Source organism: Triplophysa rosa, linkage group LG23 (assembly GCF_024868665.1).
Source record: "Triplophysa rosa linkage group LG23, Trosa_1v2, whole genome shotgun sequence".
Taxonomy (NCBI): Eukaryota; Metazoa; Chordata; class Actinopteri; order Cypriniformes; family Nemacheilidae; genus Triplophysa; species Triplophysa rosa.
In genome coordinates this window covers 16,286,264-16,430,442 of record NC_079912.1, presented here as the reverse complement: position 1 = coordinate 16,430,442, position 144,179 = coordinate 16,286,264, and the positions used below count along the sequence as shown (strand labels likewise).

Below are 144,179 nucleotides of genomic sequence, written 5' to 3'. Positions count from 1 at the left end.
GTTTGTTGTTGTTGACAGTTATTTTCTACTTTTTGAGAATAAACAGATTAAATGAATGTTATAAATATCAGTGTTTTATATTAAATATATAAAGTCATTTTATTTAACGTAATGAAATGTAATTGTAAATAAACGTGGCAAACTAATATAACTAATACTAATATTATATAACTAACACTAATATAATAAACGTGACTAATAATGTAACAATGAACTTTACCATTTTACAAAACAATCCATAAAGCCACACAGGTGTAATATAATCGTGATGACGAATATCCGCGAAAGTACTGTCAGACGCAGGATATATTACGTCAGTGTCCGAAATTGTGCACTCATTTTCGGCTCTCACTAAATCCTTGGTGTTTCGAGCCTGACGTCATCACGCAACAGTGTTTTTTTGGGCGATTTTAACAACCATAGGTAGTTTAGATGGTTACAGTAAGGTTAGGGTAAAGGTTTCGTAAGACTTGAAACACCAAGGATTTAGTCAAAACCAACAAGCCACGCCCACGGATCTGACTCGAAACACCAAGGATTTAGTGCGAGCCCTCATTTTCATTCACTCCTTCCGGATATAGCGGACTATTTCGCATTCTTACATCGTGGAGTCTCTTAGCAGTGTCCTAAATGACATACTATGCACTTAAACTATACACTATGCACTCAACCATGTAGTGTATTAAGTTTAGAAGAGTAGTATCGTCCCAAATGGAATACTAAACGGTTTTATACTAACCGGAAGTGATCGGTTTCCCAGACGAGCGCAAATGACGTCAATCGCACGGCACAATGCGTGTGAATGAAAATCAACTTGAACATTGTACAATTAATGTAGTTTTCATCTATTTTGCCTAGCAGTACTTTAGTTATCATCATATGGAAGCGTTATCACTCTGCAGGAGAGTTTTGCTCGAGCAGCGTCTGATAGCCCCGCCTCCCTTTAGCTACATAAGCGAAACTGCGACCGTTGAGTGCGTGAAGTGTCCACAGTTACACACTTCATATTTTCGGTTGAAAAAGTGCATCATCCGGGTACTTAAAGTGCACTTCTTTTTTGAGGATTTTAAATGTGAACTCACTACTCACTATTTATACGTAGATTTATATGTAGAATAGTGAACAAGTGTGCGATTTGAGACGCACCTATTGTAATGCCCTCTTCTTCGCGACTCACCCTTAACCCCACAGTCAGCGCAGCATTCCCCCCTACTGTCCCCGGACAGTACTACACATCACCATTAGGCATAATAACACCCATAGAAACAATATTACAAATACCCAAATCATTAAATAGATGGTACAAATAAGTACTACCATTTCTGTGACTACACAAACAGGGTGTCACAACTACACATGCTGAGTTCAACTTACAAAAACGTGTGAAATTTCTCCAGTGCCCATGATCGTGCCTGATTAATGCAGATGCTTTTACCAACTAACACAGAAGCTTCCTCTTTCTGTTATAAGGCTGTCAAAAACAATGATAAACACAGTTGAAGACACAGCAATTAATCTTCACATAGCTCTGATTCTTGTTTGCATCATGTGCTATGGCTAGAGAGATTCTTACACAGCCTTGACACATATGGTGGATCAGGATATTGCACCTCGTAACTGATAATCGGCTCTATGACTTCCGAATGTTATAACGAAATGTTAATTTATGAAAGTATCATTTCAAATACGGTAGAACAGCACTTCTATATACTGTACCACTGCTGTGTGCCGCAATGTACAGCATCTGCTAAATGTAACTATTTTCTCATTTTTCCACTTCTCTCTGCTTTAAGTCCCCCCAACCGGAAACTGCCGAAGGTTCTGAACGTGAAACGCGGAAGTCACGCCTGCATAGAGCCCATTGGATCGGTCGTCACATTGGATCGGTCGTCACATTCCTGAGGACTCTAGCACAGCAGGTGTGTGTTTTTGCTAGCTGCAACCAAAAATGAACAAGGCATTTGCATAGTGCATTAAATATTAATAGATCCACCACTATAATAAAATCAAAAGACAGTGCATGCTAGTATTTTAAATCACAGGACTAACAACTGCCTTTCACAATGGTATAAGTTTGTCTCAGGACCTTTAAGCCTTTATAGAAAGAGGATGCACTTATTTTGCACCACTAACTAAGAATATTCTGCAGATCTTATATGACAAACCTGAATATTTATGTTCATTTGTCTTCATCACAAGCCTGTTGTCCCAAGGTCTGGGTGAGCATTCGCTTTTAGATAGAATGCATCTTTTGTTCCGACACTTTAATTTTTGCAATTTTACATGTCTAATACATGCATGGGCAACTTATAACACACCAAAGACACAGAAAAACATGTGTTCGCGCCATATGACCCCTTTAATATAATTCAATTCTATAGGGAAAAAGCTCGAATAGCATATAATTAAATTTACTCTACAAAACTGTTAGCACTACTCTTTTAAGAGAATTTAAGCGAAATGAGGGGCACTGCAGATGGGTGTTACTGGCAGTTGGGTGAACATTTTGTCTGTTCTGTATTTGGTGATGTTCACCACTAGATGGTGCAACAAACTTATTGAACCAGATTTAATATGATTAAAGAAGACAGTCCAAATTTGTACAGGGTCGAAAAACTAAACTCTTGTGTGAAATTAAACACGGTTAACGTTTTATTACATTTTTATTTCAGAGAAGATAAAACAAAGCTTAAATCTATAAGAGAAACATTTTGACTAACATTCACACATAAGCTGAAAGAGCAGCTAATGGTATATATATTCACATTTATTTTAAAATAACCAAAATTTATCTAAGTGCATAGTCTCTATTTGGGTACTGGGTGCAAAAAGATGCACAGATAAATATAGTTGTGTCTTAGAACTGTTCAGATAGAGCACATATCCAAGCCTCAACTCAGTCCTGTATCTCCTTCAGATCTGAGGAAAGCACAAACACATTTATGTTATGTATTATTTCTTACGATACTGTGGAAAACAGTTGTAAATATTAAAGCTGTACCTCTTAACCGAGGAGAAACCCAGCGTGCTTTAGGATCAGAGCAGTATTTTCCACTCTCTGTGTAGAAACTGTTGTGCAGGACAGATATACCAACATGTTAAAGACAAATTAAAATAGCCCAAATATGAACCTTTGTGATATTACTCTGTGTAGAGGAAGCTTACATAATGGCATCGACACATGGAGCAAGAGCATTCTGATGCTTGTATCCAACCAGTTTTATGTCAGATGGGATTCTTGCCTTTGACACCTCTCTACAGCAGCTGACCCCGACTCTGGTTGGCCGACGATCTGAGAAAGAGAGTGAGAAAAACAGATTGAAATCCAACGACCTGTGTGAAACCCAGGTCTGAACTTGATGTGATCTTTAAAAAGAGCTCAAACTGTGATTCAGCCAAATGCAATATAATGCCAGATTCACCATCCTTTAATTCTTAAATATAAGAATCATTATATTAGATGCTAGAAAATCTAAGCCTTAATTAAAACATTAAAATAATCCACTACAACTAAACCAAATACACACATATTTGCTTGACTAACTGTTCATTCCCCCCTATAGCTTCAACTCTTACTTACTTTCGCATAGTTTTGTAGAACACGCTATGATAAATGCTCTCTCTTTTATAAGTTATTCTTAATGAATGTAAAAATATAAATCAAGTACAAAAATCCATAGAACTGTCATTTAAAATAAAAGGCATTGAAATGCCCATGTGTTGAGTATTCAGAATTACTAAACTCACAATTGCCCTGCTGTTCAGAAATGCACACAAGAACCGTCAGCATTAAAGTTATTTTCCAGCAGATGCTGGAATGATGCATGATGCTGAGATGAGATTTTCAGAAGGCCAGTTGAGGAAAATGTCTGCAGACTAGTTTTGTGTGAGTGTGAGCTAGACACAAACCCTTTTATAAGCTTTTTTTTTGCAACAGGACATGCACTTCCTGTGCATCACTAACCAGTAAGAATAACTGGCAAACGTATCAAATGTGAACATCTATTATTTTTCATCATAAGATTGCCCATCAAGATAGCTTGACTTGTGTCTGTATATGAACTACAGGAGTAACAATGTTTAGATTTAGGTTTAGGTACTTACAGTTGCCTAATGCACCAGTGAAACATCCCATAAGGGTGATCATAACAGCAAAGATGAATAATCTAGATGTCCAGCCCTGCATACTGTAACTCTTGGTGTCCACACTAAAGATGTTCAGTGACCTGGTCAATTAGGTAATGTTTACTCTAATCGTGCCTTACACTGAGGTCTTTTATAAGAAATACTATGCTGGAACATGCGTCACAAACATTACCACCACAAAACCATCGCATCAAGTGAGAAATATACCCTCACAAAACTCACACCTCTCACCCACATTATACAGCAGAACACATAGTCAGCATAATGTATGAGCAAACAATACCCCCCATTTAAAAGAAAACACAAAATGATAGTGAAAGAGTGCAAATCATCTGTTTGAATTACTGGTGCATTTTTTTACATACAGTAAATGATACTCAAAGACAGACGGACTCTATAGTATATACTCTGTATATGTGACTGCACACTGCAGATGATGTTTTGGTGTTGAAATGAATTAGGTTATGAAGGTATTCATCACTTTATTAGCAGCACTCATTCTCATGACGTGCATCATCCCTCTTGAGTTATTACAGTATATTTCGCATTATACATACAAATATTTTTATTGACAAATCCCATGTATTTTAATATTATAAGTATTTCATTTAAATACACAATTTACTGTCTATTACTATAAGCAATAACAAATTTAACAATAAAATCTCTTAAACGTGAAACTGCTAGAAAAGTGGTAGATCCAGCTTTGTGCTAAAATCTTATAGATCCATTAGATTCAGTTCAGTAGTTTTTGTACTAGGTCTAACTAGGTTTTTCTTCTTCAGGAAAATGACTTTGTCGTTGTGTCCTCGTGTTCTCGCTCTACGTCATCAATAACCGTCAAAGTCCATTCCAATACTCAAGAACACAAGAACAGAGAACGCATGAAAGTACCCGGAACACGCTTGAAGTCGTATTTGAAATGATACTTTCATAAGTTAACATTTCTTCCTGTGAAACGCTGAAGTCATGCATGCATAGAGCCCCTTTTTACAGCAGGCACATACGCTGTTTCTCCATCTGACAACAAATGAACAAGGGATTTAGCACAGCTTCAAGGTAATAATAGTTTTGAATTTTTCCTTATGTTTCATCATTTCATTTATTATTTAGTTTAATATTCATTTGGGCTGGCCGTTCTCTTGTACCTTGTCATTGACAAGTTATCAAGAAGATTGGCCTTCTTTTATACAAGCTTTTCAAATAGACTACACGTGTGGGATTTTTCTCCTTGAGAAATATTCTGTGCAATAATGCAGTGACAGATTTGCAACATGATCGTACAAACACTCACTAATTACAGAAAGATCACCCCTTTTACCAATTCCTGCCCAATCATTGTTTAGTTTGATTATTAATTGGCATTATTTTTATTTAGTATTATTATTTTGTTTTTACAATAAAACATTGGCAGTTTTACACGTGGGGGCTGCTTCGGGGGTTCACGGACCACGACAGAAAGTTAGTGTGTAACCCTTTGTTGGCATTGGCATTGATTGCTATGATTGTTTAAAGTATAGCCTACGTCTGGCCTACCATTGGGTCTCTTTGGAACAGCGTGGCATAGGCATCAAAACAAGAAACAACCTCCAACTTTTAAAAGAGAAGCTGAAGAAGAACATTTAGTACACATAAATTCAGACTGACTTGACCTGTCTGACCTCTTGGGTCTTTTAAAGACTTTGGATAATTTTGGTAGTGGTCTAGACATCATGTTTTGGACCACATGGGTTGATGCTAGTTTATTTTGAGCTCTGTAACAGAATAAAATGCTAGATTTTATGACTAGAATACTAAATACATGACATGCTAGTGTGTACAGTAAGGTTTTTCATGTCATTATAAATTCTGTAATTTCATTATACTTGATGACTTCAATTTACATAAATTGGTGAATTTTCTTCTTTACCCAAGGATCATTATAAAATCTGCAGAATTTCCCCCTTTCAGTTTCAAGGTTGACAATAGATATAAGTTGAAAACATAGAAATTAAACCTTACATATATTTTGAATTGTAACATGAATTTGATTGTTACATTACACCCTTGATACATGGTAAATTTTTATTTTGCAGCTCGTAACCGACGATAGGTCAGACGAAGAAATGGTCTGCAGTCAGACTAGTTATGAAGGTGAAAGTTAGGCTCAAGTGTTTTATAAGCTTTTAGAAGCAGGATGTGAGCTTCTTTCACACCACTAACCAGTCAGAATATTCTGCAAACTTTATGTGACAGACCTGTAAAATTTATGTTTACAGGTTAAGTGGTCTTCATCAAAAGCACATTATGGTTGATAGCTTGACAGGTGTCCTACATCTCCCCCAGCTGCAGATGACTTAAAATGCATCAACTCGAAAAGGATTGTATACTGCACATTTGCACATGTGAAACACTTATAAGGGTGATCAGAACAACAAAGACAAATAATCTCCAAAGTCTGTGGAGTCAAGTGCATGTTACCTATCAAGGCACCTTTTAAAACAAGTACTATTTAGTCAAGAGCACATAACCTCACGACCTGCATATGTTATCGTTCAATCTCACAGATCAGATCACCATGACTATTGCTCATCTGCCTTAAGTCGTTAATTAAAAGGAACTTAAGAAATGTGAGTGATATTGATATACTATCTGTACTTGAAAAATGCCATGTTGTTTCAACTCATGGTTGGATAAAATATGGACCAAGCTGTGGTTTAAAATAACTCAGAATAGGCCTGAATATTTATTCATGGTGATGAATATCATGGTGAAAGAGTTAAAGGTGTGATGAAGTGGTCTTGTTTATTGTTTTATACTGTTGTATGAGGTCTACTTATGACGTTCGTGTGGTTTTTACATTTAAAAACATCAAAATCAATATGTAATAGGCTATTTTCTACCCGGGTTTCGAGGCCGGCTTGACAAACGATCCGCAATGAAGACTTGGAAGTAAACGCCCACTCTTATTATTGGATAGCAGTTTGTGTAGTAAACTTAGTTTGAGCCTTCTGTGAATTTGGTTAGAGATGTAATGTTAGGTTACACATTCGCCCTATTCGCACAGGATTAGTATTATCTGGGGACCTCGTGTGATTTATAAATGACCTCCCCACATCTGTATTTCGTGTGGTGCATTCGCACGGGATAAATGAAGCCTGTGATTTTACTCAAATTTACTGACTTATTTTCCGGATGTGATGGCAAGGCTTTGCGTATAGTTTGTATAGCCTATAGTTGTATGGTGTTTAACGATTCGCACGGGATTAAGATCACATACAACCTCTGCAAGTATTACAAATGACTAGAGGTCCCCAGGTAACACTAATCCCGTGCGAATAGGGCTCAGGGCATATCAAGCGATCTCTAACAAAGCAATAGTGACGCATAGTACAAATATGTTGTACTCACATAAAATTGCTGCGCCATTCCTATCGGATCCAATATATAGCACTGCTTTTTAATTTTAGTCTCTCCACAAATCCATCGTCGACCTCTGCCTTGTTCACAAAGGAATCTGCGGTAATGTTTTACCCACGTGAGCTGGAACGTCTTTAAAAATAAACTTCAACCACGCATTACTAATGTCGGAATCCGAAGGAAGGTTATGCAGCGACTGTGTTCTTCCACAACCAGGCACTGATTCCACAATATTTTGCGATCTTAAAGGCATGCTTATTGCTTGCTTGCTCTATCTCTATCAGTGGGCGGGGCTAGTGAAGTGGTCGTTGATATTTTTCTGTGGAGGCGGTGTTCAACCTATCAATGACGTCATAGATAGATGCATTCCAAGACCTGGCGTTCGCTGAGCCTGGTGTCAATAACAGTTGTAATCTCAGTAACAAGGGCGTTTTCAGTTCTGACACTTACAGGATGTTCGCGTGATTACGATTCCCTCTTATATAACAAAAGCTCGGGTTAAAATTGAGGTCTTAATTCATCACCCCTTTAAAATCATCAGTTTCTATCAATTTATACCAAAACAATACTCAAAAGAGAAAGATATACATATAAGATGTATATATAAGATGATTTTTTTTCATTTCAAATATTCGTTTTACACATAATTTACTGTCTATCTTTAAAATATTTTAAAAATACAACAAATCTCGTCAACTTTGAAAATGAAACTGATTTTAAAGGTGCAAGTGGTTAGATATGGGTATTGTTCATTGTGTGTTCGCACTTTTACACTCCTCATCAGATGGTTTGAGTAGATCCTCCCAGTGAAGTTACTGATGGATGTGTGTAGATGTTTTGGACCACACGATCTGATGCTAGTTTTTTTTATCACTGTAACACAATAAATTACTAGATGTTATTACTAGAATACTGAACTTAAACCACAGTATGTAAACTTTAAACGTTTTTTTTTGTCATAATAAATTCTGTGACGTTTCACTAAACTTGCAGCTGCGTTCAACTTACAAAAACTTGGGGAACGTTTTCTTTGCCCATGAACGTGGCTTAACGCAGTCGCTTCCTCCATTAGTTTCGAAGCTGTTAAAAGAAATGAAACACATTAGTTTGGCCTGTCTAGAAAGAATCTACAATTGACAATTACTTCATTAGATGAAATGTGCAAAATACATTCATGGAAAGTTAAAAGATAGAACACAACACAGAACTCTGCAACTCAATAAAATACTAGATGTCATTACTACAATACCATGCCAACTCCATAGTAGCATGACTGTGTACATTTTAAAAGTATTTTATGTCATTATAAATTCTGTGACATTTTACTGCAACTGTTGACTTCAACTTACTTGCAGATTTTCTTCCATGCCCACTTTTCTCTCAAGAAAACACAGTGGGTTTTCACTTCTGTTTTAAGGCTGTCAAAAACAATGATGAACACAGTTGAAGAAACAGGAAAGTACTTCACATGAATCTGATATTTATTTGTGACTGACGTGTGTTCTGTCTTTAAAGAGAATCTGATTCTTACATTACTGCCTTGATACATGGTAAACTCTGATTTTGTAGCCTGTAACCGATGATTGAATCATTCACAATATTCCTGGAGACGTTTGTACAGCAGTCGCTGAGTTTTTGGGCTAACAAGAAATAAACAGTCATTAGCATAGTTCTTAAATATCAATCGATCCATCAACATTATCAATAGACATTACAGTGCATGTGAATCTTTACAACCACTTTACTCAAAACTGCCTTACTGCTCAAAAACACATTATGAGCCATCAGCATTAAAGAGATTTTCCAGCAGAGCTGCATGATGCTGTAGTGAGATATTCACACGGCCAAAAGAAACAGCGCCGAAATAGTTATGAAGTTGTAATTAATATTCTGCAGACCTGTAAAACATTTATTATCTTCATCACAAGCCCATTCTGGCTGCTTGATATCTTGACATGTATTCTATATTTCCACCAGCTGCAGGTGACTCAAAATATGCTCAACACTGAATACTGTAAGATGCCTAATGGATTAGTGAAACATCCCAATCACAATAAAAAAGAAGAAGAATCTGAAATCCAGAGAAATTTAGCATTTTGTCATTTAGTCAATTGAAAATTCTGTATGAAGGCATCTTTCAAAACACATATTATTTAGCACAAGACCTCATTCTTACCTGGAGATGTTATCATTAACGGTATCACAGATGCGATTACAACTATGACAGCCAAAGTTCTTATAAGAATTTGTTGTTTTTCCATGTTGACAGTTGATCTTCTGCTCTGCCTTCTTGGATTCTATCTTCTCTGCCTTATGAGAGAGAATACATTTAACTCTCTTGCTCATCTGCCTTAAATAGTAAATTAAGGGGAACTTAGAAATTGCGAGGGTCACATCCGGTCCTTTAGAAGCGAGTTTATTTTTATGAATGATTTCATCATTGTTCTTTTGTATCCTCTTGGGGCTTAACATGCAGAGGTGGGGGACTTGACATAAGATATTACCTGTTAGCTTTGGAATATTTTTAAACTTTGAGAATTTATTAGACCGTAGTTGGGTTCAGAACGTTATCAATAAATACTATGTAATTTTGAATCCTTCTATCAGTCAGTGATATTGGTTGTGGTAAATATATAATGAATGCAGAGACCAATGTTGTACACGGTCATACAGTAGTTCAGTGTATTTCTGTATAAGAAAAAGTAGTCGTCTAAATTCTGTAGTTGAGTGATATTGAAATACTGGATCATTTCCTAACAAATACTATGTGGTGTCAACCCGTGTTTGGGTCAAATTTGGCCGTGGGCTGAAACATGCATAGTTGCACCTCTTCCACTATAAGCATCATCATCCTGTAGCATAAAATCTTATTTTTTAAGATTGCTCTAAGAACAATTGAACACAGGAAAAACATCCTGATTTAGTTTGTCATAATTCATGCAGGGTTAAAGGGATAGTTCACCTCAAAATGAAAATTCTGTCATCATTTAACAGAAAACCATTGGTCCCCATTGAGTTGCATTGGTTGTGTGTCCATACAATAGAAGTGTATGTGGACCAACGGTTTTTTACCAACATTCTTCAAAATATCTTCTTTTGTGTTTTGCTGAAGACAGAAAGTCAAGAGGGTGAGTAAATGATGATCTCTTCAAGTATTGGCTATGACTTCACGACAAAGACACTTCCCTGCTCCTCAAATACATCAAACATTAGTCTCTATACTGTATGTAGTGTTATATATGATAAAATACAGAATATATTCAAACAATAATGCTGAGAAAAATGCAATATGGATGCTCATTTATTGCCTGTGACTGAAACATGTGAACCAGGAAGGAAGAGCTGACGTCCAAATATTAGTTCACCCAAGAAGAGTTAGGGGGTTTTGATGGCACATTTTTCCATTTCATAATATATTTAGACCTGAATGCTACATCCATTAGATTCCTTTGAAAACGACACAACATAGCTGGACACTTGTTGGACTGATACCGTTATCTAAAGTGTCTCTTTGGGTTTAGAACGGATTCAAATATGTACTTTTCATATTATTTGTACATTCGTCGCTACTTGATGACTATCCCAGATTATCTGAAAACACTCCTAACATGAAACATGTAGTCAGAAACATGACTACTGGGCATTTGATCTATATATGGTTATTGACTTTTTGTATGAAGGAACCAGATGTGCATCGAACTGACTGTAGGTGTGAAAATCAGGTCTTAACTGGAGGAGATCTTTGATAAGAGCTCAAACTGTTATTCAGCCAAATGCAATATAATGCCAGACTAGATTCACCATCCTTTAATTCTTGATTAGATGGTAGAAAATCTGACCATTAATTAAAACAGTAAAAACAATTCACCACAACCAAACTGAAAACCCACCTGTTCTACATTCGCTTGACTAACTGTTCATTCTCCCCTAGAGTCAACTCTTTTGCTACTTACTTTCGCGTAGTTTTGTAGAACATTCAATGATAAATGCTATATTATTTGTAATTTGCTTAGGAAAAAAAGCATCTTCTTAATTAATATATGTAAAAATAAAAATCAATTACAAAAAAATTGATAGATGTCATAATAAATAAATGCATTGAAATGACCATGTGTTGAGTATTCAGAATTACCAAACTCACAATTGCCTTGTTGCTCGTCTTTGTCGTTAGTTTGAGTAGATCCTCCCACACGAGTGAAGTTACTGATGGATGATGATGTTGGTGTAGATGTCACCACGTGGGTTGATGCGAGTTTATTTTGAGCTCTGCAACAATAAAATACTAGATGCTATTACGTATAAGTATAGTATACTAAATACATTTAAAGGTTTGATCTGACATTTTTGTCAAAACTAAGTTATTCAGATTCTTATTTTGTCACAACTTATTTACATTATGTGATGTGTTTTTCTTTCTTGTTTACATTTTAGGACTTTTTTTAGGAAACAAAAAGTTTTTAACTACAAAGTCAAATGCAATGCAACGGCTTTGAAGCGCAACACTGTATCTCTAAACTGCTCAGATTGAACCTTATAATTCCAAGGTGACAATATGCTAGGGTTTACTTTTTAAAGGCTTTTTATGCCATAAATTCTGTGACGTTTCACTACGCTTGATTCCTTCAACTTACCTAAACTGGCGAAGTTTCTCTCTTACCCATTGTGCTTTCCAGTCAAGGCAAAATATCCCCCTTTCTGTTTTAAAGCTGTCAAAAACAATGATAAACACAGTTGAAGAAACAGGAAAGTACTTCACATGAATCTGATATTTATTTGTGACTGACGTGTGTTCTGTCTTCAAAGAGAATCTGATTCTTACATTACTGCCTTGATACATGGTAAATTCTGATTTTGTAGCCTGTAACTGATGATTGAATCATTCACAATATTCCTGGAGACTGTTCTACAGCAGCTGCTGACACTTTGGTCTAACAAGAAATAAACAGTCATTAGCATAGTTCTTAAATATCAATCGATCCATCAACATTATCAATAGACATTACAGTGCATGTGAATCTTTACAACCACTTTACTTAAAACTGCCTTACTGCTCAAAAACACATTATGAGCCATCAGTAGAGACGGGACGTTTGACACTAAGGCTTCGAAGCCTGTTTTACGCTATTGAAGCAGACTGGTTCGAAACTGTGTCGAGGCTTGTATCAAATGTATGTGATCACGTGACCGATGACGTTTGAGGCTTCATACGTCACAATTAAACACCTGAAGCGATGTGACTGATTCAAATCTTTGCCGTGCCTTCATTCATTATAAGGAGACGCAAAATGCTCTTAATGCAAATCAGAAAATCTAAATCCAGGGATGTCCTTATAATCAGTTCCACCATAAGAACTGAATTGCATATTGCAACATATTTTAAACATTTTACTAGTAAAGTGACATTTCAAAACGTTGTAACGCTTTCATGTGTGGACAATGATTCTCAGACTGAAGATACAGCTGGTATTGCTGAGTATTGCTTTTGTGTTAACTGGAATCAACAAGATGTGAATCATTAGAAAGTGGCTTCTATAATTGCAGCTGACCACTAGATGACCACTAGATGTCACTGGTAGGGTCTGTCTTTGAGGCTTTGAAGCTTTGAATAATTTTTGGTACAATCAGGAAAAAGCCTCAAAAGCTTCACAAGGCTTCATCTGCCCATCTCGAGCCATCAGCATTAAAGAGATTTTCCAGCAGAGCTGCATGATGCTGTAGTGAGATATTCACACGGCCAAAAGAAACAGCGCCGAAATAGTTATGAAGTTGTAGCCTTATATTAATATTCTGCAGACCTGTAAAACATTTATTATCTTCATCACAAGCCCATTCTGGCTGCTTGATATCTTGACATGTATTCTATATTTCCACCAGCTGCAGGTGACTCAAAATATGCTCAACACTGTATACTGTAAGATGCCTAATGGACCAGTGAAACATCCCAATCACAATAAAAAATGAAGAAGAATCTGAAATTTAGCGGCTTTGTCATTTAGTCAATTGAAAATTCTGTATGAAGGCATCTTTCAAAACAAATATTATTTAGCACAAGACCTCATTCTTACCTCCTCCAGATGTTAACGGTATCACAGATGCGATTACAACTATGACAGCCAAAGTTCTTGTAAGAATTTGTTGTTTTTCCATGTTGACAGTTGATCTTCTGCTCTGCCTTCTTGGATTCTTTCTTCTCTGCCTTATGAGAGAGAATACATTTAACTCTCTTGCTCATCTGCCTTAACCTGTTTAACTCTGTGCTATTTTTTGGATTTCCGCCTGAATTTAACATACCCAATTTTAAAAGCACACCATACCCACATAGAGAGGTGTAAATAAGAAATTCTTGTGTCATTTTACAGCAAACCTCTCAAAATTACAAAAACACTATTGAAAGGGATAAACATGATTGTCTGTGTTGTCAGTCCTATGAGAAACAAAGAAAAAAAGGCGATTTTTTTTCTTTATTTTTTCTAAACTCTGTGTTTCAAAGTGTATTACTCTGCCCGTGTCCTCCAGGAACCTGCTGATAGCATTACTTGATTCCAGCAAATGTCTGCAAATAGAAGTACAAATATTTTTTTCTCTATCCCATACTACTGAGGAGTTATTCTAATGTACTCTTGGGAAGGCAAAGTGGCCTTTTTTGTGATTTCCACCTGATTTTGGCATACCCAATTTTAAAAGCACACCATACCCACATAGAGTGGTGTAAATTAGAAATTCTTGTGTCATTATATAGGAACCCCTCAACATTTCATAAAATACTGTTGAAAGTGATAAACATGATTGTATGTGTTGATAGTCTTATGGTAAACACAAAAAAACACAAGGCGCTTTTTGATTTTTTTGTTCTAAAGTCTGTTTTTGAAAGTGTATAACTCTGGACCTGTTAATTCCAGAAACCTGCAGACACTTATAGTTGATTCTAACAGGCCTCAATAAATACTGGGAAAATATTTTTTTCTCTATCATGTTTTATTTAATTGTTATTTTAATGCACATCAAGGAAGGCAAAGTGTCCCTTTTTGGTTATCCAAGTTTCTAAGGTCTCCATCTTCCAATAGTGCAAAAAACAAACTATTATAAGGCACATTAGCACCCAAATTCTACATTTACTTTATGATAAACATATCAACATGATCAGATGACACTATAACACAAAACAGGCAGTTTACATGAATGCTTTTTTATATGAAACAAATAGTAATATTATTATATAACATTGTAATATAACATTGTTATTCGAGTTGATACCAACACTGCTCAGCAGTAAAACATTTCTTCTACATCATAGAACAACATAGAGCCGTCTTTCATGCCACCTTAACGTTATCGTTTGCAATACAAATAATAACATAGGAGCATTGAAGTGTCGTTCAACGCACTGAAACAGAATAGATCGTTCTTTCGATGATAAAGAGCAGATTGACGCGTCGTTTAGGGTTAGTCGCAAGCTAACATAGCTCCCGGTGCGTCCTCACACAAACCACGTTGCACATATACGCTTAATAACTCCCCAAAACATATATGCAAAGAAGCTAGATGTGGAAAATTTACTTACTTGTACAGATCCGCTCTGTTTTCTTCAAGAAATGCTGCGTGCTATTCTCCGAAGCGCTTTACGTCTATTTAAATCCCTTTAAACCCCATACTTCCGCCTGTGCACCGACGAAAATCCTTCTCGGATGTTTTTAGTTAGTAGTTATCCTATTTGGAAGTATTTTTTTTCCAAACAAACATTGGTGTTGAGTTTGCTAATGGCGCAACCAAAATTGCTACTTTCTTGTGGTCTGCCTCCCCTGTTGCGCAACGCAGCCTCTGGTTCGCCTATTTGGCCAAATGAGGGGTGTACGTAAAGGTCAGAGTCTGAGCTTCCGTTTAAAATGTATGTAACTATGGCAAGCCATAATGTAACGTGGATAGACACAGGTTCAGACATTTTACTGAATTTTTAACTATCCAAGCTTTTATCGTTGATGGGAGACATTGAAAGCGGATATTTAACTTTTAAAACCACGACAAGAGGTAGGAATGGACTTATTTTGTAGAAAACAACCTAACGAAAAAGATTATGTAGCATTTGTGGCTAAGTTTAATGGTGGGATGCAGTTATTAGCTTCTATATTCGATGGATGTGTTGTTTGTTTACAAATATCAATTTCATACATAATTCATTCGACTTGCATTCGATCTGTGGTAAAATATCAATAAATCCAACTGGAGATCTATATTTTGTAGAATACGAGCTTTCATTTGATATATAACTTCACCTTATCGGACATTCTTGAGCGTTATGAAAAATGTTCATAATCATAAACATAGATGATTTTAAAGGGGCTATGACATGGGGATATGATGAATTTCAGCCTAAATAAGTTTTTTTCTGTACGATAAACAATAGTTCACCTCAAATGAAAATTCTGTCATCATTTAACAGAAAACCCTTGGTCCCCATTGAGTTGCATTGGTTGTGTGTCCATACAATAGAAGTGTATGGGGACCAATGGTTTTTTACCAACATTCTTCAAAATATCTTCTTTTGTGTTTTGCAGAAGACAGAAAGTCAAGAGGGTGAGTAAATGATGATCTCTTCAAGTATTGGCTATGACTTCACGACAAAGACACTTCCCTGCTCCTCAAATACATCAAACATTAGTCTCTATACTGTATATAGTGTTATATATGATAAAATACAGAATATATTCAAACAATAATGCTGAGAAAAATAACTAAAAACCAATATGGATGTTCAGTTGTTGCTCATTTATTGCCTGTGACTGAAACATGTGAACCAGGAAGGAAGAGCTGACGTCCAAATATTAGTTCACCCAAGAAGAGTTAGGGGGTTTTGATGGCACATTTTTCCATTTCATAATATATTTAGACCTGAATGCTACATCCATTAGATTCCTTTGAAAACGACACAACATAGCTGGANTAGGGCTGCTCGATTATGACAAAAAACATAATCACGATTATTTTGGCCAATATTGAGATCCCGATTATTTAACACGATTACTCATTAACTTTTAAAACAACATAGAAAATAAATAACTTTGCTTTTAAACTGTGAATTCAATTGAAAAATAAATGTAAAGAAATAGCACAGCTGAACCACTGTAAAAGAAGGGGGTGCGCTGTGGATTTATACCACGAGAAAAGAGAGGATCCTTGCAAAATGGAATGTGGCACAATAATCGTTTTACCTCGATTATTTTGTTTTTGTAATTGTTGAAGCCAAAATTGACGATTACAATTAATTTTCGATTAATTGCACAGCCCTACACTACGCTTGATTTCTTCAACTTACCTAAACTGGCGAAGTTTCTCTCTTACCCATTGTGCTCTCCAGTCAAGGCAAAATGACCCCCTTTCTGTTCTAAAGCTGTCAAAAACAATGATGAACACAGTTGAAGAAACAGGAAAGTACTTCACATGAATCTGATATTTATTTGTGACTGACGTGTGTTCTGTCTTTAAAGAGAATCTGATTCTTACATTACTGCCTTGATACATGGTAAATCCTGATTTTGTAACTTGTAACCGATGATTGAATCATTCACAATATTCCTGGAGACGTTTGTACAGCAGTCGCTGAGTTTTTGGGCTAACAAGAAATAAACAGTCATTAGCATAGTTCTTAAATATCAATCGATCCATCAACATTATCAATAGACATGACAGTGCATGTGAATCTTTACAACCACTTTACTCAAAACTGCCTTACTGCTCAAAAACACATTATGAGCCATCAGCATTAAAGAGATTTTCCAGCAGAGCTGCATGATGCTGTAGTGAGATATTCACACGGCCAAAAGAAACAGCGCCGAAATAGTTATGAAGTTGTAATTAATATTCTGCAGACCTGTAAAACATTTATTATCTTCATCACAAGCCCATTCTGGCTGCTTGATATCTTGACATGTATTCTATATTTCCACCAGCTGCAGGTGACTCAAAATATGCTCAACACTGAATACTGTAAGATGCCTAATGGATTAGTGAAACATCCCAATCACAATAAAAAAGAAGAAGAATCTGAAATCCAGAGAAATTTAGCGGCTTTGTCATTTAGTCAATTGAAAATTCTGTATGAAGGCATCTTTCAAAACACATATTATTTAGCACAAGACCTCATTCTTACCTGGAGATGTTATCATTAACGGTATCACAGATGCGATTACAACTATGACAGCCAAAGTTCTTATAAGAATTTGTTGTTTTTCCATGTTGACAGTTGATCTTCTGCTCTGCCTTCTTGGATTCTATCTTCTCTGCCTTATGAGAGAGAATACATTTAACTCTCTTGCTCATCTGCCTTAAATAGTAAATTAAGGGGAACTTAGAAATTGCGAGGGTCACATCCGGTCCTTTAGAAGCGAGTTTATTTTTATGAATGATTTCATCATTGTTCTTTTGTATCCTCTTGGGGCTTAACATGCAGAGGTGGGGGACTTGACATAAGATATTACCTGTTAGCTTTTGAATATTTTTAAACTTTGAGAATTTATTAGACCGTAGTTGGGTTCAGAACGTTATCAATAAATACTATGTAATTTTGAATCCTTCTATCAGTCAGTGATATTGGTTGTGGTAAATATATAATGAATGCAGAGACCAATGTTGTACACGGTCATACAGTAGTTCAGTGTATTTCTGTATAAGAAAAAGTAGTCGTCTAAATTCTGTAGTTGAGTGATATTGAAATACTGGATCATTTCCTAACAAATACTATGTGGTGTCAACACGTGTTTGGGTCAAATTTGGGCCGTGGGCTGAAACATGCATAGTTGCACCTCTTCCACTATAAGCATCATCATCCTGTAGCATAAAATCTTATTTTTTAAAGCGTAAGTAGCATGAGATCATGAAAATTACATTTCATGCAGTGTGTTATGTTTCCATGTTTGAAAGTAAGCTGTCTGCCAAGTTGTAAGTCCGAAGGTGAATAAATAACAAAGTTATTGGCTTGTAAAAATGGGAGTCGACTCTGAATCATGCAAACAAGACATGAGCTAGTCCGAGTCTCTAACCGTCGCGTATCTACGTCCCCTTGCTACGTTTTGCTCGGACTGCCGCAAAAACCTCACTAGTCTCCTCCCCCAAAACACTGTCGCTCATTCGTGATGCGTGTGTATCATGTCTAGAACCTGTGTTCTACGTTGTGAAACTAAGTCCTTCTTATTTCAACTACCAAAGGAAGAACTTCTGAGAGAACAATGGTTACAATTCATTTTTCAAACGATACCAAAGGAGTATAACCCCAGGGTTTTACTGCGCGCGCGTCATTTCACCGAAGATTGCTTCAATAATCTTGGCGCATTCACTGCAGGATATGTGAAACAACTATCCTTGAAAGAGGGGGCAATACCAACCTTATTTGGACCTGTTAGCTCCACCGAATCACAACCTGTAAGTGTGACTATTTAATTTTGTCTTAACTTCAAGAAATATTTGTGTACCTTATGTCTGTGTTTAGCTAATGCATATAACGCTATCATTAGCATGTACCGTTATTTCTGGGGTATTACAGTTTGTTTATCTTGCTATTAACTCGGCTAATTTAATTGTTCAATCTATTAACTCTCAAAGTATTTATTTCAAAAACTGAGTCAAGTACTATCTGTATTGTAATAACATCTCAAGATACGAACACCGTACACTGTATGCCGTGTCAACTAGTCCAAGACACATGATGAACGCGTTTGACCAATCACAACAGACTACACCATCTGACCAATCACATGACACTAGGCTAGCGGATAGGAGGGGACTAGAAGGATGAATCGCGGAACGAATCATTTGAGAGTCAGACAAGAAGTATGGTAAGAATAACTGCCTATTATTACGACATAATAGTGTTTTTACACCTTGTATGTACATAAACTTGTTGTTGGACACTCCATAAACCAAAGTAGGACCTTAAAAATCATATGCTACTTACTCTTTAAGTTTGCTCTAAGAACAATTGAACACAGGAAAAACATCCTGATTTAGTTTGTCATAATTCATGCAGGGTTAAAGGGATAGTTCACCTCAAAATGTAAACTCTGTCATCATTTAACAGAAAACCCTTGGTCCCCATTGAGTTGCATTGGTTGTGTGTCCATACAATAGAAGTGTATGTGGACCAACGGTTTTTTACCAACATTCTTCAAAATATCTTCTTTTGTGTTTTGCAGAAGACAGAAAGTCAAGAGGGTGAGTAAATGATGATCTCTTTAAGTATTGGCTATGACTTCACGACAAAGACACTTCCCTGCTCCTCAAATACATCAAACATTAGTCTCTATACTGTATATAGTGTTATATATGATAAAATACAGTATATATTCAAACAATAATGCTGAGAAAAATAACTAAAAACCAATATGGATGTTCAGTTGTTGCTCATTTATTGCCTGTGACTGAAACATGTGAACCAGGAAGGAAGAGCTGACGTCCAAATATTAGTTCACCCAAGAAGAGTTAGGGGGTTTTGATGGCACATTTTTCCATTTCATAATATATTTAGACCTGAATGCTACATCCATTAGATTCCTTTGAAAACGACACAACATAGCTGGACACTTGTTGGACTGATACCGTTATCTAAAGTGTCTCTTTGGGTTTAGAACGGATTCAAATATGTACTTTTCATATTATTTGTACATTCGTCGCTACTTGATGACTATCCCAGATTATCTGAAAACACTCCTAACATGAAACATGTAGTCAGAAACATGACTACTGGGCATTTGATCTATATATGGTTATTGACTTTTTGTATGAAGGAACCAGATGTGCATCGAACTGACTGTAGGTGTGAAAATCAGGTCTTAACTGGAGGAGATCTTTGATAAGAGCTCAAACTGTTATTCAGCCAAATGCAATATAATGCCAGACTAGATTCACCATCCTTTAATTCTTGATTAGATGGTAGAAAATCTGACCATTAATTAAAACAGTAAAAACAATTCACCACAACCAAACTGAAAACCCACCTGTTCTACATTCGCTTGACTAACTGTTCATTCTCCCCTAGAGTCAACTCTTTTGCTACTTACTTTCGCGTAGTTTTGTAGAACATTCAATGATAAATGCTATATTATTTGTAAGTTGCTTAGGAAAAAAAGCATCTTCTTAATTAATATATGTAAAAATAAAAATCAATTACAAAAAATTGATAGATGTCATAATAAAAAAATGCATTGAAATGACCATGTGTTGAGTATTCAGAATTACCAAACTCACAATTGCCTTGTTGCTCAGAAATGCACAAAAAACCATCAGCACTAAAGTTATTTTCCAGCAGGTGCATGATGCTGACATGAGATTTTCAGGAGGCTAGATTATGTCTAGCCTTTTATAAGCTTTTTTTTGCAACAGGACATGCACTTCCTGTGCATCACTAACCAGTAAGAATAACTGGCAAACGTATCAAATGTGAACATCTATTATTTTTCATCATAAGATTGCCCATCAAGATAGCTTGACTTGTGTCTGTATATGAACTACAGGAGTAACAATGTTTAGATTTAGATTTAGGTACTTACAGTTTCCTAATGCACCAGTGAAACATCCCATAAGGGTGATCATAACAGCAAAGGTTGGCCTTCTTGTGCAAGCCTTTCAATGTTACATATAATAAATTGACGGACGAGAACTTAAAAATTCTCTATAATTTAAGTTTATATTTAAGTTGGTTTTGTAAAATACAGTAACAAGAAATAAGTCATTAGTATAATTCATGAAATATCAATCAATCCGCCATCGTTATGAAAACAAATGACAGTGCATGTGACAGTGCAAAATGACCAACAAAGCGCGTCTTTTAGAAGGCGAATCTCAATGGGCAATCGGTTCAACACTGCAGCTGAGATTGCTTTCAATGCTGAACAGGGTAAGAACCTGTCTCGCCATCCACTGTCTTGATGTTTAAGAGAATTTGGACTGAAAGCCCACTCTGCACTGACCAAACCTCTCATCAGCAGAAAGGATTAAAAGGCGCATGTTGTGTGGACAGAGGAAAATTGGTCCAAAGTTGAATTCATTTGGGTCACATTATGTTTGTGAACTGGGGAGAGATTGAACCCGAAGTGTGTAAAGAAGTCAGTGAAAGGTGTCATGGAGTTACATGGTATACAGCAACATGGCAGAGTAAATACAAATGCTAATCAGAACCTCCTGTGGCAACATTGATCATTTTGACTGCTGTAACCTTCAGAAATCTTTTTGTAATCTTTCTTTGTGCTGCAGTCATTGCGCCTCTCTAATTTTGATAACTGTGTTTTCCATAAAATAGAGGGTTTGGGGTTTGGGGTGGGGTAAGGGGTGGCTTATAGCCTCATAAACTATGTACAACTTCCCTTGATATCAGGTTATAAATCTATAAAATGATATACACACTCGGTCTGTATATTAAAAGTCATGCTAACTGATATGAAAAAAGGGGGAATTTCAATCCATGAACACGAATCAATATTTGCTCAATTTTGTGTCTATGTCACGAACTGCGGTGAGACTGGGTTGCAGAAAAAGAATCACCAAGCAAAGCCTATAGCTGCTAAAGAGTTTATTTGTGGTTTTTGATCACAGTTGTTCCAGCATACATCATCATAGAGACACAAAGTTATCTGATTTTTTCCCACACAAATCTGAAATTCTCTTACACTTGCATCATCCTTCTCGACTCAACATTTCAATGTGAAATAGGCCTATTATACTTAACACTTCTTTCAGACCAGATTTGCTGCAAATATTAAAGCAGATTGCTATTTGAGTTTAACTAATAAAGAACTCGCTGTTTATTGACAAATAACCTTGTTAACATGTAAAATATTAAATTTACACACAATTTACTTTCATTCATACTTCAACTTTAAAAAAGTTTTAAACACAACTGGTTAGAGATGTGTGTGTTCATTATAACTTTACACTTTCAGATGTTAGTTTGAGTAGATCCTCCCACATGAGTGAAGTTACTGATGGATGATGATGTTGGTGTAGATGTCACCACGTGGGTTGATGCGAGTTTATTTTGAGCTCTGCAACACAATAAAATACTAGATGTTATTACGTATAAGTATAGTATACTAAATACATTTAAAGGTTTGAATATTAATTAGTTGAAATTATTCAGATTCTTATTTTGTGATAACTTATTTACATTTTGTGTTGTGTTTTTCTTTGTTGTTTACATTTTAGGACTTTTTTTAGGAAGTTTTTAACTACAAAGTCAAATGCAATGAAACGGCTTTGAAGCGCAACTCTGTATCTCAAAACTGCTCAGATTGAACCTTATAATTCCAAGGTGACAATATGCTAGGGTTTACTTTTTAAAGGCTTCTTATGCCATAAATTCTGTGACGTTTCACTACGCTTGATTCCTTCAACTTACCTAAACTGGCGAAGTTTCTCTCTTACCCATTGTGCTCTCCAGTCAAGGCAAAATGACCCCCTTTCTGTTCTAAAGCTGTCAAAAACAATGATAAACACAGTTGAAGAAACAGGAAAGTACTTCACATGAATCTGATATTTATTTGTGACTGACGTGTGTTCTGTCTTTAAAGAGAATCTGATTCTTACATTACTGCCTTGATACATGGTAAATTCTGATTTTGTAGCTTGTAACTGATGATTGAATCATTCACAATATCCCCGGAGACTTTTTCACAGCAGGAATGGCTTTTTTTGACTAACAAGAAATAAACAGTCATTAGCATAGTTCTTAAATATCAATCGATCCATCAACATTATCAATAGACATGACAGTGCATGTGAATCTTTACAACCGCTTTACTCAAAACTGCCTTACTGCTCAAAAACACATTATGAGCCATCAGCATTAAAGAGATTTTCCAGCAGAGCTGCATGATGCTGTAGTGAGATATTCACACGGCCAAAAGAAACAGCGCCGAAATAGTTATGAAGTTGTAGCCTTATATTAATATTCTGCAGACCTGTAAAACATTTATTATCTTCATCACAAGCCCATTCTGGCTGCTTGATATCTTGACATGTATTCTATATTTCCACCAGCTGCAGGTGACTCAAAATATGCTCAACACTGAATACTGTAAGATGCCTAATGGATTAGTGAAACATCCCAATCACAATAAAAAAGAAGAAGAATCTGAAATCCAGTGAAATTTAGCATTTTGTCATTTAGTCAATTGAAAATTCTGTATGAAGGCATCTTTCAAAACAAATATTATTTAGCACAAGACCTCATTCTTACCTGCAGATGTTATCATTAACGGTATCACAGATGCGATTACAACTATGACAGCCAAAGTTCTTGTAAGAATTTGTTGTTTTTCCATGTTGACAGTTGATCTTCTGCTCTGCCTTCTTGGATTCTATCTTCTCTGCCTTATGAGAGAGAATACATTTAACTCTCTTGCTCATCTGCCTTAAATAGTAAATTAAGGGGAACTTAGAAATTGCGAGGGTCACATCCTGTCCTTTTTATTAGTGAGTTTATTTTTATGAATGATTTCATCATTGTTCTGTTGTATCCTCTTGGGGCTTAACATGCAGAGGTGGGGGACTTGACATAAGATATTACCTGTTAGCTTTGGAATATTTTTAAACTTTGAGAATTTATTAGACCGTAGTTGGGTTCAGAACGTTATCAATAAATACTATGTAATTTTGAATCCTTCTATCAGTCAGTGATATTGGTTGTGGTAAATATATAATGAATGCAGAGACCAATGTTGTACACGGTCATACAGTAGTTCAGTGTATTTCTGTATAAGAAAAAGTAGTCGTCTAAATTCTGTAGTTGAGTGATATTGAAATACTGGATCATTTCCTAACAAATACTATGTGGTGTCAACCCGTATTTGGGTCAAATTTGGGCCGTGGGCTGAAACATGCACAGTTGCACCTCTTCCACTATAAGCATCATCATCCTGTAGCATAAAATCTTATTTTTTAAGATTGCTCTAAGAACAATTGAACACAGGAAAAACATCCTGATTTAGTTTGTCATAATTCATGCAGGGTTAAAGGGATAGTTCACCTCAAAATGAAAATTCTGTCATCATTTAACAGAAAACCATTGGTCCCCATTGAGTTGCATTGGTTGTGTGTCCATACAATAGAAGTGTATGGGGACCAACGGTTTTTTACCAACATTCTTCAAAATATCTTCTTTTGTGTTTTGCAGAAGACAGAAAGTCAAGAGGGTGAGTAAATGATGATCTCTTTAAGTATTGGCTATGACTTCACGACAAAGACACTTCCCTGCTCCTCAAATACATCAAACATTAGTCTCTATACTGTATATAGTGTTATATATGATAAAATACAGTATATATTCAAACAATAATGCTGAGAAAAATAACTAAAAACCAATATGGATGTTCAGTTGTTGCTCATTTATTGCCTGTGACTGAAACATGTGAACCAGGAAGGAAGAGCTGACGTCCAAATATTAGTTCACCCAAGAAGAGTTAGGGGGTTTTGATGGCACATTTTTCCATTTCATAATATATTTAGACCTGAATGCTACATCCATTAGATTCCTTTGAAAACGACACAACATAGCTGGAAACTTGTTGGACTGATACCGTTACCTAAAGTGTCTCTGAGTTTAGAACGGATAAAAATATGTACTTTTTATATTATTTGTACATTCGTCGCTACTTGATGACTATCCCAGATTATCTGATAACACTCCTAACATTGAAATAAACAAAGATAATTCATTCTTTCACGATGTGCAAGTTTATCAGAAAGTGCTAGAAATGGAATGTATGACACGTATACTTTTTAATATAACTGCGTTGGTTGTGTTCATGTGTATTTAAATGCCAACTAACCTTTGCAAAGACCCGCCCCCTTTTATTATGTATGACACCAGCCAAGGCCTTTCCCCTATATTCTACAGAAATATACTGTATATTAATAATATGCACTATAGAAAGGTCTGCAATATGCATTTGAAGAACATATTCAGGATGTGAAAAGAAAATGAAATAAAGGTTGAAGCTTTAGCAGGTCAATAAACTAAAGCTATCACCACCTGATAAATGAGACTAAAAATACCAAAACTGAGACGCAACACTGTTCCTGTAAAGCCTGGTGGCTCTCTATTACAAAACATTTTTACAAGATAAAAGCAGAAGCAGTATGCATTTCTAACATCACGTTCAGTAGTAGTGGTAAGTCATTCTGTCTGCGTTCTTGATGACTTTTTGAACATCACTTTTTCATCCCTCCCTCACTGTCTTGTTGGTTTGTCTGACAAAATAGCCAATAGCAACAGGGGAAAAGATTGTGGTCAGATCGCCTGTCAATCAAACTCCTGTGAAGGGTCAATTCAGACTAATCCAAGAAATGGCAAAAGCATTATTTCTTAACTAGAATGTGTGTTTGTTGAATGAGAGTATATTAGACTTAATAAAATGTGTGTGTGTCCCTGTAAACCCTACAGTGTGGGGATGACAGAGTAATACCAGTCATTTTTGACCTTGTGGGGATATTTTGAGTCCCCATAAAGAAAACATCTTGTAAGTAAAACTGAAACATGTTTATTTGAAAAATCCATAAAGGTTTGTGTCAGGGTTAGGAATAGGTTAAGGGTTAAAAGATCCAGTACAGGATAAAAATCATTATGTCTATAGAAAGTCCCCATAAAACATGTGCGTGTGTGTTTGCTGTGTCATAATGTTTATGAAACACACGCTTCCCAGAAGGACCCCAGTGCTCTGATGATAAGATTTCAATTTTCTCAGGAATGCAGGAATTATTATACATCAGTCACTTTCTATTTTTAGTGCTGCTTTAGGGAAGTCTTATCCCATAATACTAAGTAAGAACAGGATACTATGTTTAATTTTCAATTTTTCTGTAAGTGTTATATTTGCTAACAATATACATTTAATAAACTTCTTGTTTTGTTGAAGATATGCATAATGGTCTACTCAATATTTATTGGAAAGAAAAGTAAAAACACATACAGTACAAAACATATATTACTCTTTTAAATAAATAAATAACATTATTCTTAGGTTAAATACAATTATGTCAAAAAAATCTAAATATATAAATAGAGGGATGGATAAGCAGAGGTAAACCGCTCAGCATCTACAGGAAGTGTTAAAGATCACAGCTGATTTACTTTTTTCGAGATGTCTCGAGATGATGAAAGTTGTGCGGTTTGCTAATAAAGAGAATCTTGTCCCAGATCTTGCATTTGTGTCCAATGAAGATGAAGTCCAGGGTGAAGAGACTCAAAATCTGTGTTGTCATCCGGGTGTTATGATTTAGTTCTGTTTAGGCATCGTACACCATTCTATAGAATTATAAAAGCAGAAGAAAGTTGTGTGTAATTTATTTGCAATATAGCCATAAATATGTTAGTCTATTGTTATTTACATTTACACTTTAAAATATTGCTCTTTATGTCTACTGTATATGCTGTATACTACATTCTATAAATAGTCTTTATACTTTCTTAACATTTTCTGGTTTGCTAGCCTGTATTATGTATAGAGACAGAGCACATTTAGGCCACGCCCACACAGGGGTGAAAACATTCCAACCCTCGCCATTGACTTTCTGTTGCGGGAACTTATAACAAAAAAACTGAACATGTCTAAAAGCTGCTGTGTGACAAGGTGTACTGTACAGTAAACAAGCTAAAAAACCCATTATTAAGTTTTTATTAGCTACCGAACGGTAAAAGCCAGCCTTTAAGGAGACAAAAGTGAATACAGGCAATAAGACGTGAAGCATCAGCAGGAAGAATAGACATAGACCAATACAATTTAGTTTCTCTATATATCTGCTCCTCTCAGGTTCACATAGGGTGGTGAAATAATTCTTTGACATGGTTAAAGGTAATTTATGTTTCCTGTCGCCGATTACTTTTTTGGGGGGTCGACAGTTTATAAAAACTTCTGGTTTTTTTTTAGCTTGTTTACTGTACACTTTGTCACATAGCAGTTTTTAGACATTGTTTGTTTTTTTGTTAAAGCGGTCATATGGCACGAATATGTGTTTTTCTGTGTCTTTGGTGTGTTATAAGTTGCCCATGCATGCAGTAGACACGTAAAATTGCAAAAATTAAAGCGTTGGAACAAAAGATGCATTCTATCAGATTATGACGCGTTACACTCTCTATAACACAGTGAAAAAGTCAAATTTGCCTACTGTACACATTTTTAAAAGACTTTTATGAGAACCCAGTCTGTAAATTCTAACCTCTTCCAGAGCTTTCACTTTCTCATCGAGCCACGGAGCCTTTGGATCAATGCAGCGCATCCTGTTATTTTGACCACGGAATCTGTAAAGAATAAGGCAATTTTTACATTTATTTTAATACATAGATACATTGTCCATAGAACAGAGAGCATTCACAGGTGACTTACATTACTGCTTCAACGCATTTAGACGTTGCCGACACAATTATGCACCCTGTGATTACCCTCGGCACATGCTTGATTTGGTTCCTGAGTATTTCAGGCGTACAGCATATTTGATTTTTGGGGTCATGCGAAATCACTGCAAAACATAAGAAATACATGTGTTAATGAAAGGTTTTGCCATTTGTTGTTGATTTCTCAGGAGCTACATTTTTTATTTACATTACAGAAAAAATTCCCCTTCAAGTGTGCATATGACATCCTGCGGTTCTTAAATATTCTAAGCAATGCAAACTGCAGTAATACAGTATGCAAGGCCATATCTAAATTAAAATTCTTAGGACTGTTTCTTGTTCAGATGCCCTTTGCTTTTCTAAAGGTTTACAGAAATTGGGTCCCTGGATCTGTAGGCCCCTAGAATCATTCCTAGCTACCTTCTAGCAATATGCAACGCACGGCAGAAAACACTCACCTCCTGATGTAAAAGCACAGAGTAACATGACCAAACAAAACAAGCACATAACGTGATGAGATCCCAATGACAGACGCATCTTTGCTGTAGGAGACCGTATGCTGTACAATTTCTCAAATCATCTGCTGTTCCCTGGCCGTCGTTGCTTTTATATAGTAATAAGAGGAAGTTTTCGCAATGTCTGTGTTCATCCTTCATGTGAATAAAGCAATCGGAAAAACGTACGCCATGATTATTCATTTTGCAACGTGACATTCACATAATCACTGAGGTTATGCGTATGAGTAATGTTAAAGTGTATTATTTTCACTGAACTGGGTGGCCAAATGCTTGATGTTTGACATAATCAGGATGGGAGAAATTATTTGATTGTGATGTGAAGTGTGTCATTTGATAACTGATCTGTGCATTCTGCTTGTTATAAAATAAAGAGTACATCTGACTATAATAGGAAATGTGATATTTTATTATAACCTATAGATTTATATATATTTATAAGGTTACATTTATATATAATAAAGTATGTTAAGGTGGCATGTTTAATATTAAAATAAACCTACCCTGAAATAGATTTACTGTTAAAGTCATTTCTTTATAGGATTACATTAATTTCTTGGAAAACTTCGACTGACCTTTTGTGACAACATGCCCCAATATACAACTCTTACTGGGGTAAGTTGTCACGGGGCACCATTTAAGTAGTATGAAAAAACTGTACTGTATAAAAAATATCAAACTATTATTTTGTCTGAATGTATACTAGTGTGTGCTCTTGTGACATTGCCAATGTAAAATGACTACCCCCAATCTCTAGTATACACTACCTTATTTGGATATTGAAGTATTTGTAAGGTGGTGACTAGGGCCGGTCAATTGACATAACTTGACACATCCCACTGTCATTGTGGAACAAGGGACAAGGGCAGATAAAGTTAGCTATAGGTGCAATATATTCCAACCAATATGAGTTATTTTTATGCCTAATAGACACTAATAGCTTAGTCATAGTAGAGAGGAAAGCCCCATGGTCACGACAATGTTGCAAAAAGCAGACCGATGAACTATGGCCTCACATTTTTCCTCTGTAGCATTTGGTGACATCACAACATGATATTTAGAAATGTGCGAGGCTGGTTTTTCCTATAGCACAAGAATATTTACTAGTGCTGTATAGTCGTCATGTAAACATAAAGATGATTGAAGAATAACGCCTGGTTAATATTTTTGTCCAAATTAATGACACATAATCATCATTACAAACTGGAAACTTTTAATGAATTATAAACACCAACGTACTCAGAACTGAGAAAGTGGGCAGTGCATAACTACAGTTCTAAATCACATAGGCACATCTGCCCTGTTATTATGAATGAAAAGCAACATACGTAAAGTATGACTATAAATCTTCTAAAGAAAATTATATATATAGATATCTATAGGTGTTTTGATGTCTCTGTACAATGCTTCTTGAAAGACACAAATGTGATGATGATGGTGTGAAGCGTCACTTATCTTGTCACCTCATTTACTGGATTTCACCTCGTACAGGCCAGCGGGAAGTGGGTGTTGTATTGCTATTATTTTCTCCGCGGAATGCATGTTATGTTGTTAGGAAATATGCAAAACCTTTTATGACGATATTCTCACATGGACAAAGCAAGATGACAGAGCAGATCAGAGTGACCGTGGTGTTTATTTGGGTTGCAATGTTTCCTAGTAAACCCTGAACTGAACTTTAGGTGGTGCATGCAAAGATAGCAAGGCGAGACAAGAAACCACAGCTCAGGAAGTCAAAGCATTCAAAATGAAATCATCCAGCGTTGCTGGTATCGGAGTCATTAAGTTAGATGTAATAAATGATCATAGTGGCCAAGGCTTCATATAACCTTACATTTGGCTTTGAAAAATAGAAGCAAATTGCGAGGTGTGTTGTGTGTATCAATGAATTTACTGCCAACTTGAGAACAAGTATATAAAAACAATCATAAAACATGCAGATTAAAAACAGTCAGAGATAATATGCTTGTGTTTTACACCATGATTATGCAGTTCACTTTTTTAAATTGTGAAATTGTAACCGCTTAGTTCTGTGGTTTTAGCATTTCAGGCGGCTGGAGGTGTGTGACCCCCTAGTGGATCCTTGTGGATAGTTAACTTCTGTCATTCTGTGGCGTATTCACAAATCTGTATATGACTCTTTCTTCTGTGATTCACAAAACTAGATATTTTGAGAAAAGTTTTGTGTCTGTACAGTACAATGGAAGTCAATGGGGACCAGTGTTAATGACATTCTTCAAAATATCTTCTTTTGTGTTCTGCAAAAGAAAGAAAGCCATACAGGTTTAAAATGACATTTGGGTGATTAAACAATAAATGTGAAATTTGTGTTTATTTAAAGGTTAACTTCATCATCTTCCCTTCATATTAGAATGTGTCAATATTTTTAAGAAACGGTGTCTCAAACGACCTGATCAAAGGAAATATACCTGCTGTGTTTTTATATTCAAACCTCATCACTTCTACTCTACTGCATGTGTGGCATGGCAACACAGATGAAAAGATTAGCGGTTAGCACATCTACACCACAGATGAGACTGATAAAAGGAAAACGGAAAATATTCCTACATAAAGAAATGTATACATGTAAACGTTTATGACTGCATGTATTATCCTGGGCCCGGTTGCAAGAAACCCCTTAGGGTAAGAAAACCTTTAGTTAATTAGAATTAAGGGTTTCTTGCAACCGGGCCCTGAACATTTTCTTTGGTTGTATGGTCAGGCCTATAAGGAGCATGATAATGTCATTCTTCCGCGTTTCTTTATCTTTCGAATGACTAGAGAATATTTGTTTTAGTTGTGGAGTGTCTAGTCACTGCGTCACCCAGTGATGTTTTTTGTTTATTTGTTTTTTTGTCAGGTTGGTGCATGTCGCCACCTGCTGGAGGCTTATTGTCAGCACGACTGGCAAAAACAATAGAAAAACACATTTTCTCCCTGTTTCATTCTTAGGATAATCATGAAACCCACATCAGAGGAAATCACATTAATATCATATTAGTAAAATTCATATAAAATGAACTGCATGAACTACATTTAAAAATGATTTGACAGCCACAGGGACACTAGACAGCATATCTAAATACTGTAAGCATAATGAAATTTAATTCATAATAAATGTTAGCTTGAAAAACATTTGGAGCATTTTTGGCACTTTTGACAAGGTTGTTTGGACCAACTCTGCTGAAAATGAAATATTTGGACTCTTAAAAAGCCTAGTTAGCTAGATTACAAGTTAACACCTGCTCACTGCATGTGTAACAATTTACCCTCAATTGACTAAATATTTACCTGACTGTGTGACATGATGGCAACACATCTGAAAAGATTCAGTTGTGATGAGACCGATAACCAAAACGAATCCTTTTAGAGACGTAAGTCACAGAGGAGGGACTCATTCCTGGATCAATAAAAGTTTAAATAAATTAAGTGATCAATAAAAAATACCAAGTCACAGACAGACATCAGTGGATGCATACTGTAAAAGTATAGATGAATTGTTTGGTCGAAATTATTACTGAGGACAATTCACTGTTCCCTGGATACTGGTAGGGACACATCACCAGCATCCCTACCCAAATCGACGCCCTTGCACTCTTCTATGTCATTCGGTGGAAACCTTTACTGACAAATGGAAACATTTGTTTTTATTGACCATAGGCGGACTTGTTGTTTAAGTGGGTTATTAATAAAGTTTTTCTGAGTCATATTGTTCCGCACACATTTACCACTATAGTGACTAAAGCATTAATTATTAAATTAATATGGCTTATCTGATAAATGGTAGATCTAGATTGAATCTTTTATTGAATTATTGATTGAATTAAAGTGCTTTAACAACTCCTGTAATAACAGAAAATATGGTTATCATGAAACGTTAAAATGGTACATCTTTTGGGTTGCACCCAGAGTACAAAATTCCAGTTTAACTGCTTACACACCACCAACCTAAAAAGAATACGTTTTGCCATTAGTCACTAGACAAAATGACACAGTTTAGGGATTCAAGGTTTGGCTGGTTATCGATTGCTTCCTGTTGGCTGTACATTTGGTAGTACCACATATGGCTAGGGTTACTTTACAGGTATGTCCGTGTATATCTATCTAAAACTCTTAAAAAACTCTTAACCCCCGGAAATAATGTAATATGGTGTGGTCGTATTGTTTCTTGCTGCCCATTAGTTTAGCCATCTATAAAATGATCTGTTAAATGTATTTATTGTTTGTGTGTTCTATGTCATTGTATGTGAATACATTTTTCTATAAATCGGAGTTAGATTAACAGCAAAGTAAGGTTTAATAGGGCACTTACATTCTTTCCCAAATGTATTTTTACATAGCGCTCACTAAAGGTCATAGGATGTGCAGTACACCACAATGATTTCCCCCAGTCTGTGCACATGCTCATGTGAAAAAATGCTAAGCTATATCACCTGCTTCAGGCTCTGCAAGCTTGAAAAGTCTAGCTTGTAAAGTCCAAAATGTATATCTGAAATAAAGCTGATGTTGATGATGTTAAAGGGATAGTACACCCAAAAATAAAAGTTCTGTCTTCATTTACTCATCCTCAAGTTGTGCCACTCGGCGGCCATGTTTGCAACGCCTCTGGGCAGCTATTTATGTCATAGCAAGTCAACAGTCCTATCTCTCTGAATGGGGAAAGGCAGATATTTCTAAAATCGCAGGCAAAAAACCCCCAATTAAATAGCATATTAAACCTGATATGGACTGTACCATAACTTTTGTTTGCTAAGCATAAATTTGCGTTAAAAATCACCTTTTACGAAGTTGCTTCAGCTACTGTGCATTCGCGTAATGGCAGTGGTGCATCTTGTTAATATATATCTTTTGCTGAACACAAAGAAAGATATTTGGACAAGTTCTTGGACATAATTCACTACCATAGTAGAAAAAAATAATTGTACATTTTTTGTTCTGTTGAACACAAAATGAGATATTTTGAAGAATGTAGGAAAGCAAACAGTTCTGGGGCACCTTCGACTACCATTTTAAATGGTCCTATACTATGGTAGTCAATAGAGCCCCAGAACTGAACATTGCTAACATTCTTCCAAATATTATTCCACACAAAGCAATTTATACAGGTTTGGAACAGCTTCAAGGTGAGTAAATGATGACAGAATATTCATTTTTGGGTGAAATGTTCCTTTAATGTATAATGAAAAAGGCCTTGCCGTTCAATCACTATTATTTGCTATTCTTTGAAACAATAAATCAAATTGATCTAAAAGGAAAAGGTCAATGAATATTATTTTATTCAAGTTATAGTTTTTGTCATCATTTACTCACCCCTATGTTATTTCAAACATGTTTGACTTTCTTTCCTCCACAGAACACAAAAGAAGATATTTTGAAGTATGATGTTAACTGGCACACTTGCATTGGTTTTGTGTCCATACAGTGAATGGGTGCCGGCGCTGTTCGATTACCAACATTCTTCAAAATATCTTCTTTTGTGTTCTGCTGAAGAAAGAAAGTCATACAGGTTTATGACAAGAAGGCGAGTAAATGATGACCGAATTTTTATCACTTTTATGTTTTTAGCAGTAGTCTTATGAATCACAAGTACAGTTTAACTTGTGTTTCTTCTCTATCTTTTAAACACTCATCCCAGTTGCCTGTAGTTTAAATTTGAGCTTACATGCTGTTTTAGCATTAAAATGAATTTGAAGTAAGATTTTTGATCTTTGGCACCTATGAATCTAATTTATGACTGCGTTGGCGCCCCCTAATGATATTTTTAAACATGCGAATGCTTGTCGCCGTCTGCTGGCGGGCTGATATTTAAAACAAACACACTTCTCTATGTTTTTGATAAATTATTTAGTAAATATTCTTTATTGGAACAACTGTAATTGGTAATCAATCATAGAATTAACATCAAATAAAAGTGTCTGTATAAATGCATTACTAAGGTCAATGCATTTTAATCGAAGGGACATAAAATCCAGAACTTGATAAATGCAATGGAATGGGCTGTAATAAATGTTTTAAATGTTGAATAGCATTTCATTTAAATTGTAAAATCTATATTTGTAGCTGTTTTGACAAAAATATTTGAACCCTTTTAACAAATATAGGTGTGAGTGAATGTGATTAAAACAAAGCTTTTATTACTTTGATAAAGCAGGAACTACAGCCAGGTGCTCTTTCAGTTTTCATTACTTATCTGCTTTGGAAACAAACTATAGGCCTACAGACATGGGCAGGTTTGGCTGGTTAGCTGGTTAACAGGCAGCCGCTGCTGACTGCATATCTAGTCTGTATTACTTTTGCTTCACAGGAATTTACAGTAGCGCTTATCTATCTATGCATCAAAAAATCAGTCTTCACCTCCGGAAATAACATGATCTGTGGTTTTGTTGAGCTGTATCAAGCCCTTTATCTTTTCTACATTCTAGGTGACAGATGTTCTGCTGAATATGTGTTTGTTTGTTTGTTTGTTTATTGCTGGTTTGTTCTGTCTCTCTGGTGATGAATGCGTTGTTGAAGTCAGAAGAGCAATAAGAGCAGGTTTCACGGGGCACCTTTAGTCCCTTACAGACGTCAGTGGCTCTTTATGTAGCGCTAACTAAAGGTCATGTGATGTGCAGTACACCACTATGACTTTCCCCAGAAGCCAGCTTTTGTTCATGTGAAAAGATGCTACATTTTTTTATACTTCACATTAATACACCATACACCTGCCTCGCTTTCTGCAGACTTGTAAAGTGTTATAGTGTTAAAAAAGGTGATGCATGGAAACGGAAGAGACATTTTTTGAAAGTGGAGGAATGGTCTCGTGAGTCGTGAGACATACTAAAGAAGGCCTTGCATTGTGATGTTGACCTTAAACCTTTAGTTTTCACTCATTTAAACATATTTTATACCTGATGCCAAAAGACAATTTTCCTCATCATGAATTTCCAAATAACCTATCACCTGGTATGATTATTAGAAAATTTGCCCACTACTTGGAAAGAGGCCGTAGGTTAAATGCGTATTTCCCCCCCGTTAGCTGAATGACCACAAAGGCTTTGTCACCCAGCAGCCCCTTCCACACGCTAACCACACCTTGCTGCAGGAAACCAATGTTCACTCTCAATATTTAAAGTCTCATGAAGAACTCACGAAGAGCGCTTTTATAATGTTTACACGTACACAGCATGTTCAATTGATACAACTTCATTATGAATCGTTTTAAGATATACATTTTTTTGAAAAGAATTATCTAAAAATGTAAATATTTATTTTGGGCGGAAATAAAAGTTGATTCATAAAAAAGACCTGTAATTTTACATCTCATTTAGAGTTTCAGAAGACATCTCAGCAATATTTCATACCGTGTTTGAAGTAGTAAATTCTTAAATCAAAGGTCTATATAACTAAACGTTTCTCATCATATTTCCAAGGCAAATTTGTAGGGCTATGCTATTCAGCTCTCTGATCTTAATGTATGTAAAGAACTCTCTTACTGTACGTATTGTCTATATGTGTCCCAAGACGTTTTAGAAGGAATGTTTAAAAAAATGATAGATAAATAGTGTTTTTGTACCGTAGTTGGTAGAGTATTGTGTTTGGATCAGGGGTATTCAAATTCACTTGCTTTGGATACAACGATCTGCCAAATCCATAAATGTAATTGTAGACAGCATATATAAGTGTCATACACAATAAAAACTGTCACTCCCTAAACAATTAAAATCTTCTTTCGGGCAAGTATATGAAATTTTACTTTTTTTTAACCATTTAATAGGTTATAAATGAGTCTGGCAATAAGTTTTGTACTTTAAATTTGAGTATCTGTTTCTATTTGGCATTTATTAGCAGAACTAGTAAGGGTTAAACTCAACACAAAACAAGCATTGTGATCGGCGAAGCTCATTCTTCATTCAGTTTCTACGAGGTGGTACATCTTGGTACTTTCCATCTATATTTAGACTGACCATCCTCAAGGTCAAGAGTAGACCATTAATCCAAGTTATATGTGTAATTGATCATGGAAAACAGTTAGATGGTCGAGCAAGGGTAGACGTGGGGGTCTATTTCCATACTGACAGGTGACATTGATGTCTGTGGGAGGAAGCTCTGATGTTTATTTTCCTCCTTGCGAGTGTTTATAAAAGTGCAAGTTGTGGTGAGCTATGAGGTATTTACACTTCAAGCTCGCATGAGAGAAGGTCTCTGTTGAGATGGGGTCTGTGTCGATATCTCTTCTGCTGTGCCTGGCAACAGTGCTGCTTACTGATGTCACCTGCCAAAGTAAGAAGCTTTGATGTATATATTTTTGAGTGATTTTCATTGTTTCACTTATTACTTTTTACCTTGATTCAAATATATTATAATATTTGAGACTGAATTCTTAATGACTGTTAACAGAAATGAGCACTATGTTAACACCTTATTTTGGTGTTTGTAGGGAAAGGCCGTTCCGTCTGTCTCTGTCTCAAAACTACAAACACCGTTGTACCCAAGGAAAACATTGTACATTACAGAAGACAAACAGCAGGCCTCTGCCATATTAATGCCATTGTGTAAGTTATTATATTTCATATGTTTTTTTATTTGTTGTAATTTGTATCATATTAACTGATGACATTTAGATACCAAAGCGGTTTTCAAATCAATAAGGTGCTTTACTGGTACCTTTCAGGAATTTAGGAGCCATTTAAACAACTCAATAAATGATAAAATCTTGAATTATAGTCTGTACTGTACTGTATATGTTGTTATTGTATTTAATTGTTTGCTAATTTATTACTTGTATGTTTTTACAGATTTACGACAGTTAAACACAGAAGGATTTGTGCCGATCCACAGAAGCCTTGGGTGATAGAAGCCATGCAATATGTGGACAAAATGAAGAGAGCGATTAAATCGACAGCACGTCCTGTAAACTCCACGCCAACATATAAAACAACACCAACGCTGAACACAACATCACACTTAAATACAACATCACACTTGAATACAACACAGCTGCTCAAAGAGACTGCTCACCTGAAATCTGAAAAAATATGTTAACATTTTATATTACCAGTTTGTGCTGGTGTTTGATGTATTAAACCCTTGACTTCTTCAGTGTATATTCTTCTTTCTGTTCTCTGCTGTAATTATTTAAATGTTTGTGGTGCTGTGTGATAAGATTTCAACTTTTTTTCAATAAATTGATGCCCATAACTGACTTTATGAAAACAATAAAATGAGTAGCTTTCATTCAGTAACGACTTCGACCTTGTTTGTGTTTGTGTCCTGTACGACTATCTTTGTGAGAGTCAGTTTGAGTTTTATATCAGCGAATGAGGACTGAGTGAGTAAAATGTGGGCAGTCTGGCCCTCACTTTCTAAGGGCTGATTAAGGGTTAAACCTTGGTTTTAAGGTTACAATTAGGTTAAGGTTAGGTTAAGGGTAAAGATTAGGATGAGGCGTTTAGTTTTGATGGTTAAGTCAATCATTTTTCTCACAAAGATAGCTGTGCAAACACATCCCTGCTGAAAAAACAATAGCTCCTTGCCCCATATGTAATAATTGTAATGGTTACAACGGGAATTATGTTGGTTTTAATGGAAACTATAATGGTGTCTAATGGTGATTTGGTGGGGTCCCTGCTGAAAAAAGAAAGAACCCTGCTGAAAAAATCAACCCTGCTGAAAAAAACAATAGAACCCCAACAGAAACCATTACAGAAATTCTAATGGTTTACAATAAAATACCATTATGAACCATTAGCTTTTTCCATTGAAACCATTACAAAATGCCTTTTTGTAGTGTGTTTTGGGCATTATTCCAGTAGGATTTAACATCCCACCAATAGAATTCATCACATACCAGTAGAACCATTACAGTTTCCATTTAAACCAGTACAAATCCCTTTAAAACCAATAAAACCATTATAACTTCTTTAATGGTTTCTATATATTCCCTGCTGAAAAAATCAAACCATTAAAGAAGTTATAATGGTTTTATTGGTTTTAAAGGGATTTGTACTGGTTTAAATGGAAACTGTAATGGTTCTACTGGTATGTGATGAATTCTACTGGTGGGATGTTAAATCCTACTGGAATAATGCCCAAAACACACTACAAAAAGGCATTTTGTAATGGTTTCAATGGAAAAAGCGAATGGTTCATAATGGTATTTTATTGTAAACCATTAGAATTTTTGTAATGGTTTCTGTTGGGGTTCTATTGTTTTTTTCAGCAGGGAAGGTGTTCTAGGTGCTCACTATTAAAAACTATTTGTGTATACCAACAATCCTTTCTTGATAAAGTTGTTCCTATAAAGCCTAATTCACATGGCACGAATAAATGTCAACAATTATCAACATTGTAGTTTAAAACGGTTTGTTACCGTTTGTTGAATCTGTGTGAATTAGACCTTCAAATAATGATGTTTTTTTAAGTGCAACAAGTTTTCATACAGTTGGAGCGTGGGTTTATACACTGTCTATGTGTCACTGGGTAATTTTGCTGTACAGAACATAGTAATATACTCATATATATACTGTTAGCCCATGTGTGAAACAACTGCGGTTTTAGTCATATTTAACCCCTCATTCTTCTGTGGGACCTCCCCTTTCACTGTTACTCAAACAGTAGCAATCTGATCCCACTTGAAAAATACATTCAAAATAAAAGCACTGTAGATACATTTTTCAATAATCACATCCTATCAGGTATGTACAGTATGTACAGTATATGTGCATAAAGAGACGGATACATTTGAATGCTACTCCTCTGCGAGGGCCCGTCCTCTCGCATGATTCACGATCCTCCCCACAATCAGGTTTCACAAGAGTGGGGTATAGTTCGCACGTTGGGTTTGGTGAGAAAATGCGGGGGCCCTCACAGTCTTACTAAATAGGTTGGTGTGCAATGTGTTATAGTATGTGAGTGTTTCCATAAAATGTAACGCTCATTGTATCTTAACTGCAGTTTATGACAAGTAGAACAACATAGTGGTATATTTTACTTCATTTCAGGATTGTAACTAGATTGCAATTGGTTCATTAATGGCTTTGTACAGTATAAAAGCATCATCTAAATAAATAATGTAAATTATTGTAAAGCATTATGTTAGTCTTATTCCAATCCTCTGGTAATCTTTCAATTGGTGAGACTTATCTCTCTGTTCTACAACAATATAAGAGCAAAAGTCAATGAGGTTGATGAAAGCTAGGTCAGGTTTTTGTGGTCTGGGATGATGGTCACAAATCATACTAGAAAAATAATCTGACATCATTCAAAATGATCGAACGTCAACTTCAGATATTTTATGTGTATAGCATTATGTTTAGCATGGACATATGAAGTGCTTGACTTAAAGGTCCTGTGTGTAATTTTTGGAGGATCTATTGACCGAAATGCAATATAATATAACTATGTCTTCAGAGGTGTATAAAGACCTTACATAATGAAGCGTTATGTTTTTATTACCTTAGAATGAGCTATTTTCATACGTCACGGGTCTCCTCGCATGGAATTCTCCTCGAATGTTATTTCTACAGTAGCCCTAAATGGACAAACTGCGTTTCGTAAATACATTATCTCATTTGGGAAAGAAGCAAAACGTGACAACATCTTAGTTCTGTGTCAGCCACCAGTGCTTCGAAAGCGAGGGGGAAGTGAGCTTTTGATAGCATTGCTAGATGCCGCTAAAAATTGCACAATGGTCCTTTAATGGGGCAGTCATGGCCTAATGGTTAGAGAGTCGGACTCGTGCCGGTTCGATTCTCAGGGCCGGCGGGTAACGTCTGAGGTGCCCTTGAGCAAGGCACCTTACCCCTACTTGCTCCCCGGGCGCTGCAGTGATAGCTGCCCACTGCTCCGCGTGTACGTGTGTTCACCACTTGCTGTGCGTGTGTTCACTACTCTCTGGATGGGTTAAAAGCAGAGGTCACATTTCGGGTATGGGTCACCATATCTGACAAACTTTCACTTCACTTTCACTTAATGTATAAATCTTGCAGCATTGCACCTGTTTAGTAAACTGTCCCTCACTGTAAACACGGATAAGTTGGAAATACTCAAACATTTTGAGTTTTAGAGGTTCTTGGTTTAAGTAAGCAGAACTTTCAGATTTTGATTACTTTTGCTTTGATTTTACTTCTTACCAAATCTTAGCAAGTGCGACTTAAATATTTAATTTATCCTTTTTTTTAAATTAAGTAGACAGAACTTAAACAAATAAGTACACCAAAACTGCATTTTTAAGTTAACTAAACTAAATTCTTTCAGTTTCTTTATTTGACATATTTCTTAGTTTTAATATGCATAAATCACACACCTTGACTTATGCAACCCAGAATGAGCAAGAAGAGACTGATCTCAGAACTGGCATTAGCACAGTTACTGCTCACTGGTATAACACATGTTACAGGTCAAATGAAGCTTTGCAGAGCCTTATAAGCACATGCACCACTCTTCTAAACAATGGTAACCACAGAAAATATGTCAAACTCTTCTAAATATCTAAGAGAAGTGAACATTAAACACTAACACTAAAAACATAAAATAATTAAAAAACAATTATTTACTCTCCTAATGCAGTCTGACGCAAAGCATGCTGGGAATTGGAAATCGTTCTTGACCAATTGTGTTGAATTAACGTGTTTAAATTAAGTAAATTGAACAAGGAGCAAATCAATTTTTTGAGTTTTAGTCAAATCTTCAAGTTAATCAAAAATCATAATTATACGTACTCAAAAGTAAAAAGGTGTTTCAGGAACTCAAAATATCTAAGTAGAAGTTTTTTATAAAAATAAGTTTACAATACTTAATCTGTTTGATTAATTTGAACATTTGGGTTTACAGTGCTGCTGAAATAGAAAACAATATTCTAACTGTGTCCATTACAAATACCATTATGAACCATCAGCAGTTTACTCTTAAAACCATTACAACATTATGTAGTGCATCTTGGGCTTTATTTCAGTAGGATTTAATGGTGTTGGTTCTCATCCACCAAAGACCATTACTGATCTCATTAAAACCAATACGATTCCCATTATAACCATTAAATCTAAATTTATGTGATGGATTCTATTGTTTTCTTCAGCAGGATTGTAAGGTGTATTTTTCTGAAGCCATATGATAGTTTCATTATTGACTGAAACATTTATTGCATTCATTCAACAGGAAGGATAACATTTCTCTCTTACACACATAGTAACCAGTTCCTCCTTGCGATGTACAGTATAGAAGATCTATTGCCTTGCGGCCTCTGTGAAGATTGTTTCATGATTGTATTGTGCAGTCTTCTCTTGCGGTATGAGAAAGAACACAGTTGTTCTATAATTGGACTCTTTTTCTTGCAGTGCAACTCCATTCATTTACATGCACCCACACTGCAGTGGGCTTCGTGGGTGGAGGACCACAGGCCCAGAGATGAGCACTTACAGCTTTTTCCGCTCATCGGAAGAAGGCTCGCCAGTCGCCACTCTCTAAGACACACACACACTAATGCACGCACTTTCTCCATTCCTGTGTTCAGGGTTGAGGGCTGTGTGTGTACACGTAAGAGCAGAGGAAATGAAAGTGTGAAATATTAAGGGTGTGAAAGGAGTAGTTTTCAGTCAGCGTCTGTACGCTCTGTTCACGCTTATGTACGATGAAGCCGATTGTCTGTCTGCCTTTCTGCGTGGTGTTACTCCTGATTTGTTTTAGTGAAGGTGAGTCTAACTTGTTAGTTGTTGATATTGTCTTGTGTTAAAGAAATATTACAGGTAATATGTATTATGAGATCAGGAGTCAAAGTTGACATCAATTAAAGAAAAAGTGAAAGTTGTTTTCAATACCTGAAATTAGTTACATTATGCCTTTTTAAAAATAAAAATCACCATCATTTTTTTTCCATACAGTAACAAGTCAACGTTCTACAAAATGCTGTTTGAAGACAAGCAACCACAAAGTACCTATACACAGAGTGAAGGATTATAGGATCCAGACAGCAGGAACTTGCCCAATCGATGCCTTTGTGTAAGTTAATACATATTCAGATGTAATTGTAAATGTATTGCTCAGATCCTGTAGTTCTGTATCTTACAGTGGTTAAAAATAACAGCATTAATCATAAAAAATGAAATATTTCCCCCCAAATATATTTATTAGCTTTTTTTCACCTTCCTTTTAATTTTGTTTTGTCTTTAGCTTGTTGACAATCAAGGGCAGAGAAATATGTTGCAATCCAAAGTCAGACTGGGTCGAAGAAGTTCAGACGATTGTGGATCAAAGAAAATCGCAGGCAAAACCAACCCCTGATCCAGCAGCCCTGCGGAACCAAAATGCTAGAACTGGAAAAAAGAAGAAAAATGGAGGTAAAGGATGTAGACAAAAGAAGCAAAAAGGACCAAAATAAAATAAGCCCTTGAAAGAAATGTTTGGTTTGTGCAGACGTACAATTATAACATATGAGATTTTTTATTGGTTTATGCTGAATGTTGCTCTCTCTCTCTCTCTCTCTCTCTCTCTCTCTCTCTCTCTGAAATTAATATATTTTGTTTTTAAAATTGTCCTTGTTTATAAAGAATTTAGTGTTTTGTGTGATTTGTTTTAAGTATTGTACATGAATCAAGTTACTATGTTTAATTTGTGCAGATTTTATTTTGAAATGATATTTCACAACAAATTAATGAAGGAAGAAAGAAGCAAGCACTTTATGTGATTTTTAGTTATAAGCTTTTGTATGTACGTTGAAAAAAAAAAATAAAGGAAGCAAACCAGCACTTTAACCTCTCTGTACTTGATAACGGCACGACTGGTAAAAAAAGAATAAAGAAGTTTCACCACAAAGCCACACAGTTTCAGGTCTGTTTTAAAAACACCTGCACAATACTTTTAAGGCTCATAAAATACATAAAACAACTTCTATCTGAATCTTAATCTGCATTTTGTATTTGCGTATGCAGAACAGTTTGGACTGTTTGTTCAATTGTAAATGATGCTAGCTTTAATAAAATTGTAACTTTGACCACTAGGAGGTGCTGTATGACAGGAAATACACTAACATCCCCTTTTAAACGAGTGTCTTGCAAAATCGTCTCTGTTAACAGAAAGTGAAATAATGATTTTCTGTTGGGTGACACTTTAAACCAACACACTCATAATATACTTATTTTCTATGTATCTAATATATTTATATTTGCTTTTCCTGTGGGAAGTATAACTTTTAGAAACGAAATGTGAAGATATTTTTAGGATTAGAGAGAACCAAAATTCGGAAAAACTGGAAAAGATTAATATTGGGAGTTTATAAAATCAAGCAACCAATCAAATCAGGGGTTATAAAGCACAGAATCGCAAAACATTATATCATTTAGATGAAAATCCTCCTACTAGAATTGTTATGCTGTGTTTTATATTTAGTAGCCTATATACACAAGTCATGCTTTCGTGATTTAAAATGAACCTCTTTATGTAACACATCCTCTTGAGTGTGCTTTCTGAGAAGTCGTCTGCTGGACAGGAAGTTAAAGAGTCTTATGGTTTCTGTTTGGTTTGTGGTGAGTTTCTCAATGACTATCTCTCACTGTCTGTGTACTTTAGCCATGTGAAGTTGTGGTTTTTTTATGGAACTAGTGTGTGGAGCATTCGCTGGTGTTTGTGTGTGTGTGTGGAATGAAGGCTGGAGGAAATTAGACACCTGCTGCTTCACTGTGTTCTCATCAGATTGTGTATAATGCGCTAGAAAACACACCTGCTCCCTGTCAGAGGGGAATATGGCCGCCACACTCAGCAATGAAGATAGCGGATTGGTTTTGAGCCTTTACCTTTGGAAAATAAAAAGACGCAAGACTCTTTTCCATCCATCCGTCCATCCATCCATCCATCTATTCCCCAGTATAGTCCCCTGTAGTTTTCCTAAAGAGTTACAAAACCATTTAACCACCAGACACTTGAACGCCATCCGGACACAGGCTGACCTTATCCTGTCTGACATCCCAGACACCAGAGAGACAGTGTTATCATTGCGGTTTATGAATATCGACTATTTACCGTAGATCAATACAGAGACCTTTCACACAGGCCGGGGATATATTCCAGTGCATATGAGGGATCTCCATCATTTTCTTCTGGGCCACTCAGGCGGAACGTGTAGAATTAAAACGTGGCTATGCAACTGTACCTTGGCAGTGCCCACAACCTCCTAACATCAACCCTCAGCAAAACAACCCCAACACCTGTCTTCTATCCAAAACACCTATCTTCTGCCTCAAAGACCACATTAGTTGATGTTTCTGTGTAATTACTTCACAATCTACTCTGAAATATAACGTTAGATTCTCTGCTGACATTGATTATGTCCTGGTATCTTTCTTAAACTCTTTTCCCGGGGCCAGCTTTAAGAGGCTGCGTGGAGAAGATAGAGGGCTAGAGTTTGCTTAGGGGATTTTCTGTGTTTTAAATAAAGAGGTTAACCGGGGTCATTGTGGTGTCGGAGGCGTAAGGCCCAGCTGTGTGCCTCTGATTAGAAAACAGTCTATATGATGAGGATTTGAGGTTTGACCCTGCTTCTGTCCAGGGACCTGCTGTGTTTAGGAAGCGAGGGTGTTGATAAAGTCGCATGCGGCCATAACATGTCATCCCTGGAGAGGGGGTGGAGAGAGAGAATGACAAATAATGTATGGTAAAGATAAGAGTTAAATGGATAATTCACACAAAGCCAAATTTGTGTCTTTGTTTACTCAACCTTATGCCATTTAAATCCTGATTGATTTTTTCTACTGTAAAAAAACAGGAGATGCTCTCTTATCTTTATACGATAAAAGCAGATGGGGACTAGGCTGTCAAAATGACACCAGGAAAGGAGCATTTGATAGCATTGTGATTGCAAAAAGAGAGAAAATCCTGCATTAAAAACATTGTATGAGCAGCTTAGCCATTCTGCATTTCATCTCATTTACTGTAACTTCACCGAAGAAAGTCAGATTCCAAGTACATGATGACAAATCTTTTTCTTTTTGTGTGAACTCCTCATGGATGAGACACAAAAATATTAAAAAGTCCCCAGTAAGGACAACGTAGCTAACTCTATTGCTGTAGCCATAAAAAACTGGTGTCCACAACCCAGGCGTACACGTTCTTAAAAATATCCCCCGTTCTCTTGTGTATTTGAATCGCTGCAGTCCAGAACCCTGAAGTTGCATAACTCCAGAGGAAAACCCTGTATGCTGACCTACATACAGAGATGCTAAGAATCCACTAAAGCCACTGTAATGCCGCCCGTTCTGCAGCTGAACGCTGGCAAGATGTCTTATCGCTAAATATTGATTAAATTAGTTAGAGCAGCTGTTTGATAATGAGATCTCAAATAATTACAAAGACTAATCCGTGCCGGAGCATTACGGATTGATTTGTTTGGAGCCATTTCTGTCTTGAAATGGAAAGAAGCAGGTTTTCGGTCTGTGCTTCGCGTGGAAGCAGAAACACAGCAAACCAGAGAGACGACAACATCACAGAGCCAGTGTTGAAAAAACGGTCTCTCTTGATTATTATATAACCACGCCAGAGGATGGGAGTCTTTTCTCTCGTCTGTGATCTGAAAGAGGCATCCAGTGCCCTCTGAAGAAGAAGACATAGTCAGAGATGTTACAAAATAAACAACCCTGAGAGTTTTCTATCCTTCCAGGATTGTGTTTGTGTCTAAAGTTTGTGAACTGGAAGGAAAGGGTATAATATACTGGATATAAGGATAGTTCATCCAAAAATAAAAACAATTTCGTCATTTATTTATCTTCGGTGGAACACAAAAAAAGAACATTCTTGAAACAGTTTGAACATTCTTTAAAATATCTTCTTTTGCGTCCTGCAGAAGAAAGAAAGTCATACAGGTTGACATGAGGATGAGTAAATAATGAAAATTTTCATTTTTGGGTGCACTATCCCTTTAAGTGTTGAATTGTTTTTTATTATTATTTACAATGTTATGAGAATATAAATATTCTCATAAAATATATAGAACAAGGGGCATGTGTCATGTAGGGACCAGAATATCACAGAGACCTCCGGGTGGACTTCATCTGCAATCACCTAGCAACGCCTTAGCAACCACATAGCAACAAGCTCAAAACTACTTGGACTACCTTAGCAACCACAAAAGATTCCCTAGCAACCCCACAACAACGATCTAAAAACCATTCAGCACCTTGAAAATCACATTGCCATGTCCTGGCAACCGCCCACATAACTCTGTCATTGATTTTTGCACATGTACCATTCACAATATCTACACGAACAGAGATCTAGTTTTGTAACACAACACATAACAAAAGTCATACTCCATAATAGTTCAAAATGGTGTGTGTTCATTTAAAACTGTACTTTACATTTGAAAGTTATTCATTAGTTGAAAATATATACTTCATGAACTTATTCTTTGAACTTGGTCTTAGACTGAACTTGCAGACTGCAAAGACACTGTTGTGTGGTGCTTACAGAACAGAGCCATCTGGGACAGGTTAAGCGTGGGCCATGCCACTCCGCAGAGATCCGCTTCTGCAGGGCCCCATATACTGACCCTGGGGCTCCGTCTCGTGAAAGAGAGCATTGCCCTGTCTGCCATGAAGCGGGGACCAGGTCTGAGGTCCCTCCCGCCCCTCAGAGCAACAGGCATTGTGCACTTGCCTCTTCCCACACTCCTGTTCACCTCTGGTGGGTGGAGCTTAGACCCCCGTCAATCAGCCAGCATGCGGTCCCTGATACACCGCGAGCCGGCACAAAAGAGCTTTTTTGTTTTTGTGTAGTTTTACAAAAGTGTCTGGTTGACGGGGGTTCTTGTCTGCACGTTGCAGGTTACTAAAAAGTTGCTAAGGTTTTGTTTATGCGGTAAAGTTGTACCGAACATGCACAAAGCTACTTTAAGTGAAAGAACTAGTGGGTTAAACCTCTAAAGCGTGTTGTCTACCAGTTTTGAGTCTGTCGCAAGAGAAAAAGTGTGGTAATCACACTAAAAGGCCAAAGATAAAGAATTGAGGGGATGCAGGCAATATAAAGCCACTTGCTTGACTAGCGATCTGTGGCTCTGTTTATTTGTTTACTTGACACTACCTTAGGCATTATTGATGTTATATAGCTTTCTAAATGAGCAGCCTCTGTCAGACGGTGACTAAGTGAACAAAATACAGGAAGTCTAAGGATAAAGGATTGTAAACAACTCTGTCTTAATATATTTTAGGGGCTATTCGACAGGATCATTCTTTAAAGCTAAGCACGTATCCCTCCTGAAAGGGCAGAACTTAAATTTACGTAACTTAGTTTTTTATTTCAGCCACAGCAAGGCAAGGTAAGTTCATTTATACGGTACATTTCATAAACAAAGGTTATTTAAAGTGCTTTAGATAGAAATGATTCATAAAGAAAGAAGGATTAATAATGAATAACTGGTGAAAAAGTAAACAAATGAAAACTTAATTCCTTAATTTAACGAATAAAGTGTTTTAGAAAATAAATGTAAGACAGGTAAAACGTATGGTTTAAAGGTGCTGTGTGTAATTTTTTGGAGGATTGACAGAAATGCAATATACAGTATAACTATGTCTTCACAAAGACCTTACATAATGAAGCGTTGTGTTTTTATTATAAGGCTAAAGTACACTACAAGACTTTTACTCAGATTTTGCCCATATTTTCAGTCTGGACTTGTTGTAATTCGCACCCTCACCGCTAGATGCCGCTAAAATCTCCACATTACTCCTTTAATACCTAGGATTTATTTAGATCTCTTCTTCAAAAGTTTCAAATCAAATCTTTTCTTCATAAGGATGCTGTTCACACCACTAAGATTATTAGTGTTTACTAAAACTATAAATATTGAAATCAAACAAAAATGGCCTAACTATTATTTGAAAAACGTAAACTAAGCAAAAATGAGAAACGTTGCCTCAGCAATAAACTAAACTAAAACAAAAACAAAAATAAACTAAAATAATTAAACTTATACAGCAACATAAAACATAAAGAAATAAATAAATCAAGACACATTTCAAAAATGACTAAAAATTAAACTATATAAAACGGAAAATATAACTAAACTAAACTAAACTAAACTAAACTAAACTAAACCAAACCACTAAATAAACGTTTGTTATACTTTTTACATTTTTGTTTTTACTTTAAAACACGCTATTCCAGCTTAACAATAATCACTTTTTTCTACTTCTAATTATGTTGTTCACTACAGTAATCTCAATGATATTAAAAACTTCGCTCAATCCAGCTCTTAGTCCAAGCAGCATGGGGTAACAACAGGGGGTTCTGAGCTTTTTGGAAGACCTTACTCGACACAATTCAGCCACTGTGGCCCATTCAGCGGCATTTCTCTCTTATTAAATGCTCTTCCCATATGCAGCAGCAGCAGGGTACTGGAGATCCATAGAGGCCCCTGCTCAAAGTTCAAGAGCTCCACCGCTCAAAACCCCCCCCATCCCCTTCCACCATGGTTACACATCCGTGATAGACAAATATAAAAGCATGTGGCCCTCTCAGCAGCAGTCGACATGATCATTGGTGCTCTGTCTGGCCTCTGAAGCTTGCCAGCCACCCTCATTAGTCTCAAGCTATCTGCACTAACCAACGGGAGGTCTTAGGTTGAAGGTTGGTATGTATTTGTCAGGCCTGTTACACCTGTCAAAGTCCGGCCCGGTTCATTAATAAAAGCAGGCATGGAGTTCCTGGCTTCACTCCTGCTTCTGGATTCCCAGAGTGATGGATACAGATTCTCTCTCGTCTGTGCTGAATAATGAAACGGGTTCATGTTGGGCATGTGGTGCAGTTTGAGACATTGCGATAGACACATCGTGACCACATCTTCCCCAAACAGGATGGTTCAGTTGACAGGACCACTGATGCATGCAGGTGAATGGGGTTAAAGGAGGTCATTTTAAAAATTCGACAGGCACTTTGTTATTTAACACTGGCAAGCTCTGAATTTTAAGGGAATGGGACGCTTGCTATCTTCTGTGAAACACAAACAAATCCATAGTTTCTGACTAAAAGCGACAGTACGGTTTTACAAGTATAGTAAATAATTTAAGGATGTACAAGCGTACAAGTCACATGCACTACGTTAACAAGATTTTTTTTGCATTATTTTTCTGGATTTAAAACTCCAGCTAATCCCAATTCACAGCGATTATGGGAAAACGGCATTACATTCCTAAAATCTGTTTTGTGTTACATGCAAGAGAGGAAGTCATTCAAATTTGCAACGACATATGGATGGGTGATGACAGTATTTGCATATTTTTTGGTTGCACTTTGCCTTTGATTCATGCAAACGCAATGGGTGGAGGGAGCTTTCAGTTTGTTGCATTAAAATGTATGTCCTTATACATTATTAACACTTACTTATGTTGCTTGCTGCATTCATCGAGCGGGCACATATTCCCTACAGATGTCCTGTCACCAAAGCTGTGATAGAGAATAACAGAGAAAAAAATGCAGACATAGGTAGAGGCAAAATGTAGTAAACCTCACTGCATTTATATTTCAGATCTGGTGTGTACAGGCTTGTCTAAGCCATCATAAACACCCCCCACACTCCTTCGCACACCCCGGGCAGTGTGCCTGATTGTCTGTCAGCCATTGTTGGAGGGGGCTTACACAGTAGAGACATCTCATTTACACTCCCTTCCACCACATCCAGACCTGTGAAATGTGAAGTCATTTTTATGGTAGGTGACAGGGTATATGCGAGGGCGAACAGCTGGCAGAGGGGAAAAATGGTGGCCCTTTTCCAAACGCAGTAAGAGTATTGATTTGACCTTCATCTTTAAATACCAAACATTGGGGTTTTTGTCTAATGGGGCCCGTTGTGTTTGTTCAGTTTGTGTGCGACTTTCTGTCTGGCAGAGTGAGGTGAACGTACCACCATGTGACTTCGACCTAAACCCACCTCTCTGATCTAGTGGCCCGGAAGTAATTGTACCTGACAACGGGTGATGTAATTCAAGGTCTTTACTGGTGCAGAAAAATTGCACTTAACTGATACAAGTAAAGCTAACAGAAACACTCGAGCAACTGGACGTCTACACATGGGTTGAGGAAAACATCAGGCTCGCAAGGCTCCCACCATAACGCAGCTCACTGGAACCAGTGCTAAAAGGCATTTCTAAATGTATAAACAATACACCCAAATAGCTCATGATGTCCTCTGTACAGGTCTTTTGGAATGAACTTTAAACCAATAAACTACACCAGCCCAAATGAAATGTGTCAAATGTTTAAAAGGTTCATGATGAACTTTCAGGATGAACTATCCCTTTACATCAGTCATCTACACACCATTACCATTAAACAAGACTGTGTAACTAGATCTGACTTTTAAAATAGCAATAAAAAAAACTGCATGCATTTGCTGCGTCAAATAGACAAAACAGCACACAAAAACTTCTCTTATTTACATTTGCGCACTGACGCACGGCTGCGCGCACGCACAGTCTTGAGACCAGGCACGCACACACGCACGAACACTCGCGTGACGCCCCCTTCATCAAGTCTGCTGTGTACAGAGCTGCTCACTGTGGGTTTCTGCTTCCAGCAGCCGTCCTGTTTTCTCGCTCCGTTTCTTCTCCAGTTGAGTTCTGCGCTTCGGCTCTCCAGCCCAAGTTTACGCACAGGGATGCGGGCGTGCAGAGTGGCCTGAAGATGGCTCTCGTTAGGATTTATTCATTTTTGATTCCTTTTCACTTATTAGTGTTGGGTCAAGCCTTAAGGAATTATCCAGATAATGAAGGTAAGCTGTAGGACTTTCGCTGTCATTCGTGCGCTTTGGATGCGTGTTCTTACGAAACGCGCGCGGATGGTGTTTGGCTATGAAATTGAGAGGAATTAAGCAACGTAAGACAATATGTATATTTGATATCTCATAAAGCAAACACATGCATTAATGTTGAAATTACTTCTTTCAATGCTTGAATTCATTGCCGAGTTGAAATGAGTGAAAACAGTATAGTTTTCTTAAAAGGAAGAAATGTCGATCAAATCCAGAAAGTTTTGTCACGAACGCCAATTTTGAAAACACGAGCCTGATGTTTGTAATCCGCCAATACCCAAATAGCTAAGGAGAATCTAAGGACACTTAAAAAAATTTATGAAATCATTAATTGCATTAATTTGTCGGGAAACAAAGTGCGCTGTTGGTGCGTTCTTTGATTACGATTGTGGTGTATTTAGCAATATAGGGATTGCTTTGACAGGCATTGCTGCGAGCAATGACAAATGTATATGAGATACAGAATTGCTCAATTAAACAAATAATTAGAAAGATCAAATGGATACCTCGTTTTCAAACTGCTTTGCCACCCCAGTAGCAATAATCTCACAAAAATGTCGTTTGACATGTCATCTGACACATTTTTCAGACATTATAAGACTAAAGATGCAGGATGACAGAATTTGAGCTGACACACGGCCCACATTGACTTATTCTGCAAAGAGCCCTCAAATATCAGACAATAAAGTAACCTCACTGGATTAAAAATGGGTTTACTTCTCATTGTTACGAGATTAGGATTAAGGCCTGCATTGTGCTCTTGTCAAAAGGACTGTTCAATGGTGGATTTAATACACATTTAAGCAGAATAGATGGGATTGTGTGAGAGTATTTAGTCATGATGTCTGGGGGTGACAGAAGCTTTTGAGAAATATACTTTGTTTTGTTAGAGGAAGTTGAATCAATAACATTGTGGACTTAATTGTTAGATGAAAACAATCATTAGGATTCACAGAGCATTGTGAGCTTTGATTTATGTGCAGGTGTGATATATGTTCCCAATTTCCCATAAGATATATGCGCTCCCCATAACCACCAGCTGGTGATATCCCTGAGGTGATATTACTATAGTTTATGTAAATGTTTGAGTTTATATTTAGGTACGAGTGTTCATTAATTTCTTCATCTGGTGTTTTTGTGCCTTGTAAGCATTTTCTATCCTAATGCTGTTATAGTCTCCCATATCGACATGTGTTTGATTTCTGTCCTCTAGCCAAACTAAAACACATCAACTCACATCAGCGCATATTTAATGCTAATGACTACATTGGTTGTCCATTCCGGATCCAAATGATTGACTTCCTCAGCATATTTTTTGCTCTTGGATTACATTACTGAAATGGTTGGATTTCTGTAGCCCTCTGGATATCATAAAGATGTATCAACGTTTATTTAATCACCAAAAGGCATAGATTTCATTCACATAAAATCAAACTTTCACAAAGAGTCTTGGCTGTTTTTGTGTCCTGGGGATACAGACAACGAGTGAGTGTTTGTAACATCTGAGAAAAATGATTATGTTTATGGGTGTTGTGTCTAGCTCAGTTGGTTGTGGGTTCGAATCCCAGGGAATCTGTGCAAATGTAAAGATGTGACCTATTATGAAAACCATGAAATTGTATTATACAGGTATAGGTAGAGCCCCAATGTGTTGAAAACAAGCACTAAATGTTTGAATGTATTCTCTTGCCCCGTTTAATATAAATGCATGTTTCAGCGTCAATCTCTTGCATTCATTTTTTCTGTTTAATAAGCGCCTTCTGCTGCCCTCATGTTTTGCTGGTTAGCATTAAGGTCCCCCTCATTAGCTCCTTCTTTGTGCGCGTTCCTACTGCATTCAGTGACGGTTTCTCATCTGCTTTTGTTTCCCTGCTCGGCGCTCCGGCAGAGAAATTAGCATGAGAAAAACACTTTTTCGGTTTCATTCAGCCGCGCTCAAAGGCTCTGCCTCGCATCTCGTTCCTGCTCTGTTCCTCTCACCGTCCCTTGGCTACTGACATTGAGAGACGTCTGGATTTGCATCTCTCTTGTCTGAGAGTTAATGAAGTCTGTAGATTAGTGTAACCTGTGGTCTTGCTTTTGTTTTCTGAAGGAATTAGTTATTTTTCCCTCTTGTTAGTTGAAGAAGGTTTGAATGTGGATGCTTCAAGTGCTCGACTGGTATCTTTAGTTGTCAAAGATACAATAAAAAATTGTGTCTTGACAACACTGCCATTTTTATATGTTATGCTTTGGAATGTTAAAAAATGTTATTGCAATGTAAAAGGGTAGCTGTTTGCTTAGGTGGTTTAATTGTAAAATCGTTAATTTTTTTGTCTTCAGTAGGGAATATATATATATATTTTCAGCATTTATTCACCGTCATGCCATTCAAAACCTATATGACACTTTCTTCTGTGAAACACAAAAGAAGATATTTTGAGAAGCGTCTCAGTGGCTTGTGTCAGTGGAAGTCAATAGGGGCCAGTGTTGTTTGGTTGCCAACATTCTTCTTCTTTTATGTTCTGCAGAAGAAAGAAAGTCATACAGGTAATTTAACAGATAGTTTGCATAACTGTTTCTTGTTATTATTAATTCTCTCTTCTTTATCTAAATCGACTGATGCCTCAATCATGCGAAGACAATCGATATCTATATCTCACTTCTTCATCAGGGGTCATAGGTCATCATGTTTTATCAGCCGCCCTTTTGTATGAAGGTTTTACGTATTTGCATTAGGGCATTTCACCTCTGTCAGGTTATAAGACGTGATTAAAGCAGATCCCCGGCGTGTACGTGTGCGCGAGGCCCTTTTAGCCGCCGACAGCTTTGATCTGTTATTATTGTGCTTCACCTTCATTAACATGCTCTCCGCTCTCTGTTCTGCGGCCGGCCCGATACTCTGCCTTAATGCTTTTAATGTATGAGATGGTGTGAATTCTGTTGTGCACATCTCATTAACAGGACCGTGCTTATTGCTGGTGGTCTGCTCTCCAGGGGGTTCCAAGCTCGGGCGCTCTGATTCCTGGGAGGTTTTATTGGATCGGACCTATGCATATTGTTAATGGAGCGCTTAATTGCTTAGAGACCTATTCAGAATTTGCTAATAGTTGGTTTCATGCATATAAAGCCAAGCTTTTTACTTTCATTGAAGTTAAAGCATGTTGAAGTATTTGACATTTTGAAATATTAGTGGCGCTAGCTAATGCTTAGGCAAAGAGCTATATTCCAATTGCTCATGCACGTTATATTTTATACATATTTCGCCCCAGTGATGGTCATGGTTTAGCGTGGACCTTCATGCTTCCTTTTATCTAATAATTGTTTTTGCACGATTTGCATCGAATTCATACATAATTGCCAGCTTGTAAAATAGTTACGGAATAACCTGGTGTGGCTTTGTGTTTTCCAGGTGCAAGCACCACTCACGTTTCCTTTGGAATATTAAAGGGATAGTTCACCCCAAAACGAAAATTCTGTCACCTATTCACCCTTTGGTCATTTCAAACTTGTACGACTTTCTTCCACAGAACACAAAAGAAGATATTTAGAAGAAAGTTGGAAACAAACAGCTCCGGCAACCTTTCACTCTCTGTATGGACACAAAACCAATGCAAGTGAATGGATGTCCGTTAACAACATTCTTTAGAAAAATCATCTTTTGTGTTCTGCGGCAGAAAGAAAGCCATGCAGGTTTGTAAATGATGACCGAATTTTACATTTTGGGGTGAACTATCACTTGAAAAATCTAGTTTGCATTCTGCACCAGAAAATGTCCTTCAGTAATGTGAAATCTATCTTGCTTTTGATTGGTTGTTGTTAACAACTGGTTCGAAGGTGATGTCATCCTTTACAAGCACAACCTGGTTTAATTCCCGTCGTCACGACTGCTGTTGTGTTGCTGCTGTCGTGTAACCTGTTGCAGATCCTCTTGGGATGTGAGGCAGATCATTACAATGGCTGCAGGTTTATGACTCACATTAGTGCTGGTCTCCACCGTGCATGCGTGATCTCCTGTGCGGCAGGTGTGGTCTGAGCTGCGTCTTCGCTCTAATGAGGCATCCCAAGAGTGTCTTCTATGCTGCCCCCTGCTAACTAACACACACGGGTCACCATTTCATGCCCTATCTGCCAGTAGCCTGTATACAGCTCTCAACATTTAACAGACCTTGCCGTGGCCCGTCAGTCGTGTCTGACACATTACACACGTTGTTAGGTTTGAAAATGACCCTGGGGTCCACAGCCTCATTCACAAGCTGATGTGGTTACTGGTTAAAGGTGATGCGTGTAGTTGTTTTTCTGTGTTAAAATACTTTCTCCTTTGCCGGCATGGTATGCAGATAGGGTGACCACCCGTCCCGTTTTGTGTTGTACCGCACAGCATTTTCACCCTTGTCCCGCACGTCGCATATTGAGAAAATGTCCTGCATTTTCATCAGTCTGTTGGTTTTTAGTTGTCACATTAAGAAACACGTTCTTTAACCCGAAACGCACATAAGACGCTTATTTGCGCCATTGTTTATTTAACTATTTAATAGCGCTGTGTCAAAAGCAGCAACCTGGTGCACTCCAGTGTCCAACGGGCTCATACAAACACAACTATTTTTTAAAGCCTGACTTTTACCCAATGTATGAGACGGCGGCGGTGATTTCAGTCATCAAGATGCTGCGATGCCTGTCAGTAGATCGGGTGGCGATCCTCCCATGTCAACTTGCCGAATAAAAACTCACTAAAACATTGTAAACTGTGCGGCTTTGAAGCCGTGTTTAGCCTATAGGTTGTGGTAGGCGTATTAAAATAAAAATGATTTGCAAATCATTAAATGCTATTTTGAACAATACATTTTAAAAGAGAAACCCTTTTTCATTATTTGTTTGTTCTTTATTCGTTTAGTTTTCACTTTTTGAGAAGATCTTCAAAGTTTACAAAATGATAACTCCACGTCTGATCTGTGCTCAAAATTTAAAGAGATAGTGAACCTTAATCGCCATTAATATTGTTTTATGTTATTTAACATTTTATCTGTGCCTTAATTATGTTGTAGTGGGAATGGACTAAATAACGCATTATTTTTATAAGCTAAAAATGTTTCATTCTGTTATTATATCACAGTTTCGCGCTACCTTTCAATGGTGTCCCACACAAACGGATTACCTGTCCCACATTTGGTTTGTTGGGTGGTGGTCACCCTATATGCAGAGCGTCAGAGACAACTACAAGTGAGACTTTGATTTTTGATTTTTAAAGGCATATGGCTTTAATGTTTCTTAGTGAGATATGTCCTAACAACAGCTCTAGTTTGTACAGAACTTTATGAGTACGATACTGATCTCACGATTCATTTTGTTCAAGATTGTTTTTTTCAAAATGAGTTGAGACAAATAAAAGTGCCCTTTTACTATTTCTCAAATGCACATTTCTTTGTAAAATAAGATGATGTTTACATTGGACACGTTATCCCCCAGAGGATTAAATGAGGATTTTGACATTCGTCCTTTTCTTTAATATTTCTTTAATATTTTTTCAATGTTTTTTCTTTTTTATTATGTTTTTGTACACTTTTTCAAAGGTTTTGGTTTCAAGAACTGTTAACAATATATATTTTTTTTCTTTTGTATGTTTGCTTAGAATTTATATTTAATTGGATTATGATTTTGACTTTTGCGTGTGTTTATATATTGATGCAATATTATTATTTTACAATTATAATTGTATTTTATTTTTTAAATACATATTTTTTGGATGTCACGTGGTCCTTGTACACCTTGAGGTATAAATTGAGGTTAATTGGTGTTGTTGAATTGTCTGATGAAGANCTGGTGATATCCCTGAGGTGATATTACTATAGTTTATGTAAATGTTTGAGTTTATATTTAGGTACGAGTGTTCATTAATTTCTTCATCTGGTGTTTTTGTGCCTTGTAAGCATTTTCTATCCTAATGCTGTTATAGTCTCCCATATCGACATGTGTTTGATTTCTGTCCTCTAGCCAAACTAAAACACATCAACTCACATCAGCGCATATTTAATGCTAATGACTACATTGGTTGTCCATTCCGGATCCAAATGATTGACTTCCTCAGCATATTTTTTGCTCTTGGATTACATTACTGAAATGGTTGGATTTCTGTAGCCCTCTGGATATCATAAAGATGTATCAACGTTTATTTAATCACCAAAAGGCATAGATTTCATTCACATAAAATCAAACTTTCACAAAGAGTCTTGGCTGTTTTTGTGTCCTGGGGATACAGACAACGAGTGAGTGTTTGTAACATCTGAGAAAAATGATTATGTTTATGGGTGTTGTGTCTAGCTCAGTTGGTTGTGGGTTCGAATCCCAGGGAATCTGTGCAAATGTAAAGATGTGACCTATTATGAAAACCATGAAATTGTATTATACAGGTATAGGTAGAGCCCCAATGTGTTGAAAACAAGCACTAAATGTTTGAATGTATTCTCTTGCCCCGTTTAATATAAATGCATGTTTCAGCGTCAATCTCTTGCATTCATTTTTTCTGTTTAATAAGCGCCTTCTGCTGCCCTCATGTTTTGCTGGTTAGCATTAAGGTCCCCCTCATTAGCTCCTTCTTTGTGCGCGTTCCTACTGCATTCAGTGACGGTTTCTCATCTGCTTTTGTTTCCCTGCTCGGCGCTCCGGCAGAGAAATTAGCATGAGAAAAACACTTTTTCGGTTTCATTCAGCCGCGCTCAAAGGCTCTGCCTCGCATCTCGTTCCTGCTCTGTTCCTCTCACCGTCCCTTGGCTACTGACATTGAGAGACGTCTGGATTTGCATCTCTCTTGTCTGAGAGTTAATGAAGTCTGTAGATTAGTGTAACCTGTGGTCTTGCTTTTGTTTTCTGAAGGAATTAGTTATTTTTCCCTCTTGTTAGTTGAAGAAGGTTTGAATGTGGATGCTTCAAGTGCTCGACTGGTATCTTTAGTTGTCAAAGATACAATAAAAAATTGTGTCTTGACAACACTGCCATTTTTATATGTTATGCTTTGGAATGTTAAAAAATGTTATTGCAATGTAAAAGGGTAGCTGTTTGCTTAGGTGGTTTAATTGTAAAATCGTTAATTTTTTTGTCTTCAGTAGGGAATATATATATATATTTTCAGCATTTATTCACCGTCATGCCATTCAAAACCTATATGACACTTTCTTCTGTGAAACACAAAAGAAGATATTTTGAGAAGCGTCTCAGTGGCTTGTGTCAGTGGAAGTCAATAGGGGCCAGTGTTGTTTGGTTGCCAACATTCTTCTTCTTTTATGTTCTGCAGAAGAAAGAAAGTCATACAGGTAATTTAACAGATAGTTTGCATAACTGTTTCTTGTTATTATTAATTCTCTCTTCTTTATCTAAATCGACTGATGCCTCAATCATGCGAAGACAATCGATATCTATATCTCACTTCTTCATCAGGGGTCATAGGTCATCATGTTTTATCAGCCGCCCTTTTGTATGAAGGTTTTACGTATTTGCATTAGGGCATTTCACCTCTGTCAGGTTATAAGACGTGATTAAAGCAGATCCCCGGCGTGTACGTGTGCGCGAGGCCCTTTTAGCCGCCGACAGCTTTGATCTGTTATTATTGTGCTTCACCTTCATTAACATGCTCTCCGCTCTCTGTTCTGCGGCCGGCCCGATACTCTGCCTTAATGCTTTTAATGTATGAGATGGTGTGAATTCTGTTGTGCACATCTCATTAACAGGACCGTGCTTATTGCTGGTGGTCTGCTCTCCAGGGGGTTCCAAGCTCGGGCGCTCTGATTCCTGGGAGGTTTTATTGGATCGGACCTATGCATATTGTTAATGGAGCGCTTAATTGCTTAGAGACCTATTCAGAATTTGCTAATAGTTGGTTTCATGCATATAAAGCCAAGCTTTTTACTTTCATTGAAGTTAAAGCATGTTGAAGTATTTGACATTTTGAAATATTAGTGGCGCTAGCTAATGCTAAGGCAAAGAGCTATATTCCAATTGCTCATGCACGTTATATTTTATACATATTTCGCCCCAGTGATGGTCATGGTTTAGCGTGGACCTTCATGCTTCCTTTTATCTAATAATTGTTTTTGCACGATTTGCATCGAATTCATACATAATTGCCAGCTTGTAAAATAGTTACGGAATAACCTGGTGTGGCTTTGTGTTTTCCAGGTGCAAGCACCACTCACGTTTCCTTTGGAATATTAAAGGGATAGTTCACCCCAAAACGAAAATTCTGTCACCTATTCACCCTTTGGTCATTTCAAACTTGTACGACTTTCTTCCACAGAACACAAAAGAAGATATTTAGAAGAAAGTTGGAAACAAACAGCTCCGGCAACCTTTCACTCTCTGTATGGACACAAAACCAATGCAAGTGAATGGATGTCCGTTAACAACATTCTTTAGAAAAATCATCTTTTGTGTTCTGCGGCAGAAAGAAAGCCATGCAGGTTTGTAAATGATGACCGAATTTTACATTTTGGGGTGAACTATCACTTGAAAAATCTAGTTTGCATTCTGCACCAGAAAATGTCCTTCAGTAATGTGAAATCTATCTTGCTTTTGATTGGTTGTTGTTAACAACTGGTTCGAAGGTGATGTCATCCTTTACAAGCACAACCTGGTTTAATTCCCGTCGTCACGACTGCTGTTGTGTTGCTGCTGTCGTGTAACCTGTTGCAGATCCTCTTGGGATGTGAGGCAGATCATTACAATGGCTGCAGGTTTATGACTCACATTAGTGCTGGTCTCCACCGTGCATGCGTGATCTCCTGTGCGGCAGGTGTGGTCTGAGCTGCGTCTTCGCTCTAATGAGGCATCCCAAGAGTGTCTTCTATGCTGCCCCCTGCTAACTAACACACACGGGTCACCATTTCATGCCCTATCTGCCAGTAGCCTGTATACAGCTCTCAACATTTAACAGACCTTGCCGTGGCCCGTCAGTCGTGTCTGACACATTACACACGTTGTTAGGTTTGAAAATGACCCTGGGGTCCACAGCCTCATTCACAAGCTGATGTGGTTACTGGTTAAAGGTGATGCGTGTAGTTGTTTTTCTGTGTTAAAATACTTTCTCCTTTGCCGGCATGGTATGCAGATAGGGTGACCACCCGTCCCGTTTTGTGTTGTACCGCACAGCATTTTCACCCTTGTCCCGCACGTCGCATATTGAGAAAATGTCCTGCATTTTCATCAGTCTGTTGGTTTTTAGTTGTCACATTAAGAAACACGTTCTTTAACCCGAAACGCACATAAGACGCTTATTTGCGCCATTGTTTATTTAACTATTTAATAGCGCTGTGTCAAAAGCAGCAACCTGGTGCACTCCAGTGTCCAACGGGCTCATACAAACACAACTATTTTTTAAAGCCTGACTTTTACCCAATGTATGAGACGGCGGCGGTGATTTCAGTCATCAAGATGCTGCGATGCCTGTCAGTAGATCGGGTGGCGATCCTCCCATGTCAACTTGCCGAATAAAAACTCACTAAAACATTGTAAACTGTGCGGCTTTGAAGCCGTGTTTAGCCTATAGGTTGTGGTAGGCGTATTAAAATAAAAATGATTTGCAAATCATTAAATGCTATTTTGAACAATACATTTTAAAAGAGAAACCCTTTTTCATTATTTGTTTGTTCTTTATTCGTTTAGTTTTCACTTTTTGAGAAGATCTTCAAAGTTTACAAAATGATAACTCCACGTCTGATCTGTGCTCAAAATTTAAAGAGATAGTGAACCTTAATCGCCATTAATATTGTTTTATGTTATTTAACATTTTATCTGTGCCTTAATTATGTTGTAGTGGGAATGGACTAAATAACGCATTATTTTTATAAGCTAAAAATGTTTCATTCTGTTATTATATCACAGTTTCGCGCTACCTTTCAATGGTGTCCCACACAAACGGATTACCTGTCCCACATTTGGTTTGTTGGGTGGTGGTCACCCTATATGCAGAGCGTCAGAGACAACTACAAGTGAGACTTTGATTTTTGATTTTTAAAGGCATATGGCTTTAATGTTTCTTAGTGAGATATGTCCTAACAACAGCTCTAGTTTGTACAGAACTTTATGAGTACGATACTGATCTCACGATTCATTTTGTTCAAGATTGTTTTTTTCAAAATGAGTTGAGACAAATAAAAGTGCCCTTTTACTATTTCTCAAATGCACATTTCTTTGTAAAATAAGATGATGTTTACATTGGACACGTTATCCCCCAGAGGATTAAATGAGGATTTTGACATTCGTCCTTTTCTTTAATATTTCTTTAATATTTTTTCAATGTTTTTTCTTTTTTATTATGTTTTTGTACACTTTTTCAAAGGTTTTGGTTTCAAGAACTGTTAACAATATATATTTTTTTTCTTTTGTATGTTTGCTTAGAATTTATATTTAATTGGATTATGATTTTGACTTTTGCGTGTGTTTATATATTGATGCAATATTATTATTTTACAATTATAATTGTATTTTATTTTTTAAATATATTTTTTGGATGTCATGTGATCTTTGTACACCTGGAGGTATAAATTGGGGTTCATTAGTGTTGTTGTATTGTCTGATGAAGAGCTTGTGTGCTCGAAACGTCACGCGCCATGCGAAAGTTTTTTAAATAATAAAGTATTTTTGATATTTTTGGAGCTCTGGTGTGCAGACTTTTGTTACTACTTGGATTTACTCTCTTGGTCGAGCACCCATTTGAGATTGATGTGCGTGTTTTTGTCCTCACTTTGTAAAATAAGAATACATTTTATGTCAAATAAAAAAACTAAATTGCAATTTTAAAACAAATTCCCCCCAAAAAGATTAAGTCTCTTTAATGTAAACAAACTAAGACTTTGCCTGTGCTTTCCTTAACTTGGATTTTTTTCACATTTCATAAGAAATATCAGCATATTCACATTTTCCAAGTGTGCAGTAAACACGATTCATTTAACATCTCAACTTGAATCGTCACATATTATAACCGATTTTCAACCGGCTCACGGTGAATCGTTACATATACGGAACATTATGGTTGGTCATTCATCAGTGCATGGATTTTTCCTGTCTTTTGTGTGAGACTTTGGGTCTTTGAGTGTATCCATGCTTTCCTCTGAGTGGCTGTAACTACATTTATCTTAGCTAGTCTGTTATCTGGCATTACTTCAGCTGTCTGCTATTTCTCTGAATGATAGAAGCGGTGGTGTCTTGATTCTGTCTTGGTGGAGCAGGTCTGTCTCAAACAGGAGTGTTTTGTAGCTTGGTACGGTTACGATGGCTCCACAGTGAGGATCTCGATGTGTAGGTTATGACTTCATGTCGGCAAAGTCTCCGGCTCATTAATCTCCATTCGTATGCTTGGAGTCAGAAAGTAATGCTTACAGATTGTCTTGCGTATCCATGAATGTTGCACAGAATGTATTTGCTCAGAAATGCAGGAACATCTTCAGTCAGAGGTGTCAAGCTGTAGATACGATCGTATTTGGCCATGAGTTGGATGACTGTGTGATGGTTGTCCAGAACCGGATCTCTGGGGAGTGTTGAGGCAGAATGTGAGATCCTTTACCTCTGACTCCACACAAGCAGTGACTGACAGGACCTGCTGACTGCATTGCAAATATCCTAAACCACTTCTGTCAAGAGAGCTGTACGATACCAACCTCTTACAATAGATTTGCTTTATTTCAAGGCTTGGACTGGATGCGAAAACGGGACTGGCTTGGTTTTATAAAAAGCGACAACCATAGATGGTTTCATCGGATGCACGCTGCGGCCCGAAGTTAACTTCTGGTCTGTGTTCGGTTATAATATAACTATCTGAAGAGTTTGGTTCCAAAACGCTATAAATCCATTTAGATTAATTTGAGTAGAAATGTGTTTTCTTTACCAAGAAAGTGGCAAGATAAAAAACACTATTTTCTGTTTCAAAGTTTCACATAGCATCTTTAGGTTCTAGTAACATAAAAATTCAAATCCAGATTTTGATTTTAAAAGATTTATTATAAAAACTGATCACAAAATGCAATAAATCCATGACAATTTAAAAAAATGCAATAAATCCATTGGATCAATATAAAAGTTATTTTTCATATTGAAACTGTTGAAAATACACAACAAAGTGAGTTGATCCACATATGACAGCCTCTGAACTCAATACAATACTAATCTTACATACAGGCACTGGTCTAAACATACATTCAATCTAAAATGATTTCTACGGGTCATCTTTTTAATGCTATAAGTTAGTGCCTCGTCTTAATCTCCTCACGTAAATGATTAGATTTCGATGGTTTACGGTTCTTCCCCACCGCAGAAACCAGCACAGGTTCATCTATGCCGTCAAAATTATTCATTTGTTTGTTGAACACAAAGTACAAAGTAGCTCAGGGAAACTAGGAGCCGGCCGTATTCAGAGCGCCGCCATTACTGTTTACAGTGCGTGGAATGGTGTGCTGTGATTGGTTGAGCGGATGAATGGCATTCTGCAGAGAAGTGAGACTGGCGTATATTGCGGTTTGGATAAAAGGGAGAAAACATGACAGAATAACACGGCGGATATCGCATTTTGCGTAAAATTAAAAAGTGACTTTTCAATACCGACCTGATACAATACAGATTTTGGCGGAAACTGTTTTTTTTAAATGGCGTTTATTTGGAACCAAACTTTATTGATTTTGATATTTTGTTGTGCATGAAATGTAATAAGTTGAATTAAAACTGCTCAACACTTATTGATTCTTTGCGGAGGTCTACCGGAAGTTAAGTTTGGGCCACATAACGTTTGTTTATGTTGTTGCCACTGAAAATGTCTGCAAGTCATTTGTGGGTTGAAAGAAAAAGAAAAGAAACCTGTTTCAAACACATTTATTTGGTTTGTTGTCTCGAATAGTTGTACATCTCTGGCAAAAGTCCATGCAGGTTCAAAATGTAGATTTTACGTTTAATACAACAGAATCTGTGTAAATGTTTGGGGTGTAGTTGCCATTAGAAATTCAAATGCGATATCCATAATTCGTTCCCCGAGCCCCGTACGCAGCCTTAAACAGATTTTCTGCTTTAAGAGGCGATACTTGAGCTTAACAGTGGCTACGTGGACGTGAGTGACCTCATTGTCCTCTTCTATTCCCTCAGGACGATTTCCCAGCTGTTTATCTATCCGGTCCCTCTCCCTTTCTTGACCTCCCCATCTTCTTTTCCATTTTTTATTCTCACTCACCCCGTGTCCGGTGTTTATGTTAGAGGTGATTGCTGATCGCTGCACTATTTCTGGTGTAAATCTCATCTCTTCCCTGGAGGTGTTGAGTTCTCTTTGTCACCCCGAGGGGATTCCGGCTCCTCCGTCCAGAGCTGCACAGCTGAGAGCTAATGATGAAAACAACATCCTTTCCACTTTCCAACCAGCTGCTGTTATAGCCAACATTATATACGTTGGACTGGTGTTGCACAAGCCTGTAACAGTATATTCAGGTTTGGGGCCAAAAAGACGACCAAAGAAATAAATAAACGTATCAGTTGACCACTAAATTGAATATCGTCTCTTAGTCAACGTGATTCGATTATATCCTCCCGTAAGTACAAAACGAACACCAGCTTTGTGAAACACGTTTCTTTTCGCTCTTTCTCTCTCTCATTCTCGTTCTTTTTCTCTCTCTCTCTCTCTCTCTCCCTCTTCCTGTCTCTGTTTCTATGCCAGGTAGATTAAAGGGATCTTTTATATTTTCAATGACAAAGAATTGAAAGCCTGTGTATTTGTATGAGAGAGAAGTAGACCCTTTTATCAATCCTTTTTTCTGGCGTCAGATCTCTAGAGAGCTGAATCTATATAGGCGTTGATCCACTTTCCCCTCGTGAAAAGACCGGCTTAGACCAACACAAATTTCTATGCTTGTCCAGTCTGGTTTATGCTGATTTGTGCTGGTTTGAAGCTGATACGGGTTTGCAAAATATTTGGTTGCAGGTTGACAGAGTGGTCTTCCTGGTATTTTAGGTAGCGAATTAAATCTAGACTTTGTGTGAGTCAGTTTGAGCAGATGCATGGTAAGCAGCCCTATAGGGACAAATGAACACATCAGTAGGGCTGTCACAATTATTAAATAATCGTCTCATCGCAATTATTTGACATAATCACAATTATTTCTGATAACCGCAATTATTGTAAACATTTAGAAAACAAGGGTGTGCAGCATTTTACATCCACCGTCCTTGATCTGCACTCACTGTTTGAGTTGTATCGGATTTGTGTTTTTTGTGTTTATGAGTTTTATTAAAGGGATTCCAGATTTGCTGCATCTACACAGCAAGATGACATCATCCTCATATCTCAGTTTTTCTGTTAAGACAGTCTTTTCTGTTAAGGTCACTCTATAGGGAATGTTATAGTTATTTAGAGAATTTTCACATTCCTTAACGTATCTATATTTTCATTGGATGAATTAATTGTAATTAATCATTATAATTGTCAAAGCCTTTAAACAGACAATTAATCAGCATAATCGCAATTAGTTAATAAACAATTAATCGTCAGCCAAATTTCATAATCGTGACATAAAGCCCTACACACCAGCATCCAATGGTCACATATGCAGGGTACCAGTTATGCGGGTCTGTTCTGCATCACTTATACGCCAGTTCTTTATAAAAAATGCTCTCCAAGCAACAATCAATGTTTTCAGCGCATGAAATTTCGCCTCGCTGCGGGTTGGGCGAGGTCTGTGGCATGGAGCTGTATAAATTTGTTTGTTTTATTAAATCTGTCTTTGAACGACCAAAGAAAATGATTTCCAGATCGTGCGTAATGATATATTGCCTCTTTGGACTTTACCCCGTCATCAAATAAAAAGAAAAACAGCCACATGAGCACCAGCGGTTAACAGCATCATAATCTGTATTCAGTTAAGATGTAATATCCTGCTTTGAGTCTACATGTGTTTTTTCCCTCTGGCGTGTCAAGTCATCAAATTGCTCTATGTAGGACGCATAAAACCAAACATAAGCCCCGTTTCCACATCAACCAAGCATCAAAGAGCGGCTTGAAAAATGCAGACTGTTTGTATGTCACACAAGCCCATTGACAGTCAGTTTTAATGAAAATTTGGATCCAGGGGTGATCTTTGATTTTTCAGTTTTCCTTTTTCCACAATAGTCATAAAAGGGGCACCACATGTGCCAGGGAGGGAGAGGTTGATATTCAGCGTGAAAGGGGAGGAACATCTGAGGTTTGGATGTGATTAAGAATTAATCACCCCGGTTGCCAGGGCTGTAATTGGTTTGGAAACGAAGCTCAAAGTGGGAAGTTCAGGCTCAGACCATCGGGAGATTGAAAGATGGTTATAAATAGCAGCATCAACCCCTGAAAATATTGATGTGAGAACAGATTTCAAAAAGATTGCTGGAGGAGATGCGAGTTTTACAAAACTTCACCTGGTTTTAAAAGTGTATTTAAGGCCTTTTATAAAAGCCTGTTTAAAAGCGTTTCAATTCCACAGGTGGCACAGAATGGAATTGCAAAAGTAATTACGTTTTATAATATACAAATTTTTTATCCTTCATTGGTTCGTCAAACAGATAGTCCCACCCTAAACTCATGTAACTGGTTAAAGGTCCAGTGTATGAAATTTAGCGGCATCTATTGATGTGGTTGCGAATTGCACCCAACAGCTCACTCACAGAATAAACTAGGACAGGAAATAATATTTAAATTTCAAAAGAAATTACACGCTTCACCTTAAATACTTGGCATCAGGGGCGCAACTGCATATTTTCTGAGGGGTATGCACGATCAGTTTTGGTTATAATTTTGCTTATATAAAATAAGGGTATTTATTGTATTCTTTGAAAAGTGAGTTTCACTTATATAATCTATCTATAATTTTGACTTTTAACAATCGATTTGTAGTCTATTAGAGTTGTGCTGGTGAGGAAATGTTCCCAGTGAATAATAAACTTATTTTGATCTTCAGTGTTAGACATTTTGATTATTCCCTTTCCTTCAACAAAAAGTATTATTAACATAATTCATTATTATCAAAACGAATAAGACATGTGACATGATATTCTCGCGTATAACACAAATAAACAAACGGTCTTTGTTTTTTTCCACTCACTTGGAAATGCTTAGTTTGTGGTTCATTAATGTTTAATGAAAACACAACAATAAAGTAGTAGCCTATTTTAAACATACGTTTACTGAAACTTTACAATAAAAACGAAATAAGATGGATAACATGCATTATAACACAAATAAATAAAAGATCTTTGGATTTTCCCCTTAATTTAAAACATTCATATTTTATGAAAACACAACATCATTAAAGTAAAACAAAGACAAACTCACTTACATTGAACAAAGAAATTATTATTTTTTTATTAGCAAACGTTCGTTTGCGCTCTTGCCTCTGTCATCCTGTCAATCATCGCACTGTCCTCACTTCACTGTCCTCACGCAATCTTGATCACTTAAATGAGAAGTGTTTAGGACATTTCTCTGGACATTTTTGCTATTATATTTAAAAACACTGTGGTCTTGAATGAGTCTTACTTTACATGGTAATTGTTTTAAAACCCCAATATTGTTGGAATGATCTAAACAGTTCTTTATATAAACAGTAATGTTCATTGTTATATATAGTGCAAAAAGACTTGCACTGTGGCATTAAATATCTCTATTTGTCTTTTTTTTACAGTTACTTTGCTTGATTCGATGTCCGCCCCAGGTGATCTGGGTTGGGAAGCGTATCCTCCAGAGGGGGTGAGTACCTGTCAAACTCCTGCAATAGAATCTTCACGATGCTCTCACACAGATTGGACATCCTAAAAAAACGCAAATGATTTCGACTTCTGTTCATGTGCCAACTGCCCTAGGCTTTTCTCTTACTGTTCTTTTGCCAAAATGTTATAAAGAATCAATCTAGTAGGGGAGCGACTGTCCCGGGATTTCAGCATGAGGTCTGCAGTGCATGCATCTTAATTCTGTTGCATCCTTGCAAGACAGCTTTCAAACTAAACAAATAATAATCAGATTTACCACAGGTTGGTTGCTTTTTTTGCACATTGCAAAATGACAGATTTGTGCTGCCTCAGAAACATTGTTTTTTCATATGCTTGAGAAAGAAATGCTTGTGCCAAGATAATTAAAACATTGTAAGTCCTGACGCAATGTCCTTATATGTAGCCATATATTAGTATAGATTCTTTTATCTGATGCAACTTGCAGTCGGTTGTTGCATGCAGTCCCGCTCGGTGCAAATTATATTGAGTGTTCATTCATAGACCCCCTTGTGGGGTCTGAACCAACAACCTTTTAGTAACCATTTAGATCTTTAAGCACTAACTCAGCCCCCGCTTAAAAACCTGTGATGGTGCTGTCTAACTTCTGACTTTCAGCGAGCGTCGTGTGTGATCTCCCCAGTCAGCCGTCCTTGACCCCAAGCGGCCCACAGCTCTGCTTTGTAAGCTTTCGGTGTCGTGACTCTTTAAAGGTTCCTGAGGGGGCCTGCGAGAGAGCTCAGCTTCGCTAACCCGCTGCGTAACGATCCGGTCTTGTCTCCCGGTCTCCTCTATCATCACACGCCTTCGTTTCATTCAGTCAAATCCATTTCAACAAAATGAAGGTGGTAATTGTGGCCTTGGCACGAGCAGTCACGCACAGATTTGCGAGTGCTTATAAAGAAAAAAGCTAGAGCGGTGATGTTTTTATGTGGCACTGCTCGAACGAAGAAGCGTTCAAGGTTTGCCATGTTCAGTATGCTTGCTGCAATTTTGGGATTCTGTGAAATGAAAGATTTGTGCCGTGAAAAAAATAAGATGGAAATGTTCCTGGTTATTCTGCTTGGAAATGTTTTTTTTCCAATATCGAATCAATAAAGCTGGACCCATGCACCAATAAATTCTTTAGCCTTTGTTTGTACTACTTTATAATGTTACGTTTTATAATATATTACAATGTTAGAATATTGAATGTTTCCAAGTAAAATTATATAATTTTCTCCGCACCAACAATTCAAGGTTGAGGTAAGTGAGAACAAAAAACACTATTGAGCTCAAGCTAGTTGCCTGTCATACTCATTTTTCTCATGATGACGGTGAAATGAAACCCTTCTGTCATAATGTGCTCATCACTCATCTGTCAAATCTTTCCCATTATAAGTCTAGAAAGTAAGCCCTTTCTCTCGAAACTGATCAACTTGTTTTCTGTCTGCTAGTGGGAAGAGATAAGCGTCATGGATGAACGCAACATTCCCATGAGGACGTACCAGGTGTGCAACGTGATGGAGGCCAATCAGAACAACTGGTTGCGCACTGGCCTGATCCAGCGTGAGGGCGCCCAGCGCGTCTATGTGGAAATCAAGTTCACTCTACGGGACTGCAATAGCCTGCCAGGTGTTCCTGGCACCTGTAAGGAGACCTTCAACGTGTACTATCACGAATCCAACAACGCTGTCGCCGCCCCACTGCGCCACATACGCGAGAGCCAGTACGTCAAGATTGACACTATTGCGGCCGACGAGAGCTTCACGCAGACCGACGTTGGGGATCGTGTCATGAAGCTAAACACTGAAGTGCGGGACATCAGCAGTCTCACTAAGAGGGGCTTGTACCTTGCGTTTCAAGACCTGGGTGCTTGCATTGCTCTGGTGTCTGTTAGAGTTTTCTATAAGCGCTGTCCGCTAGCCGTGCTCAACCTGGCCCGGTTCCCGGATACGGTGACGGGCGGAGATTCAGCGCTGGTGGAGGTGCGTGGCTCTTGCGTGGAGGATGCGGAGGAGCTGGAGGCACCACGGATGTTCTGCAGCGCTGATGGAGGTTGGCTGGTGCCCATCGGACGGTGCGTCTGCCGTCCAGGCTTCGAGGAGGTGGACGGTCACTGCCAGCGTAAGCACGATTGTTTTTTCTTTCTTTAAAACATAAACAGTGCGTCCTGGTCAATAGTTGTCTTTTAACCAAGACAGAATATTTTGGGTTTAGGCTGTTTGTGTGTGTGTGTGTGTGTGTTCCTTAATGGGGTGTATGGTTTCTAAAGACTAAATATGGAGAGACTACATTTTGAATCTTTATTATTTTCCAAGAGGCACTGACAGCGTGTGCAATAGACACAATGTACAATACAATATTATTATTATTAACAGACACCTTTTTTAGTAGAACAGAATTGTTCGCGAGACCATTTTTGTTTCATTAGAGTTGTAACCTCTGTGTAAACCAGATGAGTAAAATTGTTCTTCCGCTAGCGTTTTTGTGCTTTGATGTCTTTCATACTACCAAACTAAAGATCCATAAAAACTGTGAAAATACAACATAAAGCGCAACAAATGAATCTTTGTTCCTCAGAGGAAGGTGAAAACTCGCTGATTTACCACACCGCAGTCGTGTGATATACATGATTATGTTTTGAGCCATCTTTAGTCTTTCCACATGTTGTTCTTTGTATCTCAGAAAGGGCTAATGGCTTCATTAACGTCCGCTCCTTTGTAGCCAACACAAGGTCTGCTCTGTAATGCTTTTGTTTATGTCTTCGTCCTCCGTTTTTGAAGCCCTGATGTTCTTTACCCCGTATGCCATCCCAGACCTGAGAATGCTAAAGCTTTTAAATATTCATACAGCCGTTCTGGACTGTTTTCTAGTGGGTGGAAGTGCAGATCATAAAGTGGGAGGGGGGCGGGCAGCGATACAAGAGATTTGAGTGGCATGACTAGGACGTCATGAGAGAGAGTGAGATGGGGGTGGGATATCCATCACAATCCAGTTTAGTGCTCATTGGCCTGGAGCACAGCTTATAGAGTTTTACAGATAATGTCAATGATGGTATCTGTTAATTAGGCTATTACAGATAATGTGCAGGTCAGGTTTGATAATGCTTCTTAACTGCTGTGTGTGTGGTTGTGATTGGGTGTGTGTCATAGTAGTTGAGATAAAAAGGTTTGACATGCACGCACACACGCACGCACACACACACACACACGCACGCACGCACGCACGCACGCACACACACACACACTTAAATACAGTGTCTCAGATTCTTGAGTTAGATGTTAACCATTCTGAAATCTCTGGAAGTGATTGCTTGATCCAGACCAATGTTTTGACTGTGTTTGACTGATTTATTAAAGCTGAATTGTTGGACTAAAAATAAGCTCGTAAGGGACGGATTAATTGAAATGAGCTGACAAAACATCATTGCTGTTTGACTCCTACAGCTCTGTAAGAAACGGCACAGTGCCATGTTAAATTGCTCAAAGAGAAACATCTCGTGGCCTGTGTTCACCTTGCGGCCTCTCTGTGGCTTCTGGAAGTGCTGGAGTTGGTTTTCATGCTGCGAGAGCTTTTGTATTTTCTGAAAAGCAGCATTAAGAGAAGGGGCTGAAGAATTACATATACAACTACATTTTGCTCAGTTTTTGAACAGCAGCATTTAAAAAGTAGTATTTCTGTCTTTACTTCCTTTCTTTCCTTCCCTTCTTCCCTTCCCTTCCCTTCTTCACTTCACTTCACTTCACTTCACTTCACTTCACTTCACTTCACTTCACTTCACTTCACTTCACCTTCCTTCCTTCCTTCCTTCCTTCCTTCCTTCCTTCTTTCTTTCTTTCTTTCTTTCTTTCTTTCTTTCTTTCTTTCTTTCTTTCTTTCTTTCTTTCTTTCTTTCTTTCTTTCTTTCTTTCTTTCTTTCTTTCTTTCTTTCTTTCTTTCTTTCTTTCTTTCTTTCTTTCCTTCCTTCCTTCCTTCCTTCGTCCCTTCTTCACTTTCCTTCCTTCCGTCCTTCCTTTCTGTCTTTTTTATTTTTTTTATTTCTATCTTTCCTCCCCTCCTTCTCTTATTCATTTCCTTTCTTTTTCTTCATTTTATTCTTCTTTCCTTTACTTCTTTCTTTTCCTTCACAGCAATGCCATAGAAGAGCCACTTTTGGTCCCACAAAGAACCATTCAGTCAAAGGTTTTTTAAGAACCATGTTGTTCTTACCTTTTTATAATCTGAAGAACCTTTTCTCACCACAAAGAACCTTTTGTGAAATAGAAATGTCTATGGCATCATGAAGCTGCTTTATTTGTAAGAGTTTATTTTAACTTTCTTTTAAGTGTTCCTTCCTTCCTTCTCTCTTCTTTCCTTTCCTTCACACAGAGCCGAGACTGAAAGACAGCAGTAAATAGATAGCGACGGCTACTGTTTAGCTACATCTTCTCCCACAACCTCGCTTCAGTGACCTGCCTCTTATATTTATCTCTTTCACTCTTCAGAACCCCCACCGCCTCTTCTCTCATGTTCCCATCTCTTCTTGCGTTGCACACTCTTCACAGATTCATCCGTCCTCACTTTATTGCTCCCGTTTTATTCTCTACATTCTCGCTTAACCTTTCACGCTGCGATTGTGTCCTTAAAACTGGTTTCTGATATAAACCCTCTTGTATGAAGTCCTCACAGGGGCCGCTCATTCTCACCCGTATCTCCCAGTCTAAAGCGCTTTGCTGTACAATCACAGCCCTTTTGTTGGCTGTGAATGGCATTCGAGTGGTCCGGCGGAGCACACTGGTCTTTGAGTTCGGGTCTGGCATGGGGTCTGACCCAATGGCCCCCTGACTGTGATCGTGCCAGCTAGAGATGGGCACTCTGGTGTTCTCCTGAGGCGTATTTTCTACAGCGCTAAGCTCACAGTTGTGTCTGAATGGAGTGCTTTTCATTGGAACAGGAGCTGTAGAAATGAGCTCTTTGTGACTGTAATCTCCGCGAGGAGCTCTGGAGTGTCTACGTCCATAGGATTTGTGCTGGGAAAGTGGGTCATGAGATTGTCAGAACCCTGGTGGAGATTCACAGCGGGGGTGGCTTTAAGCAATGAGTGTGCGTGTGAGCTTGTGTGCCTTTGGTTTTTAAGACTGAATTTAGGAGAGTCTAGATGGGTGAGTTTAACATAGTTACGAGACATCGGTGTTCCACTCGCTCGTGCTGTTTGTCTTCATAGGGAGCTTTGTTAATCGCATGCTAAGCCCTTTTGCCGGGTTTCCACATGTGTAATCTTCAGCACGTGATGTTCGCCTGCTGGTTTGATAGCATGACGGTGGAATTGGAGGGGTTTATGTCCATCCAGGGATTTTGTTGAATGTAACATGGACATAGTCACCATTCACGTGTAACCACCCAATAAACCGTTTCTGCAGCTTTTGTTGGCTAAATGATGAATGGACATTAGGAAATTACAAAATCTGTCTATTTTATGTGTATTTTAGGGCTTTTTTGATTAGAAACCACATCCATGTAATAAGAACTGCTCACTTTGCCACAGCTCTGACATCTGTACTGTATGTTAGAGGTCTTCACGGGTCCAACAATGTGTACCCGAACTCGATGAGACCAGTGAATGTGCTACACAGGTCCGTCTAATCATTTTTAAGTTGGACCCGTGCAGAACCGAGAAAAATCATAAATTTACTACCCGAACCCGACGCGGACCCGAATATTATTTGAAAGCTGGACCCGACTCGACCCGGTCGGCACATATTCCACAGCAAATACAGTCCGTAAAGTTGCGAAAATAAAACCTTTTGTCTTACCTACTGTAAGTGGCCTTCTGCCTCCCTGACTGTGATGCAATCCTCCTTTGTTTCATTCATGTTATTCTTCTCTCGCCAATTGAACGAACATGTTTAATTCCATTCATTATTCCAGCTTCAAAAGTCTGCTTGCTGTCAGGGTGACGAAAGACAGCGACTTTGCACGTTTGCGTTGTTTTTCGACTGTTTGCCCTGTTGAACTACAATAATGATTGCTCGTTTTGTGGCATCCATGACCGCTGACATTAGCAGCACTTATTTGCTGTCATCTCTGTGCTCTCTGAGCCGAGTCTGACCAAACATTTTAGATATAACAAGACGGTTCATTCATATTATTATAAACATGAGGAAAACGTGGAATACACGCTTTTCCCCACATCACTCATGAAGGCGTCCATGATCACAGACTGCGTGCAGTAATTCTGCGGCGGAGTTTTGCTGCTGACGGCTGAGGATGCTCGTGTTTTTTCCATTATTTCCAGACTCACACTTTTCTCGTCTTAATTTTACGAGGTGCACGTTACTAAACACATGCACAGTGCTGACTGACACTGATCGCTGCGGTGTTCTCCGATCGACTCGGGTATTACACACATGTTAAACAGACCTGAAGTAATACATTTGGGACATTCCCGAGTCCTCCCTGAAGACCTCTACTGTGTGTCTATATATACATACATTTATATTTTACAAGTTAGCACATTTTATAAGTATATGTTTTGACATTTTAATAAAATAAAATGAATACCTGGATGTATAGGTCCCATATGAAGTATAAGAAAATGTGTATATATATTAACTGTAATGTGTAGCTGACAAATATATGTCATACGGTGTGACACAGCAAAATTTAGAAAACAAGCTGTTATTATTTTGTAATACTAATATTAATATTTATAATATAAAATGCAATAAGAGAGATTTATCTTCATTTATTTTCCAATTTGTTTGCTCTGACACCATTTACGGTTTATTTGTCAACTCCCTATATACAGTATATATACAGTAAATGCTCAGTCTTGACTCTCTGGCCTGATCTTTTCCCTCCTCAATCTGTTTTTAAGCCCCCAGTGGCACATTGGTAGTTATCTGCTCTGTGTTTCTTGGCATTTTGTAATTATAATACTATGAACTTGTATTTGTAAATTCTTCCAACCAAACAGACTTTTCTGTCCAAAGCATATTTTTTCAAACATGAGACATCTGCAACGGCCATTTCATTTACCCTTGATAGTAATATTATTTCTGAAACGGACATTTCGGTGGAAGAACTACCAGTTTGGACACACTCGACTGATTTTAGTTCTCTCATGAGGCTGAAAACCTTTTGACCGAAATGCTTGTGTAAATACTAGAAACGATTTTTGTAGGCAAATAGTGATTGTGCTTATGCGTGCCAAAACTAAAACTTAAAATTCTTCTTGAAATGGACGAGTTGGACCAGATAGTGAAGGAAAAGCAGCCAAGTGTTCAGCTTACAGGGAACTCCTGTTTCAAAAGCATCCCAGATGGAGGCCTTATGAGGTTTAGAGGATGCCAAGAGAGGACAGCTCTGTAATATGCGGAAAGACTGTCTTTTTTTGTTGACATTTTTTGTTGTTAAATGATTTTGATAGTTTATTGAAATTTACACAGTTTTAATGATAAAATGGTACATTCAAGCAATAGACTATTAGTATCCACTATATTCCTCTTACAGTCACATCTTGTTGATTATCCGCGCTCCATCATACCATCTATCGCATGTCCATTGCCCATTTCTGTGTCTCCAGCTGCTACTCGGATCAATAACACTTTTGCAGCCCGATAGTAAACAACATGTAGTAACCTGTCAGCGGATGGTGAAATCCCGATCTGAAATTTAAGAGCGCTGCACAACTGTCACAACACGGAGAATTCACGATACTTGTTTTCCTTTCCGAGCAAAAGTCTCGCTGGAAACCGCAGAACGTGTTACAGTTTCGCATTGCTGGCGTGCTGAGACCTGGTGGGCAAGTAAAATATAAATGACGCCGAAATCAAACGCTGACAGAATACAAGTGGTGCCATCTCTAATGACGATTACACACCGCATAGCTGGTGTTAAATTGAGGGTGATTCCTCCGTGCGTGTTTACAGACGTTTTTGGGTTGAGAGATTTGAGATTAGAGCCACTTTGGGACTTTCTTTCTCAGAAAGCGGTGAAATGGAGACTGCTGTGAGCAATGTTGGAGAACTTACGGATGGCTACCAGATGTAGGCGATGAGGTCTGTCTGTGACTGTTGGGTCTTGGGCGTGGACCCCTGTAGGGGAAACGAGAGCGGGAATCCAGTCTCTGAAGTCAAAGCGTTAAAACACAGAACACCATCAATTATACAGAGACTTTGACAGCTAACAGACTTCTTATTGTCGTTTGAGTGTTCATCTGGTGTGTGTAAGATACATTAATTATTGTTTTTGCATGTGTTTAGCAGTTTAGTTTTCAGTCTGTAACATCAACACGGTGATGGTGAGAAACTAGATGTTAATGGGGTTTCAGAAGCGATTTTATGATTTCAATGTCATCACTACTAACCTTATGTGTGTTAAGTTATACCCAGTTTTACATTTTGTGTTATGTCGTCATGGCAACATAGTTGTAATATCGGATATGACTTGTATTAAGATGCATCCAATGCTGATGTTGCCTCACCATAAAATTGTAACGAATTCTGTTTTGCTCCCATTCTGATGTTTTAATGGTAATGGTTTAATGTATTTTCTTAAGTGTGTGTGTGTGGAGCTAGACGACACGTGTCAGCACCTCCACGTGTGGCATCCAGCAGTCCGGCTTTTTATTTTTTACAAAATCTCCTTCAATAATTTATCCACAGTCTCAGACTCCTTTTTTAGGCGAAATGAAATCAAAATGGGCCTTATTTTGGTCTTAAAGGGATTCACTTTCAAAATGAAAATTCTGTCTTCGTTTACTCACCCTGTTGTCATTTTAAACCCGTGTGATTGAAGAAAGTCATACAGGTTTGAAATGTTAATAATTACAGAATTTTCAATTTGAAGATGAACTATTCCTTCAGTGAGAATTAAAATTGGCAAATGTGGTTTAGGGGGAAAAGTCCTATGTAGTTGGAAAACATACCGAAACCGTATAAAAGTGACTGGTTGCTATGTTAAAACGCGATTACGCCATTTTCATTGTAGGTTATTTCCGCCTTTAAAGCACACAGAGCCACAGGAGAGATGAGAATAAAATGCCAATAGCATTTGCACATGTGTGATGAAATGGAACCACTATCAATAAAATGAAAGACAGCGTTTTAACTGGAGTCTGGCACTGGCTAGTTAAAATCCTAAACTATCGTTTACAGACTGGCACAACCTTACAAAATCTCTAATTTAAATCTGGATTAATGGTATTGACCATCAGATACATCAATGTAAATTGATATTAAAATGAGAGATTTTTCTTGTTAAAGAGTGCTTTAAGAAACTTTGCAGTGATTGAAACTTCGTCTGTCATTTTAATGGCCGTTCGATATGCTCTGGAAACACTGAAGTTGCCTTTTTATACTCCTGTCATTTTAAATTGATATAGTTCTGTACCCAGTTTGCTCACTCGGTGACCAGAAAAAAACTGTTTTTATTGCTACTCTTTGTACGCGTATGGATAATCTCTTTTTTATAGTTCTCCACCCAAGAGCTGCGGTCAGAGTCGCCCTGTGAGCTCCCTCTGTAGCTCACCCCACTGAAATAACAGCAAAACCACTGGTCTCCAAACACACCTGCTTTTCATTTCAGCCCCGCTGATTATAGTCTCTGAGAGAACTGAAGTATTGAGCTGAAGCTCTGTAAGCTTGAGAAGAACTTGAAATGAATCCAAACGTGACGTTCTTCGAGTGTGCTGCTTTATTTCTAAGGTTATAATAACATTGAGCCGTTTATAATTACTCGCAGTGTTATTAGTGCCATAGCAAGCGCCTTTTATAAGTACAGATGTAGTCTGATTGACACACAAAACAGCTTAGCAACTGCATAGCAACACACCTAGCAACCGTCCAGGGCGCCCTAGAAACCAAGCAATGCCCTGGTATCACCGTAGCAACCACCCTAGCTCATTTTATTAAAAAATCGAGTTATTTCGTGAAAGTGCTTTCCTGCAAGTTATTTTGTAGGCTACATTATATCATTCATAAGTGATTTTATTCTGTCTGGTTCATCGTAAAGGTTGACAATCTGCTGTAGTTGGAAATCAATGTTGGAGGACATGAAAGAAAATTGTCAAGCTCCGCTTTCAGGTTATGATAAAGTTGTCCGCATTGTCTCCGTTGTTTCATGGGATTAAACGGACGTTTTGTCTCGGGCTGAAGTGGTCGTTATATGCCACCATGGTTGATGGGGTCTTCAAGCTGCACGTACCAGCAACGCCTGGAAGATTGGCTCTGTCATCCCGCGATGGATGGATGGAAAGAAAGAAATAACCTTTGGAAAGAAAGGGCACTCTTGGGAGATTGAGAGCAGATTGAGACAAAGGAGAAGTTCAGAAGTGAAGATGTTATAAACCCGCTCTTGACACATCTGGTGGACGGGTACTTCTCACGTAGCAGGTGTGAGGTATTGGAAAACACCACTGATTTACAGGTTTACAGGTCCAGATTTGCCTCTGGCATCAAATCACGTGGTTTTCTACGCGTTTGGGGTGTTAAAAAGTGTGAAACAAGCTGAATGTAGAGCTTATGTCTTCTATAACCAATATGACCTGCTAGATATGTTCTCAGCAGGTGTTCTGGTTCTCCAGTCGCCTCTCTTGTCAGCTTGGATTGGTTGGTTTGTTTTCCCCCCTCCTTCAAAAATCAGTGCTGTGTTGTCTAATGTCCAGGGTAAAAATGGCTGAAAAAACTTTTAAAGTTTTAAAATCAATGCAATCCTATAATCACCAGAACACTTCCATTCATGTAAGTGAGATCAAGTTCTAATGTAAAGAAGTTTATCGCTACTGTCCTTCTGAAACCATATTTTGTGAGTTTTATTTTTTGCCAGAATTCATTATTAATAGTCACCCTTTATGTTTGTCACTGGGTCTAGCAATATAACCAATAAAAAGTATTAAAAAGCGCTAGTCAACTTTGACAACACAGTATTTATACAGTATCATTTAAAAAGAACAGTGTTTTTCATGAAAAACAGCGAATTTGGACAGCCGAGGTTTCAGACAGCAACGTTATTTTGAAGTCGAAGGGTGCAGCAAGTCATCACTTAATTAACAACAGAAATGCAAACATATCCAAAGACAGTTTGTGTCAAAAAAGACTTCAAAATGAGTTTTTATTTTTGTCAAAGTATGTTGATTTTACTTTGAGTTGAATAAAAGATCCTATAAAAAACCTTCTCTTGAAGCTGTTTGAACCAAAGTTGTTGTAGAAGCATTTAGGTGGACCATCAATTCTCATGAATTCCTTGCAGTTATCCTTCAAAACAGTTCGGGCTGGATAAAAGTAAAAAGTTCACATTAATTGATCGACTCACGATTTTTAATGACTGGAGAAGACCACGTTTGTCTTGTTTGAAGGCCGAGCACATGAAACGTGCCTCTGAAGGTTGGCTGTAAGGATTAAAAGAAAAAAAGAAAATGAAAGCGTTTGAAATAAAGCCATGCATAATCATTTCCAAGTGTTTTCCTTTGCTGTAGTTGGTGCGAGTTCTTCATCATGTGTGGATGAATTTCATTCACGAAGCTTTACTATTTAAGTGTTGATTTACGCGCAATGAAGGAGGCATTTTGGCATTATGTTGCCATGGAAACTAGTGCTGTATTTGTGTGGGGACAGTACCCTGCGGTCGCTGCTCGGCTCTCCCTTTTATGAGCGAGTCTGCCACGTTGCTAAATTGAAAAAAGCCCCTGAAATGCTAGAAGCATGGATGTCACTCTCGCTTTCTCACACTTTCCCCCGGGGAGAAGAAAGTCTCCTCGTCAGCCTCTTATATCTGAGAAACTCCCTTCATCTTGTTCGCAGAAGACTAGTGTGCATGTTGTCTATTTGGAGTGACTAGGTTTTCATTTTCCATTCCAATTTTACACCAAATTGTATCGTATAGGCTCTGCCCTTATAAAGAACGTTAGTGGTAGCATAGAGCAGATGGAATCAGATGGTAGTTTGGTGACGTATGATAATACAGAGAAAGGTTTTATAGATCAAAGGATTATTGGTCAGATTAAAGGTGTGCATCACTTTAAGGGACAGTTCACCCAAAAATAAAAAGTCTGTCTTCATTTACTCAACCTCGAGTTGTTCCAAATCTGTGTAAATTTCTTTGTTCTGATGAGAAACATATTTGGAAGAATGCTTGTTACAACCATTGACCTTTGATGTCAACATTGATGTCAAAAGTGCCCCAGAACTGTTTGCTTTCCTACATGAAATGGATGTGGATAATATTATATAAAGATATAATATAGTTGGCTTAGATTATATTTTTAATTCTAGAAAGAGTTGGATGAGCGGTGTTTGAGTTTGTAATGAAATATTTGACTTTTAAAGACTTTGGTATTTGCCATTTGCTCCATTCTATTTATTTGTATTGCAATACTGTATATAATATAATGTAATATAATATAATATATTATAATGTAATGAAATGTAATGTAATTGTTGCCAATTGATTAATTCATAAAAAGTAATTAATACAATGGTACTATAGTAAATAGTAAGTTTGTCTACAAAACGTTGGTAATGGAGACCCACTCGAGTCTCTGGTCTGTGTTATGAGGAGGGTCTCTGTTGGCTGGCTGTTCTGGTGGTGGGTTATTGATCTGCCTTATTCAATATGAGCCCAAGACTGCAGACAGAATAAAAAATACACTAACAGCAACCATTCGTCCCCATGGACCAGAGCATTAAACACACTCTCCGAACATGTCTCTCATCCTACACCTTGCAGGAGAAAAAAACTATACAAGCTCTCTGCTCCTCATTTTTCTCTCACTTGCGTTTTCTCCCTTTATTCCCATGATGGTCCTGCACTTTGTCTGAAGGTATCATATATAAAAGCTATTGATTATCCTGAGTCGAAGGGACACCAATCACACCGATGTAAATATTTGATAAGGGAGCCATCTTAGATGAGTTCCATGTTGTTTCTTTGCTTTTTGTCAGTTTTGCTCGTGGGGAAGAGGTGCAGTCGATTAAGATGCTTCTTATGTTGTTTGCCTATCAATAATTTGTGATGATCTTTTTTTACCATTCATTATGCAAGTCTCATCTTACTGGTAGATTATTTCAGTTAGGCTGTAATGGTCTTGGACAAATGTTACAACCTTTCAATTAAAGCCACAATGTGGAATAATTTTGTTATGAAATATCCAAAAATCACTTGCACAGTGTGATATATTTCATGCTGTTGTGTACTTACATTATCCCAAATGTTCCCAAGAATGTGCAAATCCAGAGAAATTCCTATTTAAAATAATTTCCCGTCCCTTGTCTCACTTGTATTTGTCGCATATCAGTGACTTAATATCCGCTGCTCCGCACTACCCTCAGTTTCCGGTTATAGAAACTACGGCAACACGAAAATATGTAGCCAGTAACGTTACTTGTAAATGCTGTGGGTTCATTCCAATTTACTTTTTAAACGACGACTGTATGACTGTTTTAAACACGTAAAACTGTGTAGCATTTCGCTACCAAATCAATTGACAAAGTCCAATATCAGTCGCGGGATAACGTAGCATTACAATCCACATTTCTTGCAAGCTAAGTCACTACGATGATATAAAATAAAATTCATTCATTACCTCGTCTGTGAACATGATGGGCGATCTCCCTACGCCTCTGGATGGTGAAAACTACATGTCCCATAATTCCACTCTCCTACATAACGTCATTTAGCTTCGCCTTTTGTTGTTGTTTCGAAAGTGCGCCATCTAGCGGTCTAAATATTCCATATTGTGGCTTTAATCGGGGCAGAAAGCTTTTTCTGAGTTGGTCCTTCAGTATCATGTAAATGTTCTTTCGTTAGCGCTTAGCAACCAATTTGCCTTGTTGCCAAGGCTCTGACCACTTGGGTTCCACAAAGTCCAGAATTTCCAAGGGTTTGGCAGGGAAAACATTTAGATGGCAAAACCGCAATATATACACACATGTGCATACCATTTCATTTTCAGGCCTGGTTCCAGACCACCACGGGGTCTTCGCAGCTCTTACCACAAACTGACCACCAGAGGTGATGGAAACAAAGCTGTCTGAGATGTGTGGACCACATGTCCTAGTTCATACATTAAAGTCAGTGTTTTAGTACACCTCGCAGTGCACCATTACTTACTGAGATCAGACCTAGGAATAATTTAGGTCAGTCCCAATTTGTGGCATTTGTGCCAAATCTAGTAAGCCTGTTAACATAAAGCCGGTACAGACATCTGTGCCTGAGTACACATGTTGTATTTGTGTTCAGCAGAGAAGCAGAAACTTAGCAGTACCCTAAACTCTCCAGAAACTGAGGCAGCGCTCTGAGTATTTATAGTCGTGTGGATTGATAAAAGTAGAACAAGCTGGATGACAAAATGAGAGAATTACAATTCAGCACGTTAATTACCAATGAATTACCAATAAAGTGACTTTATTTACCGCATGTAAAGGAGGAATGCTATAAAGCATCTTAGCATTTAAACAGTCAAAAAGTCCCTTTCACCTTTATTTCCTGCGCACTCTTTCTCCGTCCTCCTGACGTACACGCTTGCGTTCAAGTGCAGAGAATGACGAGTTCCAAAATTCTGCGCCGTGCATGCTATATGCGGTGATTTAGATTATCTTACTTTATTATTCTTTTTTTGTATCATGCAGCGCAAAGTTCAGTCTAAGTAACGAAACGGTGTACACATTCATTTGCGAGTCATCTGCGGGTGCGTGCGGAACATGCTGCTTCTCTTTACCGGTCTCGCAATACAGAAGACGCGGAGAGACGCGATCCTGCGCTGGGTCATAGCCACACCTTGCGCTCATATACGCCGGGGGTTTCGGTACCCAACCCTAAAAATGTCCCATTTCTTTGCGCCAGCAAAATGATTATTTATGATGTCAAAATGGCATGATCCCCATTGCATAACACTTCTGCAAAGATTCGACTGTGAGATTGGTAGTCAAATCAGGCTCCTAATATCGAAGCATCGAATCTTTGACTATTCGGGGTCACCCCTAATTTACTCAACAATTGATTTCTGATTCCTTTTACCCCAAAATTATTGCGGATTGCTGCTTTAACCGGCACCCATTCACTTGCATTGCATTATGTGTGCCGGTGCTGTTCGGTTATCAACATTCTTCAGAATATCTTCTTTTGTGTTCTGCGGAAGAAATAAAGTCATACAGATTTAAAATGACAAGAGTGTGAGTAAATGATGACAGAATTTTCATTTTTGGGTGAAATATCACTTTGAGAGATGAAAGTTATGGTGCATTTGATGCCGGGTGTAATTGTTGTTCTAAAATATATGATTTCATTGTGATTTTTGCCTGCAATTTTTACTTGCGTGACTGAAATAGCTGCCCAAAGGTGTTGCAAACTTCCTTAAATTGACTTTGGTATCGGCTGTGTAAAGGGTTCCGAGTCATGTCAAATCGACTCGGAACTAATCAAATCCTGTGTGACATGAGTGAAAGACGCTTATGTTGCAACCTTGTATGACCTCTTTCACACCTCTTCATACCAGTGTAGTAGCAGTAAAGCTCAGTTAAAGATGTTGATTTATTAATTAAGAGGGACAGCTGTCTTATTGATCATGAAACATCTACAGCTTTTAATTAATGCTAATGTGGTAGTAAATCAGAGCAGCGGTTAATGGATTTGTAGATGGATATGCTCGAAAGTGTAAATTATAAACAGTGTGCTGTAATGCATTCTGCCCATTGATTATTAGTGTTACTGTTGTTTAGCAGTACAGTGCAGCTTGCGCAGACAGATTTTCAGGTTTTATTTTGGGGCTTTTGAAACTTTAATTTAAAACAGATAGTGGAAAAAGGACAAGAAAAGGAATGAAATGTTACCAGCCATGCTCGGGCACACCAACCCAATGTGTTCAAGCATGTGTGCTAACCTACTTTTCTTGATGCAGAGAATTGATATCTATACAGACAGTTAATTACATTTTCCAGTTTTGTTTCTTACTGAAAAGAAGCACAAGAATTAGAGATACATTACGGGCTAATGCCTAGTAGGGTTGTTTTTGTTTTGAGTTATTAATTACAAAACAGATTGAGTCAGCCGCAAAGTCTTAGCATGACATGCTGTTGCTAAATAGCAAACGACACCTTTCTAAACCACGTTCACCTTTAACTGCTTTCAGAAATTGCCTTCGCTCTGCACTCCATTAGCACAATCCAAAGTTCACCATTAGTTGCTTGGGAAAAAGGCTCTCTCTCCCTCTCTCTCCACCTTTAAGGGAAATATGTCGGAGGCATTGTGCTGTGGTTGATCGGACCTGACATGTTTGGGATGTGTTTGCAGAAATATAGGGTTTGCTTTTAGTTCAGGGCCAACATGGGAGTCTGGCACGGCGTCCCTGAGGGGAAGTGCTCTAACGCACATACACCAATCACTGACTCGCTCGGCTCAACCATAACCCAAGTAGTTGTGTGTTTGTGCGCACACGAACGCGGCTGCCACGTGCCTACGGTTAGCCTGATGCTGAGCCCCGATGTTTGTTATGCCTCGCTGGAGAAGCTGACTAGAAATGAAGACCTCCCTCAGATAACATCTCCTTTTCTCATTTGTTCACATCTCGTCTCTAAGTTTTGTCCCATCTCTTCTTGTTTCTTGGTGTGTCCTCTCTTTTTGTGATATCTCAATTTTTTTGTTTTACTTTTCCATTTTCTCGTCTTGGCTCCTCGTGTCTCCATTTAGTTTTATTCTTCTATCATCTTGTCGCTTCTCTTCATGTCTCAGTGTAGTTTTTCCCTCATCTCTTCTCATGTTTTAAATTCGTTTTTTTCTCCTTTTCTCGCCTCATCTCTTCTCCTTGTCTCAGTTTCTTTTTTTCTTGCCTCTTTTCCTCGTGCTTCTTCTTGTCTTATCATCTCAATTCAGTTTTTCCTCATCTCGTCTCTTCATTTTTCTTCTCATCTAGAGTTAGAATGGCTACTGTAACTTTAACACTTCTAGACATGAGATTGTGGGTGGATTTGTCCCTTTTTGACCCAACCGTGGGTTGAAAATCTTTTTTTGTGTATTTATTTCACAAACACACCAATTTGTCACATTTAAGTTAAATTGAGCTTTCTCTATTTGATTATGACATGTGCTCCCAAAAACATCATTTTCCTTTTCTTTCTCTTTGATAGCATGTCGGTCAGGCTTCTACAAAGCTTCTGCGATGGATGCATACTGTGTAAAGTGTCCCCCGCACAGCTACTCCCATCAGGATAAGGCATCCGAATGTGTGTGTGAGAGAGGCTTTTACAGGGCAGAGATGGACTCGCGCTCTATGCCTTGCACGAGTAAGCCGAGCTCTCAAAATTGCCCCAAAATTTAATATTATGTTTAATTTAGATAAATAATCATTATTATGGTTACTTATGTGGTTATACAGTGCATGATAACCGTGTAAGTTTACAATTGCTGTGGTTTATGTTCACATTAACCAGGGCCGCCCTCAGCACCCGGCAACCCGGTTTCCATGGTGAACGAGACGGCGGTTACTCTCGAATGGAGTCCTCCTCGTGACAGCGGTGGCCGTGGAGATGTCACCTACAGTGTTCACTGCAAGAAGTGCTCGGGTGAAACGAGCGCCGGTCGAGACGGCGAGAGGTGCGTTCCCTGCGGAAACGGTCCACGCTTCAACCCGAGGCAGTTTGGCTTGATGCATCCCAGAGTTCTGATCACAGAACTGCAGCCCCACACAAATTACACCTTCAGTATAGAAGCCCTTAATGGAGTCTCGGATCTCAGCCCCAGTCCACGCCAGCTGGTGTTGGTGAACGTCACCACCAGTCAGACAGGTGAGATGATTCACGTTTCAGTTCTTTTTTTTCTCTAGGAAGGATGTTTCATCTTATAGGAGGGCAGTAAATGTCAGTAACAATTTTACAAGGACATGCAATATATTTTTCTTATTTGGCCTTTTCATTTCTGTTACACGTGATATGTCACGATTCGTGAAATTGATGTATGTACGTTTTAAGGTTGCGGGTTTATGTAGCGCTGAAGGTCCTTCACAGCGTGTTTAAACATCCGTATGTTACACATTTATCTCTCCCACGCTTCGAAATCTCTTAAGGCTTTAGTCACAATTAATCTCATATCCTTTTCTTATATTGAACGTTACGCGGGCGTGTTGTCCTTCGAGTGCGTTCTCGTGTGACCTTTAAACCCACACTCATTTTACGCCTCGAAGCCTCTCATTGGTTGAGAGGAGGAAATGTCTCTTCTCATCTGTAGTATAGTATGATTCAGCTCCTCGTCAACACACAACGGGCGAGCAAGAATGAGAGAGAAAGACGAGCAAACAAGAGCGAGCGTCAAAGAGTAAGAAGTCCAAGCGGAGAGTCGCTCAGGATGCCTAGATCAACAGCCTCTCACTCTTATGAGTACTGACAGTGCTGTAACCGTGGTAACGCCACCGGAGGCGGGGACAGCTCGAGGTGTATGTCACACTGATTGGCCTACATTTCGAGTGCTTGGCCTCTGGTCCACGCCGCTTGAAATATTCAAGAGACTGTTCGCCGTGTGTCGAGAGCTCTTGGATGATGTAGTGGTTGTTTTGTGGGATGAGGATATTGCCGCGCGTGTTTTATCAGCAGGTGTGATTGATAGCACACTGAATATTTATAAATGCAAAGTGTGAAGTAACACAACATCACATGAATACATCAAATAGCGTTGACAGATATGTGACTTTATAAAGGACAGACAGAAAGCAAGAGGCATGTTTTACTTTGAATATGTAGCGAATTCGTAGATCATTGCGTTAGCACTAAAGGTAATGGGTTTGGTAGGGAACACACATAATGAAAAAATGCATATAAATTGCATTGTAAGTTTGGATAAAGGCATATGTCAAATGTGTAAATACAAATATGCCACATCAGATGTTTGTGTTACAATACCATCACATCACCTTTAAATGTAAAAGCATTCTATATTGCATAGCGTGTCACATTCCATGTTATATAAGATATTTGTGGCCTTTTTAACTCATTACAGCGATTTAAAACCTGAGGTTGTTTTTGACGCAAACCAATGTTGAAGTGTCAGCGTATCTGTTTGTTTATCACTGAGTGTTTGTTTGTGTACTCCGGTTCACAGTGTCACGTAAGCGCCGTAAGGCATATCCCAGTATTGCACGGTTAAGTCTTTTACGTTTCTTGCTCACACAGCTCATTAAAGATCGAAACGTCAGCTCCTTCATTCATCACGAGCTTCCGGGGCCCGAAACGGGAGGCCCTCGTTTGTACTCACAATCTGACACCATCATTAGCACCTCTGCTTCTCTGTCGGCTCAGGGCGGGCGAGAGTACCGCTGCCGTACCAACAGACATGCGAGGTACCCTGGCTCCTTGCCAGCTATGTAGTGTAGGGTGAAAATTACAGCCAACGCGGAATAATTTATCGCTCCCAAAAAAGAGAAGACTCTCGCTTGCCCCGCCAGACCTCTCATACTCTTTAATTAGAAGTGCAATTAATCCTCTTTTACATAGAAGATCAATCTCGATTCATCATCCTCTCTTTCTCTCTTTCAGTAAGTGTCATCTTAAAGGAAAGAAAGGGCACCGACAGTGTAACGCTGGCATGGAAGGGTCCAGAACCTTCTGATGGGACTGTGGTGGAATATGAGGTCACCTATTATGAAAAGGTTAGTAGCCGTGGTCTTTCTCAAGCGCAAACAACATCATCTCGGTGACCTTTTGCCTCTCTGTGGGTCTTTTCTGCTCTGATTGGGCATATGGCACAGTGACTTTCTTCAGACCCCCGGAAGAAGCTGTAATGTTAACAGAGACAGGCTCTGTTTGGACCCAATTATTATTCATGGACATTGAGTGCCTCCCGGAAACCCTTCAGACTTGTCACATTTTTGCTTGATGACATTATTTTTCACAACACTTATGTGTGATGTTATGTAAGCATGTGACACATGCGCTTTGTTTAGATAGAAAATCAAATGTTTGCCAAACATAACACAAAAGAGCACTTAAATCAGATGAATTACTATTGCAACAGTTATAGAAGAATAGAATAGAAGAATAAAATGAGCTTTATTGGCCAAGTATGTTTCCACATACGAGGAATTTGTTATAGTGACAGAAGCTCCACAGTGCAACAGAAAGACAGCAACAGGACAGAACACAGATGATAAAAAAAATAATAATAATATACAATAATATAGAAATAGGCAATGTAATGTTATTATGCCACAATTATGAAATAATCACTTTATTTAATAATTGTCACTTTACTGTGATTGTAGTCTGAATTGGAGTCCATGTAGAGGTATATACAGAATGTCTTTCCGAATGTCCACATTAGCTGTTTTTCATGAAATGGAAAAGACACTTTTAAAATGATAAAATACCATGTTGTCAAAGTTGATAAGCACTCTTTAATACTTTTTATTTGTTAGATATTTGTAAAACCCAGTGACAAACATAAAGGGTGACTGATACAAAGCATGAAATATGGAGATACAAGGTTTCAGAAGGACGGCGGCGATATGTAATTTATGAATTAAGCGGACAAAACAAATGACAATTTGTTTAACAATTAATTGTATTAAAACAGGCAATTCATTGCCATAATCGCAATTATTTATTGGACAATTAAATTTCATAATTGTGACTGCCCTAATCGCAATCAATACCATACACATCTAAACAAACAAATCCAATTTTATTACTTTCAAAATGTGAACATGACAATGTGAACAGTCAATCCAAATTTAAAACGTTTTATTCAGTACCGAAAGAGCTTTAGACATCATTCATGCTAGCTGTAAAGTAAGTGATTTCATGCCGTTAGTCACTCACGTCTTTTGTTGACACCCTCCTGTACCGCATTATTGGTCTGTGTGGCAGACAGGGTGACTGGTAATTATTATGATTTATTCAGGTGATTATGGGCTATGTGGCTTTTAGATGGAGCACACAGATGGACAGGCTTGGCCGCCGCTGTGTCCATGATCCGTTTGATGCTGTCTGTTTGGCCCTTAATAGATTTAATAGCACCACAGGAAATATGGCCATCCCTCTTTCTCAGGGTGTGGCGTTCCTGCCCGGAACGCTAGTTCTCCCCGTGTGCCTCTTTAGCGAATGGCTTACACGAAACAACACGGATATCAATAAGCCGTGAAATATTAACACGAGCACGCCGTATGGAATTCTCCGTAGGGTTGGAGAGTGGGAATTGGACAATGAGGCGACAACTCCCAGTCAATAGGATTAATTGAATTTATCTGGATAAATTCCAGTTACTTGGAAGCCGCTGTTAGTTGTCTAAAAATGCTGAAATCTGCTCTTTCTTTGGAGTTCATCAGACTTGGTGAAAAGCATTGTGTTTAGCAATTGATGAGAGCTGCTTGACTGAGCACTAAATTCCAGGGAAGCCATCCGAGCGAATTGATAATTGGCAATTGACTGATGTGAATCCAATCTGCATGCTTTGTTCTCGGGTTCTTCATTTGTTTCGCTGAATGTTGGCCAAATCTATTATGGATGATTCGGCAAAGTCTTGCTTTTACAACCACAAGGGATTTTTTAGGTTGTGATAGAGATTGAGCTTCACACTGTGTTCATGGGGCTCAGTTGAGTCTCACACTCACATAAATTGTATAATGTACCTTAAATGCACTGTAACTCGCTTCGAATAAAAGTGTTTGCCAAACGCATAAATGAAATTAAAAAAGGTTGAGCTAAAACCAAAAGTTTATTCACTCTAAAATTGCTGGGTTGTTTCAACAAGTAGTTGTGTGAAATATAGACAAACCCAGCCTTTTGTTTAAAATAACTGGTTTAAAATGGTTTCAAATGTTCATATTACCCCAACACAGGTTGAAACAACACAGCACAGGTTAATCTGAACTAGTCTCAATATACCGGTATTGTTAATAATTGTGATATTCAAAATCATGGTTTTTTACGCAACCGTAAAGCTTTTGGCAACAATAACCACGAAGTAAAAACCAGATATCGTGACATCTCTAATTTGAACCCAGCGGTTGGGTTTGTCCATATTTTACTCAACCATGGCTTGTAACATCCCCGCTGTTTTTACAGTGAAAAAAAAACATCCTTTTGTATTCGTTGCATGCTTTAGAACCAACAAGATCAGAACTACACAGTGCTGAAGACCAAATCGAACAGCATGACGGTGGATGGACTCAAGCCAGGAACCACATACGTTTTCAGGGTTCGAGCCCGTACAGATGGTGGCTATGGCAACTACAGGGGGGAGATAGAGTTGGAGACACGCCATGAAGGTGAGCGAAGAACCACCAAATCCCTTGCGTATACCTTCATAAACCATCTAGTCTCTCTAGCAATGTTTCTTTTGTTTAAAATCTCTCATCTAACAGTGAAGTTATCACTTTGTAGTGTGCTTTTGTCGCCAGCTTTTGGGTCTTTTTGTCAACAGGTCCAAATGTTCTAAATGGATCTTGATCTATAAAATGCATATAAAAATCTGATTGGACGAACTGTCCTATCACATCTCAGATCCCTTTTAAATGTATAAACGTGCTTGTGTCACCAAACCCCTTACAATCACCTTTACAGCTGAATATTTTTACATTTTAAGGCCACTCTGGAAATGGGCTTTGCTTTCGTTCAAACCCTAACCTGTGTCATTTCCATCAATTTGTCGTTTACCCCGAGCAGATAGAATTTCCAATCCACTGTGCGCATAGAAAGAGGCTGTGAAATATTCATACGTGTGAACACGCTCAATTAGTCCCCTGAGACGGGTGAAGCTCCTCACACACTGTAGTTTCCTCTTTTTTGCTGAAATGTTTGAAGTCTGAACATGTAGATGTTCTGTCAGCGTTCCTCTGAAGTGTGAGAAGCGTCATCTGAGAGTTGGCAGATGCCCCGTTGTTTGTCTCATAGTTTCTGTACCATATGGTACATGCCACTATTTTGTGTGCATAATTAGCGAGAGACGCTTTCTTAAATCTTGTTTTTTACAGCATCTTCTCTAGAGATTTACTGTAGCTCAGTTGACATCCGTTCCATTTGATTTTGTACTGAAAACACATTAATAATGTATATTTTTGTTTGTGATAACACATTGTAAGTGATGGCAGTAGCTATAATAGAAATATAAACCATGGTTTGTTGTACCATGGTATTTTTTTTCCTACAGCTTCCAGAGTTTAGGATATTGTTTTTTAACACGTGCCATAGTTTAATGTTAACATAGATGGCTAGTTGTGAACACCAGAATAGTTTTGTGTCATGCCATATGGTGCTTACTCCAGTTTTAAAGCTGCCATAACACACGCAGTTTCTGCCAATCTCGTATTAATCTTGAGTACCTATAGAGTAGTATTGCATACTTCGTATCTTCAAAGAGTATTTGGTTTGATCACATTTATAAAAGATAGATACAGCTGTACGATTATTTCCGGAAAAATACGACCTCCTGGGGGTGTGCAAGGGGAGGACCTAAATCACGAGCACGCAATAGCCTTTATCCCTGCATAACTGTTGATTCACTATAAGTTCGTGTTGTTTACATTATGCATGTACGCGCCGATTGCCAGCAAAACACAGACATATGACTCGGTTTCACTTACCGCACGCAGTTCATGTCCGGCATCTTTTAGCGCTGGGACCGCTCCATCTATCAGTTTCAAACGATCTGCAAATCCAGCATTATATCCACCGTTTATATAACATTCATCACCCAAATGCCGTGAACAAACAGACACACCTAAACTTTACTATCGCAAGAGTAACAAGCTGCAGCTGCAGGCCCACAGTGCAGCCAATCTTGACGCAGCGCAGCCAATCTCGATGGTAAGCGGGTCTCGCTCGTCGGTTGGTGCGTGGGCGGGCTATTTCTTTTGACTTGCCGTGCTTTTCAGGTGGAATTGCCCAATTAAAGGAATAGGATCACTGTTACGAAACAGGGATCCAGACTTTCCGAAACAAGCTTGAGTGCTGGGGGAGTGTATCAAGCACAGAAATACTACGTCATACATCCAACTCGGTTTTTGACAAGTTGACCATGTTAAGCATGAGAAGCCAGCACGTTTAACATTGTAAAGAAGTCAGAATGCATGAAATACCGCTGCTTGCCCCCTTTAACAAAATGAAACAGAACAAAATGATTATATGATTTTTATGTTTTATAGTTTTATAAAATGAAAACAAATGATCAATTTTATTAATACAGTTTGTTGTATAGTTTTTATAAATTCATATTAGTTGAAAGAAAGAAATGTGATTTAATGTGCTGAAATATTGGTAAAGTCCTATTGTAAATCATGTTGGTAAAAAACTCTACAAATAATTTGTATGCTCTGATATCAACTTCTCTTTCTGTTTCTCAGACATGTTGGCGGTCGGAGACCCCAACCAGCAGACTATTCTTGCTATTTCTGTAGCTGGTGGTGCAGTCCTGCTGGTCTTACTGGTGGCTTGTTTTGTCGTGAGTGGACGGTAAGAATCATTTACTTCTCTTCTCTAAACTTTTTCTTCTTGTAAAATCAGTCCTTAACTAATTCTATACAATAAAAAACCTGAATGGAATTACACTGAGTCATAAATGAAAAAATGCCGTTATTGGCTTCTGGCTGTGCAGACTCGGAAAAAAAGAACAGTGCTAATCGGGCTTGTTTTACCATCAACAAATTTACATGAAAGATCAACCAAGAGTGTTTCATTTAATCAGAGAGGAACTGCAAATACAAAAAGACAGAATCGGCCAAATGAGATGTTGTAACGTGTCTGTTTGGTTGTGTATGCTTTTATTTGTTTGCATGTTTTTATTTACACAAAATCAAAAGGACACAAAATTGGTTAGCCCTTTGATTGCACAGCGAGATCTATAGAGATGAAAGGAGACACTTGAGAGAGAGACACACGCACACGTCAGTAGAAAGAAAGAGTTGGAGCGTTTGTATGGCTGGAAATGAGGGATCTAATGAAATGGAAATGAAAGGAAAGAGTGGATCAGAGGAAAGCAAAAAAAACAACACTCTCAACGACAAGTAATGGCCAGGTTTCAATGACTCATGAGCTGAGTGTAGGTGGGTGTGCTGGACAGTATTCTTTAGATTGTTATATTTCTTCTGTCGCTCAGGAAGTGCTTATGAAGAATAAAAGAGTGATCGAGTGGACATCTCTGGACTATTGGATGCTATATGATACAGTTTGTTCTAACACAGAATGAGATTTCAGTCTGCTTTGCAATTTGTAACCCATAATGCACTGTGACAGAGAGGTCCCGTAGGATGTGTCATGTCGGCCAAGTTAATGCCTGCGAGCCAGAACCTTAGGGCCGCCACAGTTTTCCTCCCCCATGTACTGTACGTGCGAGTGCTGGTGGGAAGACCCTCAAGGATGCAATAAAAACAAGCTTGATACTGATTTTGTATGACACGCTTGCAGTGTGAAACTAAACTTTCATTCCATGCAGTCATTGCCATGGCATTGGTTTGTTACATAGACTTACAGTAACAGGGTATTACGTTCACAATACCCAGCTGGGTTTTTTACACTGCTTTCAAAATGCATAAAGCGCTATTTAGAGTTTTATATGATTAATTCCTGATTTCTTTACTGAGCTTTAATACGTAACACAGTTTTTTATGAAGTGAAACTTCGTTGGCAGTGGGAATAATATAGGCAAGATGTTGTGAGCTAAAGTGAGGGTTCGTCCAAAAATGAAAATTCTGTCATTTACAAACCCTCATGTTATTTTAAACCTGTATGACTTTTTTTGACAGAACATAAAAGATATTTTAAAGAATGTTGGTAACCGAACAATGGCGCTACCCATTCACTTCTATTGTATAAACACAAAACCAATCATACCGCCGTTGTTCGGTTATAAGACATTCTTCAAAATATCTTCTTTTATGTTCTGCAAAAGAAGAGGGTGAGTAAATGATGACAGAATTTTCAGTTTTGGGTGAACTCATCCATTAATTCCAGTCATTTTTTTAATGAAGTACTAGAAAAAGTCATTATTCAAAAGGGGTGCCAGCTCTTATCAGTTAACACACCAAAGTTAAAGTTATTTGAAGGAATTTGGAGGCATGTTCTTTGTCTTTTGTACTCAGTTGAGCTGGCAAAGATTGTAGCCAAATTTCAAGCACTTGATGAAAAACAGATCTGATTGGCCGCTTGAAGGTGTTGGCAGATGGTCCTCATTCGTTTTTGTTTTTTTCTCCCGTTTTCGGCTTGCATCTTGCATTTTAATTGCATTTCCAGATACATGTTGAAAACTTAAGATCCACTTGATTGTTCCTCTGAAACGTTCCGGCGCGATGACAGATGCTGCAGTACCTCAAACAGGTGCCTGCTAACCGTGGACGTGCACATTTGCAAGTCTGAGAAGCCTCGTATGCCAGCAGTGAAAATGGAGCAGAGCTGAAGACTTCAGGCGATTCCCTTTATTTGCTGTTGGACGACTACCAGACCATTCGCTAACGCCATGCTGGATGAAACTATTGCAGTTTAATAATGAAATCTTGAAGCCGCATGGCCTTTTACTGCAGAAATGATGAATTGATTGTTGGTTATCACATTAAATGGTCCAAGAGGGTGTATTGAATTTCTTCAGTGCGGTCATTTCATTTCTGATCGGTCTGGTTCTGTGTGTGTGTGTGTTGTGTTAGGAAGCTTTTGGTGGTCTTTTTTTCTGGCACAGATTTGGGATGTGGTAAATCTCACGATGGAGAAAAATTATGATTCGTGTAACAAAACACATTTGAAACTCATAAAGCAGTAAACAATTTAGCAGCTGCTCTCTGACAGTTGATTATTTCATGGGACTCGTTTAAATCTTAATGACCGAGTCAATTATTCAATTGTATCAAATCATACAAACAGAAAATTGTTCCCAGCGTAATAAAGTTTGGATGGCAGGCATCATTACAGAAAACATACGAAATGTACCCTGGAACCAAAAGGTGCACAGATTGCAGTCTGTTCATCTGCGCTAGTTTTGAACACTTCGAAAACCAGCATTAAGAAGAAAAATAGTTTTGGTACATCAAATCGTTTTGTGAATTTTGAAATGAAGCAGCGGAGTATAGAAGACAGAAGCATCATCCAGCTTTGCCGTGGTGTGGCATAACAATACATTCTGTATTTCCTGTATACTGTATATTATGGTGTATAGAAAATCTGAACGCTGTTATTCACTTGAATGTTGAAGACGGAAGGACTGTTTTATTATTTTTGTTTGATTGAATTGCGGCATTACCTTCATAACCCTTGGGAACCGTACAGTCCACCTTATCCAGCTCACAAATGTCTATTTGTACACATGTGTGGAAATATGCCAACATGTGCAACTGCACACACGAACCAGAATTATCATGCCATTCTGAAATGCTTGAGTGACCGTGGTTGGTTTCGTGCTTATTTTTTCCAGATAGTTCCATCTGGACTATTTCCCTGCCTTTCCCAGCAGAAATGACGGCCCGTCTAACACATGAATATCTCACTTTTGGTACACAGCCGTGATTCAGTCAGAATTTCATTGTGGTCCAGGGCTGGGTTTGATGGTGGGCCAGCCATAGATGTGTTCAGACATTGGCACATTCTAGAAGATGATATGTTGGATGCCATATACATGAATGTGCATGCTTGACATCCCCTTTCTCTTCAATTAGCGTAATTAACAAACTGATGGAGTCGTTGCTTTTAAGACGGCTGTCGGAAGAGCCTCAGAATTGATGAATGTCTGTTTCCTCCAAACACACAATCATTTCCTGCTTTTATAATAAGCCCGACTGTTAATCTCTCCAAGGATGACAGAGGCATCTCTAAGGGCAGCATTGTTATTTTGTAGGTGAGAGCGGCAGAAGAAAGACATAATGATGTTTTTGTGACCGCTTCAAATTTGATTGTTCTTTGTAAATGTACCGTACAATCTGAATACCCAAAAAGGCTAAAATATTCAGTGAATTCTTTTTTTGTCATTTCTACATTTACAAATCACTAATTACCATTTCTTTTTATTTGTATGTACAATAATGACATCATGAGCATTCTTTTTGTTTTGTTTTCTAAAAGTGCTTTCGATTCAGATGATGTTGATCAGAGCAGATGTTGAATGGCTGGAAATCTATTTCCCATGTTTGAATAACGTTTTTAATTAGATGTTTGTCTTTTTGTTTATGTTTGTGAAATGCATCAATACGTCCTTGTTGTAGATCTCAACAGGCTCTGAAAACTGGCCAGAAATCGATAATAAGCCATCGACCAGCCTCACAGATGCTTCAACTCTTTGTTTGAAGTTTTACTAGATAAAATACACGCTTCGGTGGGCTGTGGCAAATTAGCATTGTCCTTTAGGAGAACCGGCACATGGAAAGGACGTCTAAACAGCCGAATTTTGTTCTGTGGTGCGTGCCACCCGCTAGGATGTATTGACCATGCCAAAGGCTTGGCATGTTTTTGAGGCGGCCAAAACTTGGGGTTGGCTGGTCGGTCATCCACTGCAGGCTGATCAGATGTCAAGACCCAGCTGGAGGCTGCATTAACTCATTAGCTGAATGAAATGGAGGATCATTATGTAATGAACTAGTTTAAGGGTCAGAGGACAGAGAGGTCTCATTAAAGAGTCATGCTTTTAATGTTTTATGTTCACACCTCATCATCTTATGTTGAAACTCTGCAAAACCAATTAGTAGTCTTTTATGATGTCTTGGTCTAATGGTATCTAGTATATTTCTCAAGGCTGGTGTTCTGAGCTGGTTACCCCCTTGAACAAATTAACCCCTCCAGAGCTTCAAATAGAGGGCAGAAGTGAAGTTCAAATTTTACTCTGTTAGATGCTTCGCCCACCAAAAAATGATTTTGCTTTAGTGTTCAAAAAGATATTTGAATATAGATTTCCAAATATTTCCCAAGATTCTTGTCAGATTTTTTATGGATTTAGACTATCTTAGTTTTCTGTCTCTCCATGTATTCCAAAAATTGACTTGATGATGGTGATATCAGATCTCTGTTTGGACCGTACCGTCTGTTGTCAGACTCTTTGTTTATACAAAAATCTCAGTTGATTATTACAGTTAAAGTGATAGTTCACCCAAAAATGAAAGTTCTGTCAACATTTACTCACCCTCTTGTTATTTCAAACCTGTGTGACTTCCTTCTGCAGAACACAAAAGAAGATATTTTGAAGAATGTCGGTAACCGAACAACGGCGGTACCCATTGATTTGTATTGATTTTGTGTCCATACAATAGAAGTGAATGGGTACCGTCGCTATTCGATTAACCGCATCCTTCAAAATATCTTCAATATAACAGCTTTGATATGACAAGAGGGTGAGTAAATAATGACAGAATTTCCCTTTAATATCAAAGAATGTTTGGAAAACTATATGAATATTTTGTACTTTTTTAAAGATGTTTATATTTTTAATGCAAGTTGCCTTAAGGGATAGGTAAATGACAAATTAGGGAACGCCACCTTTTCTTCTTCTTTTTTTTCTTGTTTTTTAATGTTTTATATTTATTGCAGAAAGGACAGACAGTTTAAGAGACTCTGATTTTGCACTGCAACACTCGGCATCCCTCTTTTAAACACACACACATCCAGAAAAAGAGAACAACACCATATCAGCAAATACAGCACCACGGCACGTCACCTGCAGATACACACTGCGAGAGCGAAGAAAAGACAGAAGAGGAGTAGAAAGAAACTGGGTCAGAGACAAAAGGCATCCAGCGGTGTAGGGCTGTACGACGTCTTTATCAGCACACAAAAGGGATTTCAGGAATGCTACCGAGTTGAAAATGTGTTAATTGCACACTCCTAGACGCTAGTCTGCCGTGTTTTAAAAGATTCTGCGCTAAAAAGGAACATGCAAATATGCATATTACATTTAAATGAGCGCACTCACAAACCTGGGCGTGAGTGACGGAGAAGTTGAAGGGTGGGATCACACTTCACTTTAGAAGCCTCCCGGGCGTCCCGCAGCGAGGGAAGTGTTTCATCAGCGCGCCGATCTGGGGTACAGCAGGTGCGAGGGGATGGTATCAGTCTGCGGCACCTCAAGGGACAACAGGCCAGGTTAGAGAGCAAACATGACTTTTTCGGGAGGGGTCGATTTACTCTTCCTGATTACCACATGCTTCAGACGAGCGGCCCACTTCCTCCACACCCCACGAAACCCTGCGCGAGCATGTTCCACTTAATGGACCGTGCGTGTCGCACATGCGCCAGTTTAAGATCGGAGGGGCAGGGGGCTTGTACCTGCACACAGATGCTCGCCGGGCCTCCAGCATTTATTTTAGGGCGTGTGGGTGGCTGATGAACAGGTGGGGTCTCTCTCGAGACCCCCGGTCTCATTAAAAGCAGCAGAGAGGAAACAACGCACATGTACCCCTAAACCCCCCACCAGACGGGGCTGAAAAGAAAGATTTACCCCCCGCAGCTCCGTAGGGAGACGCAACAGACCGGATTAAAGCGGACATGAATGAACCCAGCAGTTTTCCTATTATGTAATAGACCCCTAGGTCTGCTCTCGCCCCGATGATGCGACCGCTTCGGGGGCAGCTGAACACGCTGAAGCTCTTGAAGGATGCACTCTGTGTCCTCTATTGATTAGCATTGTTAACTGTGTATAAAATCAATACTCGAAGCAAAATACTGTTAAGTCTGGCATGCGATCGTTCACCGCAGCTGCTGCAAGAGGATTGCGAGCTTGATTAGAGATCTGATTGAAGGGTAGTTGATGTTTTTTAGGGTAATTTGGTAAGATTATAAGCACTCTTGGCTTTACGGTGGAGCTGGGTGCGCTGTAAAAACAATTTCAGGCCTCAACACAAAAAAGAGTTTATTTTTTTAACTCAATGTAAGTGTAAGAAACAGTCTCAAGTTGTAATTGGAAATTGTGCCAATTGAAATATTTAGATGTAACCGGTCATTGACATTGAGTTGAAGTCTGATTTTTTTACAGTGTAATGGTGTTGGTCAAAGCTTACTAAATCACAAATTATAAATTGAATGATATACATTTGGAAATATGCATGATTAGCTAAGTGTACCAAGCTGTGTAAAGTGCAGAAGTATGCAAAATTGGCAGACATTGTGCCAATGTCTTTCATAAAACATAAAACACTCACAGCGATCCTCTAATCTTTTTTTATTGAATGTCTGCTCATTCTTCACGTCAACTCTACTTTTCTATTCATTTATTTCTCTTTCCACACATTTCAATGCATTTGATGAGTGGATATTCTTTTGTTGAGCTCATGGTCCCATTGGAACAGATGTACGGTAGGAGTTTTTTTCATTTCTTTTTAATCCACCTGGTCCCCAGCCGAGCTGCCAGTCAATAGATGTCCCCCTGACATCCTCCAAATGGATCTTGTCTAGATCGTCCTCATTTCTACACACCGTATAATTACTATAGTTAGGCAGTCTTTGCCATCACATTTTTGGCAAGCTGTTGGCATGTTCTGTTAAAGACATGCCATGAAGAGTGTGTGTGCGCGCGTGTCACAAAGAGGATTAAATGAATAATGAACATAATAATCAGTCATACGTCGACCACCTTTCCTCCCCGGTGTATTGGGATATTTGTTATCTGGGGCGTTTCCTTATTCATGGTCCCAGTGTGAGAGAAATGATGTAGTTAATGATAAAGTCAGAAGTGTCTGGATTGTATTTTCCTGTTCTGTGGCATGAACTGGTGCTAAAGAGAGGATTAGCGCAGTGAATTTCCACACGGGGGGAAGAGAAATGGACTCATAAGACACATAATGTTTAAACTACGTTGTAAAAAGATGAAAGAAGAATATATATAGCCAGACCAGACCGCTGTAGATTTCATTCTGCGCTGTGTTTTCTTTGTCAGGGGAAATTGTTGTTAAATTTATGCATGTGAATCAGACTGTGTTCTGTTGTGCTGGTCTGTGTTTTTGTGCTTATTGATATACTATTGTTTCAGGCGCTGTGGATACATTAAGGCAAAGCAAGACCCAGAGGAAGAGAAAATGCAGTTTCAGCACGGACGAGGTAATGTATGCGTTATTTGAGTCTGCATAGGAAATCACTTTTTGAACGTTGTTATAAAAGAAAAAGTACAATTTGTCATTTACTCTCCCTTAAGATGATCCAAACCGTATGACTTTCTTTTCATCTTGAAACACAGAGCGAAATTCGGAAGTATGTACTGTTTTTTTTTTTCAATTCAGTTACATTTAATGAGGAAAGTTTCGGTTTACAAACACCTAGTAAAACATCATATTCCATGTTTTCAGTGCCCATATATTATTATTATTATTTAAAGACCAGACTGAGATTTGAGTTGAGCGGATGAACTATTCCTCGGAGCTCTAGGTACTGCGTGCACTCGCAGCAGCTTCTAAATGCTCTCGGTCACAATATCTAATGTAATTCATCAAACACTTAGAGAGATGGTTAGAAATGATCTCAACAAATGGGCTGGCCAGCCTCACGGCACACAGTTCTGTCTGGATGGATAAAGAAGATGCATGTTTTTCCAGCAAGCGTTCTAGTTATCGGTTAGAGTCTCTGCGGCTCTCTTCGCTGATAAATGATGTCTCTGATCGCTCTAGTTGCCTAATGTGTGTTTTCCCTAATGACACTTTTCCTGCCCGCCAAAGACAATGTTTAATGGGGTTGAAAATGTAGCACCCCCCCCCCTTTTAGGAAAATGGATGGTTCATTCTAAGTAAATACAGTGACAAACCGACTGTTTTCCTTACCGTTGCACTGCAGGCAAGCTTCCCGAAACCAGGACGTACATTCACCCGCACACGTACGAAGACCCAAACCAGGCGGTGCGAGATTTCGCCAAAGAGATTGAAGTCAACAACATCCGAATCGAGAGAGTTATCGGGGCCGGTGAGTCAAAACAAACAGCATGGTGTACAGATGTTCCTGGACCGGCATCTTTTGTTGTTTCTGGAGGAAAATTCCTGTTGTGCCATCTGAATAAAATTTGAGGGAATTAGTTGCTTGACGGGAATGCTGAATATGTGGACCAAAAGAAATTGTCTTGTTTGAGTGAATCATGAAAAATAACCTCAATCTCTGACCAGATGAAAGCAACGTATAGTAACAAGGCATCGTGGGTAAATTTCACGTTGTAACAAGCTGTGTATTCTCAGGCGAGTTTGGAGAGGTGTGCAGTGGGCGTCTGAGGTTGCCCAGTAAGAGGGAGATCCAGGTGGCCATCAAGAGTCTAAAAGCCGGATATTCCGAGCAGCAGAGACGAGACTTCCTGAGTGAGGCCAGTATCATGGGCCAGTTTGACCATCCCAACATCATCAGACTGGAAGGAGTCGTCACCAGATGTGAGAATTTACCCTACACATACACACATGCTGCTTTTATATCATCATGAGAACCTCACACAAGATCTCACATGACTTTATTGTTTTTAAATTAAACTAACACTAAACCCTAGGCAGGTGATTAGGCCGGTCTTTTTATGAATCTGAATTCCTCAATAGTAGGTACTTGAGCGGGGTTTACATTTTTGTTGTGGAAATACTTGGTTTGTAAAGACGTTAAAAAAGTGCCATTAAAAAATGTGTCCCTTACAAGTAGGCTTATATGACACAAACTACGACACGTGCTGAGTCTTTGTGAGATGCCATTTTTTCCCTCACATAAATACATGATAATTAGTTGAAGTAATTAGTTACTGTAATTTAAGTACTTTTCCCTTAGAAAAGTTAAGTTATTTTTTATGTAATGTAATTACAGTTACTTCTGATGTAATTAAAAATCTATTCAATAGTCTAAATGACATCAAAATTGTGAGTCTAACTTTAAAATGTATGCGTAATGTATCCTTCTTACATTTGTATACTTTGGTCAGTTAATAAGAATAATTTATGATGTTATTTATTATTTACTTGAATGAATTAAATAAGCCATTTCATGTCTATCCTTGAATCGATTCTAATCATGGTTGATGTAGGATATAGAAAGTAATTAGTAATAAGTAATTCAATATTTTTTAGTGAGAGTAATGTACTGTAATCTAATTACACTATTGAATATGTAATTAGTAAATAGTAATTAATTACTTTTTCAGAGTAACTTACCCAACACTGATTGTAATATGCATTTTTATTCTGTGATTTTCTACCCTGCTTCTTACAAATGTGCTATGAAAATCTGCCGTTGACTTTCTCGTGCGCTTTATCATTGTGAATTAGCATAGCAGATGTGATAACATCTGTGGAAAGGGCTTACATAAATACATCAACATGCTTAGTTGTTTCATGCAAGTTGGAAAAAAGCTGTCATTTTCACTGTTCTGTTTGAATCTTATAAAATGCTATTTATGAGGGCGTCTTGTACGTGCACTATTACATTGTCTGTAAAACGTCTCTAGAGCACCTGAAATTGATGCTTACTGCTCCCAGATGATAATAGGAATGCTAATGCAGGCCGTGATTAGAATAGCTCCACTGAACCCAGTTTAAATTTGCTATTTTATTGTGTTTTCAATTGCCATTGTCTGGGTTTCAAGGCTCCCATTGTCTTTATTCGAAAAGCAACAGGTGTGTTGGTCACTACTGAGTGGTAATTTCCTCTACAGATCTGTTTTGGGCTTTCTAACCTCTGTGGATTAGCGGACAGGCTCTTTAACAAAAGGACCATCCGTATTCGTGCCTGCTGCATGAATATTGATAATACAAACATGTAATTGGACGTGGCTTTTGGGGATCATGAATATTCAATGTGACGAACATTAGCATTAATCCTCCCTTGACGTTTTTTCGCAGTAACTCTTGCTCGTGCGAAATGCTAATAGTGGCCTTTGGTTTGATTCGGTTCAAATAGTTAATAATGTTGGCAGCGCAAAGCAAACCTTTATGAAATGAAAGTACTATTACATTTTTTCTTTTTTTATTCTGTGCTGCCACAGCATAATTATGAAGGGACGAATGTAGATATTCAACAAGAATGTGGGTTAAAGATATTATTATTATAAGTTTGGGATATCCGAAGATATCAGTGAGATCTAAGCGCTTTTTGTATAGGGGTCTTATAATAATAATAATAATAATAATAATTGCGTAATGTTCTTTAACAGAAGGGGGTCTTGCAGATATTTTGCCTAAATAGTAAGTTATATATTTTTTCATAACAAAAGGCTATGTACATGCAAGCAGATGCTTTTATCCAAACGACATACCGATGAAAGACCATTTAACACACACTTTTCAGCTTGACCTTTTATACAGAACAAAATTAGCCTAAATATAGGTTTCATTGGACGCGTGCACCTGTTACCAGTTATCTTCCGGTTTGTGTTTGGTTTTAATTTAACAATTTATTTTATATTTAATTAATATGAACATTAATTAATACTAATAGGCTATTTTATTGTATATTCATTGTATTAAATTAAATTAAAACTACTTAACAGTTGATTCTTTGTGGAGGTCTACATGAAGTTAAGTTTGGGCCATATCATGTTTGCTTATGTTGTTGCCTCTAAGACCGTCTATAATATATAAATATAATGCAAATAAACAGTATTAAATGGAATATTAAATGTAAAAATTATATTTTTTATATATTATAATATAAGTGCAAACTGAATCATATTTTTAATCCTATTTTTGCACTGAGAAAAATGCCAGTGCACATTTTTTCACATTACTTCAGTGTACGGTTAGCAAATGTGACACGTTGATCATATCACATATATTCCCAATTTTCTTCCTGTCGCCAAAATAGCATGTGTGTGCGTGGAACACATCCTTATCCTCCGTTGATTGGATGAGATATGATAGCCGGAGTAATTTCACAGGTCACAGATCAGCCTGATGGCAGAGGGAACAGGGAGAGGAGAGGTCAGCGACCCTTCGCGCTGCGTTATAGAAGCAGCTGTCATTCCAACCCCCTCCACGCACGCACAGACTAATCACAGCGCTGATGGGGCCGGCCTGAGATGCATTAAAGAGGCTGCCGTACGTTTGTGCCGCCTGATGGAGCGCCCACGAGATAAAGACAAAGACTTTGGCGATGTAATACGAAAAGCATCTGTCACGTAACGCAGCTTCGGGAGCGATTCTCTATCATTACCACCTCAGACGGAAAAAATGAGACCATGATTGAACTTTTTGTAATGCAAATGTCTCGTAGAATGGCAGTAGAATAGACCTTAACGCCTCATTCAAATCGTTTTCCTTTCATCTTTACGAAAACACAGAGCTGTCATCGTCTCTATTATAAACTCGTTCTGCAGCTAACCATCAGATTGGCGGACTCGAGGCTACAATCTGATAATTCGCTGCTGATTTTGTCTTTCGCATTTTGAGGTCCGTTCCTGCTGAGTGCGAAGGAAAAGTTTTACTTTGTAGCGTAAACAGTAGATGAGAGTTTGAGAAGATAAGTGATTGAATATATTGCTTTGTTGGAAACGATGGCTGCTTTCCTATAATGAAAAAAAGCACAGTAACTAAATATTAATGGACAATTGAAAACAAATCTAGTTTCCGTGAACGTCCACGAATGTATCTTTTAGCGGTCTATGCGTTTTTCGATGTCTGTTCCTCGCTGGTAAGATAATGACCATAATTATAAGGAAGGCTTCCTTTCCACTGCAGTTAGACATTTAGAGAAGATCGGCCCACCATGGGGTGTAATCTGCTCATCATTTTGTTTCAATCACGGACCTTTGAGTGTGTGTGAATACGGTGTAATTGAAGCGCTCATAAAACCTCTGGCCAGCTGATTGTGCAGCATCCATCACTTTCAAAGCTGCTTGTATGGATAAATAGCTGGTTCCTTTTATTAATGAGCTTATCAAAGACGCCATCATCCACTTAAAAACAGCTTATATACAGTAGCTATCGGGTACAGAAAAAATTCTCAGTGTGATCTGACTGTGCAAACAAAGGCAATTTCAGGGAGCCATGTTTTATATGTATATCCTGTTGGCCAAGATGCAATCAAAGCTTCAAAGATTGAGGAACAGAGGCCGGGTTGTCCATCTCGCTCACTGTCAAAGTAATATGTCCCGCGACGGCAAGTTAACTCGCGATCGGTTTTGATATCCCTCACCATGCTCGTCGAGAGATTTCGTTGAAGAGCGCGACGAATTGCGCTGGTGATTTACTTACAGTGACAGCTCGGACAAACACTGCGAGCCCAATTCACTTCGAAACCACGGCAATATCTAAGGGCTGGGTGCTATAAATAGCTTGATGGGGTTGAATGGGGTTTTATTGGATTAAATTGTGTTTTTTGTCCTCTGGTGAAATAGAGATTATATCCCTAAAATGAATTCATTGACTCTGCTTGTAGCCTCGCCAACAATTCTCTAGTCTGCGGCTTTAAATTGTGTTTAGAAATTGACGGCAGATGTGCTCTTATAGGACCTGTGTCCTCAAGGACTCAAAGATACTTTTTGTGTAGACTTCCTGTCTTGCAGCTCGAATTTACGAAGAGTGAAGCGGTTTTGACATGGTTGGTGTCTTATGGTGTGACAGCAAGAATTTAGAAAAAACCTGACTATTAAGATCAATTTCTCTTCTACTATTTTATATTATAAATGTAAATACAAAATAATATATTATATTATTAACAGTCATGTTTATACTGCACTTTTACTAAATAAGTGGATCAGTTGAAACAAGTTACAGCAACTTTAAAATAGTACGTTGAATTGACTTGTACAGTCAGTTTGATTATATTCAAAAATTTAAAGGGGCAGTTCACCCCAAAATAGAAATTCTGTCATCATTCCCTCACCTCCGAGCTGAGCTGTTCCAAATCTGTATTCATTTCCTTGTTCTGATGAACACAGAGAAAGATATTTGGAAGAATGCTTGTAACCAAACAGTTCTTGGCCACCGTTGACTACCATAGTTGGTAAAGTACAACGGTAGTCAAAAGTGCCCCAGAATGTTTGCTTTCCTACATTCTTCAAAATATCATCTTTTGTAGTGTAAATAATGTATATAAAAAGAGTCTATATATAAAAGCGCAGAAAGAATTTTAAGAAAAAGTGCTATTTATTTCGCTTAAACTTCCCCCCATATTTCACATATGTTACCCTGCATGTGAAAACCCAGCTTAAGTCATTTTTTATGATTTGCTGTTTTCAATTTAAAGAACATTCTGTGTTAATACAACCTTGATATCTTTAACATTGATTGTGTAAGGCCATATCAAAGATTGAAATCAAAGTGAAATGAATGCTTGAAATCAAACTCATTGTCTAATAATTAAACATGATGCGACTGTAGCTTGGTTTTCACAGACATGGTTAGAAATTCATTTGACCATAAATCGTAAGACCATATTTAAGAAAAAAAAATCTTGTTAATAGTAAACTTGTTTTCAAATGTAAAACTGTAGAAAGAAGTGTTTGAAGTTGTGAAATGTACACGGGTCTCTAAGGTTTCCGCGTTGACGTGTGTCTGGTGCCCCGAGGTGAACGCGTCTGCCGTGAGTTACATTCGTCAGGCATGTCTGATAATCAGGGCGGATTAGCATGTACTCTTCCTTGTCACATGTGGGGGTGGGTGGCGATGTCTTCCTGATTGACAGCATGTTATTTAGGTGGAATCAGTGAAGAATTTTTAATCACACTGTGCAACGCAGGTGCGAACTCTCCTCCTCTCCCGATACATCTCTCGCAGCTGTGTCTGCAGCATCACGGAGAGGTGAACGCTTTACCCATTTACAGATCTTTACACCCCTCTTGGCTTCTTCATCAGCACTCCTCCACCCCCCCCAGGCAATTAATCAGCCCCTAAGCACCTCCTCCCCCTTTCTCACCCCCCCTCCATCAGCTCCACTCCTAAAGGAACTCATTATCATTTTAGGTATTTCTGGACAAAGATATTCTCAGTGGACAGCTCGCTCTAATTATCTGCCTGACTGTTATTGAGCACTTTGATTAGGGGCTGTCAGTATGAGTAACAGGCAGCAGGTAGAGGAAACCGAAAAGGGACGAGGGTCTGTGAAGTTGGGAGGGGTGGGCCGGCGCTTTTTATCCGCGTGTTTTTCTCTGTCGACTTGAAAATGAATTAAATATAGGACACAAAGCGGAAGGCTTTCGGTGCTGTCTTTTTCTCGCCTGTGCAATTTTTTCTCTCTCTGTTTTTCACACTTTGCCTTTCCTCTCTTTCTCACTCTCTTTTACTCTCTTTCTGTCCCTTAGGTAAGCCTGTGATGATAGTGACCGAGTACATGGAAAATGGATCTCTGGACACGTTTTTGAAGGTGAGCATGTTCTATTTTGCGGCGGATGATGGAGGCCAACTTGCACCGAAGGAAATGCTGTGAAATATCACAGGCACACAAAGCACGTGCACGCTTCTGCCACATTGGGCTTGACAACTCGCGTGTTGTTCGGGTTCACACTTCTCACTGCATGTTTTTCCTCATCCTTCTCGGTTAGCGATTCCTTACTACGGCGGAAGAAATTGAAATCAGCAGGCAAACGTAGTTGTTGATCAAAACATTTCATTTTTTCCACAGATGGTGTGATGAAAGTTTTTAAATTGGTTTTGTGGTGACTTGTTTCGTTGGGGCGAGAACCGTACAGGCTGATATCTAGGGATGAAGAAATAGGTAGGATAGGGGTAAAATTAATAGTTATAATTATATTTTTATGTCTGCTATCATCTGAAATGAGAAGAAAGCCTCTATAGTGAAGCGCCATACAAAAATTCATAGAAAGAAAAAAAATACGGTCATGTCAAGAGCCTTTTACATTATTATTAGGAAATAATTGACATTTTAAATAAAAATTTGGGCTGTCAAACGATTAATCGCAATTAAACTCATCCAGAATAAAAGTTTGTGCTTACATAATATATGTCCGTGTACTGTGCATATTAATCTTGTATTATAAACACATACAATACGCATACATGTATACATATTTAGGAAATATTAACATGTATTTATGTATATTTACCAATAATGTAAATAATAAATGTTAATACATTTTTATATTTAATATTTTTCTTAAATATATGTATTTACGTTTTTATCTGCATGTATGTACAGTATATATGCATGTATATTTATACATTTATTTTGAAAAATATTTAGTGTAGCACACTACACAGACATACAGTATATTATGTAAACACAAACTAAATTTGGATGCGATTAATTGTTTGACAGCCCTAAAAATATAAAAACAAATTGTGGAAAATGCAATATGCATGTGCCCAATTTATTATCAAAGGCTAAAAAATCTTATCTATAAAAAAATTCATATTATTTTGTTATAGTAGCAATAATTTCCTACTTTATTATTATTATTACTAAACACTTAACCCCACAACTACATGTCCATGTGCATCACTCAATCACAGACCGCCGTATACGACAGGCCCTTTCTATCCATATGGTCATATGACAATGATGTCAGATTTACTCGCACAATCATTGTACCTCACTGTAATGAAGTATCATAATTTGGTTAGTTGCTTACTTATTTCCCATCGCTCGCATTAAAAACACTAAATGAACACACATTCATTGCCGTTAATAGCTCGTGCCCCGCAACACATTTAATTAGGAAGCCAATGAATTATGTGATTACTCACGAGACAAATTCAGACCTGGCCAACTGTGCCGGCATCCACCGAGGTTGCAGACGGCAGAAATATGGCCACGGGGAGCAGGATTTGACACGAGAACTCTTCATTATGTGCAGAAACACGACGGGCAGTTCGCAGTGATCCAGCTGCTGGGAATGATGCGAGGCATAGCCGCGGGGATGCAGTACCTCTCCGAGATGAACTACGTGCATCGAGATCTGGCAGCGCGGAACATTCTGGTGAACGGAAACTTGGTGTGTAAAGTGTCTGATTTTGGGCTGTCGAGGGTGTTGGAGGATGATCCCGAAGCGGCGTACACAACACGGGTACGACAAATAAAGAACTTCTATGTTTGTCATCCAAATTTGCTGTCTGTGTTTAACCCTGTTTATGTGGGATTGTTCCCTCAGGGTGGAAAAATTCCCATTCGATGGACAGCCCCCGAGGCCATCACGTACAGAAAGTTTACGTCAGCTAGTGATGTCTGGAGTTACGGCATTGTCATGTGGGAGGTGATATCCTATGGGGAGCGACCGTACTGGGAAATGTCCAATCAGGATGTGAGTGAACGCTGAATGTCTCTTTACACTTAAACCATTATAGAAACGTAAGTAGGTTTGTGAAGTAACATATTTCTTAAATGTGTGGATCTTCATCCATTTGAAATAAAAAACACAGCTGGAACTGAGAAAATAATGTAGTTCTCATCTCACAAAGCACAAAGGTAAAAAGATTTTCATCGGCAGGGTGAACATTTCCAGATTTCAGTTCACAGGCAACTTTCAAATAGGGAAATTTGAATCCATTGTGGTCTACTCTTAGCTGATTTTCCTCGTCTGAATCATTTTTATGTATTTATTTTCACCTTGGGAAGAGATTTTTGCTTGGGATTTGGAGGCTGCTGGGGAAAGAGAGAGAGATTGAGACATTTGGGAATGATTTGGGACTGTATACGCGTCACATTAAGCTGGAGCACTAAAACGGTTGCATGCTTGTTAGCGGATGCACTTTTATTGTGCCGGGGGAGCAGAATCTGAAAGTTCCATTCACGGCACAAACCACAAATCCATCTGTCTGCCTCCCTTCGCCATGGTAACGGGAAATCATGCATTACGACATTTACAGTCTTCCAGGCAACGGTTAAGATAATGCGGATGTTTGCATGAAGCTAGTTTATTCTTTTCCTTACGGCGGTATCATTTCTGAAATTAAACTAACTCTCCATTCCTATAACACAGACACTCTGATACAGTATCTCACGCTCTTTCCGAGTCGCAAGCGGATAAAGAAGGAATTAATCCAACCCCGCACAAAAGCTAAATGCATTAAGCGAATGCATAAATTCACTCAGTATTCATGAAGCTAATAAATGTATGATTTTTAATGTGGAACGTTCTCTCAACCCCTCAGGTAATAAAAGCTACAGATGAAGGCTACCGGCTCCCGGCACCGATGGATTGTCCCGTTGTGCTTCACCAGCTCATGCTCGACTGCTGGGAAAAGAGCCGCAATGATCGGCCGAAATTCGGGCAGATTGTCAACACTCTGGACAGGCTGATCCGGAACCCGAGCAGCCTGAAGCAGCTGGCCAACACTTCAGTCTGGTGAGCCAAATGCCTCGCGTGGATTACATTTCAATAGAGTCTCAATCAGTTTGTTTGAGTATTTGTCTGTGTATATATATTAGGGATGGGAATTGCTAGGCGCATTGCAGTCTCATTCGATTATTTGGCCAATAATGAAACATGGTAAAGTCATTCCTAGTGTAGCTAAAATATCACATCAGATTGAACTTTTACAGTGTCAGCATGTGTTTTAGCACCTGTGCACAAGAATGATCAGCTTTTGAGCATGCGATGCATTGTCCTGCGTGATATTTGCTTTGAAAATACATTTTGTGATGTACAACAATGTACAAGCTTTGGCTGGTAAACCTGGCTGACAATCTCTTATTCCTCCCCATCCCTAGTATATACTGTATTTATATATACAGTATATCATGGCGTATGCGTTTTGATGTTTCTCGTGTGTGTGATCTGGAGTCCTTTTTTACGGTAATCCAATAAATTCTGAATAAATGAAACGGATAAGATATCCTCGATTGAAGCCAGATGTAAGTCTGAACATTCACAATTCTTGTGTCTGGTACTCTGAATCGGGAGGGGTTGAGGGTGGTCTTGGCTGATATCTGATTGCCTGTCTGTCCCAGTGCCGCATTTCGAGCGCTGCCAAAATCGGAGGCAGATGGAGGACTGGATTGTTTAGCAAGCGCTGGCCACAATTAAAGCCGAATGTGCAAGCTGCATTTTCCCACAAACCACCGGCAAGTCCCTGCCCTGCTTCCCTGCCATTAAATAAAATAGGTTTAGAAATTCGAAATTACTCATGCTTGTGTTTGTTGCTACAGATAGAGATGTGGTTTGTTCTGCAATCTGGCTTCCTTCTGGATCTGGAAAGCTTAACGTGTGACATCTAGGCCAGATAAACTACTGATAATCTGTGACACGCACACTATATGCTAGAACACATAAAGGAAGTCGGTTATAAAATCATGCCCTTGTGAAATAATCATTGTGTGTACTGTGTGTTTTGACAAATGTCTGTATCGTAGATTATTTTATTGTTATTAGTAGAGAATTCTTGCACCAAGGATAGTTGTTTAGTTTTAAAACGTGTGTTTAAAGGGATACTCCACCCAAAAATGAAAATTCTGTCATCATTTAATCACCCATAAATTGTTCCAAACCTGTATAAATGTCTTTGTTCTGTTAACAAAAAGAAAGATATCTGGAAAAATGTTAGCAACTGACATTTCTGGGATTACCATTATATAATTTGTTCTGTTAACACAAAAGAAGATATTTTGAAGAATTAAGAAAAGGGCATCTTTGAGTACCATTTAACATTTTTCTACTATGGTGGTCTATGTCCCAGTTGCTGACATTTTTCCAAATATCTTTTTGTCTTCAACGGAACAAAGACATTTATACAGGTTTGGAACAACTTTGGGGGGGGGGGTAATTCATGACAGATTTTTGGGTGGAGTATCCCTTTAAGACGTTTATGTAATAAACCTTTATTATAATTGGCTAATTATGGTGTATTATCTTAGCACAATATACATTTTTTATTCTTAAATTTAGAGAGATCCTGTTTTCTAAAGCAAATAACATTTTAATCTTAAAAAAATTGCTTTTTTATAAGTACTTTTTTGTCCAACCACAGGGAGGACCCAGTAACCCCTGATGCTGGGGTCAGCACAGTAGGAGACTGGCTCGACTTAATAAAAATGGGCCAGTACAAGGAACACTTCTCCAGCTCCGGCTACGTTACCCTGGACTCTGTTTTGTACCTCAGTGTCAGGTAAACAACAGCTGGAGGTCTTTTGTACACGGCGTAAAATGTTTGGTTGCATTTTAAAACTCGAGCCAATGCTAGTGGTTTCTGCATTCTGTGCAGTTCATACTGTACTCTGCCAATGTTGTGAAACAGAATGCATTAACTTCCATTTGGAAGTTTAAACAAAGCTTAGTGAGTGACTTTTATTTTTCATTAAATTTTGTGGTCACAAAAAAATGTCACTTTTGGCAGTCAGATCAAATAACAAGTTAAAAACCATGGCTGTAATTACTTCAGAGTCACTCATTACAATGGAAATTGAAGGTGACTTTGAGTGCACTGCATTGTGGGAGACCGTATTCTGTGCAGGGTGTTCTGCACATTTTGGAAAATGTGGTAGATTTGGGTATTCCGTATGTACACAAATTTTGCACACAGTACACAGTTACGTGTATTTGTAAATGTCAATGCACAAATCATAGCATTCTATTTTGATCATATTGCCCATTTCTGTGAAAAACAAAAAGAATAACTGAAACTACAAACTTAAACTATCTAAAAATGGATAGTTCACCCAAAAATGAATTGTGGAACAAAAAAGAAGATATTTCGCAAAATTCTCAGTGGTTTTGTGTCCATACAATGGAAGTCAACGGGGCCCAATCTTGTTTGGTTACCAACATTTTTCAGAATATCGTTCGTGTTCTGCAAAAGAAAGAAAGTCATACAGGTTTGAAATGACACGAAGGTCTGTAAATGATTCAAGTATTTTCATATTTGGGTGAACTATCCCTTTAACTGGACTAGCTAGTCTGGCAAGCTGGTGGCCAGTTACCCAAACCAGACCAAGCAAGACCAGCAAATCCGTCTGGGTTGGTTCATGCTGTTGTTGCAGACTTGATCTCACCAAGGCAATTTTACTCTTTCCCTCTCCTACCCTCCTTTTCCATTACAGTGAACTGGATAAGATGGGAGTAGCGCTGGCGGGCCATCAGAAAAAGATCCTTTCCAGTGTCCAGTGTCTTCAAGCACAGCAGGTGCAAGTATAGCCCCCAACACCCTAGACCCATTCCTCTTCCAATGAGGAGATCACGAGCGTTTGTGCCACACGGAGGCATCTTGACTCTGTCTCATCTCTACCAGCACTAAAGTTTATTAGCCCTGAGAGAAAGGGCCCTACAATACCTTCCTCATGTAATCAGCAAGCATCCAGAAGTGTTCTGAGATGGGAAATCGCTCTCGATGCTCGGAGATTGTCGACATTCACACCACTTAGAAGTTGAGATCTTTCGATCAGCGGGAAAGCGAGGACGAGAACCTACACCATGTGACATCACAGCACTGTGAACATCACGCTCCACTCCTCATTGTACAGAAGACCTTGAAGAAACACCGACTGTGTCTTGTGAATCTTTAACTGTTTTGCAAGCGATGCTTTTTATATGAATGCGCCGTTGAACGTGTTGGACTGAACCCGGAACAGGAGGGATTGGTAGTTGTTCTTTAAAATGTCCTTGCAGACTTGTGTACATGGTTGTAGTTTAGACATGCTCTGAAAGACTCGTCATTGTTCGCATAAAGCAATGAAGCACTGATTTCTCTTCCACAACCATGCAGTTTTATACAGAACACATTTATACCAGAGACGCTCCTCAACCCCCGAAATCTGCTCTCGGCAGCATCTGTGAAAAATGTCACACGCAGTGGCGCATTTGGAGACCCCACCTCTTCAAGTTCTTGACATCTGAATTCTTAGGAAAAGATATTCTTCCTTCACAGACTCAAGAGGACAGATGGTCGATGTCAAAAAGAGGGCACAATTGAGAACTCGAATAAGATCTTTCGTTCACGGTTGCTGCAACTTCTACTCGTCTTTTTCAACACGGCGATGTTTGATGTGGCTTTTCTTCTAATTTCATCGCATATTTCACATCATCATTCTACGCCTCGTTGCTTTGATGGAATAAGGTGACGGGAATAGTTTTGTGCGTTTAATCAGGGGGACGGCATCCCTAAATCGTCCTGGTGTTGATGGAGACGCACGCACATGGTGAACTGTAGAACGTATATTTGTCTTGGATCCTGTTTAGTGTCGAGCTCCACTGGTTACCGAGCAGTCGGCACCTTTATATTACATTTCAATATGGTCTTCTAATGACCGGAGAGGTTTAAACATAAAATTTCCATATTATTTCATATTGTAAAAAGTGTCAGTAATATTTCCATGTTGCTGGTACTTTAAAAGTAAGACCATATTCTGCTTTATCTTCCCATGTGTATTGACAGTGCTTTGTTTTGCACTCTGAAATGGCTACGTGTAACAGTAATAAGTAGCGAAGATTGTGCGGCGGTAGAAATTGAGATTTTGTACAGTGTTGGTTATTGTATTTGTACAGTAATGACTTAGTGTTTCAAAGGTTCTGTCAGTTGTAAATTAAGTTCATAACTCTTATATTATACCTTCAACTTTAGCTTTGGACACACAAGGATTGTGAGGCTGTAGAATGTAACGGATAAATTAGCTTTATGGTGTTGGGAAAAAGCTAAGCATTCTCAGGATTTTTATTTTTCACAGATACACGCTTCAAGATGGCAGAAACTGACAGATCATCAGCTGTTCTGTCGCGATGGGTTCACTTTTTGTTTTAATTTCAGCCTTTTTATTTATGTTACTACACATCATTGCATTGCGCACCATTTGGGTACTGTAAAACAGTATTAATAGCACAACCCTAGCTCTGGTTAGAGATACTGATACAGATGTTTTTTTCAACGTTGGAATACGTTTAGACAGCAAAACTGTCTAAAGCAGCGTTAAACTTTCCTTTTGTGACTCTCCAAGTTTTCCTTTGGAGTTCATTTGAATTGAAAAGATAATGAAGAATGTGTATTTCTTCGAATTAGGTTCAATATTTATTGATGAAAAAGTCAAGGTTGTTATCATAAGGCACATCTTCTCTGTCCTGTACTCATTTTTTAATTAAAAGCTAATCGTCAAATTACTGAAACATATGTGCCTGTTCAAATCTATAATTTCACATGCGGCGACAATAACAGTCAATAATTTAATGAGCCATTCTAGCTCAAAACTAACAACACTGATGGAGCACAATTCATTCCTGAATTTATTTATTTTTCATTAATTTTTTTCTAAGTCGCAACAGTAACAAATATCCTATCCACACAAACTCTTACAGTTCAATGCAGTAAACTTATTGTTTATGTCTTGGAAGTCAACGTTTTATGTTTGATTTTTTCAAATAATGCAGTTCTTTGTGTTTCATTCTGATGATATCATACAGTTCACACACTGCCGGTTGCTGGGTTACCTGCACGTTGCATCAGGACCACTCAGTCCAGTCCTCGCACCATCATGTCCTTATATACTGTAAAACCTTATTCACCTAACTCCACTTATTGGTGTGTTTATTAGGGAGACATCTACAACAATTGTGAGAGTAGATGATATGCTTGCTTTAAAATCCCTCTTGCGGTACTGTTATGTCACACGGCGATCGGTCTGCGCACCGCCGCATGAAGTTGGACAAGCCTATTTTGGGGGGAGGTCGACAGCTTGAATCAGGTGTTTGTATACTGTAAAACATCTAAAAAAATGGACTGGAATGGAGTTACACTAGCTTAGACATTTCAGTCGATTTAAACGCAGTATTTAAATATCGATAGCCAGGTTTGTACATCTCAGCAGTCACAGAGTGTAGTGCTTTATGGAATATATTTAAGATTGGATGTCATCAGTTAAACTGAGAAGTCTTAACAGCAGTATTAGAAGTGTGTTGGATTATTTTGCAAGCAGTCTTTGTAAATCACTATGTATTTAGCCAACAGGACTGTTGTTTTGTTCTACGGGTAATGGTGTGGTTACAGCATTCATTCAAATCTGCTATATGGGTCTTGTGGCGTGCAATGCATATTACCACCCACCTCTAAAGGGAAGCCATTCAGACCTGAGTGTAAAAAGCTTTTTTGGCTTGTACAAGATCAGTAATGGAGACAATGATCAGAAAACTCTTAATAGTCACTAAGGCATCGACTTTAGCAAAGCCTTCAGTCAGTACCTGAAGATGTTACCTCTACGTTGTTGTGTATTTTTATTTTGAATTTTGAACATTGTGATCATTTGTGTACCGTTATTTTACAAAGCTCTTGTTGAATTGTATGCATTTTAAACATTGTGTCCAATAAATATGTTAATATTTTTAATATTGTGTGGTTGACTGGTATATTCAACAAATTTTATGGGAAACAAGTCACTGTAAAAAGCTGGATTTTTTGCATTATATAAACATCGAGCTGAGAGTCATTTGTTTTAAAGAGAGCACAAGCATACTTTACTAAAGATTTTACCAAAAAAGTTAAGTCAAATTTGAGAAAAATGATTTTGCTTAAAATTAATAAGAATAATATTCGAGGGAACTTGATCACAAAAATTGGCTCTGATAAAAGAACCAAAGGTTGTTTCCGAATATTTGTGTCTCTGTTTCTAAACTAAAAGACTTGAATCTGAATGAGCATTACTGTTTTATATAAATATTATGAAGGAAATGTCACTTCTCAAGAAAGCATTGAACATCTGTCACCAGACGACAGATCTAGAAGCCAGACTCCCCAGAGCCACTGTGAATAAACACACAGGTAAACAGATTGTCAGAGGCTTGTCTCCTGCTTCTTCCAGGAGATGCTCGTGAGATCCATGCTAACTGAAAACAAACACGGCTCAGGTCTTTGCTATTCCCATCATGCTTGGCTCAAACACTGAGCCACCATCTGGAAGGGCTTCTCTCAGTGGCAGAGAGTGTTGCTTCACCTTAAAAAAATCTCCCAGTTTAAGCGTCTCCCAGCTGTTCTATTTTTTTATTCTCCGAGCATCACTGCCTGTCTAGTAAAAGCTCGCAGAGTTTTTTTTCTATTGTATATGAGTCATTTATTAATTTCTGCCTTTTTTATTTGGTTTTTGAATGCAAGATCAGATGTGTGGGTTTGCACATGTCTGAGAAACTTCTTGATGCATTGATGACCTCAGCAAAAGAATAACTACGCTTTCAAACATCAAAAGCACAAGATTCCACAAAATTACTTGTGGATAATTCAACTGATCAATGTTTTTCTCAACCTCTGACTAACTTCAGATATGTCAGTTGTGGGGTTTTTTCTCATTGAAAATGCTTCAAGGACACAGTAATAAAGGCAAGCCAGGACAGTGTAAATTTAATGGCAGCAGCTATTTACACTAAGTGAAAATAGCTGCATTTTCTTTGGATTAAGTAGAAATAGTAGTTAGATGCTATTGGTACTTATAAATAGTGGCAGATAATGTTACTATTTGCACCTCAGTATTGTTGTGCATTAAACATTACAAAATAATAACAGAGTGTAAATGGTTATATTAATAGAAATTATTAAAATGATGGCAACTCATTGTTTAAAACTCTAGAAATATAATCTTATTTGGGCAAATCTGAGCATAGCCTCAGACATTGTCTGGGGTCTTTTTCCCATCAAAATAATTCCAAATGTGCTCTCCCTTTAATCTTATTTTTAAATCATCACTGATTTCATTTACAATTTTTTGTAAATGTAAAAATAGCCCCTGTAAACTTCACAGGTACACGAGTTCATGTCCAAATGTATCTGTCTGTATTATAACATGCAGAGAGGAGTGTCGGCATGTTAACAGCAAGACATGTGCAGGTTACCATGGTTACAGCAAAGCCACCCAAGTCTCTCAATTCTTCAATTCGAAACAACCCCCTGTACGGTGAGAAACCATTTTTATAGGTTCAGTTTATGTGACTACAAGCGAATACAAATATGGGATAAAAAACACTTGAAATTGTTTTTCCAGTGTGATTTCGGGTGTGTGTGAATAGACCACAACTGTCATTCAAGTCTCTGGGATTAAAACTGTCATCATTTTCTTCTAACCGTGAGTCAAACAGTCCAAACTAGTTACACAGAACAGCTCAAATCTTTACACCGGCACACACATCACCAGATATACAGTATAGTAGCTGTCTGATGCAATATTATGCAATTCGGCATTTATCTATTTTCTGGAATATAATTTATGAAGTAAATAAAGACTATTAAAAACATACTAGTATGCAATATACAGAATGTCAATGTACTATGCATGTTATGCCAGTTTAAAGTGATGTAATATCATTTTACAAACAGCAAAATGTGAATCAAATATGTTCTATGTTATCTGTAACCATAAGCTTTCCTTGTGTTTAAAACAAGATTTTGTTTATACAACACTATTTGCTACATGATAAGACTGTGCTGCCTGTCAGTCTTTCATTTTCAAATCAGCGTAGCACCTTCATAATATCATTTTTATTATTGTCTAGACATGTTTGACGTGATGATCTCTTTTCTCTGTTACATGAAAGCTATAAACACGTTTCATAGAAATATTATAATACATCATGCTGTTAACTGTAGATTTCATTGCCGAATTATTGTGGTTCAGCTTGCATGCATCATATATTTTTTCCATTTGGCCCACCATTGGTCAAGGTGAATACCCCTGTGGACGCATGCAGTAAACAGAATACTAGTATTCCAAGCATGCCCTTTCTGTATTTATCTCTCTCTCTCCATTTTGTGTTCTCTTTTCATTTCGCATATCTCTCCACCCATCTCTCTCCCTCCCTCTCCCACACCAATCTACCTGCTGAATATTTGTGAATTTGGATGTGCACCTGCAGGTTGGGTGGTCTCCGCCAGCGGTTCGGCTCTCTGGAGCTGCATATATTTCATCTCTAGGGGACTGGTAGGCTTTGTGTCTGTGATGCCTTAGGCTGTCTGTGAGTCTGCTGCTGCTAATGGCAGGACTAGATGGCAAATCCGGGCAGGTTATGCAACAGCAGACTAAAGCATGAAAACGGGTACCATTTTATTGTCCTAGTTAAAATGAAAAAGAAGTAGAAAGGGGAGAAGATGAATAAAAATATTTTTTAATAATGAAAATAATTTCGATAATGAAAATATAGCCCGGGTTAAATATTTACTATCTACATAATTAATTTTGACATTAACTCTCAAATGGGTTTCAATTCAAGTATTAAACAAATGCGTCAGTCACAGTTATTCTAATGTAATGAAAATGTGACTTCTTTCTCTCGGGAGATTAGCAGTGTTAAAAGAGGAATACATTAATGTTGAGCTCAGTGACAGGATATGACCTCAATCAATTAACCTTAAAGAAACAGAGACACAAGACAATGATGCGCCACTTAACGTGTTAATGAAGTCTTAAAGAGAGAACTGGAGCCTGCTTGATCTCTGACCTTTCACGACTGATGCGAGGCCAAGAGGTCAGAAATATTGATCATATTTTCTCTCATCTCGCTGTCTTGATAAGACGGGCTTCACACATTTTAAGAAATGAGATTTCCTTTCTTGCTGTTCTCTGACGTCAGTTTGAATGAAACTTCACGTTTATGAATCCTCGTTGATGAAGCCTCACAGAACAAGGTTAAAGTTCAACAAAAACATTTGTCGAAAGCTCGGTTTTCATGTGCGTCCCTCGTGACCGCTGAATGTGATCTAAGTGTCTGGATCCTATTGCATCTCGTCTTCTTTTGAAGTAACGTTAGTCAGACGTATTGAGAAAGAAGGCCACCGTTTCATCATCTGCCGGGATAAACGAAGATCTCAAGATTGATTTTCCAGGACAAGACGGATTAAAATTTGAACAGGTGTGCTTCTGTAGTCCTAACTGGCCACACCGGCCAACCGACGAAGCATCATCCATCATCCTTTAGTTTGTATCTGCAACAGCTGGGTGATGGAGAGAGCGTCACCCTTTAAGAATCAATCTCCATTTCTGCTCCTTCTCCCACAATGGCACTCCCTCCGCGACGCGACGCTATGGCAAATTGATTGACTTTTGGTAAATACAACATTACCACAAAGTCAAAGGCAGGAATTTATCATCATTTGTGTCTCCTCCATCTGAGAATTCATTATGAGGCCTAAATGAATAACAAAGAGACAGAACAAATGCTCATGATTCACAGAGTGCATCTCACTAAGATTTGAGGAGATTTAATCCTTGCCAAATGTGTGATGTCGTTAAAAATGCAGATGTTTATATTTCTGCTTGCTTTATAGACTGATCTAAGAATCATTGATAAAATAAATGAAAACCGTTTTGTTCTTACCCCAACACTTCTTTTGATCTTCTCAAACAAAGCCTCATTGAGTTCAGCCGGCTGGTAAGGGATTTCCCCCCACCGGTGTAAAAATATTTGTTTAATATCAGTGACGGCATGTAGACAGTGGAAGCAGGAGGGGGCCGAATTAGATTGCGGCGCCTTGCGATTTAAGCTTGATGACGGTGTAATGAAATATATGAGGTCTGATGCCATGCAGGAGCTGTTTTCACAATATTGGGAAACTGACAGATTGTGTCTCTGCATAACAATTGAGCCTGAGCGTTGGATAAAGATTCATAGCGTAATATGTGGGTTGTCTGCATTGTCAAAAACAACATGAAATCAAAAGTCACCAGACGCTCCTAAATATAAAGGTGCCGTATGAACTGAAATGTCTTTTTTGCGTCAATAGAATAATCTTTTTTGGATTCTTAAAAAGAAAACAGCTTTCTTAGTGCCACAAAGAACCTTCAAAGAATTTTTACCAAGTTTTTTGTAAGAACTTTATTCATTTTAATAATATATTTCATAATATTTGTCACTTTATTAGGGTCTTTATCTGCTTTATCTGCTTTTATTAGAGTCGAACTCTTCGCCATAGCGGTGAGGTTGCAAATTGCAACCAACGGCTCACTCCACCCCTCCCTTTCGAAGCACTACGGCGGCTGACAAAACTAAGATGTCTTCACGTTTTCGCTTCTTTGCTAAAGGAGATAACATATTTATGAAACGCGTTCTGTAGAGCAGTTGGTCCGTTTAGGGCTCCTGTAGAAACAACATGGCGAATTCCATGTAAAGGGACCCGCGGTGTATGTAGATAGAAATAGCTCATTCTAAGGTAATCATAACATAAAGCTTCATTAAAGGAAAAGGTCACCTCAAAATCAAAATTGTGTTCTTTTTTACTCACCCACATGACGTTCAACATGTTGTAGAACGACTTTAATCGATATATTCTCAAGCCGAATGCGCATACGTCGAAGTGCTCTCGTGAACTCGCACCATAGACTGACGAGACAGGAGAGCTTGCCCCTGCTGCAAGACAGAGGAGAGTATGTCGATCAAAGTCGTTATTTTGGTTTGTTTTTCACACATAATGTATTCTTGTCGCTTCAAAAAAATTCAGTTGAGCCACTATGAGCGGATGGACCAATATAACGATGTCTTTAGGACTTTTCTGGACCTTGACAACAACTATAACCATGATGTCTATGAGGAGGCCTGGAAATCTCTCGGATGTCACCTAAAATATCTTTATTTGTGCTCCGAAGACGCCGGGAGGTCTTAAAGCATGTCGAACGTCATGTGGGCGAGTAAAAAATAACACAATGGTGCTTTTGAGGTGAACTTTTATAGTGTGTCTTTATACACCTCTGAAGACATGGTTATGTACATGATATTGCAGTTGTGTCAATAGATCCTCCAAAAACATGACACATTGGACCTTTGATGCAAATGTCCTCCAATAAGGAATGTCTAATTAAAGCATGTAGAACCTTTTTCTTCTACACCTTAGAAAGCTTTTGTGAATAAAGGTTCTTTGTGTAACCAAAGCCTGACTAAAAACCTTTTAGAAACCTTATTTTTAAGAGTGTAAGAAAGGCTTTAGTTGGATTTTGTGAAAGGGCAGGGGTAGAAAGAGTCAGTGTTGCCTAACAGCGTGTTTTTATTTGCGCTGTTGGAAGTCATTGCTGTCTGGTCTTCAAAGCAGTTCCTGGACAAATGAGCTTCTGCAGATACTGTTTTAAGGAAGCAGGCAACACCTCAACCTCTCAGAGCTCAAAAACTCTCTAATGATGTATGTTTACACCTTACGTGTCTATTTTGTGTAGCTATATGTGGTAAAAGGTCAAGTGAAACTTCTTGAGGAAGAACTTGATTCCTTGTGACCCTTAGATCTCCCTCCATGGACCATCTTCCCGTCTCAAGACGTTCTTGAGAGTGTCTGTGTGCCATCCTGCTCCAAATCTCATATCTCCGAGACTACACGGCCATAAAACAGCAGGCTCCACATCTTTATAAATAGAAAAACTATTCACGAGCCATAGGTGGGCACAGCCCTGTGTCGCCCACGGCTGTACTCCCAGTCAATCACTGGCAGGCTGGCGAGGGCACTTTTATTATGTGCATATCTTTTTACATCCCAGGGAGCTTGTTACAGTCTGGCCCTGTGTAATGGCATGCATGACAAGTCCTGCTATGACAGCTTAAAGAGAGGATATGAATTGTCCCATTTTCACATTCTGTGCCTCATGGTGCCTGAAGACTGACAGTTGACCTTATCAGCGCTCCGCAGAGCATATTTACCGCCGTGCCCTTTTTAAAGTATGCATTTTAAACACCCTCCTCGTGTGCCGACGTGAGGCTTCCTTTGCTTTGGCTATGACACGGCACGGCGCTTTCATGATCTGGCGTCCGGCTAGGTGCAGGGTTGCTGAAAATCACAAGCTGTTGATATCGGCGATGAAGAATACATCATGGGCAAATATCAAGCTTGTTTACATCTTAACTGTGCCTCGGAAATCAGATCTTACAGGTTGCAGTGGCATTCCGTGGTAGATACACATCTCAGCGCTGGTCAGATGTTATTTTGAGTGAATAACAGAAGGAAACCTGTTGAATTGGGAGGTTTTTGGTGTGATGGTAGAGTTGTTTGAAGAACACAACAGGGGATACATCAGTGGATAAAGTAAATGTCCAACGGGTGTGTCAGCATCAGGCAGAAATGTTGACCTTTTTCATCCTTTATTTTTAATTTCATGTTTTTTACTGAAACTTATGGAGGTTGTACACAAGGCAGATGCTATATTTTCATTGTGCCATTATAAAAACAGCATTATTTAAAGGCATGGACCTTATAGCATATTTTGTTTGATGCAAATGAAAATACGGCCGTGAGAAGTATCAACAGGTTGCAATGGGCTTTAGCTTCTCTGTCAGGTCTTATTTCCACTGATTTTCAAGTTAAATTCCCATTGAATAGAATGTACTTCTATCCTTAACAGTTTTGTTTTCAATCATGTTTAGTTCAATACAATTTTTATGCTTTACACTATAATAAAATTATTTGTTGTTTCAACTTACAAAAATAAGTTACCTGGTTGCCTTAAAATTTTGAGTTAATTCAACTTAAAAATATCAATAAATTTGATGCAAACTCAGTTGGATTAACTGAAAATTTCAACTTTTTGTTTAAGTTGAAACGACAATTACTTTTACAGTGTAGTTGTAAGAACAGACACAGTGTGGACATTTTACGGCTGTTTGTGTATAGTTTATCTTGACTTCGGATGCTTTGAAATTCTGAAACAATAAAAATTGTGTTAATAAAAGAACAACAGGAGTTTGGAACATCACGTGGGAAAGAAAGAACAGAAAAAATATATTTTGTTTTTGTGAAACTATGTTATTGTATATTTTCTGTAACATGAAGTACTTTTGGCTGATGATTGACACATCAAAAGCATTTTGCATGAACAAATGACTGGTAACTCATGTTGTTATTTTGTGCTGGTCGGTGGCAATTCTATTCTTACCTTTTTTCAGTCAATGGGATAGTAACCCCTTTGAGAAATATTTATGGAAATCAAAAACAGCGCTGTCCTCTTGTAACCGCTGTAAAATGCAATATCTGTTCTTCTGAAAGCGGTTTTGAAATGTCATTTCCAAGAATCCCGAACAGCAGCAGGTATGAAGTAGCTGCTTTGTGATGTTATTGTCTCGCATTTGTTTGTGTTTGTTTGTGGCTGCATTCGGTTTATTGCGGTCGATGTGGAACGCAATTACATTTATCTAACAAAAATAAATAAATATCTTTTTCTCATAAAACTTCAATGAGGTAGAATGTTTGCCTTTTGAGGGTTCTGTAGGTGTAATAAAGAGTGTAGGTAGAGCAACTCACTTTATTGATATGCTCTCAATAATATACTGGGCTGCATAAATCATGAGACAAAAGTCACACAAGACATGAACATGGTTATGCATTTTGGTGGAGGTCTTTCAAATTGTTTGCATGAGGATATATCTGCTATTTTAAATGACTTGAAATCAGATTCATGTAAAGTGATATGCATATACCGGCTATTATCTCCTTCACTCTGTGACTTTTTAAACATGAACCGAGGCAGGATGCACTACCTCTGTGACGAATCAGAGCTAAGCCCCTTCAGAAATCCCTCACCATAAGCTTTTAATGATTTACTTCATCCCATTTTTTTCTAGCAGACTTTAGCCAGATTAATGTCACAAGTCATTCACCGCAGCAAAGCATGGTGACTGTAAAGGTCACTTGGATTTCTGTGCGCCCTTCCACAACTTCCTGAGTGCCCAGCTGATTTATTTGGTATTTCCAAAAATAATGAGAACGTCTCGTGTTTCCTCGGCCCATGGGAAAACGGCAAATGTATGACACATCTGGGAATCTCATCTTTTCTACATCAGTGTAGCACAACCTGCTTCAGAAAATGGAGATAATGTCACGTAGCACCTCGGGTTGTAAAGCCTCCGACTGAAGAATTATGACCGCCGGTGAAATGGATAAAGTCGAGTTTACTGGCGTTCCATTTCTCTTCGTAAGACGCGCTGATTATTAGCTTGCACGCTAGTTTGAGAGGAATTTGTTCAAGGTGACCTGCTCCTTGTAGGGCAGGGAAAATTGAGACTAAACTTAATTTATGTAATATGCCGACTCCGGCGGGATGCTGCTGACCCACAGGCTCAGAAAAGAAAACTGATTTTCTATGATAGACACTTTTCTCTCCTCTCCCTGACATGCACATAAAGGAAAAGGCCAGAAGGTGGGACAAAAATTGAGAGAATAATCAACACTCACCTTGAAGCCATGAAGTGTTGAACACAGCGGTGGATGAAGGGGGGGGTAATTGTTAGGGATCCATTAGGACTATAAAATGAGATTAACCCCTTAGGTGCTGGAAAATTAGAAAAGGAGAAATAATCATATTTAATCTAGACTGATATGTGATGCGAGGGTATGATTGTAGAGTGCAGGTATTTATTGTAACAGCCTACAGGACTCGCCTGAAGACAATTGCTCAGAAAATAAGAGAACATTATTTGGGCTATTCTTAAAATCCAATATTAGTGGCCAAAAGGGATGCCTGGAGCACATATTTGCTTTCAGAAGAAATGAATCAAGATGAAGAAATATGTTACAAAATGGAGAAAACACCCCTTCGTTAAGATTTTTGAAATGATTTGAAATCAACAAAATGAATACTACAGTGTATCAATGAATATTGGCTTTATTCTAATATACAAAGCTCACATGAAGCATACTGCTTGGATCTTGACTCAATATTTGTGCGTGTTGTAATGCTTTGCCAAGACCCCTTAAAGTCCTAGTGAAATAAAAAATGATAATGCCTATTTTTCATGAAATATTGCAGCGTTGATTGTAAATAGTTTATCAATGTGCGTCATTCTCTTTTTAAAATGTGTGTGCCCTCATAAGCTTCAGTTAAAATCTGAAAATGCTCTTCCTTCCTGTTATGACAATCCATCTTAAAAGACGTATGTTAGATGGCTTGGGAGGAGCATCCGTTAACTCCTCCCCTTTAACGGTCAGTCTGCTGCCAGTTCCATTTCAAAATGCAACGGCTGTTTTTATACATCCAATCAAATCGCAGAGAACGACGAAAGCCACGCCCACTATTTTTCTCATTAGAAATTCCATTTCACCCGGAAATGCGTCAAAATACGGAAGTAAAAACGATCGCAACTTCCGGTACACGGGGACTTTAAATTCATCGCAAAATGCATACAAAAGTTTTAATACATCTTTCATTATATTTTTTAAAAAGATGTCAATTTTTCAGGATTGGACTACTTTTTGCCAATGCAGTATATTTTATAAATAACTTAATGGATTTGCGTATTACTGTAGACAGCAAAGTTAGCAAACAATTATCAATAAGTTATTTCAATTTACAGTTAGAGAACTTAGAGTCCATTTTTAGTATTTTTTATGATGCCACATAATAAAGGATAATAAGGGATTCTGGGATGCAGATCTGAAATTAAAAATAAAATTAAAAATAGGCTAAATAGACTTTATTTTTACTTTTAAAACAATGTTAAGAAATTGAAAAGAATATAAAAATAGAAAACTAGTTTTAGGTTAAAGGTTATTGAATAAGCAAATGAGGTTGACTGTTAGCTTCTTCATACAAAAGGTCAGATTCCCTTTGCTTCCAGTGAAGCATACAATGCACTCTTTGGCACATGCTCAAATCATGCCGAGATAACACGTATCATTAGGTTTTCCACAAACACGGAGTTCATGCCATATCGAACGCTTAATGTCATCCACGATTAGCAATACATCACCAGCAGCTGCTACACACAATTAGCGTGACATGCGTCTACCTGTTTGGGTTATAAACATGGTGACAACTACAATAATTTGTTCCCTCAATGACAATTACCATAATTTCAAAACAGTTCCAAAAGTAAATGAAGAGCTTAAATGACAGGTTTTAATAATGCTTTGCTAAATTTAGCTGCTGTCTGGGCCTGTTGGAGAAGAGGAGACTCAGGTATTCATTCTGTCCGTTTTAATGAGAGAAAGGGGAAGTATGGGAAGGGTCAGTGACAGGAATCTCTCCACAGACCATTAAACGTTATTAAAATAATATTGAAGGCAATTAAAGGGCCGGGATGCGAGGCCTCTGGCCCGGTCCACCGCAGAGCTCAGAAAGTTCACACAGAGATCATTACATCTAAATGATTAGCTAGAGACTGAATCTTAATTTGAATGTGACATTTATCGCTTCTGTCTACTTACATGTAATAAAATAAACTCCACAAGTAATGTAATGGGTTACGCCACCAGAAAATGTTTACTTTCTATGGTACAGTTTCCTTTATAAGGTTTTCCATCGTTTTGTAGATTTAGCAGTTTCATGATCTATGAGGGCTATGGTTGTACGATGTGCTGTTGGTACGGTAGCATCGTGTTGGTAAAGCTTAAAAAAACTGGTGATGCCACTGTATTGTAGCCTAGTATGGTAAGTAATGTTGCATATGCATGTAACGTTCATCTGAACCAGAGAAACTCTTATTATAGGGAGATAGAAGGGTCTATAACACTTCCAATTGGAGAAAGCATAACGGCTAACAACATCCTTAAAAAAACATAACGTTAGCCTGTGGTCTCTGAAGCCAAGGCGTTAGTTTTATTATGACACCCATTTTCACACAATTGAATTGGTTTATCTGAATTTAAACTGGGTGAATTGTACAGACAAGTAAATATTAAGTTCGTCAAACAAAGTTTATTTAATTTCATGTAATTCATTTGTGTTAAGCCAATTAAATGTAAATGCTTCAATGAAACACTTTTTTAAATTAACATCTTATTTTTACAACATGTAATGTATGGTGCTGGAAAGAAGCACCAGAGAGTTTACTGCATTTGCAGAGTATTTACTCGTTGAGTACATGCAAAATGGCTTAAATGTGCTCACCCGCAACCTAAGTAAAACCTTTACTCTTCACCACTATGGTAACCCCCAAAAAATCACAGACAACAGAAAATCATCTGAATTATAACATTACAGAGTCAAAGTCTCCTTATCTTTCATCCTGCACAAAAACACAAATACAATAATACTTTAACAATTTTAAAATGTACTATCTAAATCCAGTCATAAGAGCAAAGCATGCTGGTAACTCAATCCGCTGTGTAGTTTCAGTTAGTCAATGAAAATGATTCATGTTGCCCCAACACAAAAGGACTAAGTTATCTCAAAGAGTTGCTTATTTATGTCACTATTACACATTGAAATTGTGCTTGAACAAGAAACCAATACAAATGTGTTATATCAAACTGTATTGATTAATTAAAACAAACAACCTTTAAAGGGGTGCTTCAACGGTGTGTCATGCATTCTGACTTCTTTACAATGTTAAAAGTGCTGTCTTCTCATGCTTAACATGGTCAACTTGTCAAAAAACGAGTTGGGCGTATTACGTAGTATCTCTGTGCTCGATACACTCCCCCAGCGATCGTACAGGTTTTCGGAACGTTTTTTCCAAACATATAAAACTGTTTCGTAACAATTTTTCTTAGTCCCTTATTGGACAATTCTCCCGGAAAAGCACGCGGCACGCCCACGCGGCAGCAAGGAGAGCAGGAGAAGGAGCATGCGCAGACGTCACTTTCACTTGTGTGCAGGAGAGAGAGAGAGCATACATTCGCAAAGTTCATGTGTTTGTTTGTTCACTGCATTTGGGTGATGAATGTTATATAAACGGTGGATATAACGCTGGATTTGGAGATCGTTTGAAACTGATATATGGAGCTGTCCCTGCACTAAAAGATGCCGGACATGAACCGCATGCGGTGAGTGAAACTGATGTCTGTGGTTTGTTGGCAATGGGTGCGCACGTGCTTTAGTTCAGCCTACCCCTCCCCCCCGCACGCGCTTTCGGAAATAATCGTACAGCTGTATCTATCTTTTATAAATGTGACCAAACTAAATACTCTTCAAAGATACGAAGTATGCAATACTACTCTATAGGTACTCAAGATTAATATGAGATTGGCAGAAACCGAGTGTGTTAGGGCCGCTTTAAAAATATTTTTTTTGTGCAGTCGCTTTATTTGAACACTTACATCTGCCTTTTTAGGGGCGATTCACTCCTGAATGATTCTGTTTTTTGAACGACTTGGACGAGATAACGATTCAGTGAGCCATTCATCAAGACACTTGCTTCGCTGAATCACCCCTTTGAATGAATTGTTTGAATGATTCACTGAATCAGTAAAAAAAATAGCTGCCACCTACTGGCCGTTTTAGTTTCACATTTAAAAGCAAGCCTAACATTTCACTTTTTCAAACATTGCTGTATAGATAAAAAATTTCGCACATTTGAATTAGCCTGGTTCCCATGTAAAAAGGTTGTAGTTTTCTTTAGTATTTACTACAGTAAACTTTACAAAACTTCCTGGACTGTTTTACTAGAGTTTACTATAGTATGCAGCAATTTTTTATTTGTATGATGAGTTTTTCATATAGCCAGTTATTAATTCTCATTATTAAAGTATTCAAAATTGCGACAGTTTTCATTTAGACCTGTGTATTTGGGAAACATTGGTTTATTTCTAGATCTAAATTATGAACATGGCACAGTATTGCGATACTACTTGGTATTGTACCAGCTTCAGCTGGTATATTATCGTGAGATATGTTTATGGTATCGTGACAACCCTAATGAGAGGAAAGGAACATCTTTGCTAATCCACAATAGCAAAAAAAGTGTGGTAAATGCATATTTAAGGCATGAAATTTGTTTAAAGGTTTATATTTTAGTTAGCTTTCGGGTGGTTGGCTAACTGATCTCCAGGCTATATCGGTAAAGAGACATTCTTGGTCAGTCCTCATTTGCAAAAATCACCTTGAAATCCCACCAGGACACACTGTACGCTGTCAAAACAGCAGCTGCATGTCAAATATCATTCCGGTGCTTTTGTCATCTCACAAAGCGCTTCATCAGCTGCCCAGACTGACTGCTGATGTACCGTCTCTCCCTGTCAGACCACCAGCTTGATACAAGTATTTTCAGGGAGCTGGTGGGAACTGGGAGGAACCTCATCATCATGCTGTCCTGGACTGGCGTTTTCATCAAGTTTACGCTGTGCGCTGTAAATCTTCTCCACAATATGCTTTAGCTTTGCCTGGAATTCTCTACTTTTTTGTATATTTTTCTAAGCGTGTCTCTTTACATGAACATATTCAACTCGCCCATATAAATAAATTAATAATAAAATTACATTTAATTAAATAAACTGTTCCTTTTGTAAAGAAATGTATGCAAATGTAGGCTTATTTTAGTTTTATTAGGAAGTATAACGGCTGTGGATGTTCTTAAATTCAATAAACTTTAATGCAGTCTTTACCATAGCTTTATATATAAATGGCTTCATAGAAAAAAAGATCTAATAAAAAGTTAAACTACTTTATTTATGTGATGTGGTTTTGAGCAGCAAACTGACCATTATTATAAAATAAAAGACTAAGACTGTGACTGTGTTGAAGAAAACCAAACCATGTACCGTTTGTCAGGAATCTAATCAAAGCGACACATGAGATATCTTACATTGATCCGTGAAAAGTCAAGCATGAAACACCTGGAGTTTTCCCTTGTCAATATTTGCTTTCTGTTTTAGAAGCACCACCGTTTCCTCCGTAGATGAAACCTTTTGGTAAAGCTCGGATAATACCAGACATTTGCCCCTTCCGAAATTACATTCTCATCCCATGATACCTTGATGATTTGTGCTGTCGTGTAATCTTTTTCTCTCTTTATGAAATGAGCGTGAAAATCTAATGCAGAGTTTGACAAGAGGTTACCCAGCCAACACCATGAATGTGAATGAGGATGTTTAAGAGAAAACGTGAGGGTGTCTGGAGATGGGGAAAACAAGAATAAATATAGTGAGATTTTGAAATAGTTTGAATTATTAATATTGCTCATTCATACAGGCATGAAAAGGAACTAAATAACTAAATACATTTCTTGTGTTTATGTTTACACAATAATGAATAATAATGTGTTTGTAAATGAAATTAACATTAAACAGGATTAGTAAATGCTGCATGCATCACTGTAAAAAATGATTTGTTGTTTTTTGTTGTTTCAACTTAAAAAAAACAACTTACCTGGTTGCCTTAAAATTTTAAGTTAGTTCAACTTAAAAATATTAGTTCACTTAATGAATTTGTTGCAAACTCGTTGTGTTGACTAATATTTTTAAGTTGAACTAACTTAAAATTTTAAGGCAACCAGGTAACTTATTTTTCTAAGTTGAAACAACAAAAAACAACAAATCATTTTTTACAGTATACTGTTCATTTTAACAAAATAATGTACTTAACTAATGTCCTAAAGTTTCACCCAAACATGAAAATTCTCTCATTATTTACCCTCAGATTGTTCCAAACCTGTACAGTATATATAATTCTCTTTGTTCTGTTGAACACAAAGGAAGATATTTGTCAGAATGTCAGTAACTAAACAGATCTCATTCCTCCATTTACTGCCATAGTAGGGAAAATAAATACTGTTCTGATTTTAAAAATCTGTTTGCTTACTGACATTCTTCAAATATCTTCCTTTGTGTTTAGCAGAACAAATACATTTATACAGGTTTGGAACAATCTGAGGGTGAATAAATAATGAGAGAATTTTCATTTTTGGGTGAACTATCGCTTTAATGTTTTCTCACCACTATATGCAGTAAATATCTAAAAATCTCCTTATTTCTAGGTTTAAAATAAACTTTCAATCGCATGTTTTCAATAAGCTCTGACACTGCTGAACTCCACTGTCTGTATACTAACCAATATTGTATAATAAAGCCTCAATTCTTTACTCTGATGAAAGACAGCCTTCGATGGGACGCGGTCTTCACAAAGTGAATGTAATCGCCTCAAATTGATCCCTGCACTTGCTTTTGTGCTCCTTTAAAATTCTCATAAAACGAAAGATGAAAAGGATTATACGTGCTCTTAAGATTTTAGGTTTTCTAGAAAAGGGATTACATTAATTTTGTTCTTTTTGATGTTAAAACCGAGAGCTTACACCTTTGAAGAACAACGCTGCTTTGGGTTGCTTTTACGGCTAATTAATATGCAGAAGTACAGCGTACGGTCTTTTAACAGCTCACTTTGCGTTGGATCCTAAATATGTAATAATCCTCTCATTCTCTGTTTTTCTTCCTCGTTATGTTCTCTAATTCTTGGCATGATGAAGTGCTTCGTGTCTGGCTTGGATGATGAAATTTAAACCTGATTTGTCATCTAAGAAAGCTCAGAGGGAATTCGCTAAACTCAGTAATTGAGCCCATTGTCTCTGTTCATCTATAAGAGCCGATTTGTGTTAACACCCTGATTGAGACTCGATGCATACCGTCTTAGCATACTTATCATTATTTACTCTTTGATTTTGGTGGAGAGACAGAAAAACACGCGTAACCACAGATGTCTTGTTGCTATTCTCGGTGTAATTTTCTTACCCTTGAGTATTTGACTTTCGAGACCACTGAACGTGAACAGACATATGCATCTCATGCAAATACTGGTCAGCCGAAGCAATGCCAGGGTCATAGGTCACACCACACACACTAACACAAGCTGTTCTCCTTGTGCTCTATTTCCAATAACTGCTCATTTTAATATAAGCCATGCGCAAACTAATCAAACCGGATCAATACGCCTATGATCAATGTGTTTAACATTGGTGAGACGCCAAACAGCTGTTATGCCCATTACACAGTATGGAGTAACACACTCTCATGAGCGTCCAGATCAATACAGGCTTTAGGTCCGTCTCGAACAACAAAGAATGAAGAAAGGAGCAAACAATGATGTGTTCTGCTGATTGAATTACTTTCATCCTCATGTAGGCAACACAGCAGGATTGCATCGCAAATGAAGTCACAAAAGACACGTTACCCAAATCCACTGGCCAATTCTCAATCCGTGAGCTAATGATGTCAGGCTTCCCCAGCTCGCCCCTTATTGTGCCCGACGAGGAAAATTACATTAATTACAAGCAATTTGTGGACAAGAGGCAGCAGGTGGTAGAAAGAGTTGTGGGTAATTGACGTGGCGTAACTGAGACAGAACTGGATCCTGGGAAGTTTAATCAGTAAAGCAGTGGCTTATCTCTCGGCGAACGGGCGTCCCCGCCACACCGCACCGCCTCGGCTCGGATGGGGCCACCTGCAGAGTCTACTCTCTCTGCCAGATGCTCTTCACTGCTGAAAGGTCTCAGCGAGGAACTGCAGAGAAAAAACCATGCTGATAAAATTGCTGTCATCTGCTCACCTCTCTTTCACAGGTTTTTTTCTGGTACGTTGTAATTTAAAACCATTTCCACAGGGCTTGTCAGTGTCAGATCATGACTGAACAAAGACAATTGCCACTTCCTGCTGAAATTCCATCACGTGTAAGAAATTTTGTGGTCTCCTACACCTGTAAACAGCACGTGACTTGGCTGTTGAGATTGTCTGTCTGTATGGTTTACCCTATTTAGTATGTTGTTTAGTTATTTACGTTGCATTTGTGTATAATACTCTAAAAAATCAGATGAAAGTTACTATACTAATAAAGTAAAATTACATTAGAATTACACTCTAAAAAGTGCTGGGTTGTTTTTGACCCATGCTGGTCAAATACTGGACAGAACGCACTGCTTGGTTAAAAATGACCCAATGCTGGGTTATTTCAAGTTGAAATTTTCAACCCAACTGCTGGGTTGTTTCCACTCATGATTGGGTAAAGATAACCCAGCAGTGCGTTCTGTCCAATATTTGCCCAGCGTGGGTCAAAAACAACCCAGCACTTTTTAGAATTAATGCTTTCAAGTTAATAAAAGTTAACAAAATCCTGTTCTGAAATGCCTGAACATTTTGTTCCTGTTGGTTGTTGGTGATGGTTTAGTTATGAACGAAACAAACTAGGTACTTAAATGCAATTGTATGTCAAGTCCAACCAAGATGTCATGTACTTTTCATTTTTAGTGACGTGCATTGCATATGTGGGTCTGATTCCCCTGGAGCAATCTTGAGTTAAGTGTCTCGCTCAAGGGGCCAACATGGACAGACTCTTTCGTTTTCAGTATAGAAAAGTAGTTTGTCAACAGCAAGATACACTGTAGCAAAACTCTAGCACTATACACAAGGCTTTGACCCGATTCATGCCCTTCAACATTTCCTAATGTATAATTCATCCTATATAGATTACAGTATTTACAACAGTTGTAACTTGTTTATGTTGTTTTATGTATGTTTTATGTAATACAGCTCAGCAATTGAGAAGATGGAATTTACAGTTACAAGAAAACCGTGATGCATACAAAGAGGCAATAAAGCAGTGGATGTCTTCTCAAGGACAAAAGTTTTTTAATGACTTTGTTTCAAAGCAAGAAAGAAATAGATGATGGACGGATTAATTGATTGATCTATTAATCGTTAAAAAATGTGCCTATATTTATAACCAATAAACATAATATAATTTTATAACCAATACATTTTTTTATTGTTGCACAAAACCAAACAGTGTTTAATAGTCAATGATGATCATGTTATCTGCCTCAAATTAAATGTTGAGTTTGGATTAAAGTTTTTGTCTTTTAATTTTCATGACCTTCTCTTGTTACTCTCTATTGAGATTGCCACTAATGAATGTTTGCTTAGCAGTGCACATTTTGATGTGAAGCCTGACGTCACTTTTGGGTGAATAATTCACCAAAGGGGCGATGTGATGGTCAAATATTCCCAAAGACCCAAAAACTAATCTTAACCTTGAGAAACATGGGTAAACACATATTCAGCAGGACTTTATAGACTAAAATGAATGCAAACGAAAGCTGTTTGTTTACATTTGAGAGTCTAAAGATTAAGGCCCGGTTTCACAGACAAGGCTTAAGGCTAATACCAGACTAAAATGAATGTGTGACCTGTCTTAACTGAATATAACTTGCCCAGAAATATCTTAAAATATATCATTGCGATTTGTTTTGTCTCAAGATGCACACCAGTTATGTATTCTTCTAAGGCATTTTTATAAAAGCGACATAAATATCTTAATTAAACTAAGGCATAGTCCTGGCTTAAAATAAGTCGTGTCTGTGAAACCGGGCCTAAGTCTATTTTTGGTATTTCACTAAAGATAAGATCACTAAAACATCACTAAAACAAGAATATTGAACAAGAAAATAAAATAGTTGAATCAGTTAAGCCTTATTCAATCTAATCAAAAGATCACGCCTCAAACTACATTTGGGGGGTCGATATCTACGGGTACAGGAGCAAGGCCCCTGGAATTAATCATGAATTCATTAAATGGAATGTCAGATTAATAAATTTAATGTCAAATCTAAAAATAGAAATCTGAATCTAAAAGCAAAAGGGAATTATTATTAAATGAATAATTCACCCAAATAGCAGATGGTTATATATAGAAAATCATCACGAAACTGAACATTCCTTAGTGTTACGGGGTATAAGTAGGCAAGTAAATTATGACAGAATTGTCAATTTTTTGGGCGAACTGTTCCTTTAAGCTCTGTTGAGAGACAGTGAGATGACCCTGACCTCGACACGAACCCTCCTGCTGTTTTCCACACATACTAAACGCACATCTTCCATCCTGTCACAGCCATCAACATCAGCATGCAGTGACTCCTGACACCCCACACACACCTCTCTCACCCTTCATTCAATACCAGTCACCTTCAAAAACAATAAATTGTTAGTTACGTTAACTGCATTACAATTAACATTCTACACTGTATAAAAAACTGTTCTGTTCATTTTTTACAGATTTTCCACATAAAATGCCAAAAAACAGAATTTTACTGTTTTTGACAGATTTTTTTTTTTTTAAATACGGCCAAAAACCGTAAAAGGCAAATTTACAAGAAAACAGGGTGAAAATGTAATTTTACAGGGAAAACCTATTATTTTACAGTTTATTTCTGTATTTACTATTTAAATACAGTATTTATTATTACAGTAATTACTATAAAATTACAGAACAAGACAACACATTTACAAGAAAAATTGAGAAAACAATTTAATATATATTCTTACATCCTATAATTTTACAGAACGAAAAATTACGGTATATTTCTGTTTTTCAAGTTGACAGAAAATTTCTTTTTTTACGGTGTATGTGTGCATATAACCGCATTTAAACGTGCTTGCTTGACCTCTGACAGACACAACAGATGCAGTATTCACTAAGTTATCTTAGTATGAAACGGGCATACTGTAAAAGTACAAAGATCAACATGAATCTCATTCATTGAAATCTCTTGGCTTTCTTATTCAAATTCACTTTGCGTGCTCTATGGAGATTGAGTCTCAGTCTGAATGTGTCATTGGGAATAAAACTCCCAACAGCACCTAGATTTCTCTCTTTCTTTCTCTTGGTCCTCCATCTTTAATTTCTCTCAGTGTTGCTATCTAAATGCTAAACCATTCAACACTCCAGAGACGAGAAGCTCCATGAGGAGCCGAAAACAGAAGTCTCATTTTTCTCCAGATGATAGGGAGGAAAGGTAATCATCCTATGAATTGGTATTCTAGTGAGGTATGATGGCAGTAATGTGATCTGTAATTGAAATGTGAGTAATGCAGTTGTGAATTCAGAGGTAAGTGCCGAGCGCGAGCCTACATTGCTATTACACATTTAACCAGAATATATCAGTCAATGCCAGCCCAGACACTGTAAGAGGCTTTCAGTCGAGGAAAAAACTATTTTGCTAATGTTTTGCCACTTTTCCCCCGTCACATTTATGCCAGTGCTCTATAATAGAATGGCGGAAAAGAAAATGTAAGTGAGAAAAAATAATAATGTGTAACCACCACAGATGAGAGCCTATACTGTACGTTCAGGACTGACCGTGGATGTTTTGTAATACACCCTTAGTTGAAAATCTCCATCTCATGTTTCATTCTTATTAACATTTACATAAAAACCATTATGTTACAGTGTAGACATGATTTTTAGTTAAAAAGCTCAGAAAGAAAAGCTGATTAAAAAAGTGTTGTCATCGCTTACCATAACGTATGGTTGGCGGCCTGAAATTCTTCTTAAATAAGTGGAGCTGGAGACCGCAGACATGGGCTGTAAATGGGTTCATTCAATAGTGTGTGATAAGCACAAGCAGCTTTGATGAATCTGAGTCTGGTTCTTCATTAGCTTCAGAAGCCATTAGCCTTGCAGACGCCCTGCTGGTTTACAAACACAGACACATGAGATAAGAAAGGGAGGATACATATATTAGTAGCCTACTCAACATTTGTTTATGCCCTTTTCACTTAAAACTCACCGTGAATAAGCTGTGATTATTAACATGCAGATTTAGTAGCCCGCATTTAAAGAAGATAGTTTTTCTTGTTACCTGATGGACCAGCTATTTATAGGCAAAATAAAAAAGAGAAAAAAAGGGAGAAAGGCTTTGTTTGTTATGCATTAAATGTTTACCTCGGTAAATTGATAAGAACCCTCTCACAAGGTCATTTTATTTCAGGATTGAACATGATTTGTTTGTTTCGTCGACTAAATTTGTATTCTCAAATGTAAAATGTTTGGCATGAAACACTAAACTACGGTGTTTACATACTGAAATTAGCAAGCTCTGTCTCTCACATGCATTATTTCTGACGTCATCAGTAGTGATATATATCTAAGAAAGAACCATTATATATATATATATATATATATATGCAAAAGCCGTTACTTTATGCCGCCATTCTGTTGATAATTTGATAAATGCTAGTTAGAATAATAGATATAAGAGAGAAATAGATAGAGTATAATAGAGAAAGTCATGAATATTTGGTAAACTGTTCGTTTGTTAAATTAACATTGTCACCCTTATGTGAATACATCGCAGCAGATTATCTAAGGTCTTTCAAATTTACATTTCTTAATTTATCTAACATTAAATCGCAAATGAAGCACGCGGCAAAACTGAGCCTACAGCGCCCTCTTATGGTGATCAACACTGTTTACAAATACCCTATACTACAATTATGATTTTCTTCCTGGTAAATGGTCATCTAGAGTGTTGTGACCATGTGAGCAAAAAAATTAATAACGGATTTGAAAGTATTGTAAAGATTTAAAAGCCTTTCCAATACAAATAGGCTATAAATGGGCCTAGAGCCAGATCAGACATAAACACACAAACAAAGACAGGAGGATACACTTGCTACACAAAAACGAGGGAGCAAAAGGTAAATAAAAATTGTCTTCAAGAAAAAATAATTAAGGTGCAATATGAATAAAAAGTAAAGCAAAGTCAAACTTTCAACGATATTCAAGTAACATTATTAGTCCCCTGGCGCCCTCTAGCGTACATTGGGATTTATTCTACTTTTACTTTTTATCTCTTACAATTCTCTAGTAAAACTATAAAATTGATTAAAATATTATTAATTCAGCTCTCATGCCATACCAAATGTTTGATTTCCTTATCTGATCTCTATTTTCATAAAAACTATCCTATGACTCCCACAATCTACTCATCAGCACTGCACTTTATCCCCCACTAGCATGCACAACCTAAGAACTCAGTGAGACGACACAGTGAGACGAATTTTTACTGTCTTATTACTGTAATACCACAATACGTACCAATCCCTGTACACTACATACATTGTGTGTACATTTCCTGCTGTGTAGTTACATGTAAATTATGTGTCATTCGTTATAGGCTACTATGGTTAAACACTGTAAACGTGTACAGGAAAATGTATATTGTAAAGTATTGTCTCATATCTGTCATACTGCCATGTTGGTCGGAACTGCACCCACGTTTTTCATCTACTGTTGCACTTGTGTATATGGTTGAGTGACAATAAAGCGATTTGAATTGATATTTGACGTCCATCCAGTATATGGGTTCCAACTTGCTCGAAAAAAGAAAAAGGAGCAAAATAACAGGAGTAAGAAAATTCATTCATATTTTGAGCTTATTTAACAATATAATTAATCAGGTCCTTCAATAACTGACTTTGATATAAAAAGTTAAATGTAAAGATGTAAAGTCAAATCATCATATATTGAAGTACTATTATTATTATTATTTAACTTAAAACTGCTCTTCAAGAACAGCTTTAAAGTAGAAAAAGTAGACTCATGAGAAATACTTAGCTTAATATACAGTATATGTGTGAACAAGCCTGTACCTTGTTTTTTTGCCTTACACAAACACAAATCTCACTGGTCAAAAAACAGAGGTAAATGCTCAGCCGTGTACAGCTGTGAAAGGCAGATCAACGTGGTCTCAGGAGGGATGATGGGTAAAAAAACGAAGACCGGAGAGAGAGAACATGGTGGTTGGATTCATGGCCCCTGGCAAAATGTGTGTAAGGAATGGTTTTATGTCATTTAAACTGAAAAACTATTTAAAAAAATATTTGTCTTTCTTTTCTTTGTAAAGGTACGTCATTTAGGTAAACAAAAATGTCTTTCCAAAGAATTCTCTGATAATAATTTTATCCATTACGATTATCTGAAACAACAGCAATTATTTTGTAAGACAATGATACAAACCTGATATTGCTTCACCACTTCATGGTTGCTGGATGTCCAGAAATAAAATTTTAGTTTTAAGGGGAAAATAATTCAGGTAATCGGTTTTATGCTGTAGAATATAACAATCATATTAAAGGGAAAGTTCACCCAAAAAAGAAATTTCTGCCATGAATTACTCACTCTCTAGTTGGTCCAACTAGAAAGTAATTCATGGCAACTCGAAGGTGAGTAAATAATAACATTTTTTTTTTTTTTTTTTTTTGTCCCTTTTACACAACTTGGAAAGCTGTAAATGTTTAGTTCTCCTGCTTTCAGAGCTAGTAAAAAACATCAACGGTGTCTGTTTCTGGCTGAATTTACAATAAAATACCACTATAATAAAAATATTATTTATAAAAATCTTTAAGAACTAAATATCTTTACCGTATGAAAGAGAATCAACACTTGTCCATGTGTTAAAAATGGGAAATCTCTTTTTATTGGTAATTTTAACTAACCATGTGTAAATCATGAATAAAACAAACACTCACAGTAATGAACATTATTGGAAAGCAAACTCGAGACACCTTAATTTAGCACACACACACACAGGCGCGCACACACGCAATATACAATTGTATACATTAACGCATACACACAAACGTTCAAAGAGAATGGTCACACTTTCTTTACCATTCTCTTAATTATAGAGGGATTTTTTCCATGTCGTAATCTAAAGAGATGCCACACGGAGATCCATTTCTTCACACACACACACACACACACACACACACACGCACACGCACACGCACACGCACACGCACACGCACACGCACACACACACGCACACGCACGCACACATATCTCAAATGGCTCTTAACATGGCTTCAATAGCAGAGTTTATTTTCAGTTTCAGTTGAAGTGCGTAGACGGAAGTTAAGGAGCCTCTGAAGACAACGGTAACAAACACGGAGCCGAACGAGAGCAATCTGTGAGAGATGTCAGGCCCCAACATGCTCAGTGCAAGTTCAATTAACACACTCTACATGCTCGCGAAATCCACAATTAACGAAGGCAAATTATGTGAATCCTGATCAGCATGTGATCAAACAAGAACATTTGTTCAGTTCGGTTACGTGGTTCACAATGCAAAATGTAGTGCATACTGCATTGCATTATGGGTAAAAACGATTCAGATCACGCAAATGTGCAAAAACAAACGCGTACAGTACACACTGTATATATAAGCACATGCTTTAAAAAACAATAAATGATATTCCATTTTTTGTGGGGTACCAGAAATGACAGATATGCAGGAATATAACATTTGACAAAGGAATGGCTTTCTCTTTAGCAATCTCCAGGGCACGTGGAATCTTCTGACGCACTTTATGGAAGGAAAAAAGGGAAAAAGAAAGGACTTTGTGTTATGTATAAAGATAAAACATGACTCTGATACAACAGCTGTTAGTAGTTTCCATCACTTGTAACTGGCTGCACTTCACACGAGATTTAAAAAAGGCTAAGATCTATACATATTTATATACATATATATATATATATATATATATAAACGACCCATTTTATTTTACAGAAGAGTCTTTTCCCAGATATTCTGGTTAATCGAAGATCAGGTAATCAAACACATTTTCAGTCACCGCAGCGCTGAGGTCAGCGGCACAAACAGTGTGAGAATAATTGAATTATTCCGGCTATATCAGAGCTTTTCGTTTAAAAAAGGATTATGAGATGCGCACAGACTTGATTTCGTTGAAACGTTCAGTGGTCCCGTCCGATAGCTCCTATCGGGTTTTCGTGACCAAAGGTTGGAAAAGCGTGAACGTGCCAAAAGCTCCACCCAGGTCTGTTCACGCTCCAAACTGTTGGGTCTCTTTCGCTCCGGAGAAGGTTGTTCGGTTACCACACGTTGACAATATGGTTCATGTAGTCCTCGGTGGGCAGCCGTGCTGTACCCTCCCCTCCCTCCTCTCGGAAGGGGCTGTGAAACGACGCCTGTCCTCTCAAAAGTCTCTGCTCCCGACGGTCCAACATGTGCTTGTACTGGTATCGCTGTTGAAACAAGTCTTTGGCATAATCGTACAGCTTCATATCCAAATCGTTTAACTCCTCTATCCTCTGTATTGTGTCATTCTCCAAATCCACGCCGGCTGCCCGCGTGCTGTTGTATTGCAAAAAGGGTCGGATGAACTTGAGGTGGAAGGTGCGCTCGAACAGATACTGCGTCTTCCGCTGGAACTCCGTCAGGCCGTAGAAAGCCATGTCGCGCAGGTTCTTCTTGGCCGACTCTAGGAGGAGCTGCGAGCGTCTCTTCTCGGGTACCGTGGAGAGGTTGTAGCAGCCGACCAGACTGAGGTCGGCCAGCATGCGGACCTGTCGGTTGTTGGCGAGGTTGTAGGGGCAGTCCATGAACTGCTCCAGGGTGCAGCCCGACCAGTCCGAGCCCTCGTAACAGGGAGGCAACTCTTCGGGCGTGGGTGTCCGTCCGTCGCACATGTGCAGGGAGGTCTTCCACGTGGCGCCGCGCTGGACGTGCCTCCATTCGCTGAGGTATCGGGAAACAGGGTCCCTCAGCAAAGTGATGTAGTAGAACTTTCTGAAGGAGACGAACAGAACTCCGTTAGTTATGTTTGAAAAAAAAACACATTTATATGGATGGTTCACCCAAAAATGAAAACTCATTTTCTCGTCATTGTATGACTTTCTTTCTTGTGCTGAACACAAAAGAAGATATTTTGAAGAATGCTGGTAGCTGAACAACAGCGGTACCCATTCACTTGTACGGACACAAAACCAATGCAAGTCTATGGGCACCGCCGTTGTTCGGTTCAGAACATTCTTCAAAATATCTTCTTTTGTGTTCTGCAGAAGAAAGAAAGTCATACGATGACAAGAAAATGAGTTTTCGTTTTTGGGTGAACCATCCCTTTAAAGATCTAGCAATGCGATTATGATTTCATTTAACAATCATTATGGAGCTATTTTTAAAACGTCTCCCGGGCAGTGACACGAGAGACAGACAGAAGTGAGAGACAGCAAACATGCGCCTCTGCAGAGAGCCGAGACAACTATAGTGATGTAACCTTCTCAGTCCCTTCTGTAAACACTTCTTACGTGCAAGCTCGACGAATTATTTCCTCAGCTAAATGCATCGGGGACACACACCGCAGGGAAAAGCACATTCTGGTAGAGCGACACAAAAGAGGTGGGCGTAAAAACCGGCGCTGCCAAAAAGCCAGCAGGTGGTTTTCAGCAGATTAATCCCGAATAAACTGATGACGGAGCGATTCGGGCCACAATCACCGATTCATCGCCCCCGTGTCAATGCTGCCTCCAGTTGTGGTGGCCCTGAGGGTTTCTGGTCCCTCACTTCACCCTACATTACCTCTTCGCACCCCTGTGACCAAATCTGCCAAGGAATCTCCAAACAACAGTCAAGTGCCGAGAGCTGGTTACACATTCTAACGGAGCATGAAATCACTCATTAGACATACACAATGGGCCGATGCTGAGATTCATTGGCGGTGACCTACATGGCACTTCCCAAGGTATCGCTGGGTGTTGTGCAGTCACTTTGCCTCTGGCCAGGAGGCAGCAATGTAGCCAGCAATGTAGCCAACACGGTGCACTCAAATGCCCTCACACGATATATGCAGTACCGTCATCCACCACAAGGTGGCACTGTGTCCATAAAATAGGTCCCACCAAACGTTGTGCATCATTGCCTTAGCTCAATTAGTGGAACTTTGTGTTAGGAATGCTCTTGCTGGGTAAAACTGCCAAACGCATAAATGAAAAATATGTCTTTTGGACTTTCTTCCATCTCTACGTACCCAAATCAATAGAATCATCATTCTTTCAAGTCTCTTGAAAACTCTTGTTCGTTCTCTCTTCTCTGCCACAAAATGGTGGGCTTATAATCATTAGTGAACCTGAGTGACAGCTCGGATCCCTGTACAGCGCCACGGCTCGGGTTTTAATAACTCTCCTGTTTCCACAGCGATTAAAGTCTAATCCTATCAACACGCACAGCAGTCCCGAACCTCAGCCAATAACAGACCGACTCCAGTGTGAATGCGCGGTCAATAGTAATAACACACACAGCAATAGACTCTTTATTAATGAGAACGGACCCTTTGCGGGTCACACTAGGCGGCTGAACGAGGCAGCACGGTGACTCATAAATTAAGCTATTTAGCACAAGTCTCTTTATAAAAGTGTTTTATAATTGAATAAAGATCCGGTTCAGGCCAGCTTGAACAATAGGCTTTTAGCACATTTGCGTGCATTTATGTCAGCTAGGGATGTTAAGCATTTTTGGTCAATGCAAAGCCTAACTAAGCATTTTTTCTCTTTAATTGATACTGCAATGCAACTTTTAAAGGGATACTTCACCCAAAAATGAAAATTCTGTCATCATTTACTCACCTTCAAGTTGTTCCAAATCTGTATAAATTTCTTAGTTCTGATGAACACAGAGAAAGATATTTGGAAGAATGCTTATAACCAGACAGATCATGCCCCCCATTGACTCCAATAGTAGGAAACATTACTTTATCAGAAGTTTATCACTTTTTTTGTTCTGTTGAACACAGAAGAAGATATTTTTAAGAATGTAGGACAGCAAACAGTTCTGGGGCACTTTTGACTGTACCATTGTATTTTTTCCTACTATGGGAGTCAATGGGGGGCAACATCTGTCTGGTTATAAGCATTCTTCCAAATATCTTTCTCTGTGCTCATCAGAACAAAGAAATGTATACAGATTTGGAACAACTTGAAGGTGAGTAAATGATGACTGAATTTTGGGGTGAAGTATCCCTTTAAAAGTAACTTTTACGTTTTAAGAGTTTAAAAAAACTTAATGCACAAACCAAAGAAAGCCTGTTTTTTTAGATCATGACATCACGTTTGCATAAGCTAGACACTTTTATCCAAAAATCAAAAGAAACCCAAAAGAAACCATTACAGAAATTCTAATGGTTTCCATTACAATAGCATTATGAACCATTAGCTTTTTCCATTAAAACCATTACAAATGTCCTTTGTGTGTTCTGTGCATCCCTGCTGAAAAAAACAATAGAACCCCAACAGAAACCATTACAGAAATTCTAATGGTTTACAATAAAATACCATTATGAACCATTAGCTTTTTCCATTAAAACCATTACAAATGTCCT

General features: G+C 38.1%; 4 protein-coding genes across 6 annotated transcripts in view; 2 read left to right on the top strand and 2 right to left on the bottom strand.

The window, feature by feature from the left end:
- Positions 1-2,623: 2,623 nt before the first annotated feature.
- Positions 2,624-15,352, bottom strand: LOC130546938 (eotaxin-like). 2 transcript variants are annotated; one of them, XM_057322492.1, is made up of 10 exons: positions 15,107-15,352; positions 13,611-13,741; positions 12,365-12,473; positions 12,177-12,251; positions 11,687-11,811; positions 9,077-9,185; positions 8,895-8,963; positions 8,554-8,625; positions 8,312-8,418; positions 3,179-3,292 (listed from the first exon to the last, which is right to left on the bottom strand). In XM_057322492.1, the coding sequence occupies exons 2-9, from the start codon at positions 13,690-13,692 to the stop codon at positions 8,403-8,405; spliced, it is 657 nt and encodes a 218-aa protein (XP_057178475.1). In that variant the 5' UTR covers positions 13,693-13,741; positions 15,107-15,352; the 3' UTR covers positions 3,179-3,292; positions 8,312-8,402. The 2 variants fall into 2 exon arrangements, with proteins under 2 accessions (XP_057178476.1, XP_057178475.1); XM_057322493.1 differs by lacking the exons at positions 8,312-8,418; positions 8,554-8,625; positions 8,895-8,963; ... (4 more) ...; positions 13,611-13,741; positions 15,107-15,352 and adding exons at positions 2,624-2,919; positions 3,002-3,069; positions 3,748-4,043 and having other exon boundaries at positions 3,166-3,292.
- A 26,456-nt stretch (positions 15,353-41,808) lies between these two features.
- LOC130546939 (monocyte chemotactic protein 1B-like) lies at positions 41,809-43,239 on the top strand. The gene is made up of 3 exons (XM_057322494.1): positions 41,809-42,101; positions 42,291-42,408; positions 42,580-43,239. The coding sequence occupies exons 1-3, from the start codon at positions 42,041-42,043 to the stop codon at positions 42,785-42,787; spliced, it is 387 nt and encodes a 128-aa protein (XP_057178477.1). The 5' UTR covers positions 41,809-42,040; the 3' UTR covers positions 42,788-43,239.
- A 7,696-nt stretch (positions 43,240-50,935) lies between these two features.
- ek1 (eph-like kinase 1) lies at positions 50,936-115,942 on the top strand. Of its 2 annotated transcripts, XM_057322517.1 has the most exons (17): positions 50,936-51,160; positions 67,846-67,910; positions 69,364-70,033; positions 85,009-85,164; positions 85,312-85,665; positions 87,406-87,518; positions 89,972-90,134; positions 92,208-92,316; positions 99,794-99,861; positions 100,588-100,713; positions 100,980-101,165; positions 107,009-107,070; positions 108,521-108,730; positions 108,815-108,964; positions 109,815-110,008; positions 111,630-111,767; positions 112,699-115,942. In XM_057322517.1, the coding sequence occupies exons 1-17, from the start codon at positions 51,073-51,075 to the stop codon at positions 112,790-112,792; spliced, it is 2,946 nt and encodes a 981-aa protein (XP_057178500.1). In that variant the 5' UTR covers positions 50,936-51,072; the 3' UTR covers positions 112,793-115,942. The 2 variants fall into 2 exon arrangements, with proteins under 2 accessions (XP_057178500.1, XP_057178499.1); XM_057322516.1 differs by having other exon boundaries at positions 108,521-108,964.
- A 23,515-nt stretch (positions 115,943-139,457) lies between these two features.
- Positions 139,458-144,179, bottom strand: part of hs6st1b (heparan sulfate 6-O-sulfotransferase 1b) — a 51,094-nt gene continuing 46,372 nt past the window's right edge. Inside the window, exon 2 of the mRNA XM_057322467.1 lies at positions 139,458-141,595. Within this exon, the coding sequence (XP_057178450.1) occupies positions 140,899-141,595 (697 nt within the window). The 3' untranslated portion in view covers positions 139,458-140,898. The remainder of the gene's footprint in view (positions 141,596-144,179) is intronic.

Bases quoted from the DNA above. Each gene is read 5' to 3' on its own strand.
- LOC130546938 (XM_057322492.1), bottom strand. From the start codon at position 13,692: ATGGAAAAACAACAAATTCTTACAAGAACTTTGGCTGTCATAGTTGTA. The intron at 12,474-13,610 runs GTAAGAATGAGG...ATTTCTTGTTAG, and splicing joins ACCGTTAACATCTGGAGGAG to ACCAAAGTGTCAGCAGCTGC. The intron at 11,812-12,176 runs GTAAGTTGAAGG...TTATTGTTGCAG, and splicing joins GAGAAACTTCGCCAGTTTAG to AGCTCAAAATAAACTCGCAT.
- LOC130546939 (XM_057322494.1), top strand. From the start codon at position 42,041: ATGAAGCCGATTGTCTGTCTGCCTTTCTGCGTGGTGTTACTCCTGATT. The intron at 42,102-42,290 runs GTGAGTCTAACT...TTTTCCATACAG, and splicing joins CCTGATTTGTTTTAGTGAAG to TAACAAGTCAACGTTCTACA. The intron at 42,409-42,579 runs GTAAGTTAATAC...TTTTGTCTTTAG, and splicing joins TGCCCAATCGATGCCTTTGT to CTTGTTGACAATCAAGGGCA.
- ek1 (XM_057322516.1), top strand. From the start codon at position 51,073: ATGGCTCTCGTTAGGATTTATTCATTTTTGATTCCTTTTCACTTATTA. The intron at 110,009-111,629 runs GTGAGCCAAATG...GTCCAACCACAG, and splicing joins CTGGCCAACACTTCAGTCTG to GGAGGACCCAGTAACCCCTG. The intron at 111,768-112,698 runs GTAAACAACAGC...TTTCCATTACAG, and splicing joins GTTTTGTACCTCAGTGTCAG to TGAACTGGATAAGATGGGAG.